The sequence below is a fragment of the Erpetoichthys calabaricus genome, chromosome 1 (genome assembly GCF_900747795.2).
Source record: "Erpetoichthys calabaricus chromosome 1, fErpCal1.3, whole genome shotgun sequence".
Classification (NCBI taxonomy): Eukaryota; Metazoa; Chordata; class Cladistia; order Polypteriformes; family Polypteridae; genus Erpetoichthys; species Erpetoichthys calabaricus.
Genome location: NC_041394.2, coordinates 219,458,243 through 219,602,421, shown reverse-complemented (window position 1 = coordinate 219,602,421; position 144,179 = coordinate 219,458,243). Strand labels below are relative to the sequence as shown.

At 37.0% G+C, this 144,179-nt stretch overlaps 1 protein-coding gene across 1 annotated transcript; it reads right to left on the bottom strand.

Annotated features, from left to right (window-relative positions):
- Positions 1 to 23,396: 23,396 nt before the first annotated feature.
- Positions 23,397 to 133,890, bottom strand: il17rel (interleukin 17 receptor E-like). Its single transcript, XM_028811999.2, has 18 exons — positions 133,700 to 133,890; positions 126,818 to 126,845; positions 78,169 to 78,309; positions 77,764 to 77,873; positions 65,711 to 65,825; positions 65,086 to 65,130; positions 64,271 to 64,410; positions 54,997 to 55,068; positions 53,957 to 54,011; positions 37,977 to 38,140; positions 35,139 to 35,183; positions 32,394 to 32,451; positions 31,509 to 31,663; positions 29,273 to 29,338; positions 29,130 to 29,187; positions 28,345 to 28,449; positions 26,192 to 26,260; positions 23,397 to 24,703 (listed from the first exon to the last, which is right to left on the bottom strand). The coding sequence occupies exons 1-18, from the start codon at positions 133,805 to 133,807 to the stop codon at positions 24,693 to 24,695; spliced, it is 1,545 nt and encodes a 514-aa protein (XP_028667832.1). The 5' UTR covers positions 133,808 to 133,890; the 3' UTR covers positions 23,397 to 24,692.
- Positions 133,891 to 144,179: the final 10,289 nt, after the last annotated feature.

The window sequence follows — 144,179 nt, the reverse complement described above, 5'->3', positions numbered from 1 at the left end:
ATCAGTGCCTTTCTTTATCATTAACTGTAAGATATGTTCTTAGTATGTAACAGAAAAGATAAAAATCATTATACAGTACCATTTTGATGTATAAGATTTTTACAAAAAGGATGGAATTCAGTTGTGTACATTTTCATAGAATATTTATCTACTGAGCTAATACTACTTCATGGCTTTATCTTGTAATGTACCCTTGAATTGCTTGAAAGGCACAATTAAATAAAATGTAAGCCTATAAAGAACACACCACGTTCACATACTACAGAATAAAAACAATAAAAGAAAAATTGGTGCTCAACTTAAATTACATTATTTATGAGACGATTGTCGCTGATCCTCACCTGGATTCAAATACAATTGCATTGCAGATATATGCCATTTAAATATTTGACTGCTTCCCCTGCTGGATTTTCAAACTAGTGTAATCAGTCAGTTAGTGATTTTCCAACCCGCTATATCCTAACACAGGGTCACGGGGGTCTGCTGGAGCCAATCGCAGCCAGCACAGGGCACAAGGCAGGAACAAATCCTGGGCAGGCACCCACCGCAGGGCACACCCACACACACATCCAGTGAAATTTATGAAAAGGTAGTGCAAAACAGGAGGCCTAACACAAGTTAAAGTGGTTTTAACTCACTGATTCTTTGTGGCTGCATCTGTAAGTTTTCATAGACACATAGAGACATCATGCTAAAATCAACTTTTCTCAATGTTTGGAAAATTAGAATCTTGAACTTAACTCAATATTGATTTTTTGACCCCATCACAAGACGTCTATTTAAATGGAAGTCTAAAAGAAAGTAAAATTCGAGGAAGAATGTTAGATAGCACATTATACAATAGCTTTCCACTAAAAGGCCTAAACATGAAAAACGAATTAGGATCAAGGAGGCTCATCTAGAGGCTTATATTATTGTAGACCAGTATTTCCAAAGACATTACAATAACAACAGTCTTGCATATTTTGGAAAAACAAAGAATCACTGTTTGTGTTCCTCACTGTAAAAAAAGAGACACATTGAAGAAGAAAACTATGTGTAAAGAGGGTAGCTGTCAGTTTAAAGAATCAGGGTTCAATGTAAAATAAATCTGCTCGGGATAAAGTGGTTCTTATTGTCTTTTGTACATTTTGGTGTGTGGCCTTATGTTCCTATCCACTAAGTGTGTGATTGTCACACATAAACATAGTGATTTATTGTTTATATCAGCAGAAAGCAATATATGACCTAAGTTAAACACTGAACATTTTGTGCTTGACATTATTTATACCTATTTTAAACTCTGCAACTTCAATCAGCTACATCAAAAAACATGATTCTAACTGTAAAGTTACAACTTTATTTCTATTTCATTTATGTTAGGTAGAATGCCCAAAGGGGACTGGGCGGTCTCGTGGCCTGGAACCCCTACAGATTTTATTTTTTTCTCCAGCCTTCTGGAGTTTTTTTTTGTTTTTTCTGTCCACCCTGGCCATCGGACCTTACTCCTTTCTATGTTAACTAATGTTGTCTTATTTTAATTTCTTATTTGTCTTTTATTCTTCTTTTCTTCATTATGTAAAGCACTTTGAGCTACTTTTTGTATGAAAATGTGCTATATAAATAAATGTTGTTGTTGTTGTTGTTGTATTGTCTAAAAACTGACTTTAACACAGCAAAAAGTACAATCCTTGAATGTTATACAAAATTTCTAAGTGATGTTTTCAATATTGCGGTGGGCTGGTGCCCTGTCCGGGGTTTGTTTCCTGCCTTGCACCCTGTGTTGGCTGGGATTGGCTCCAGCAGACCCCCATGACCCTATAGTTAGGATATAGCTGGTTGGATAATGGATGGATGGATGTTTTCAATATTTGTAGGATAGGTGTGATTGCTTTGTACTGCAAAAATGCATCTGTTTCTCATTTACTCACTGTGACCAGTCTTCTTGGAGAGCTGCCCAGATCTTTTAGTGCATGCTAGAGCATGCAGGGATATGTAGGGTTGGCACTGGGAGTTCTGAGAGAATGGTCTCAATAGTTCCTGAGTCCTTACAACAGTTACAGGTATGAAAACAGATATGGTAATTGCTTGGGCTTAAAGATTTTTTTGGCCAGTGCTTCAGTCTGTTTAGTTTTAGGATGGTAATGATTGGCAAGGGCTGGAGTGCTGGGTGGATTGTGAAAAGATAAAAATACTGAAGGTTGATAAGAGAAGTCTGCGGTGGGTTGGCACCCTGCCTGGGATTGGTTCCTGCCTTGTGCCCTGTGTTGGCTGGGATTGGCTCCAGCAGACCCCCGTGACCCTGTGTTCAGATTCAGCGGGTTGGAAAATGGATGGATGGATGGATAAAAGAAGTATTTGATTGAGGCACTTTCATGTGGGCATGCTATCCCATTAGACTGACTGATGTTAAAGATCTTTTGAGGCAGGTTCAGAAGGGCACCAGGTGTTTGGTATCTGTTTATTTTCAGGTTAATTTCTTGTCTTAATTCCATTCTTTTTTCATTAATAGAGTTCAGTCAGTTATTTTTTAAACCGCCTAGTCCTGAACAGGGTCTCAGATAGCATAGGGTGCAAGGCTGGGACAAACCCTGGACAGGGCTCCAGTCCATCACAGGGTGAACACACAAGCACACCCCAACAACACTACAGCCAATTTAGGATCACCAGTCCACCTAACCTGCATGGCTTTGGACTGTGAGAGGAAACTGCAGCAACTGGAGCAAACTCACACAAACACAGGAAGAACCTGGGATGTGAACCCTGGTCTTCTTAATGCGAAGCAGCCCTCGAATACAGTTATATTTTTTGAGTTAATATTGCTTCCATGGAGCTTCTTCTGGGTTTGGGGATGGCTTGTGAGTATTTGATGTTGTCCACAGCAACCTTTCAATACAAAGAGTGAATTATTGTAATTACTGTAATTAACTAGCTACAGGTAGTGAATGTAAATATGTATTTTTTTTATTTTGATTGCTTATCTTTCCACTCTACTGCAAAAGCAAACAATATTTAATTTATAATATAGACAGTATGATAGGTATTATGTCTCTCTATTAAAATAAAAAAATCTTGAGATGAGATGAGATTAATCCTGCAACGAGACGTGACTTTTTGAAGAGACTTTTTGGAAGGAAGTCCCGCGAGATGGGGACTTTTACCATGAGATTCTTTCAAGTCACGCCCTACTTACAACTATTTTCAAACAAGACTATGGTCATCAGGTGCATTCCAGCACTTAACCTGGACAGACACCAATCCATTAAAGGGCTTACTTATGAACACACACACACACTTACGAACATTCAGTTTAGAATTACCCATTCATCTAAATATGGCTGCGAGAAATGAGAAATCAAACGAATTAACGCGAAAATTGTTGATTGGTTACATGGCAGCTTGATTAAATGCGTATCAATAGACTATGCTGAAGCAATTGGTGGTGATCGTGCAGAAGATGAAAACATCAATTTGCAATATCCCATAGAATATCTATAAGCGTTAACACTGTCCAGTCTTACACTGGCCAAATTACTGTTGAAAGAAGGATGTATCGTAATGTTATTTCGTAATTTATGTAAGAGTGATGGACCATGCAGTGGAACAAGATTAGTTGTATTAAAAATTGGTCGAACAATTCTAACATGTAAAATTTTAACAGGCAACAAGAAAGATAATGTAGTACATATTCCATGAATAACATTAGACACAAAAGGAGATCTTGATATGCCATTTGTATAAAACGTTTACAGTTTCCTGTGAGAATAGCTTTTGCTATGACAATTAACAAATCACAGGGACAAACATTCGAAAAAGTCAGTTTATTTATTAGAGAGAAAGAAACGCTATTCACTCACGGGCAGTAATATGTTGCATTGTCACAATGTAAATCCAAACATGGAATCAAAATTCAATGCAATCTTTGAAGAAAAGTTAATTCCAAATATTGTTTTAACTGTAGTTTTCAAGTAAAAGTGAAAATAATGCATATGTAACAATTCTGATGAAAATAACAATCACTTTAAATTATATATCCGGTTAACCAAACCCGGGGCTTGGTGAGCGAATGCGAGCAGGGGGTAGAGCCCCCTAATTCTTTATAATAGAAGTGCAGTATCCATGTTTATTGTATTTATAATTTGGAATAATTGACTTTCTTGATATGTTTATTGAATTTATAATTTTGAATAAATTAGTATATTGACCTTAAAATCCCTTGCAATCCATTCTGTTCTTTTATTTTCAATATGATAGATATGAAAACATTGTGTGTGTTAGGTGAAGGTTGCCTGGTTGTAATAATCAGTGATGACTAATCGTGACATTTTTATTTGTATGATCTTTACCTCTTCAAAAGTAATGCAAGTTATAAAGGCAAAGTCAAATTTGTACATCAGTTCAGATACATCTGTTCAGACATATATACAGTATATATACAGTATATTGGTTGAGATACATCTGTTTGGCACTGAATCACAACACAGAGTAGTTGCCATGAGGTAACTGCTATGAAAAAACATTTTTACGTCTATTGTAAATATTCAGGTTTCAAATACACAAAATACAATGAAAAGATGCATTGAAGCCATGAAGGTAAGTTGTCATAGCGTTAGAACCATGAATGTCTTTACAAAAGTGTAGAATCTTTTCTGTGATTGCTTCCTGCCTTCTACCACTGCTGCTATTAATTTGTCTCCAGGGCTATAGAAATAGAAACTGTGCAGAAGGGAGATTTAATAATGTAGAGCTGTGATTTCATGTTGAAAGAAGACATTAAACATTAGTATGTTTTGTGTTAACTAAACAAAACAAGTTAGAACGTGTAATATTCAGATGCATTTGAGGACATCGCTGTTTTGAAATATGGAGATTTTCATTTTTTTTTATTTCCTTTGTATATAAAATATGAATTTTTCATTATATTTTACAATATAAACCATACCTCACAGTGACATGAATTATTTATTATGTTTGCTTTGCACTACACATATGGTAGCTATAAAGGAGACATTTCAACATAGGGGGTGTAAGGTACAAGTACACAACTAATGGAAAGGTAAGAATAAAGATTTTGAGAGATTGTATTTATAAGACTGCAAGCATCAAAGTTACATACCTCAAAGTAAAGTACAGTATTAAAATCCTGAAGCCATATAAAAAATACAATTTTTCAGCAGTATGCAATACCTTGTGAGACTGGATATCCATCCGTCTAAAGAAGGCTTAAAAATCTTTTTCAATTTTCGTTGTATTCTCAATATACTCACTTTAACAAGTTGTCAATAATAAAAGAAATAAAATCACTAAGGCACCTCTTTATTTCTCCTCCTGATGCTTCAGTTGCTGTTCATTTTCAGGCTCTGATCGCTTTGTCCATGAAGCTACACTGTGATTGATTGATTCTTTCAATAATATGTGCCACTTGTTGTGTCATACTGAAAGTAAACCAGCATTATTCTCTAATACAGGCACTTATAACAGGGTTAAAAAAAAAAGCTAAAGTATATTTTGTTAAACAAAATATTGGTTAATTTCTCAATAATCCATTTATTAAAAAAGCCAGCCAAGCACTGGAATTGTTTAACTTAGCATTTTTTGTAACCTACCCAGCAACCACTGGAGCAATATCAGACTTTTTCACATGGCATAAATGAGAGGTATAGTTTAAAATGCAACAACACATTTTCAGTTTATTTTTACTATATCCTAACACAGGATCATGTGGGTCTGCTGGAGCCAATCCCTGAGATGAAAATCACCTCTCAAAACAATCAAGTAAATCTTTTTTCCAATGTTATTACAGCTTTGCTTTTCTTTTCAATTATCAGTATTTAAAAAGTGATATTTTACATAAAGTGTTGTTAACATAAGCAGCCAAAGTGCCGCACCTTCATATGCAAAATGTGCGTGGGCCTCAACAACAGTCTGCTTTATATGGATGATTTAGTAAAAGAAGTGATGAATGATTGTAGATTACTTCTTTTTTCATATTCTGTGCCTTTTGTTCCTTTAAGTATTTTACAAGCCCATAATACTTTTCAAATAAGATATGTGCTCTACATATTGTACAGTATCTTGCTTTAACTTTTATTTTTACCCTTTGCCATTTACTTCTTACATTCTGAAAGTACACATGCTTAAACGGTGCAAACACACTTAACTACAATTTACATGAACCTCAGAAGAATGTCATTGTCTACTTGAGACTACTTTCAGTATGCACTTCATGGCTGAATTTGAATACAGATGTTGAAGGGACATGTGATCAAAGCCAAATGGATAGAACAGTATCTGTTTACTAACTTATATTTTCCAAATGTGGAATTAACTTTTACTAGTCTTTTGTAGGCAGATATTGTCACTCCTTGTACATAAAGAATAATATTACATAGAGTACATATTTAATTTAAAAAGTCTGAATATTGCAAGGAAGGAAGAATAGTATATACTGTATAACTATGTCATGTTGCACATATGTGCTATGTGAATCTCTTAATGGGGACAGATTTTATGAATGTATGGAGGAAGGGAATGAATAATGTACAGTCGCTGACTCACTTTCCAATTCCACCCCTAGGCTGGAGGAGAATAAGCCTGATGAAGATCAGTGACACCACTTTCACCTGCGTCTAACTCCACTCTCTTTCAGTGTCAGACTTTAAAGGACAGGAGATGCAGGACATCAGTGTTAGCTGACCAACAAACACACTGGAAGATTCTCCAGTGGCACTGATTAGGTATTCCATATTTTTGAGATTTTTTTATTCCATCAACCTTTGCCTTCTATTAATTAAACAGGGGTTTTCCCACCTGGGACCCCAACACTTCCTTTTTTTTTGTGTTTGGTAATCACCAAAAAAGACATTTAAGTATTGTTGAAAGAGGAAAAGATCATCAACGCTACCCCTGTCCTATAGTGCCCAAACCCAAAATTCCCCAGTAAAAAGGGACCAACATTGAATTAAAAATGATGGCCATGCATACCAGCCAGACAGGCCAGACAGCCACAGTGAGCCCCAGCAGTGAAAAGGATTAAGAAAAGGGAAAAATTAATGAGTTCGATTAGTGGTACAACATGGATGCCTCACCAGCCAGGTCAGAGTCAAGTGCACAATAGTTTGCCCCTGTTCTATATTGGAGCCAAATGATCAATTGATTCATGTTGCTAAAGGTAGGGTTAGATTAAAGATAAAGGATTTCCAGAAGTTTACAGATAGCGAGTAAGGAGACTTCCAGCTACATGCTAAAATGAGCTTAGCAGTGATGGTACCCATACAGAATCACCTTCAATTGACAAAAATCAACATAAGAGAAAAGATATCCAGGGGAAGAAATATATGAGACAAAAGGGGAATATTAACAGATATTAGGCAGTTGGAAATATTCGTCCAAAAAGCATAAACTGGAGGGCAGTCCCAAGACATATGGAAAAAATTGCCAGAGGCATTTAAAGGAGACTGATGGGATTGGCAGCCAAATACATAACATAGAATTTCCAGGGAGTTAGGTACAGGCGATGTACAAATTTAAATTGCGTATGCTGATAGTTTGGGTTTTTGGAGGATGTTGAAATATTGTTAAGATGGGAGCAGAAGAAAGAAGGTCACATTACCAAACTGAAAGTGAAGGTAGAGGTCTGGCAGATTTCTTACACAGACTTGAATATAAAGATGATACTGGCTTAAAATTTGTAGATAGTAAGCAAGGAATTTTATAAAGGGGGGTGGGAAGGCAATACAGAGGATGTTAAGGCACCGTTTGCTTGAAGAACTGATCTGATTTTAAGACTAGAAAAAGAAAGAGGAAGGAGGAACAGAAAACCTGGACCTGAGTGACTGGAATGTTCCAAGTCCCTATTCATTATAAATATCACCATATGCGGGGGAGATACAGAGAGCAAGGCACTAACAAAGTTAAAGCAACAAACTACATTCATTTTAATAATTGCCGGTTGTAATCAGAATATAAGTTTATATGTTTAATATGTCACTGTGCTCTGTACAAAAAATATTTTATAAATCTGCTTCTGCCTCACATGTACAGCTAAAGGCCAGATTTAGCACACAGGGGCTCATCATTTAGAAGTGCTAGGTAAGCATTAGAAGACACGAAAGGGCCAACTACGAAAATGGCCATTGTACTATTTCTGTGTGCATGAAATTGAATCCTCTCTTTGCCTTATTTAGAATGGCATGATTTACCTAAGTAAGGGCCTGCACATGGAGAAAGAGTACAGTCATCCCTCACCTATCGCGGGGGTTATGTTCCAGAGCCCTCCGTGATAGGTGAAAATCCGCGAAGTAGCGACCTATATTTATTTTATTATTTATATATATTTAAGGCTTTATAAACCCTTCCCACACTCTTATAAACCTTTCTCACTTTCTTATTAACCTTTCCCACACTCTTATAAACACTTCCTATGCTCTTAAACACTTTCTACACTCTTAAACAACGCAGAGCAACACTACGCGCAGCGATCAGACTTCGATGTGTCTGCCACTCGCTTTGTGAAGGGGGGCAGCTGAATGCACGCTAAGCAGAAGTGGACTTTGTGCTGGCTTTGCGCTGCTTGTCGCTCTGCGTGTCAATAATTTAAAAGCCTGTACAGCAGCTGTTTTCCTGTCTCACTGTCTTGTGTGAAGTTACAATGTTTTATAATAGAGAGATGTTACTCATATCCTTAGCCCGACATCCACATATCCTATGCTGTTAATAAAGTGTGTTTTATAAGTTTACATGTGTTTAATGCGTGTGGGATGGGTATTTTAAGGCTTAAACTATAAAAATGTTTATTTATATGGTCTTTCTATATCGTGGATTTTCACCTATCGCTGATGGGTCTGGAACGTAACTTCCACGATAGGCGGGCGATCACTTGTATTTAAAAAACCCACGATACAGTGTAGCTGCAATAGGTGAACCGTGATATGGCGTGGGACAACTGTATAAAGTCTTGGAACATTGCTCGGCACATCTTTGAAGCCAACGGATGGATGGAAGATTACGTCATTCGATCCTGAAAATTCTTCCAGTGCAGCGACGAAAATGGCAGACTGTGTACATCGAGCTCTCTCCTCGGTAAAAGAGTCTTGTTATCGCTTCCTTCATTTGTAATGCCGCGTAAATTGTCATTAAAGAAAGCTAAGTTATTTTCTCTTATGTGATTGATTACCGCCGTATCACTATTTGGAGGGTGTAACAAAGGCGCTATATTGTGCCCGACCCGACACAGATTGGACACGGGAGGCACGTCTAAAAATAAATAAACTATTTTTCTTCAGCTGGAGGGCACGTCTTCCCCGTGTCCCCCAGCCACAACACAGTCCCAAGCACAAACTAATACACCAAAACACTACTCCCTCCCTCTCTCTCTCTCTCTCTCTCTCTCATCTACCACCACTCGTCCTGAAGTTTTATCCTCCTCCTCCCAACTCTGGCAGTTGAGTAGTGGTTGCTGGCTCCTTTTATGGCCCACCCGGAAGTGCTCCTGGTGCTTGATCACCTGTTTCCAGTTGCACTCCCGGGTGGGGCTGAAGATTTGTCCAGATGGACTCAGGAGCCCATGCAGTGCCCCCTGGTGGCCATCCCAGATCCCAACAGGGCTGTGGTGAACTCCATCTCCCATGGAGTCCTGCGGGAGGCTGAGGCACCGCTCCAACCCAGGGGGGCGGCCATCCAGCGTCCAGGGGGAGGTATTGCACCATCCAGGGCTGCTCCTCCTGAATATATAGTGAAGGGGCGTCCCAGCCGGAACTTATTCCAACCAGGGAGCTAGCGTGCTCACTAGAGGAAAACAGTCATGCATGTGCGTCTTGGATGGATTAGCTCGTCGTAACTTCTCCCTATCATTCTTTCCTAGGGCACGAAGCAGAAGCAGAAGCAGACAATGACCGACAATGAGATGAATCGCATCGTCGAAGAACTCCAGGCTCTCGACAACCAGATCCAGAAACTTCTGTCCAGACGGAGGTACCTGAGGGATTTGAAGGCTCGGCTGCTGGAAAAATCATCCCCATCATCTGAAATCGACGCAACACATCAAGTTTCAGTAACACTGACTCCATGCTGTGCCGCTCACCTCCAAGGCCAAGTGAGCTTCAACCCCACGCCTCGTAATCGGAGCGACGACGCCAATGATGAAGACCTCGGCTTGTTTCAGCTATGCAGGTGGGGGTTTAAGCCTAGAACACCTCCATCGGCACAGGCAAGCATTTCCACCCAGAACCGGTTCGACCCTCTCTGCGCCTCCAGTTTGCCTTCAACCCCAGGTAATGTATTTGTGATTGGTGATTCAATCGTAAAAAATCTGAACATCGCATGCCCTAATCAGAAATCTTTTGTTTCTTGTTTTCCCGGTGCTCATGTCCGAGATGTTATGAGACGTGCGCTGACAGTCTTCGAGAAGCACAAGAACAGGGCAGTGGGATCCATTGTAATACACGCCGGGGTAAACGATGTGAGACACCAACAGTCGGAGATTTTCAAGGCGGACTTCCCAGCACTAATCAAAGCCACGAAGGAGAGGACCCCGTCTACAAGAATCTTCATCTCGGGTCCCCTACCTCTTGTTAGAAGATCAAACGAGTATTACAGTCGTCTGCTGGGATTAAACACCTGGCTGAAAGGCTTCTGTGAGAATCAAAACATCGGGTTCATAGACAACTGGGACCTCTTCTGGGAGATGACACATTTCTTCAAGCGGGATGGTCTGCATTCAAATAGATTCGGCGCCCGGGTCCTCTCTGAAAACATCGCTAAGGTAATTCGTCTCTCTTGACTCGCTATTTCTACTCCTAACCCTTTCCGTAATGCTTTGCTAGGACATGATAATTCTTTAACAAAGTCTTCTGCAAAAGTGCACTGCATTGCTTCTCTAATAACTAACCTCAAAGCATGTAAAAAATCTAGGCAGTGCGGCATAAATACGAATAATTTAATTACAATTACACCTTTAGATGAACAATGTATTAAATCTATAAAAACAGATTATAGATTAAATAAAAAATACGCACAGAGCGGCGCTAATAAAAATAACTTAATTTCTATCTCGATTACCCATAACGCACATAAAATTCATCTCTCCTCTTCCGAAACAGCAAATATGACTTTATTAACTGTTAGAGCATTAACCAACAAGACATTTTCCATCAATGATCTTATTAGTGATAGGAAAATTGATTTTATTGAACTAAGTGAAACGTGGCTTAGCTATGATGGCATGGCTGTTTTAATCAAATCTGTGCCTCCAAATTACAGCTTTGCTCATGCGGATCGCCAAGGAAAGAGAGGCGGCGGTTTAGCAAACATTTACTCGAGCCAGTTAAAGTGTAAAGATGTCCGTTTTGGTAAATTTAAGTCCTTTGAGTATCTTGCCGTTGTTATTCATGGAGTTTCTCAGTTTCTAGTATTATCCGTGTATAGACCTCCTAAATACAATACATCTTTCTTTGAGGAATTCTCAGACTTGGTGTCAATTATAATTACGAACTATGACGCGCTCCTAATAGTTGGTGACTTTAATTTTCATATCAATAAACAGTGTGACCCAAAAGTAAAAGAATTTATGAACCTCCTTGACTCTTTTGATTTGAGACAGCTAGTTAATCAGCCTACACATAACGCAGGTCATACGTTAGACTTAGTAATTACTAAAGGACTGAAAGTTGATGTGAAGCAGATCATTGATATTGGCCTATCAAACCATTGTCTTTTACTATTTAATATAGAAATAAAGATAGAAAACATTCACAAGAATTATATTGGTAAAAAACGCTTCTTTGATTCATCAGCAGCTTGAAAATTTACAAACATTCCAAGCAACCAGTCCATTTGTAGTGCTAACAACAATAGCGAGAAAATAGTAAGGTGGAAAAATTTAATAGTAAGGTGAGAGCTGCTGCTGATATAGTCACACCTGAAAAGACAGTTAAAACATCTTCTAGCATTGTTATACCATGGAAGACCCAAAGATTGTCTGATTTAAAGAGAACATGCCGGAGAGCTGAGCATAAATGGAGAAAAACTAAACTAACTATCCACTATGAGGCGCTGCTATTTCTCTAGAATTATAAATAACAATGCTAGTAATTCCAGAGTCTTATTCTCTATGATTGATCGTCTTCTAAACCCAGCTAACTCAATGGAATGCCTCCAGAATACTTCCAGTGAAACTTGTGAATCTATTGCTGTATTTTTCAATCAAAAAATTAATGATATTAGAAATTATATAGTATGTCTCTCCAACACTGCACATCCTCTTAAGCCCCAGTACTCCATTATAAACAAATTAAATTCTTTCACCAGGATAGATTTACCTGATTTATATAAAATAATTTCTCAACTGAGACCCTCCACCTGCATCCTTGACCCAATACCAACAAGTTTTTTCAAAGAAGTATCCGGAATGCTAATTGACAGTATTCTTGACATAGTAAACTCTTCATTAGATATGGTGGTCTTCCCAGACTGTCTTAAGACTGCTGTAGTTAAACCCCAACTCAAGAAAAATAATCTTGACTCCTCCGCTTTTGAAAATTTTAGACCTATTTCTAACCTACCTTTCTTAAGTAAAATTCTAGAGAAGGCAGTCATTATGCAGCTAAATGACCACCTCAATAAACATGCTATTCTTGATAAGTTTCAGTCGGGTTTTAGAACAAATCACAGTACAGAAACTGCACTTGTTAAAATAGTAAATGACTTGCAGGTAAATGCAGACAGAGGCCGTTTATCTGTTCTCATCCTCTTAGATCTGAGTGCCGCATTTGATACCATTGATCATAATATTCTTAGAAATCGCCTTAGTCAGTGGGTGGGCCTCTCTGGCAGTGTCTTAAATTGGTTTGAGTCCTAACTGACAGGTAGACAATTCTTTATTAGTTGTGGTAATTATACTTCAAAGACACATGATATTCTATATGGTGTTCCACAAGGCTCTATCCTGGGTCCGCTGCTCTTTTCGATCTATGTGCTTCCGTTAGGTCACATTATCTCGGAGCATAACATGAGCTACCACAGCTATGCTGATGACACGCAGCTGTATTTATCAATAGCACCTAATGACCCCAACTCTGTTGTTTGACGATCACAATGTCTTACTTGTGTTTCTGAGTGGATGAGTAGTAATTTTCCCAAGCTAAATAAAGAGAAAACTGAAATTTTAGTGATTGGCAATAATGAAAATATAATGAGGTTATTAGAAATAAACTTGATGCATTAGGATTAAAAGTCAACACGGAGGTAAAGAATTTAGGGGTAACTGTTGACTGTAATCTAAATTTTAAATCGCATATTAATCAGATCACTAGGACAGCATTTTGTCACTTAAGAAATATAGCATAAGTTAGACCTCTTATATTGTATCATTGAAAGATGCTGAGAAATTAGTTCACACTTTTGTTTTCAGTCGACTAGTTTACTGTAACACACTCCTCTCAGGACTTCCCAAAAAAGACATAAATCAATTGCAACTAGTGCAGAATGTAGCTGCTAGAATCCTAACTAGGAAAAGAAAATCTGAGCACATTTCTCCAGTTTTGATGTCACTACACTGGTTACCTGTGTCATTCAGAATTGACTTTAAAATACTGCTTATGGTTTATAAAGCCTTAAATAATCTCGCTCCATTTTATATATCGGAATGTCTGATATCTTATATTCCAAATCGTAACCTTAGATCTTCAAATGAGTGTCTGCTTAGAATTCCAAGAGCTAACCTTAAAAGAAGTGCTGAGGCGGCCTTCTGCTGTTATGCACCTAAATTCTGGAATAGCCTGCCAATAGGAATTCGCCAGGGTAATACGGTGGAGCACTTTAAAAAACTGCTAAAAACACATTACTTTAACAAGGCTTTCTCATAACTTCATTTTAATTTAATCCTGATGCTCTGCATATTCAATTAATTATCATTACTATTCATGGTGGCTCCAAAATCCATACTAACCCCTACTTTCTCTTCTATTCTTTTTCCGGTTTTCTGTGGTGGCGACCTGCGCCACCACCACCTAATCAATGCACCATGATGTCCCTACATTGATGGATTAAAGGCCAGAAGTCCATGTGACCGTCATGATCAAGTACTTCCATGAAAATGCTGAATACAATGAGGACTGATCATTTATGTTAGATAGAATGCGCAGAGGGGGCTGGGTGGTCTCATCAGCAGTCAGGAGTTTTTTTTTGTTTTTTCTGACCTCCCTCACCATCAACACCTTACTTTTATTCTATGTTAATTAGTGTTCCCTAATTTTAATTCTTATTTATTTTGTCTTTTTTCTCTTTCTTCATCATGTAAAGCACTTTGAGCTACATTATTTGTATGAAAATGTGCTACATAAATAAATATTGTTGTTGTTGTTGTCTGTGGATCACTCTCTGAGAAATGGGATTCTTTACCACTTTTAAAAATATAATGGTAATTAGATGATATAATGTCCTGCAGAAAAGGACAAATTTATGTTGCCAAATATTTCAATAAGTTAGCCAAATGGACATACGGTGAAAAAAGTGATTTATGTCCTAAAGACTTCAATTAAAGGAAAGCAGACTTTGCTTAGTTAATTTTATAGGCAGACAGGGTTTCAAATTAACTAAATAAACTAAGGATGACAGGGAGACATTACCAAGAAAAAGCAAAATATCATCCGCATATAAAGAGATATCATTGTGTGAACCATGAACTGTAATGGGGGTGACCAACTTAAAGATAGCAATAGCAAGGGGCTCAGCTGAAATTATAAAAAGTAATGGAGATAATGGAAAGTCCTGTCTGGCACCCTTCTGAATCAGAAGGTAGAGTCAGTGAGAACTGAAGCCATGCAGGAGTATAAAGCCTTAATGAAGTTAATGTGGCTCGCTGTATAACTCATTGCCAGTAATACCTTCCACAGAAAATCCCAATTAATGCAGTCAAAGTCCTCCACATCGAGAGAAAGCAAGGCTGCAAGGTGGAGTAGCGTGGGGGCTACATCTATAATATGTAGAAGGTAATACATGTCATATGCTTTGCTAACAATATGCATCACAATTTATCAGAGCAGAGCCGGCCCTAGACAATTTCGGGCCCGAAACAAACTGATACTGAGGGGCCTGACCCCTGCAGCTAGGGGGTCCAGTGCAGAGCTCCGGCCGCCAAGCGATTTCCTGCATTCTGAGCTGCAGAAATATGTTTTCCCGGCATCTACAACCATCACTTTTTGATGATTTCTGTTTGACACTGACAACCGTAACCGTAACACACTGACAGGAGCCAAATTTGCAGGCTGTCAGCGCAGACTGTCGTACAAGGCCCTGAGTGAAGGGTATGAGTGATGGAGGCCGGAGTGGGCCCGCATAAATGTCTTTAGTGACGATACATTAACAGATAAAGCTACATTTTAGCCAGCTTTTGCTGTTTCCACTAGGCAGCATGTGGAGGTAAATAGCTAGGCCAAGCACTTTTTTTTTTGCTTTTTATATTTTTGATATATTTTTTTTATTTTATAAAGATAAGATCCACATTATTTTATTTTTACATTTTTATTCAGTTTTAAAGCTTGTTTTCATACTTTCGAGATATTCAGATTTCCGTATAAAATAACTTACCAGCAGATATTGAAATCTATTTCACACGAAAGACACTTTTCGAACCTTGGCACTGGCAAACTCATGAATAAGTTCAGAATAATCAAGAGATTCGACTATCTCTTGCTCAATTGAAATCAATGCCAGACTATTCAGACGTTCGTGGCTCATGGAGCTTTGCAAGTAATTTTTGATAAGCTTGAGTTTTGAAAAACTCCTATCCACCGAAGATACCGTTATAGGCACAGTCAATGCTATTCTGAGAACCACAGCAACTTTAGGCATGGCAGTTGCCAACTCTTTCTCATACAGATATTCCAGTGCTTGCATGGCTGTTGAGTTGCTAGGAACTAAATTGGCAAACATGCAAATTTCACTGCATAGTGCGTGTGGATCAATGTCTGATTCATTATTCTTCGAGTCAGTTAATGCAATTTTCAAGTCCATAGAGTATTTCATCAAGGTATTATCATCCATGGATGATATTAACTGATAATTGTGCAGAAATCCAAAATTGTCGAAATGCTGTTTCATTTGATCAAACCTCTCATTCATGGACATGATTGCTTGATCCAGAAGGATAAGAAAGAATTCTGTGCGAAACTTTTCTTTTGGATCACTTATTAACTCATCTCAGACTTCATAATCGAAATGGCGCTTTGTTCGTCTCCTGGGTAAAATGGTTACTGCAGGAAATGTGACATCCTCAGACGGCATCTCCAATTTATTAGTGAGCTCTCTGGCTGTAGCTTCTGCTAATTCTAGTCCATTTTCTCTGTACGAAACCAAACAATCAGAGACACTGTTGATGCATTTGAGAGCAACATCATAGTGCATATTTTCATTTTGCAAAATTTTGCTGGCTACATTGATCTGTGAAAGAATGTTGTACCAAATCGCTAAGGAAACAAGAAATGGAAAATTTTTCAGCTGCTTGGCTAATGCAGCGGCTTCAGTTCTAGCCTTAGGATCTTTAGAATCTTCAGAAACATCTACCAGCGCGTCATACACAGAGCCTATTTGGAATCTGACAGCTTTAACACTCTCAATCCTGCATTCCCATCTAGTGTCACAAATGCGCTTCAGAGTGAAATTATTGATGTGCTTCTCCAGAATCTGCCAGCGTACTGTAGAAGCACTAAACAGCAAATAGATCTGATGTAACGTTCCAAAAAGCGACATGGCAGTTGGTGACGATTTAGCCAGGTCTCCAACAAGCAAATTAAGGCTATGACAACCGCATGGGATGTAGAATGCTCGTGGCTTTTTATCCAGTATTCATTTTTGAACGCCATTGTGTTTGCCTTTCATATTGGAACCATTATCATATCTCTGTCCCCTGCAGTTACCTAGGTCCAATTTCAACTCCGAGAGCATCCGTAAGCATTGGTCTGTGAGACTGGAGCCAGAAACTGAATAATAGCAATAATTCTTGTTAATACATTGCGCCAATGCTCAATTTCTCTTAGCAGAAGTTCTTGTGCACGCTTATCAGTGGTACATCCTGCCTTCAAGCGATTTTGAAGTTCCAACCAATCCTTAAAGGCACGTATATGGTTGGCAGATATTTCATGACTGCACACATCTCGGGACAAATTTCTCCAATCACCGCAACCATTAGTAGTCAATTTGATCTGGATATTCGAGAATAACTTGCAGCAGAAACAAAAAACTGCATTTTTGTTCTTTGAGTAAACAAGCCAGGGCCTGTCAACAAATTCCCCATTTGGTAATTTTCGGGAATAAAAGGAACCAGAAAAATGGTCCTCATTCGTCGGATATTGAATCCCAGTTTTGCGAAAGGGCCCTTTTTGGACTAGGAAGACACGTTCCTTATCGGTGATTGCTACACCCCACAAACCTGGATCTCCCCAACTAAAGGAATCGAAATCATTATCAGCCTCATCGTGATCTTCATCTTTCTGGTTAGAAACCGAAACGGCTGGCAACGTTGCTGAACCTGACGAAAAACCCATGTCCATGTCATTCTTAACGTCATCGGCTTCTGACTCCTCGGAGTCGGATACAGGTTTGTGGGGCTTGGATGGCGTTGCGGTATCTTCGACTAATGGAAGTGCAGTCCTGGTGCTAGTGCTGCTGCTGCTGCTAGAGCTAACCGTTTTCGTTAGGAAGTGTTGCAAAGCGTCTTTTTGGGTGGCGACAAATTCATCTTTCGCTGCTTTTTCTTTACGTTCTTCAGCACCTGATTTATATTTCTTTGGCGGTGGAACTGAAGACATTTGGAATACAATAATTTCAAACTGTGGAAATTCGGCAAGGCCTAACTACTATCTACAAGACATTCTTTCTAACAAAATGGAAATACATTGATATGAAGGAAAGTGATGGCTTTACGAAGAGAAGGGCCCCTTTAATGCTCTGTCGAGAATGCAGTGCGGCGGAGCGGCCCTGACTGAAGCGTAAGTGGCCGCCTACTGAGGACAGAGGCACAGATGAGCCGTGGAGGCGGCAACAGGCACGCGGGCCTGAGTGAAGCGTAATGAAGATTGGAGTGCCGAGTGGAGATGTCCACATGGAGTAATTAAGTGATGGAATATGTTGCCGTGAATTATATATATAAAAAAATTAGTAATAGAAGTTGGAGTGAAGGAGTCTGTTGCTCCATTGGGCCCTCCGCAGCAGCGTCGCATCACAGGAAAAAAAAAAAACCTTAGGTGCAGTGGGCCCCCTACAGCTGTGGGCCCGAAGCGGTCGCTTCGTTCGCTTCGCCCTAAGGCTGGCTCTGATCAGAGACTGTGCGACATTTTCAGCAGTCAGATGGTTCTTTGCCCTGTTTTTAAATAAGGGTATTCAGTCCTGAATTAATTGAAGGGTTTAGATTGGTGAAAGAAATATCAGAGTTCAGCATTTAGATCTGTGAGGGTGCTAGCTGACTCCAGAAAGCAGAAAGGACCTTCTCAGGCAATCCATTTGATCCCAGCAGTTTTCCAGAACTCAAGGAGTTTAGAACCTCCCTAAATTCCAATGATTAGCTGAAAGCATGGTTGACAGTTTACCTAATTTCTGAAGGAGAAGACTTACAGCTTTCAGTAAAAGATTCAGAATAAAACTCCAGAAAACGATTAACGTCCAGTTGGTTGTTAGTTTAGCCCTGGTGTGATGTATCTGAAATTCATCTTTCTGTATCAGTAAAGAGTTTGAGAGTGTGTGCTTGAAATCAACAGCTTTTACGTCTGACTCGCTACACAAGGATGTGCTTCCTTCAAAGATGAGAGACAAGTTTCAGGATCAATTATTTTTTGCCTGTGCACTTTAGCCAACATACTGGTATATCCAATCATGAAACTGCAAAAAATCTTTTTATGGCCATCCATACATATGCTAGGAAATCAACAGAGCAGAAGTTAATATTAATAAAATCTACAAGCTTTGAGGCAAGTGTCTGACAAAATTCTTCATTGTGCAGCAAAGATGCATTGAATCTCCAATGCACCGCTCGAGGTAGTGCAACTGGAAGGTCAATTTCTAGCATTGCGCAGTGGTGATCTGATAGGCTGGTCATTTTCAGAGGCACATTAATCGAAAGGGGGGCAAGCAAATTAGAAATAAAAATATAATATAGTCTTGAGTAGGAATCATGTCTGCACAAAAAATGAGGTAATGGTTGAGATGCAAATGCCTTTATGAATCCTCTGCTAGATAAAATGCCAGCACTTCATTCTCAATACACACTACAGTCAACTTATTCACTGTGCAAATCTGTCACAGATTTGAACTTGATTGATTTTGCCTAGTGTTTAAATCACTGTTAAAGATTTTTCAATTTTTGTGCAGACTACTTAAGACTAGATTATATTTTTATTTCTTTGTGGTCGATGAAGAGGCTGACGCAAAATATTGTTTATTGATAACTGGTAGATCCTTGGCTAATAATTCCATTTTGCATAAATAATCAAGGACACCAATATGCTTATCTCCTAGTCCAAGTCCAAGAGGAAAGAGAAAGAGTAGAAATGATCACAGTAAAAAAGAAAAATTAAGAGATGCAGCAGAAGTAAATTAATAAAATAACAAGAGCTAGAGAATCCATACCTCTACACAACTCCTCCCCACTGTAAATGTAAGCACCAACAAATAATCATAGAGCTCCCTCCCCTAACACAGCCCAAACCTACCCACTAACCATCCATCTCCCGAAAACCACCTCCAGTCCTCCTGCCATGACTGAGAGCCACTAAATTGTAACACACCCACAGGCAAAAAACCTATCCACAAAATATTCCATCTCTGTAACACCAGACTCCAGTCAGTGGATTCATTGGTCAAGGCAGCAGTATTACCAGATGTGTGGTTTTCATGCTATACTGGGTTATTTTTGAAAGTAAGGGAAAACTTTGATTTGGCAGTGTGCATTTTCTGTGCTATTGTCAAAGAATACATGTGGCTTCCCAAACACCCGAACCTGTAAATCACACCTTCAACTCCTCCCTCCCAGATGACAACAGCCACCAAACTCCTTCAGAATAACCTGGCAGTTTTCAACGTTGAGGAGCTTTAATATTTATGACCAAAGATAGGATGATTTTAATTTGCCACGTAGATCCTCTGGCATCTCACCATTCTAGGTAAATACTAAGAGCTGGAAACGCAAAAGGCCAAAGCATGTTTAGAAATTCAATAGTGTTGGTGCATTCTCTTTCTCGGTTGCAAATGTTGTTACTGCAGTTTCTGTCCTCCATTTAAGTGACCTACACTAAACTGGTCTTAACACAGATAAACTATATAAGAAGGTTCAGAGCAGGCTCTTTTTTCTTGTGTTCTTTTAATTTGGGCAATGACATCCTTCACATCTTCTACCAGTCTGTGATGGCCAGTGCGATTTTCTAAGCTGTGGTGTGTTTGGCCAGGAAGAGACCCACTGAATCAACAAGCTAATTAAAAGAGCAAGCTCAGTTATAGGATTCACTCTGAACCCACTGGAGGTAGTAACAAGGGGAAAAGTTAAAACAAAACTGATTGTGATTATGAACAATGCTGCACATCCTCTCTCTGACAAACTAACACAGAATATTTTCAGCCACTCAATTATTTAGCAGAAGTATTTCAAGAAATGGTACTGGGGCTCTTTTATACCAATAGCAATAATGACTCACTGTTAGCCAAGTGAAAACTATTTTCTTTCTTTTTAGTTGTTCTGGTAAGGTATTTGAGAGGGGGTTGTTGCTTGTCATGCTATAGTAATATTTAACAAAAGCCTCCTTACTGCCATTTGTCCTATCTATCTATCTATCTATCTATCTATCTATCTATCTATCTATCTATCTATCTATCTATCTATCTATCTATCTATCTATCTATCTATCTATCTATCTATCTATCTATCTATCTATCTATCTATCTATCTATCTATCTATCTATCTATCTATCTATCTACCGAGGTACAATGCCTTCTTCTTCTGCCTCTTCACCTTTTCCCATTTCTGTGTGAGGATGATGAACTTGTTTCTCCAAACAGCTCGGTCCTGCACCTCCTCGTCAGTCTAGCTTTTTTTCCTTCAGATCTTCTTCTACTTTGTCTTTCCATCTTCGCTTTGGCCTCCCTCACTTTCTCTTCCACTGTACTTCCATTCCCATCACTCTTTTACCCTCCTATTCATTTTCTCTCCTCATCACTTATCCATACCACTTCAATCTACTTTCCTGTACTGACTTAGACATCTCTAATATTTTTGTTGTACCTCTGATTGTCTCATTTCTTATTCTCTCCTTTTTTGTTACTCCACACCTCCATCTCAACATTCTCATTTCTGGGTCATATACATTAACTTCTCCTGCTCTCCCTTTAGTGCCCATGTCTCAGCTCCATATATAATTGCTTGTCTTACCACTGTCTTCAAAACCTTACCTTTAACTTTTGCATTAATTCTTTGATCATACAATATTCTTGTTACCTAATTGTCCCATCCACACTGCACTCTATGGTTGATCTCTGCATCTAAGTTTTCATTTCGGGCTACCACTGATCCTGTATGTTTAAATGTATCCACTCTTTTCAATAATTCTCCCTGCAAGCTAACTTATGATTTCTGATCATCATTAAACCTTGCATATTCTGTCTTCTTTCTATTTATCTTCAACCCTCAATCTCACAAAGCCTTTCTCCAGTCTTCCAACTTCCTCTCCACTTCCTTTTTTCTGGGGCTACACAACACAATGTCATCACCAAAAAGCCTGAACCAGGGAGATTAGTCTTTTATCCCATGACTCAACACATCTAAGCCAGATCAAAGAGGTAAGGATTTACAGAAGATCCTTTTAGATCCCTTAAATATAATGCCTAACAAGTGTAAATCACATGAATTATTCCACATTGTCAAGTCATTTCTATAAAAACATTCAAATGATGTCAAGTTAGCATAAATTTATGAAATGGTAAAAAAAATAAAATAATAATAATAATTAAAGTCATCACAGGGCAAACTTCTAAATATAATTCATATACTGTAAAACTGTGCAACTCTTTAATTTTTCTGCCAGTTAATTTAGGATATTTTTCCAGTAATAAAAAAAAAATCTTTTAATACATAAAACAACACAGCATACAGAAGACATCTTTATTTATAGCTAGGACAAAAACACTGAATTAAAATGTGTTTACATTTTTATTTAAACATAAATTTGGGCAAAAGCTAAATCTCATGCATATATAAATACACAGTATTATATTTTTGAGAAATAAATATTCATATAAACTCCTGCTTCAAAAATATATAAAAACAGAGCAACAATAATTACTATGAAATTGGAATGACACGTAATACTTTGTGCTTTGGAAACTAGAAAAAGAAAAAGGTATTCATGCCAATGAGATTACCCTAAAATATATATGGATGTGCATTGTAAAAAGCATAATCAATGTACAGTAAAATGTAATTGTGCTTATCGGTATGCTTTTCACTTATGAATGGCAGATATTTAGCACCATTTCATAATTTTACAATTTATTTCATTTATATTGCTACATATCCATCCATCCATCCATTTTCCAACCCGCTGAATCCGAACACAGGGTCACGGGGGTCTGCTGGAGCCAATCCCAGCCAACACAGGGCACAAGGCAGGAACCAATCCCGGGCAGGGTGCCAACCCACCGCAGTATTGCTACATAGTAATGTATTATTAAAAATAATTACACAAAATTGCCATAATAATTAATATGTATCTAAAACTTATAGAAATAAGAAACTGTATGTTTAAGATTTAGGAGAGAGCTAGTTAGGTTAACCTGCTGAAATAACAAGAAAGTGCTTATGAGAAATAGCTTATATATTGTCCAAAAATAAAATAAATATACACATGTGAATACTGTAAATGAGTGTATACATGTACAGTATGTAGCAATGATACTATATACACTTTTTATAAAGCTACACTTAGAGCTGCCTAATCAATAACATCATTCAAATCCTTTCCCCTTTTTAAATTACAATTTCAGACTTGTAAGAAATAATGCCACACTTCGATTAATTTTTATTCTCTCTTAAGTAATTTTGCTGCCACCAAAAATGTATTTATTTTTGGTATATTACATATTATACAGCACATATGCTTCTTTTACATATTATAACATCTGCTAGTTTTTTTAAAAGAACTACAAAATGATTTTGGGTGGAAACTGAGAATAAAACCAGGGACAGTGGAGTCTGGCTCCCTGACAGAACAGCACTGCAGAGTCCCTCGTGTACTGTTTTGTAGTTTACCTTCTTATTCCTTACCAGACCTGCACAGCTGCCATGGTTTTCCCACAAGTGAATCAAAGCCATATTCATTTTGTCCCGATATTAATAAATATTTTAGAGAAAGAGCAATGAGGAATAATTAAGGTGTTAAGGGTGTAACAAGTTATAGTATGCTTATCAGGTGGCCAGATATGTCAACATTTTTTGCAGCTTACATCTCTCATTTGCAAGTAACCATTCACATAAATACACAAAAATAAAAAAATACAAACAGAAATTAAATATTGTGTAAACAAAGTGGATAGCACACTCATTTTCATACAATAATTATTTGGGTTAATGTCCAATGTAGCTTCAAGGCTACTTTAACAGGGGGCTGTGTGGGTTGACAGAATATAAATAATTGATTACTCTTAGAGACAAACTACAAGATGAACAAATTAAATAAAGAAAGAAAGCCATATAATATTAGCCTTTAAGAGCATACCCTTTTATATTATCTGCATCATACTCTACATAAACACTTAAAACTTCAGAACTATTTTGCTCCCAAACACAAGCAAGATACACAATCTAATATTGCAAGGAGGGAGAAAAACCCAGGAAATAATTTTCCATTGCAATCAACAACTTTGAGACATTAATTTTGACTTTCTCTATCCCAGTTTTGCAGCTTACATTAATGATCCTAAATATATGGAATTTTGTAGTTTACAAAGACACTTATATTCTATCGTTGATATCTGTCTGTTGCACATTCTCTTTTTTAATAATCAGACGGACACGTTTGACCATAACATACAGACATGTGCTCACATAAACTCTACAGAGAAGTCACTCATTCCATGCTGCATAGTGCAACTTACTCAGACCAAACTGAAAGGAAAACAAATCAAAGCTAAAAACAAATGACACAGTTACTGTAAGTAATAAAGATCCAGTTCATGAATCAATGTGTCACAACATTAGTGCCCATCTTTGCTAAGGTTCATACTACAGGTTAATCCTAAAAGGAGAGTGTGTAACAAAGAGGCAAACTAAGCAAGGATTTAATTTACAACTAGAGAAAAGAATCTTAAAATGTTTATTGCAAAGCAATATTTACAGACTCCCATGGACTAAGTAAAGTAGCTCTGAGTCATATAATGGAAAAATGTCACCCATTAGCGGTGTGATGAAAACTCATTTGCATCTGGTCTTCTTATTAGTTAAAGTGCATCAAGACCTGGCAGACAACCGATTGAAATTTAAACCTAGACACAAGCTAATAAAATATACTCTGCATTCTACTGTATGTTAGAATATATGATCTTCTAAGCTTTGGATGCTGAAATGTCTTATGGTGTTTCATCCATCCTCGTTTTCACTTTACTTTCTTAGACTTTACACAGCTGGGGAAGCCAAACTCTTTTATTTACCACTGCAGTTTCAAAGGAGGTCATTGTTTCTTCAAAAATAAACTGAAAAAGACAAAAACATACAGTCAGACTTTACTTATCCCTTTTCTTAGTATATATCAATAACCTTAAAATCATTTAACATGTGACAGACATACTGTAAATATGACCAAACACTCTCATAAAGTATTACATTTGGAAAGTTATTACATAAAATTACATTTTGAGGCCTGCTTAATCCAGTTCAGTATTGTGGGAGGGCTGGACCTTAGCATAGCAAAACTGGCTATAAGGCAAGAAACAGTGCTGAACAACGTTTTTGTGAAATTGATCTGTAATAGTGAAAATGAATTCTTCACAGATAAAGAGGAAAAGAATATGTGCTTTTTTATTGTTACAATGACTTTTTTCACTTGAAAATATAAATTTTTTGGCAAATGTAATATACTGTATATATTATTTTTGCCAACTTAGTTAGGATGCTGGCTCATCCAGAATGACATTCACAGGCATTTGTTTATATAAAAAGCATTTTTTAATATTTTAATATTTGTTGTTATGATTATCTGATAAGTAACCACATGACCTGTAGATTAAACCCAAACCTGTGGGTCTAGAAGCAGTGGGAGAGGCATGAAATAAGAATAACAACAACAGCATGGATGAATACAATAACAGTATGAGATATGTCACACACGTGTGATTAGGAGGCAGCTAAAAGGACCAAATGAAGGTAATTCCATACCAGGCCAGGGAGTGGAGGGGCACGCTAATCCTTTTTCTGTTATCTCTACAGATCAAAAATGGTAAATTCTGCCTGGTTCTGGTCCCGGCCCTAAAGACATCACTTCCAGCCCTGAAGATATCATTTGCAGTTCTGGTTTCAGGCTACGTCACTTCCAGCCCCAGCCCTAAAAACATCACTTCCTGGCAGACACCTTTAAACCCACACCACTTCCTGTTTCCAGTCAGTCAAATGTTGGACTGAAACCAGTGCATAACTCTGCAACTTAATTTGCCTTTTGCAGCCAGAGCTACTAAGTATATGGGTGGTTGCCCCAAACCTTTTTTCTGTGTGTCGAGGCAATTTATTTCACAGCTAGCAGGCTGTTATTGAAATAAGCAACGTCACCGTCGTCTGCAGGGGAAACTTATAAAAAGATGAAAGAGCTATACTGTCACTATGCAAGTGTGGCATAGCTAGCAGTCCTCTTAAGGATTGAAAGTTAATAAATAAAACAGCAATAAAATGAACAAAAATTCATTGGGTCACCTGAGGATAGAACTCCATTTTTCTACATTATGGTAACATATTATTTAGTTTAAAAATCGATAACCTGGTGCTTATTGACACAAAAATTAGGTAAACAAGCAAGACAATTGATAGATGGATATATTGTATAGTAAATAGAATAAATGAATGAAGCATTTTTGCAGTGACTCCAATAGTTAAACATTTCTTAAAATTTCATTTATTAAATGATATTTCTTTGAATATTAATTAATAGGTTTATATTTAAAAAATGTTTATTATATACAAAGACTGGATACCTGTGTTTGGTTTGAAAAGTTGTATTTTTTCTTGTTTGTTAAGTATATGTCCTTTTCTCTGATGGAACACTGAAAAAAATGAGTCAAATCAAAATGATCACTTGCCTTTCACAATATTAGTACAGACATTATTTACATTTCATGTTAAATACATGGAAAAGGCATGATGATTATAAATACCATTTACATCTATTGTGTCTTCATTCATACAATTTTATTCACAAGGAAGGAAATAATGAGGTTTTCTAGCACCCTGTTGAATGGCTGTCATTCCTCTGAATGGACATTACCCAAGCTTATCAGTTCTATACCAATGGGTTAGTACATTTCTGCTTGATTCTGCCTAAATATCTAGGTTTAATTGTCTATATCCTTAATTTGATACTAGTAAAGTACTTAACCTTACAATATTTGCATACATAAACACGCAGAACACCACTTCAATGTTGATAAAATCATACCAGTATTAAGTTCTGTTTAAATACAAATTGAGGTATTGACATTGGACAATAACAGAGACAAAGAAAACATTCTTGTAAATTTGCTGTGTTCATTCAGTGTCAGTGAATATCACGTTAGCAAGAAAATTTTAAAAAATCAAAAGATTTCTATTTTTCTTAGGTACTGTATGTTGCTTTTTATATGTGTTCAGGATTAGGCAGGTTTAGTTCAAAAAGTTGTAATGTTTGTAAAAGTAATAGTCATAATTACAGTTCTTTATTTTAACAAATTACTTTTTAGTTTTCTTGTCTGTATAGTGAACAAAGTCCTATAAATTATGAGAAGTACAGTACATATAGTACAAGAATTCATGGATGAAGCAACAACAGATTACAAATTCAGTGTAACATAAAGTTCAGCAGCAGTTCCCGAACTAGCAGCCTTATTGTTTATGGCTTTGAGCTTTGGCCACTGCTTGTAAAGAATTCAATAGAATTCGATAACTTTTGTTATGGAAAAAAAAATCTTAAGGTTAAGATTAAGGCTAGGTTAAGCTTTTAATCTTACATTGTTTATAAGAAAAAGCACAAATAAAGTTTACAACATCATTTTTATCTTCCAAAAACTTTGCATCAACTTCCTGATATATCCACTAGCCAACTTGTATGGGACTCTTCAAGAATAATTAAAATAATGCCATTGAGAATTAACACACTGATTGGATGCTTTGATAGTGGTTACTGAAATAAGTTAACTGATGCAAAAAGTAATTTGAAAATAATACACACATTTAATATTGAGTGATAGAAATAATAATTCTAACCATCACAGATGTTACTATTTATTCTAATATTTATTTCACTGTTATCAGGATCATATATTTTATGTGGAATCTTTCATATATGTGGGAATTTGTTCTTTAAATTTTGCTTTAATGTTTGTGGTCTTTCAGGGTTTAGCTAAAAATGTATTATTCTGTTCTAACAAACATAAAAATGACAGCTTTACTTAATATCTCTATAGAAACAAAGAAACACTTTGAAATGTGAAGATGTTATTATCCAGGGCTTTTACATTTGTATTCCTAACGATATGCATTCCATAAAAGCAGTGTTTTTATTTTTTTCATTCCACAATATGAAGCTTTTCAAAGAAGGAACATGTATTGTATTGCTTGGCTTGACAACAGTAAATTGGATGTGGGTGTGAGTGTGTATGTGTGCGTTTAATGTGCAATGGGCTGTCCAGGAATTGTTCCTTCCTTGTACCTGCTGCTTACTGGTATAGGCTCCAAGATGAGCAGGTTAACAAAATGGATGGCTGGATGGATATCATGTACCTCAGGCATTTACATTATTAATAGTGAGTCTAGAATACTATATCTCCTCAAACCTGAAGGAGTATTTTAAAAATGTTGGATTACAAACACATGCAGAGTTTACTCTACATTTATTCCTTTTGTTGCTTTTTATTTTATTGCGTTAAAAAGCTGTATGTAAACCATGTAAATAAAGATGCCAACGACTTTCTGTATAAATAAACAACACAGAATAAAACCAAGAAAACCTCAACAACCTCATATAGTACATAACCATGTCCATTTTAAAAATATTTATATGCACATTGTTATCAAAAATACTCTTTAGTTTTATGTAGTGAATGAATTAGGAAGGAAGAATGTATATGCATTATTATTATATTATGTAGCTTACCTGTTAGTAGTACATGTCCCATAAGGGTTGCCACAATTAGCAAAGACAGCACCACCAATGAAACTGTCAGTATCCAGAAAATTGTCATTTTATCATTTTTGAATGCTACAGAGTAATAAAGGAAACAAAACATCATCTTTTAAATATATATTTATTTTTTTTGAAATTGTATTATTTTTATAAACTGATACTTAAAAAAAACAGAAATGTGCTAAATAAAAGTATAATTATATGCTGAGAGAAGTTGAGTTGATTAACCATCAATGTTAAGGTTCTAATTTTTTATTTAACCACTTAAAATACTCACACGTAGCCCTGTATTTGTCAGTGTTGCAGAGTGTTCCTCTCTGTATGGTATAAACTTGCTTTAATTTACTACTTTTTAGATGACACCTCATATCAACTTTACATACACCACCTAACTGTAGCATCATCTTCTTAGTAACCGAGGGCTGGATTATTATAGATTTGTATGAGGAGCCCACAGGCTGCTCAAAGCTATGCCACTGGCCCCACACGCTATAGCTTGCCCATACCTCGTTTACAAAATATAAACTGATGTAATGTATAACATCTTACATAAATTTAATCACATTAAATGCATTTAATTGCAGTTTTGAAATAAAACAGAGAACACAGCAGCTAAATGATTCAGCTACACAGCTATAATCCAGTTCGCAATAATTTCCATTTCAGTTTTCCAAATAATTAGGATATAGCCCACACAAGCAGTCTTTTGACATTAAGCCATTACTGATATTCATATTTCATCAAAAATGACTTACGGCACTGCAGTCCACACTTCAGAACAGGTATAGAATACTTAACATCTGTTCTCCTTCCCTGCCAAGCATAACAGTTTCAAGACAGTCAGTCAGAAGTAAACACAAATGTAGAAGAAAGGCACAACTTAAGTACTTCCACTTACCTGCACACAAATATTTGGATGGCATGCTTCTTTTGGTAAGTTTACAATTATTTGTTCTGATGAGCCCTTAAAAATAAAAATGGCACAGTATGTAAGAATAGAAAGGTAATAAAATCATTTTTTATACTACAAAGATACTTAGAAATTTCAAATCATACCCCACCTTCTTTGACTCAAAAATAGGTTTCTACATGTCTTTCAAACTGCTCAAAGAGCTTTTCAAAACCTATTAATTAAGGCATTAAATCTCGGAAGGAAAGCAGCCTAACCCTTTCTCCTGTCTTTAAATCTGATGTACTGTACTATCATAATTTGAGCAATATCATGATTACAGAGTTCAAAAATATGTGAAACTCTAATAGTAATAATTTATTCCTAATATCATGATTATTAACTACACATTGTAAGTGAAGATCCCCACAATAAAGGGAGCCAGAAACAAAAAACAAAAATTCCTGCAGCTTGAATAAAGATACTCCAATGATCAACTGATCATAGAGATAGAAAAAGCAATCCCTTTACACTGAATATGTGTGCTTAGCGTATAAATTGCAAACTATGTTGATATCTATTTTAATTTAAAGGGTGGAGTGGTGGCTCTGAGGCTAAGGATCTGTGCTGGTATCCTGAAGGTTGCCGGTTCAAATCCCCGTCACTGCCAAAAGAGATCCTACTCTGCTGGGCCCTTGAGCAAGACCCTTAACCTGTAATTGCTCCAAGGGGCGCTGTACAATGGCTGACCCTGCGCTCTAACCCCAAAGGGTATGCGAAAACTAACAAATTTCTAATATGAGAAATCGTATAAGACGAAATAAAGAACAAAAAAATTCTTCAAATGAATTACCATAAATTTACCTCAAATCCATTTTATTTTTAAACTATTAAGAGCTTCATTTATAATAAAAGAGAACAAAGTTTAAAAATGATGCTATTCTATTTGCAACTGTTTGGTTTTTAATTAAACCTCTGAGTTTCCAATCGAAGGTGTAATATCTACTTTGTCTATAAACCAATTGTCAAGTTGGCTGACTCACCAGTCTGACTGATAAGAAATTCATGGATATCTACAGACAACCTAAGATTAAATAGTTTTCACTAATGGATGAATCTAGTGGCCCTGAGCAATCTTAATGGTCACCTCCAGTGGTTGCAGATATTAGCATGTTCCAACTGCAAGTCAGTGGCATTATCGGTTGAGCCCTGTCTGAATACTACTGTTTTATCTTTGATTTCATTAATCATTGATATATAAAAATAAATGCATAACAATTATTATCAACACTATGTGAGTATTTAAAAAAAATTACTATATTCACACCATTCAGTCTTTACTTCTGTCCATTTCTTATGTATTAAGGTGTGCATTATAATTTTAAATATTTTTTTTTACCTAGTAGTATAATAACATATATTGATTTTATTTGGATTTTCCTTTGCTCTCTTGTCTATTCTGTAGTTTAATGTAACTACTTTACCAGTGTCCCCTAAAACATCTGAACCGGGGTTGTCTCTTTCTCTTTCTGTGTTATCTTTTATTAGTTCACATGTCTGACTTACTCTGGTACAATTGCAGTTTACAGCTGGGGATTCAAAATGATCACTCCAATTCATAAGTATGCCATTAGTATTTTATACATCTCTTTGTATATATACCATTATTTTAACTGTTATCCACTCCATAAGAAAAACTATATGGCTTGCACTTAATTAATACTAGTATATAATAATAATAATAATAATAATGATGATGATAATAATAATAATAATTGTAAAAATAATAATAATAATGGGCGGCACGGTGGCGCAGTGGGTAGCGCTGCTGCCTCGCAGTTGGGAGATCTGGGGACCTGGGTTCGCTTCCCGCGTCCGCCCTGCGTGGAGTTTGCATGTTCTCCCCGTGTCTGCGTGGGTTTCCTCCGGGCGCTCCGGTTTCCTCCCACAGTCCAAAGACATGCAGGTTAGGTGGATTGGCGATTCTAAATTGGCCCTAGTGTGTGCTTGGTGTGTGGGTGTGTTTGTGTGTGTCCTGCGGTGGGTTGGCACCCTGCCCAGGATTGGTTCCCTGCCTTGTGCCCTGTGTTGGCTGGGATTGGCTCCGGCAGACCCCCGTGACCCTGTGTTCGGATTCAGCGGGTTGGAAAATGGATGGATGGATAATAATAATAATAATTCTTTACATTTAATCCTAGTAATTATATATTAAGTTAATAAAATATAGTATTAAAATATTGCTTACTATATGTAACATAGTGAGTTCATCTCCAATTGGACTGCATAAACCTGTAGAAAATGTACTCATATTGCAAAGTGTCAGAGAAATCATAGCATTGATTTGTGAAGAGATAATGAGGCTCTGCTGGTCAGAAGCTGAATTCAAATTCATGTTCCACACTAAAAAGAAAAATAAATAAATTCAGTCACTCAAGCTAATAATTAAACTATTAGATACAATGATGAGATAAAGTGATTATTTCAAATAGCATGCAATTTGCATGCACTTTATTACTCATTGCATTCCTTTTGTCAGTATGCATAATTCACAGAAATTGAAGGAAAAACTCTACAATGCACACATTTTTATGATGCACTGCTGATACAAATACATTTTTACTTTTAATTTTGAGAATGGTACAATAGTTAAGTTGAACCAAAATTCCTGTCTCTGATAAGATTGTTTATTTCTCCCAGTGTTTAATAACAAAAGAATTTTAATCATAATTTTTGCATTATCTGAAGTTTATTGCTTAACACTAAGGTATAAAATAAATAGACTTCATTTTTACCAGCAGATAGAGATGGACAACTCAGGGCTCACGCATACACGGCCAGTTTAGAGTCGTTTGATTATCTAGCATAGGTTGCATTGTGAAAGGAAACCTGAATACCCAGAGAGCACTTACTCAAACAGAAATGCCTTCATTTAGGGTGAGAAATAAAAAGAAAAGCTTGATTGCCTACTAAACAGCAGGTCTAAATCATCCTTTACATGCATACTTTATTTATTCAACATGATTCCTGACATTCCAATTAGACTGAAAAATATCCCTCTTGCCAAAATTGGAATTTCCTAAATTATTCATTTGATCTATTAAATAATTCAAAAAAGATAAAAATTGGTTACCTTTATCGTGTCTTATAGCAAAAGGGCATCTTATCGATGAGGAGATTCCTGTAGTAAACTAATAAACAACAATATATCACTTAATATCACTTACAGCTGAATCTACATATTTAACAGATCCCCCTTTAACTTTGCTATTGAGTCAAGTTGTGGTGAAGAACCGACTGTGGCAACATGGTAGGAACCTTGTTTATATTGTGAACTTTTCTAACATGAACAAAGTTAAATATATTTTACATAGATTAATTTTAAAAAGAAATGTAAATTGTAGTATTTAAAATATATTTTTTACATTTTCAGAATTGCCAATTAAACAGGAAGAAAAATTAAATGAAAATGAAAGACCAGAATAACATTGAATCATTTTGTGATTTACTAAAGTAATGGAGTTTTCTTACAATAAAATTGTATACTTTAGCTATCAATGAAATGATCGCATTAGTATTAAAAAACAAATGTTTTAAGACCAAGGAATTCTTGTTTTATTCATGCTAAAGTATGAAAACATGAAGATTTAATCTGTGATGATTCATCTAGAATTTATTTACCGTAGAACAAGTTTTAGCTAGCAAATATTTTGTGAGCCATTCATACAAAAGATGTAATCTGTGTTGTACATGATGTAGTGTGCAATGCTGGGTGTTATGAAAGTCATGTTGAAACCAGGGTACCAATTATTTCAAATTAATGACAAAGATTTCTATAGAAAATTGAAGCCTTTTTCAAACACTGTTTATTTACTGTTTACAAGGGAATTGTGCATCAAGAATATAAATAAATTACAGCCAGACGATATACATTAAATATTATTAAGTAAACTTCAGTAAATCTGTGTACCACAAAGATATTACAGCATATTTTATACAAGTGATAGTCTTTCATTGTGCACAGCGCAAACTGCATTTATGATCTTTGCTCAAGCAATAATGAATGTTTTTATTCTTACATGAATTAAAGGAATACTCCACTCAAAAATTGTGTTTTTTTATATCTTACCTACCCCCATGTAGTTTGTAGTGGTAGCTGAGAAAAAAGTAATTTCATGTTTTTGTGGAGAAAAGGACATAACGAAAAACCAAATTGAGCAGGATCCAAACTTGACCTACAGTGGACAACAGCAAACTTGTGTCACATAATCCACCTGTCCATTATCAATTCATATACATGCATTTTAGTACTTACTGTCTGATAATTCCATATAAAAAATAAAAAGGAAATACACATTCCCATAATACTGTTTGTTTGAATTGAAGATCCGCCTTTCCCCCCCATTCACTGGTCAAGAATCCCATCTTCAATTCAGATGTACAGCATTATGGGATTGTGCCTTTGCTATTTATCTTTTACAGTTTTCCAGAAGTTAGTACTAGTAGTATTTGAGCACAAAATGCATGTATTTTGCATGTTCTGAGAATACAAATATATTATGGACATATGGATTATGATAATAATCATTATGCAACACAAGTTACATGATGATTTTCACACCATGTACCATCGGGCACTGTTGGGTTGTCTTCAGCTTGAAGCTTAGTTATGTGTTCATTCCATGAAAACAAGAGATTAGAAATTTTTCTTGTCCACCACATCAAACTACATGGGGGTAAGTACCATTTAAGGAAAATATCACTTTTGGGTAATCACTTTATTACATAATTTTATAATTTTTGGTTAGCTCTCTGTTATTACTTGTAAATTAACTGGTTTTAAAATTAACCTTGGAAAGGAATTATAGGCACACAGCAAATAGTTTCTTGTCATTTCAATTTTTAGCCTACTTTTTAAATTTGGCTGCTTGTTTTGTAAGTTTCATGCTTATTAAGTATGTCGTTCTTTGCAATAGATATGCTCACGATTTCATACCACAAAAGACAAAGCAAGTGCAGAAGTACACTGCAATATCAAAGCCAATAGTCACTCCCCACAACCTTTGATCCAAAGTCACCTTCACTTTGCAATATTCCCTTGTATTAAAAATCAACGTTCTTTTTCCCTGTTAAATTGTGTGTTTGATTGTTATTAACATTAAAACAACTTACTTGTTCGGGTAGAAGGTTAAAGGGATCAAATGATCATTGCTCATTTACAAATAATCTTTCCAGGGAAACCATTGCTGCATCAAGCTATTTAAGTGATATTTTGAGTGTGTGCGTTGCTACATATTTTTTATATCATTTTTTGAATGTCTGTATAATGGTTTATAATATAAAATAATTTTGAACTATATTTTCACTATTTCTGTTTAAGCAAGAATTTTGGGATAATTTTGTCCTTCTTGAGTACTCACCCCAACCACTGCTGATCATTATGCCGGGTCATAGACAGCTGTTTGAATTGTACTGGCTAAACTCTTAAAATTTTGTTAAGATCCATTTCCTGTAGCTACCTTGTCAAGGTATGATATGATATTTAATATAGTCTTCCAAGGAGGGGAAGATGGGCTATTGATATGGTGCTTGCTAAAATCGAATAACAAAGGAAAATTTTGCTTGCTTAAATAGGCATATCTATGGTCCCAAACTGTCTGGTGTAGCGCAACACATTACATAACATCATAATTAACTTTTCCCATTACAATACAGAATTTTGAGGTATAATTCTTTATCCTTACAGATTTTGTCAATCTTAGCCTCCTTTTCCAGTTTTTATCAATTTTTATTCAGCTCTTTTGAAAGCAAATCAAGAAAAGGCAGTCTCATGTGATTTTCTAATTTAAATTAGCATTAAAATTTATTTAAAATTTACCTTCATGCAGAGTCGTGGGTGAGGCTCAACATCACTGTATTGGACCTGTGAATTAATGAAAATGTTAGTCAAATTTAAATTTTTTTTTATTAAATGGATTGTCACAATTAACTCATCTCACAAGGGAGGCACAAACGCAATATTAAAGAGACTGATAATAAACTGTAATGAAAAATAAAACAAATTTCTATGTATAGCTCAGGGAGCTACTTTGCTACCCTAAATATGTCTGTTCTTCTTCTTAAATAGGAAGAGAACAACAGCTACAAGTCATCCAAATAACAGGCATTGGAGCAACACAGAATTGTACAAAATGTCAACTATATCTCCAGGCAATTAGAAAGGCAAAAGGATACAAGGACAAACCAGTAAATACCATAAGAGTACAGAAGAAGTACAGCATATTTCTGAAGAAAATTAAGGTTAAAATGCAAACATTTCAAACAAATTTCAAGTCAAATCCATAAGTAGGCGCATTTGAAAAAATTACATTAGTCCGAAAAAGGGTTAGGGCCCCCAAATTGCTAAAAAGGTTAAATTATATTCTGTACTAACATGTAATCAGGTCTGCAGACAAGTGCCTAACAGATGCAGTACTCCTACTCACGATTGCCATGCAAATTCACAAGATACCTTGTTATGTGATGGCACTCAAAAACCAAAACTGCTTTTAGTCACAAACTATCCACCTGGAACTAAACATAAAACATTGTCTGTGAGTTTTGCTGGTATTAAAAGACTGCCATGATAATAAATTAAAAAGGCCATGCACTGTTCTCCATCTTTCAACTGTTTGATATATTGAAGTGGTATATTATTTCATGATGTATTTGTTTCCATCTGCTGCATACTATATTGAGAAAATTGCTGTCAACTTTGAATTTATACTAAAGCACATCTACACATAAATTTTCATGTGAAATGTTCGCTAAAAATCTCAGTTTCATTGAGTTTCACTATTTTATATTATTTTCACAACCGATGTCGCTTTTGAGCTCTCATGATGTCGCAGTAACATTTTCAAATTGCATCATTAAATGCAGCTTTTGTGATTTGGGACTATGCCCTCTGATTGTTTGCTGTTCTACCTGAGACTGAGTCCTACTTGTTGATAGCATCAAATTGCCAGCTGATCTGCAATATTGAAGAAATGAAAATGATGAGGTTGAATTTTTGGATTCTGCCCTGGTTCATAGAGAATATGCCTCAGCTCTCTAAGAAGGAGTAGGAGTCAGAGGAGCTTTTGCAAAACAAAGCATTTACACGGCATTTATAGCGGTGACTCATTTCTTTTACTAAACCTACAAAGGAACAAGTTAGTATCTTACTTATCTTACTTAATTCTCTTTTCTGTTTTATTTAATGAACAGGTTGGTTTTCTCTTTAGAAGAGAAACTCCCATGTAACTTTAAAGGGCAGATCTGCTAACTCATGTGGGTAGATTGAGTTTTGTAAAAGATTGATTTGATAAAAGTCAGTCAATTTCCAACCTGCTATATCCTAACACATTGTCACGGGGTCTGCTGGAGCCAATCCCAGCCAGCACAGGGCGAAAGGCAGGAACAAATCCCCGGGCAGGGCACCAGCCCACCACAGGGCACACACACACACACTACGGACAATTTAGGATCACCAATGCACCTAACCTGCATGTCTTTGGACTGTGGGAGGAAACTGGAGCACCCGGAGGAAACCCATGCAGATACAGGGAGAACATGCAAACTCCACACAGGGAGGACCCGGGAAGTGAACCCAGGTCTCCCTACTGCACGGCAGCAGTGCAACCACTGTGCCACTATGCCGCCTTGATAAAAGTCTTTCTTAAAAATCATCATAACATAACTCTACAGCCAAAACTTGCAGATTACATCATACAAATACATATGACACTGCAAGCTCAAACACAGAACAGTAGCCAAAATAAACAGGAAACAACTAACAAACTAGGATCTATGCCTCAAAAATCCAGTACCTTCGATTCAATTCCCAGCTTGGTTGAAAAATACTTTTTCTTTCTTTGAGTTGTTTCTAACCTTTACACAATGCATCCAGTGTTTTTTAATTATTTTGAGATGATGTGCAAATGTAATATGCTCCTTTCTTTCTGACATAGGGTCCATTTCCTGAACTCTGATTGGTTGCTCATTTCTCACAGTGGGGATAGACAACAAAGATGGCCAAGTTCTGCATGACTGTAACTTTAATTCTACAAAAGAATTTCCAGAGTTTTAAAATCACTGTAAAATTTTTGTTTTCCTCTTTTCTATTATCAACCTTTCTTTAAGCATATCAGGCTTAAGATATGGAATTCCAATATGCAGTATGATGCTATGTTCATATTTTATTTTCCATTAGTACTGCTTTACTGTACACGTGACAATCTACAGCACTGTAAATCATGCTGACTCTGAAGGGCGTTATCAAAAATAATACAAGTAAAATGAACAGTAACAATGTGACATTTAAACTTACAAAAGAAAAAAAAGTCTCAAAAAAAGGTGTGTCATGACTTTTCACCTCCCAAGTTGGAAATCTTCATGACGTGACTGAAGCAACAGTGTGACAGATTTGTCAGCAAATGTTGCTTTACAGAAAGTGTTGCAACAAACCTAGTAAGCATTTTTCTGAGCAGACAAAAAGGTTTAGTCTAATTTTCTGGATTATATTAAATGACATACACAATTTAAATAAAAGTGAAAAATTTAAACAAACCAAACATATTAATCTTTGTTGTGCCTAATATGAGTAGTGAAATGAAAAAAACAAACAAAATTTTTGGAAAATAGTAATTGTTTAAATTACATTTACTTAATACGCATAAGCCATTTTCTAACTTACAACTTTGTACACTTTTTGTGATGAGTTCGAGAGATCAACACAGGAGTTTCTTTGCTCTGTTTGCCAGCAGAGATTCACTGACACATCCACAGGACACTTCAATTCCCACAACAGTTGCCGATGTTCAGAATTGTAGGTAATCCCGTTCCAGAGCTCTTCAGTATCTGTAAAGAACAGAAGTCCTAATGACTTTCCAGCTTTGACTGCATATAAACAGTTTCATTTTTCACACAGTTTGCAAAAGCTGGAGTTAAGAAAATGTTTCTTTTTTATCATCATCTGTAAAATTAATATTTTAAATTGTAAACAGAAGCATCTGCACACCATAGACACACATGTATTTATTGCAGTAAAATTATTGCAATTTAAAATTTTTTAATCAATATTAGGGAAATTTAAAACAATACTTGCCAGAAATTACTATTCAAAGTGGTATATTTAAGCATAAATCTCTATGTATTTGCACCAGGTAAAAAATAGCACTGTACACATTGCAAGTTTTCTGTTCACTGACTTTTCAGGAAGAAGTATGTAATACAAACTTTGCTTGCAAAAAGCAGAGTGTAAATTATTCTAATGCAAATAGTTGTAAGTGCTACAGCATTGGTGAAGAGAAACTACGATTAAATAAATACATAATGAGTAGAGGATAAACTTGATTTCACTGAATTCTTGGTTTTCAAGTTAAACTACACAGGCAGCGGGGTGGGGGTCGACTTGTTTTTTTTTTTTCAATCCTATTATTTGTAAAAATTGATTGATTTGTATGAATGATTACAATAAAATTAATTAAAAAAACAAAAATAAATAAACTACAGAGGCAGGTAGGGCCAAATGTAAACAGACAAAGAGCACCTTTGGCATAAATTGTTTTAGTTAGGTTTTAAATTCACTGACATTTCTTCTTTATGAAATAGCATTTCAATGCACAGCTAAAACTGATTTTATGTAATTTATGTGGCAGTATACTCTACTGCTTTAAAGAAAAAATAGTTAAAGGTTATTTCCAGGAAAGAAATTCAATTGGAGTGTATAGTTTTCATAAGGCATGTCACATCTAAAGAGTTGTGTCTCTAATCTTCTTTTGTGCTTTTTATCTTGGAAATAATCTTTACCTATTCCCCTCATTTAGCAGATACAGGCTGATGCAGTCTTTCCCTGTACTCTCTTGATATATATGACTTAAAATAATTAACCATGTATTTACTCAATCGTCTTATTCTTATTCAGGCTAGATTAACCTGACAGCATCAGGAGCATTGCAAAAAGCCAAGCTTGGTTTGGTTTCCAGCCAAGTAAAGGGGTCTCTCTCACACACCAACAGTCAAAAAAGAGCTAATTCATTGTCACCATTCAAAACTAACATGCAGTACAAGTGTCTGACATAAGTGATGCACTGCCTACCTAGAGAAATGTAAACGCTAGCAAGGGTAGAACATGAAAACTCAATAAAGACCACAGGAGGGACCCTAGAGCTGCAAAGCAGCAGTAGTAACCAGTGGGCCTCTTTACTCTTTACACTGTCATGCACACAGATATAGACAAATGTAAAACTATTAGCATGTACTGTATGATTACAAAAAGCTAACATTTCCAAAATATAAACTATTCTTAGACCTTTAAATCTGTCATTATAAATTACACTAGGTTCTTTTTTAATATAAAAATATTATATCGATGAGATGGCCTACAGGGAGGAGGTCAGACTCCTGGCAGAATGGTGTCAGGACAACAACCTCACCCTCAACGTTAGTAAAACTAAGGAGATGACTGTAGATTTCAGCAAACAGGCAACAGAGCAGAGTCCCATCTGCATCGGAGGTGAGTCTGTGGAGCAGGTCAGCAGCTTTAGGTTCCTCGGAGTCACCCTCACAGATGACCTTAAATGGTCAAGTCACACTGCGGCAGTAGTCAAGAAAGCCCAACAACACCTCTACTTCCTCAGGAGACTGAGTAAAGCCCGGATGTCCCCCACAACCCTGTGCAGATTGTACAGGTGTACTGTGGAATCCATCCTGACAGGATGTATCACATCCTGGTTCAACAACTGCTCAGTTCAGGACTGCAGAGCTCTGCAGCGTGTGGTGAACACAGCACAGCAGATCACGGGCACACAGCTCCCTGCAATCCAGGATCTCCACACTACACGCTGTCTTAGGAAAGTGAACCGTATCAGGCGGGACCCCAGTCACCCTGCACTGTCACTTTTCACCCTCCTCTCATCTGGGAAGTGACTAAAGTCCATTCAGACACGCACCTCCAGGTTCAGGAACAGTTTCTACCCAACTGCAATCAGACTCATGAACAATCAGTAACCTTGTGTCACCTTCTCTGCTACCTGCACATGTACTTCTGCCACAGTCTCTGTTTATTCCTAGGATTCTGGTTTTATTTATTTACTTATTTACATTCATTTATTTATTGTGTGTGGGTTTTTTTTTTTTTTGTCTATGTTCACTGTCTGTGGGGGCACATGCAAGCAAGCATTTCATTGTACATGGTATTTGTACTTGTACACATGACAATAAAGAATTGAATTGAATATTAATAACTACTGTCAATTCTATAGAAAGTTAACACAATAATCTTTAAAATGATTCAGGCCAGTGGTTTATTTGGTTTTTAATTTATTCATTCATTTTTTTCCCTTCTATCTTTTTTGATAATCTGTTTTATGCTATACTGAATTTTATAATAAATATCATGGTCTGTATCTGTAATAATAGTGGACATGTTGAAACTTAACAATCCTGAGACTAAAAATGTTATAAATGGAAAACGTACCATTCTGAAGAATTTTACTGATTGTTGTCATCATATGTGAAAATGTGAAAGGGCTTGATCAGAACTCTGCAAAGTTGAACTTTATTATTTTTAATTAGGGTTTGGCAAAATTCCTCACATAAATGCCCTTTTTCACACCCATACACATGGGAGAGGTTAAAACAGGGCGGCATCTCCAACTGAACTTTTTTTCCTCAGGACGTACTAACTAGCAGGTACTTGTTTAGCGTGAGATGAGCGCATCATTGATTAAGTGCAGTGGCAAACTGTGAAAGATAACCTTCACTTTTAAATGTTAATTTTACCTTATTTTTCAAAGTACACTTCAATAAGATCTTCCTAATGTCCCTTGTGGCTGTTGAAACCTTAAAGCTTAGGCAAGTTTTACCTCATCCTCACACTAAGTTCTGTGGGTTGCAGTTTTCAGAGAAGGGAATAATACAGATAGCAGGGAAGGTTAACTCTGCAAAACACACAGCCTAACCTAACTATTTGTATGTGTCAGTTAAGAGTCAAGATAAGCCTGAAAGCTATGAAAAAATTACTGTGAGCCTTCCATGAGTGACATTTCAGATGTCTTTGATGTTAGGTGTGTCAAGCTGTATGTGGCTTCTGTCAAGGTTGTCTGTCCACTGTGCCCCCTTTTTCTGGCTTTAATCTTAGACTAAGCTATGACCTTCTGAACTACTGATTTCACTTTATATCTGTTAGAATAGTACTACTCTAGGAATTATGCCCTGACATTGGTCTTTTAACTTTAAGTTACTTGTTCATTTAATTTGTCACATTGTCACTTCAGCATTCATTTGGCTTTCATAATGTACTCAGGCAGTATGAATACTTCTGTTTTCTTCAATAGCATACAGGTGTAATATTATGAGTGCGGCGTATCTAGTCAGTTCCCGTTCACATAAAGTGCCAATGTCAATGTCAATTTATTTATATAAGCACATTTAAAACAACATAGGAATGCTGTGGACAAAGTGCTTTAAAATAATAGAATAAAAGAAAAATAAATAAATAAACAAATAACATAAATAGAAATAAAAATATATGAACATAAATAGAAATAAAATAAATAATAAATAGAAGTGTTGTTATATAATCACAATGAGGAAACCATCAGTATTACAGAAGGTCACGGAATGCAAGTGAATAGAAATGAGTTTTTAATCTTGTTTTAAACAGTTCAATTGTAGACGACTCCTTTATATGATGAGGTAAAGTGTTCCACAGGTGAGGAGCAGGAGCTGCAAAAGCCCTGTCCCCCTTAGTTTTACACTTGGTACAAGGGACAACAAGAGACAACTGACCTAAGATCTAAGCACTCTGGATGGCTGGTGTAAAACATACAATTCAGATAAATAGGCAGGAGCAAGCCCATGTAAAGATTTACAAACTAGAAACAAGATTTTAAAATCAGTTTGAAAACTGACAGGCAGCCAGTGTAAAGAAGCTAAAATAGGAGAAACAGAATCATACTTTCTTGCCCCAACCAGAAAGCGAGCGGCAGCATTTTGGACCAACTGTAACCTGTGTATCAGGGATTTGCTAATCCCAGAATACAGCGAGTTGCAGTAATCAAGGAGAGAAAAAAATAAAAGCATAAGTAGCTTTCTCAAGATCCCTAGAAGTTAAAAAAGGCTTTATCTTACCTAATAGACGAAGCTGGAAAAAGCAACTCTTAACTACAGAATTTACTTGTTTCTCAAAAGAGAGGTTTACTGTCAAAGGTAACACCAAGATTGCGTACTTGAGGTTTGCAAAAGACAGAGAAAGAGCCGAGAAGTCCAAGACCAATTTCGGCTTTAGCTGATGGACCCACTATAAGCACCTGTTTTATTTTGATTCAGATCAAGAAAATTATTAGCCATCCAGGATCTTAGTTCAGAAAGACAGTTGTGTGGTTGATTTTTTGCAGAGTTGCAGACAGGAATATAAACCTGTGTATTATCTGCATAGCAGTGAAAAGCAATGTTAAATTTCCTAAAAATAGCTCCAATAGGATGAAGGTATATAGAGAATAAAATAGGACCCAAAATGGATCCCTGAGGAACACCACATTTAAGAGGAGCAGTAGACAAAAAAGAGGAATTTAAAGTCACTGAAAAGTGTCTACCAGTTAAATATGACCTGAAAGTTAAGAACAGCCTCTTTAAGCCCCACAAGATGTTCAAGCCGCATCAGCAATATCTCATGGTCAATAGTGTCAAAGGCAACGGACAGGTCAAGGAGGAGAAGGACTGCCGCATCACCTGAGTCAGTAATAATACAGATGTCATTGAAGTTTCCCAAATAGTTCACCTATTTGCTACCTACAGTTGTCAGTGTGAAGGAATATGTTCTAAGATTTGGGTGGAATTTACCTTTATCCATCTCAATGAGAAAAGATTAAAAAGTGATACCTGATATCCACCTTATTTACTTGGAGTTAGACTAATTTTTGTTGCTGTTTTTAAGCTTGCTGTGACAGGCAGCCATGCTGAGATGGTGAGGATTGAATTTTGGCAGGATTATGTGCTTCTCCTGTGGCTGGCATTGTAGCTGCTCATTTTAATAACACTCCACCACCTCAAAATGCAATCTCTTTCCTTCCTCTGTTTCAGTTTTCTGCTCCTCACTGCTGCTGCTACTGTCAGCACTGCTATAATTGTTTTCTCCACTTTAACTTTTTGCTTAGAATGAAGGGATTCAAGATTTTATTGATGTCTTTAAATTAGTGACACTGAAAAGGCTTGCATAATTTTAATGTGCACTGGTGTTTAAATGCTGGACAGTGTTTTTATTTATTTTTATTAATTCTTCTTAAGTTTATTTTTCTAAAATAAAATTTTAATTGTTCATCTATCATACCCATTTAGTTAAATTAAATAGTAGTATGAGCCTATTTCAGGAGCAAGGCCAGACGGAGAGAAGCTACCCTAGCTAGGATGCCATACCTTAACAGGTTCCACTTGCACTCATTTAAAATCACCAGTTAACCTTTATGTGCACATCTCTGGAATTTAGGAGGAGACTCCTTGCAAACACAGAGAAGGCACAAGATTCACACAAAATGTGAGTGGGCTGGGATTCAAACTGATAAATTTAACGTATATTTTGGGTAGGTTATATGTTTACATTAGATGAGATGATTCAAATGGTAGCTGCTCTTTGCAATTCTTAAATTAACAGGAATAATTGTGCTGCAACCTAATTAAAAACATGAGAAATAGTCAAAAAAAGTAATGTTTCATATTCATAAATTAGTGTAATGCTATTAAACACAATATATAAAGTGAACATTCATAAAATGGTTTGAAGTAGTAAAATAAAATGAACAATGTCTTTATATTTTGTTCACAACCTGCTATTTAAATTGTCCCTGACACTGCACAGCTAATAATGAGAAAGAAGCAGATGAAGCCAGTTCTACAAATGATCAAAGATACCATATTGATACTCAGATACTTAATTAAATATTGCCCGAAGAAGGGGCCTGAGTTGCCTTGAAAGCTTGTATATTGTAATCTTTTTAGTTAGCCAATGAAAGGTGTTATTTTGCTTGGCTGATACTCAGAAAGAAAGGAACATTACACCAATAACAGACTATGACTGTTTAGAGGCATACACAGTCCTCAAAATATTCACAATATTTGCTCAGTGAGAAAGTATGAGGAGATGCTGTTGTGAAGTTGTTAGGATTCTTTGTGACTTCTTTGTTCCGTCTGTTTTTATTATGAAAATTCACTATGATGTTTTGAGTGTTCACATACTTTTGGAATGTTAAAAGTTAAAAGTGAGAGAGACTTTGGAGTGCTGGGTTTAAACTAACAAAGCATTAGATAATTGTTAAGTTAATGGAATCACGCAAACACAGCTCCAAACATTAGCCTGCATTTTAAGCAGCTACCACAGTGAAAACAGTGCATCCATCAGCAAACATTAAGTATGCACCTTGAGAAACTCAAAAATCTGTGCAGAGAGGAGCAATAAAGCGCATCCATAGACTGAAGAGCCCCACAGTGATAAGGATACTGGGATTATATAACTTTGGTGTAGAAAAGAGATGAATATGTGGGTATATAATCCATGTCTTCAAGATTCTCCAAGTTGGCTTTTCTTAGCACCTTAAAGTGTTTTTTGATTTCTTTTTTTTAGGTTGACCCACTAGCAAAACCCATTGTAAATGTTCACTTCCAAGCACTTATGTTGAAGGACCTCCACTATTCATGAGGCATAATTATCTGAAGAGGAACACCAACCCTGATAATTGATGAAGTATCCTATGTTTAAAAGGGGAAAGCAAAATAGGACTAGAGATTAACTGTAAACTTGTTGGAATTAAAGGCCCTTAAAATACCTGGAAAACTTGTAATACCTGAAAAGAGCTAGCTTGATGTTTAAATTGAGAGTGAAGCTCTGTAGAACTCAGCTGAATTACTGCTCCTTTTGATTCTGCTTACTTGTGATTTAATGTTAGCCACTAGCACTGCAGACTGAGAAAGTTAATGTTCTGGTTGTCAAATTGGCCCCAAATCAATCTATCCATATGCACAAACACACGCACAAGCTGGCGCCTCTGCCAGGATAGTCCCTAGTTCCCTACCTGGCCAGGAGGCCATGGTAGTGAGTGGCCCGAAAGAAAGGCTTTCCGCATCTCATTCAAGAGATGGGCATGAGATGCCAACATGAAAATAGAAGTGAGTATGCTGACATCCCTTACCAAACTGGGAGATATCATAAGGGAAGGGCAGCCTTCCAAGATTATATGTTTCCCTGATGGCAGCATTCCTGGTAACCATATGCACACATGCAGGGCATGCTGGGAATTACAGTCCTGTGGGGCAGTCCTGCAGGGGGAGCTGCAGGAAATGGCTGTCCCTACTTCATGAAGCTTTAACCTGACTCAGAAGTGCTTCCTACATGCAACATCCTGACATCAGAAGAACTGAAGAGTCCTGCATAAAAGGAGCAGCTTTGCCTCACCTAGGCAAACTGGTGTGAAGAAAGGACGAAGCCTCCCTAGGAGGATTGGAGAAACAGAAAGAAGAAAAGAGTTTGTTTGTGTTTAGAACAATAAATAAGGCTGTTTAAAAATTATTTGAACCAGGGCTTGTGCCTGTGCGACCGTTACAGTGTATAATAGTGCTTAGTGCTGTTTTGTTTGGATTCATTTATAATTTCACATGTCATACTACTGACGATAGTCTTTAATACAGATGCAATAAGTATCCAACTGTCATGTGTGCACATGAGGATGAACTTGATGCTGAACTTTATCATCTACTGGGTGAGGACATTAGTGCTGCAGTGCATAAAATCATTGCTAGACCTAAACTACAGCCTCGACAAATACATCTTGAAAAAACTCTATAACAGATATAGAGAATGACATACAGTAGTTTAAAGAAAACTGACAGAAACCAGAGAAGTATGGCTTGATGGGAGGACAAAGTGGCCTCCAAGCACAGCCAAATAATGTTTTTGCAGATAAATATTTGCAATAAAAGAGAAAACTATTATTCTCACTCATTCATGACAGAAATGGTGTTACAACAGGGAAATTGAGACATGATATTTTGCTGGGGCTGTTCACTCAAATTTAGGACATGGTCAGCATGTATTTCTTTACGATTAAGTCTCAGTCTCCATTATGGTCATGATAGCCCACAACATTTTCCATAGACATGGTAGACAATAACAGTAAATGAGTTTATCTGAACATACATAGACTAGGCCAGGGGTAGGCAACGTCGGTCCTGGAGTGCCACAGTATGTGCAGGTTTTTGTTCCAACCCAGTTCCTTAACGAGAACTCAATTATTGCTGATGAAGCACATATTGCTTAAGTGACATTTTAATGCTTCATTTTAGTGGTCTCGCTTGTTAAGGTTCTCCAACCTTAATTGCTTATTTCAATCTTAAACTGCTGCATTCAGTGCTCCTTATTAGCAATAAGATGTAAAACAGGGGTAGGCAATGTCGGTCCTGGTGAGCCGCAGTGGCTACAGGTTTTCATTCCAACCCAATTGCTTAATTAGAAACCAATCATTGCCAATCTCAGACCTTATTTAATTTTATGGCTTGTTAGTCTGTGCAATGTAAGGCTTTTATATTGTAGATTTTTTTCCTTTCCAAGGATATCATCCAAATGATTTGAAGCCTAAAACAGATCATTTTCAGTCTGTCACATTTTTCTATTAAGTGTTTTATTAAATCAAATCGTGCATGATGAACACACACAGATGTAATTGGAAAAAAGCTAGCTGGAGAACTGCTGGCTGCTTTGTCTTTTACATCTTATTGCTAATAAGGAGCAATTAAAACACTGAATGCAGCAGTTTAAGATTGAAATAAGCAATTAAGGTTGGAGAACCTTAACAAGCGAGACCACTAAAATGAAGCATTAAAATGTCACTTAAGCAATATGTGCTTCATCAGCAATAATTGAGTTCTCGTTAAGGAACTGGGTTGGAACAAAAACCTGCACATACTGTGGCACTCCAGGACCGACGTTGCCTACCCCTGGACTAGGCCATCACTCTAAACTGTGCACAGCTTTATTCTCCACACTAAAAAAACAGACACAGAAGTACTAGAAAACAACAGAGAAGAGCAGCTAGGCTAAATCTGAGAGTTATAAGCTATGAGTAGAGATGGAAGGAGTTTTCAGTTTAAGCAAATGGGGATTAACAAATGACATGTTAATCTGAAGTGTTTAAAATCATGAAGAAAATAAGTACAGTGGATCTCACCTGTTACTTTAAAATACATTCTTCCAGAACTTGTTAAGGCCAAATTTTCCACAAATATTAGAAACCATAGACACAATATACAGTATAACTGACCATGTCATGTAGTAGATAGTGGGACTTCAGGGACCTTTAAAACTCGCCAATAATATTTAAGAGAAACTAGTGTAAAAGGACTGGAGGGCTTGTTGGACTCAATAACCTGTTCTTATCAAAACTGTTCTAATGTTCAAATAAACAGAAAATACAGGCTTTACATTCACAGTTAAAGTATACAAACTGAAAGAAATCCTTACTAGATATGGCACTTCAGGAACATTCTGTATGTCCTTTTTGATAAAAGCTAAGATTTTTGTCCATAAAAGAAGCTTTCATTGTCCTTAAAGTATTAATCTACAGTAGATGAGAAATATGCATAACTAATGGAAAAGTCCAGAACAGACAAGAGAAGCCTTTAGTTTAGTGACCTAGAGTACTGCAGAACTGCAGATATGATAGCTGTGATGACCAACCACCTATACTACATCCAACATAGATAGAATAAACTTTACAGCTTTACAGAAAGCTTAGTAAATACAAGGAGTTGCATGTAAGGAAGAAATAAATCAGAAATAAAATTCTATAACTTTATGAAGGAGAAAAACATCAGGATACAGAAGCATCCAACTTGGAAAGGACTGATGGTCAACTTGCCATTTCATACTAATGGCACTCATATCATATGTGCAGTGATGAAGAACAATTTGTATTGCAAAAAGAAACCAACATATGCTCACTGTTTCCATCTTTGACTGTGATGAACAAGACTTTGTAGACTTAACAGCAATTAGGCAAGTAATATTTCCACACCTGCAGTGTTAAAAGTACTAACCGCAAATAAATTCCAGGCCTATTTTCTACCCGTGAGAGAACAAGAGAGTTTACTGATCACAAACCTAAAAATAAGTTTCTATATTATGGACAAAATGTTTTCTTGTTTTATTTCTTACTTAAAAAAAGGATGTAATTCTCATGTCCACCTCTTACTTTGATTAATTTGAATGTTTGGTTGGTGAGGTTCTGCAATCCCTATGGGAAATAGTTTTGTATTTGTATTAGGAGTAAGACTAATAAACAGCTTTGTGTATAGTAGCATTTTCAGTATTCTGGAATATCATCCTGGGTCCTCCCTACGTGGAGTTTGCATGTTCTCCCCATGTCTGCGTGGGTTTCCTCTGGATGCTCCGGTTTCCTCCCACGGTCCAAAGACATGCAGGTTAGGTGCATTGGCAATTCTGAATTGTCCCTAGAGTGTGCTTGGTGTGTGGATGTGTGTGCGGGTGTGCCCTGCGGTGGGCTGGTGCCCTGCCCGGGATTTGTTCCTGCCTTGCTCCCTGTGTTGGCTGGGATTGGCTCCAGCAGACCTGCGTGACCTTGTGTTAGGATATAGCGGGTTGGATAATGGCTGACTGACTGACTGGAATATCATTAGTTTGTTCTATGTGTGTAAGATAAGAAAATGGGAAGTAGCTTTAAAGTTATAGTTTACTGATTTATTTCTATGAATTGTTATTATTGATATATTACTTACTGCAATTGTTCTTTTGCATTTTCTTATTCTATGTAAGACTCCAATTCAATATGTTGTATTAAGCACCATTTAAAAAAATGAATATACAGTATCTGTTGTTTGTGAGGACTGGAGCCCTGAATTGAACTGAATTGAATTAAGCAGGGTTGATTATGTTATATTATGTTGTATGCGATCATTTTATTATCCGCTCACTGAATAGGCATTTCAACTATAAAAACATTCTTCCAGTGTCTTTCAAAATTATAAATCACTTGCATACCTGGCAAGAAAAAGTTCTGTCAACAAAATAATGCCTTATTACTCAATGATAATAAAGATGTCCCAGAGTTGTTAATCCAAAGAGGAAACTTTTACTTCTTGGGTGATACAAAGAATGTTTTGTAACTTACATTCTTATGTTTGGCACTGATTTAAAGTGTAGCAGTCTGCCAATAAACTCACGACTAAAACTTAGTCATGTGTCTAAGTTTAGAGAAAGTTATCTGTCTAACCCCAGTATAACCACAAGTAGAAAGAAACTGGTAAATAAATACGTTAAATACATGTAAGCATTTTTTTTCTTTTCAGCTTGTACCAGTATGTCATCATAGAATATTCTGCATTGCTTGTCTTTTTTAATCTGTATCTAGAAATACTTTGGAATAGGTTTGTGAGCTTTTAAACCCAGATACTTTCTACACCCAAAGAATTTTAAGCTTTCTATTCAAAATGTTACGATATCTTGTGATTTCTGTAAAAGTCAATTTCACATACCATGACAAGAACTTAAATTGGCAAGAGATAATTTGGCAAATATATTTCAGTTGTTAGGACTAATTTTAAGTTGAGAGAATCCCCAAATTGTCTATTCAAAATATTTCATCTACATTTTCTCTGAGATGGACTCTAGCAATAAAAAAGCAACACCATATATCATTAATGTTTAGGAACATTTTCATATAATGTGAAAAGCGCCTGGAAGGATTGCCATGTCAGTCTGAATAAAACACCTCGGAACCAATGGGACCAATTTTGTTGAAACTTGACACAATTATTCTTCAAAGAAATGTTTTGGGAAAGTTCATTGTTTGCTGAGGTATCCCATATACAGCACCCTAAAAAGTTTTTAAAATTTCTAAAATCTCAAATTGATCTAAAATCTAAATTTGAAAAGCATTGGTGAACATCCAGACACATCTATCTTTAAACAGAGAAGCAATCTGTGCAACTTCAATTATATATAAGTTTACTGCTTCAAATTTCATTTGAGAGAGAGATCACTTCAACTTGTATATTTTGTATATTTTCCATATTTACTTATCCAACAGCCACTCCAGACGGCAAAACAGATCCCCAGTAAAAGTTAGTTAAATGTGAGAAGAGGTGCATACACTCAAGCCGCACCTCAGATACACTATCTCACTTCTCCTGCTGCCTGAGATAAGTTAACCATAAAAAAATAAAATAAAAAAGAAGGGAAAAAAGTTATTGTCACATCTCTAGAAATGAATGTAACAGTCAAGGAATTATGTAAGCATTGCTCTGTAAGCATAAAGTGAATGAATATGTACTGTAAATACTAACAGTAAAAACAGCCTCACTGCTGCATTATCTGCACATTATAATAATACAGTACAACATTTCTTTGACACTACAATTTAGTGGCAAACCTGCAGAACTGCTGTCATGGTCTGAAGCAGCCAACAATTTTAATTTGAGAGTTCATTAGATACTGTACTTTAACTTTCCACTTGGTACATCATTCCAACGTTTTATGTTTAAAAACAATGGAACTCCAATTAGTCAGAGACCCTCCACAACCTACAACTAATGAAAAACTAACAACAACACATAAACCAATGCCATTTTTTGCATTACTTTGCTATCTATGAAAGCTAATGAACCACCACAACCTTTTTTTGGGCGTTTTTAAGTACATGACAATGTAAAGCGCTGTTAACATGCCACTTAAATGTAATCTACTAACACATGAAAATGCATTCTATTATTGCTTGTGTTTTTGATTATGACTCATTGTTACACTATTTATGAAACAAAAATCGGGCAAATGACTCTGATAAAGTAACTAAAAATGTAAATGTTTCAATCAGTTAACTAAGTCAATAAATCAGTTACATCAGTTAACTAAGTGCTGGAACACACATGAATGTTATGACATGAACACATTTTTTAACTTACAGGAGGGGAAATTCACTCTTTGTTAATATACTTTCATTCAAGAGTACTCATTAAGAAAATCCACGGCTCTTAATGTGTCACCTGCCTCAGTAATTAAAAATACAAGGAAAGTGTGACCCTCTGGTGATGCAGAAAATAAAAATTTGCAATAATGGTTGAACATGCACCATCTACTATACAGCAAATGTGAACTTTGCACAAGAAGGAGCTACTAATGGCAGAGAAAGGTGATTGCATAAGTGCAAGCAAGGGTGCAGACTTCCAGGTAGAGGCACTAAAATTAGTGCACACGGATTGGAGCTATGTATGCTCTTGGAAGAATACAACATTAAACTGGCAAACCGTTTAAAAGAGTAAGCATGGGCATTAGGACAACACAGTCATGTAGCGTTTAGTTAGACTGCCTTACAGTTTCAGGAGACTGGGCTAATGTGTAGAATTTGCATATTCTACACAAGATTAAATAGGTTTTCACCTGAGTACTGCAGTTTTATCCCTGATACCCCAAAGACATTAATGTTAATTGACAAGTCTATGTTCAGCCTGACTGGATGTGTTTAGGAGTGTCTTCTTGAACCTCTTTGAGTTTGTTCCTACCTTGCGCTTCATGCTGCTGAAAGAGACCTTCTCTTTATAATTCTATGATTTGATTAGTCTGGAAAAAATATTTCAGAAATGTTCTAATCCTAGACACCAGATACAGATTAAATGCTTTCTATATAAAAATGGGAAGAACAACTTCTTTATGCATTTGTTCCAATTCCATTTCCCAAAGATGTTACAAAAAACAAGGAGAAAATCCTCAAAAATATGTATACTAGCACCAAGGCCACGATCATTATGTACAGTAGGTCACAACTCATTGAGCTAATGACTTGTTTTTAGCTCCAATTTTGATGTAAGTTTCTAATGACACTTTACTATAAAGGCCTGGAACAATGCCGTTAATATAAAGAGTGTCACACATGTGCGCATGGGAGGCAGTCAAAGGGCTCGAATAAAGGTAATTCTGTGCCGGACCAGGGGGTTTCTCCTGCAGACCAGTTATGGGAAATTCTGCATGGTGTCACTTTCCGTTGCTGGTATTGATGATGCCACTTCCGGCCTGATAACCTCACATTCCCGGTTCTGGCCCCGATGACCTCATTTCCTCTGCCAGAGTTTAATATCACCATTTTGTTCCACATACAGCAGTTTAGTTTTGCAATTCGATTTCTTTGCTTCCTCCAATGACCAAACTACAATGTACGGGGTGGCTATCCCAAACCTTTTTGTTGCCTTTTTGTCCTTTATTCTGACAAGAGATGATCAGTTGTTTTACATTGAAATGTGTGTAATTTTACCTGACAAACTGGTGACCGATGTCTTAAAAAATGAGGGTCATTGGGTTTATCCCAGTAGCACTCGACACAAGCCAGGAAACAGTACTGACCACCAGTCCATTACAGGGTACACTGACACACACACACCCACATTCATTCTGGGACCAATTTTGAGTTGCCAATTAATCTGATCTGTTCATATTTAGGGGTGTGGGAGGAGACCTGGAGTACCTGGATTAAACCCCACACAGACTATAGATATAGGCCTGATTCAAATCCATGATCTTTGATTCATGTATCAGCATCCCTAGCTACAATGTTACCCCATGCAAACGTTTCAACATATGTTTTAAAATCACATTGTGTGTGAGGGCAAAATTAGTGATAAATGACAAGACTGTAAGTGAAAACAACGTTGTGCTGAATGTAAGAATGGTGTCAAGTTTTCCCAATTTTGTGATTCACCAAGGTGATACCTCCAGTCTCGTTTTCTCATATTTACATTTATTTTGTATTCATAGCATTTCTTTCATTTTCTGTTCTGCATTTTCTCAAGATGAATTGCACTTCTCATCTATCTTCTTTTTCTTCTTTACCTTGTAGAACAACTGACAAAAACCTATCCTTGTGATAATGTAGTATCCTCATTACGTACCTGTCTGAACAGTTCATTACATGATATATCTACACCCACATAGCTCAGTTTAATCCATTTTAATTTCAATGGATTTTTAACATGAAACACAAACTATTAAAGAATTCTTGCAACATACCAAATTGGGTTTATTCAGATTATCGATCATTCCTGCCCTTTTTATTTGATTAGCACATCTTCTATTAATTATGGTCTTGCAATTAAACTGCTTTAATTATAAACTGTTTATACCCTAAAATGATTATACATTGTCTACTATGTAGGAAGAAAGCTTCTTATTCGAGCAGTTGTGATTACTGTTCATTTGGAATTAATTTAACCATTCTGGCTCTTTCAGTTACAACAATCTATAATACTTCCTGCAGGATTACTGAGTTACTATTATTGTCTGATATTCCTCTCACAAGATATTTTGTTATAATTTGTGATAGTTTACATTTTCAGTTGACATTGGCATGGAAAGTTGATAGTTTAAGAGAATGATAGACTTCTTAAGCCTGAGACTAAAGGAGAATGTGTAAACATTTTGGAGCTAATGGTGGATGGAATGCAATTGCAAATTGTTATGCAGCAAGTTTGCTTATAGAAAGACAATTTTAAATAAATGAGGTGGCATTAACTGGGTAATGCCTAATATTAATGTGGGGAAAAATCACCTTCTCAAACCAAAATACAAATTAAACGGTTAAAAATTCTAAACATAACAGATACAATACTGGAAAAAGTTAAACTTACAGTTTTTAAATGGGCAAAGTTGCATTCTGCTGGCATCGGGAATTGAAGACCATCCCTGATAAAAACATAAAAAAATAGTATAAAAAACTATTTATAGTACTATGTATTCTATGCTTTATTACGTGAAGTATTTGACAGTGTTTTTTCCAGATATGGAATATAACTCATATTTTACCTATATACTGTATGAGAAATTAGAACATTAAAGTTAATTAATTAGAATGAAAATATAAAACTTAATAAATTATTCAAAAAGTTTTCATAAATATAAGACAAAAAAATTTTTTTTATGCAGTTCAGGAAAAATGTTGCTGTAGAATAATACATCTAAAAATCAGTGCCCTTTCATACAGTATACACATTTGCTTTTAGGGTTTTTTTAGCTCCAGGGAGGAACCTAACTAAACATCGACAAAGCTTACATTAGATATTGTAAGAACACAGCGAACAGAGTTGTTAAACTGGAACTATAAGGTTTCCTTAGCTCTCCAATGCAATTGTTCAAAGTATTTTTTTTTAATATTTTTAAATTAGATCTCATTTTCACTAAAGATGTTGCTTAGTGAACTCAGCATCTAGGCCTTTATAAAATCTAAGCGTGTTCTTTTCCAAAAGTACTGTATCATTTAGACTATGAAATGTGCTGAGTAATTTGATTTTAAGTTCCTTGCATATAAAAGACAAATTCTCAAGTATGTAAATATGAATGAAGTACTTTATGAACAAAGCAGTTTAACAGTCTGTTTAGAGTTCCCTTTTGCCTGTCGGTAGCTGGAAAAACTCCAAGTTGACCTTTCAATGTATTTCCCTGTTTACAAAATGCAATCAGTCATCATAACTCTTTCCTTTTGAGAAATAATGCCCAAGGTGTTCCCTAAACACTTTTGTTGTAAGTAATACCCTGTACTTTGGTTACAGGAATCAGTTTTAAGTGTCATTTAGTCATGTTACTGGAAAACTATACTTAGGAAATGACTTCCACAGCAAAAAAAAAAAATAGTTATTTATCTATATATTATCAATGTCTTCCTGATAGTTACCTCAATACACAAACAGGGCAATAATCGGGAATATGACAAAGAAACATTGTTCACCAGGTCTTCTCTGTCAATCTAAGAAAAGAATAGTAAACAGTGATTAAGGACTTAAAAAGGTCAGTCAGTCATTCTCCAACCTGCTATATCCTAACACAGGGTCAAGGGGGTCTGCTGGAGCCAATCCCAGCCAACACAAGGTGCAAGGCAGGAATAAACCCTAGGCAGGGTGCCAGCCTATCGCAGGGCACACACACACACACACCCACACACCAAGCACGACAATTAGGGACAATTTAGGATTGCCAATGCACCTAACCTGCATGTCTTTGGACTGTGGGAGGAAACCGGAGCACCCAGAGGAAATCCACACAGACACGGGAGAACATGCAAACCCAGGTGCTAGCACTGTGCCACCGTGCCACCCACTTAAAAAGGTAAAGTGCTTTTTTTTTACCAGGCACACATATTTTTAATGTCTTGTATTGCAAAACACATTACTTGTGCAGAACAACATGTTTTACATTATTTAGAAAGAATGTAGGTCATAAGGTGGTGAGCATTTTTGAACACAAACACAAATAAGAAAAAGGAAAAATCAAGCAAAACCTAAGCTCAATGTCCTCGACTATAACAAAAAGTGTCAGACAGAAGGAAATTCAATAGCTAGTGCACTATTACAAAGTTATAAATGAATTTAATACTGACATAAACAGCGGAACAAGGGGGCCACCCACACCCAGGCTACTTTTAGCTGGTTATGAGTAATGAGTCAGTGATTCATGCAAAATGGAATTCACAGCAAAACTTAGAGTTTCATGTCAAAAAAACATTTGCAGATGTGAAATCTGCACTACTGACACATGAACAAAGGCGTTTACTATAATAAAAACCTTTTCTCCTATATATTCATCTCATCTGTAACCTTGTAGCAGAACAGAGGCAAAGACTACAATTTCCATCAGGCAGAAGGAGTGCACTGGGGCTGAAAGGAAGATATTTAAATAAGAGGTGGAGTGCCCGAAAACCAGGATTTCACCTAAGACTATTACATTTTTTTCTAAACCACTTTGGTTAGTTTAATTTCCTTTGTTGGATTACAACTTTTGTTAAGAGTATTTTTTAACTTACTGTTGTGGTTAGCCATATTGCACTTGCTTCTCCCATTTATTTTCATCAGGACACTTTTCTGAGAAATGTAAGGGTCATAAAGGGGTGTATGGTGTTACCCAACCCTTCAAAAACACTTTGAACAGTGGAAAAAAAAATCTTTCTAGTATGTTTTGCAAATGCAAAATAACTGAAGCGTCAGTTTCACTGTTTATGAAATTAAACTTGGCTGTTTTGCTCATCACTGTGCTATATTATGTAATGTTATATTTTACCTAATTTATAGAGCAAGATTAGGGTGGCATGGTGCTAGCAAGTCAAGCGTGTTAATAGCAACTTCATTCTTCTCTGTACACGGAACAATAAATGTTAAAAAAATAATTACACTAAATATTTTATGAAAGCCAAGCCTTGTACTTTTGAAAAAGCCAATACTTTTGACTTTCTACATATTGTTAGTAAGTGTCATATTAAAATGTAAAAAATATCTCCTCACATATGATATACAGTGTTAATTAAAATTCAATACCTACATTTAGATTTTTTCAGTTTACACTATGTGCTTATTCACATATGTGTGTATGTTTAAGATTGCACTATAGCACTGAACTTTCTGAATTTGAAGAATTCTAACCTATGTACGATAAAACAATAGAAAAAGCATGTTGTAGTGTACTTAAATATGTATGTCATTCCTTAAAATCAATAATACATATTAAAAACAGGTAAAAAAGAAAAGCCTCTATTTGAATTAATGTGCTCGCTCTGCCAATTAAACCTTAGCCTGAACTGTCCTGTTCATATCCTCTGTACAATGGATACTTCTTAACATTCAAAAATATTCTATGAATTACTTCAAACCAAGAAATGAACCTTTTCATTGTAATGAATATTAGTTTCTTTTGTGACAGTAAAGCAAACAGGATTAATCAAACGTTACTTACTGCTAATCCATCACTGGAAAACTCTAATTTAGTAGCACTATTATGGAAGTAATGTGCAGAAAATTGCAGTGTCACTTGTATTTTTCTGTATAGGTGTTTTCTATCCTATTCCTTACTAAACTACCTGCGATTAGAACATTAGAATATTATGTGCTAATGATAAAAAATATACAAGTTTGCAGAATCAAATTCCGGTTCTGGAATACTTTGGTAATTAATTTACAGTGTTATTCTTTGCTTGTTTGTGTGTTTTTCATTGTGTATATTTTTCCATTATTTTTGTAATATTTCCACTGCATCATTTTGTATGTATGCTTTTTCTGTCATTTTTTGCTGAGTGGTTCCACATATGCCTTTTGATCTGTGACATCATGGAGGCCATGATATGTAAAACGGCTGCTCGCATTAAGCAAAATTTAAATGAACCACGTAGTAAAAAAAAAAAAAATCTGTTTCATGCTATTAATTAATTGATGATTTTGTTCTCATTAAGTACACTTACTATGATAGATTGAATTGCAGATTTAAAAATACAGTTTTTCACATACTTACAATGACGTACAGTGTTAAACAGAATATGAAATACAAGTGACAGTATTCAGTAAATCATTCCCATTCACTCATTAGTGCTTTGCAGTTAAAAAAATAATGAACCATACTTCAGAGAGAGCATCCAGAAGAAAACTTTGAGAAAAGAAAGTTTGGCAAGGAGCTACAACTGAATGCCATTAACAACAAATGAGGTCTGCACATATTGCTACAAATCTTATCACACTCTAGGTGGCTATAAAGCAAAGTACACAAGTTACAATGTTATAGCCTGTACCTTGAGTGCTGTAACTGACAATGTGTTAGAGGTCTACTAACGATTATGTTTTCTGTAGGATAATGTTTAATAATATAGGCTACTGTTCCAAGTTACTGAAAGTCATATTTCCAACCAGTCTTGTTTTTCTGTATCCCTTCTTTTTTCTTATCCTTAAAGGTTTTGTAAAGGATGATATCTAATGATATAAGGGTCAATGTTCTAAAACATTTAAAATTTTTGAGTTCCTATTTTTTGCTGTTGCAATTATTGTTCTATTATTATTTGGTTCTTCTAGGGTACAACCTGAAAATGCACAGTAATATTAAATTAAATTTAGACAAATTTCAAATGTATGGTCCTAAAATGTTATTTGTTAACTTAAACAAGTTAAATTCTTTTTGGACAGTACTGTATTACAAAGTAACATATTATACTTATGTTGCTTATATAATATTTGGTCTTACCCAGAAATCACTCCAACTCTCCAGCAAAGAACAACATATTGAAAATGTACAGAAAAATATAAAGTTCTATGTCTAATGATTATGTCTGCTATGTGGCTAGTGAAGAGTGAACAGCTGTATTTAAGAATTGCTACAGTTCTTTATAAAATAGCTGGATGTTTTTTAGTTAAAAAAGCACATTCTTTAACCATTCCAAAATCAAGTTGAGCAAGGTAAGAACATAACAAAGGAAAGTGTTCTGAAAAATAAGAAAAGGGTTACATCTGCGATGACATTATATACAGTAGGCTATGAGTGGGTCAGGATCAACTGAGACACCAAGAACATCCAATAGACAATAAAAATATGTAATCCTAGTAGTCAAGGCAAAAGTAAATATACCAAGCTAAGGGAGTCTGGCGTCAAGTTACATCTCTCACTGATTGGGCTTAATTCTGAATACATTTGAATTGTGCTTAAAGTAGTGACAAACAGTCTGTGATTTACATTCTAGCCCATGCCAAACAAATATGAATGAAATATTGGTTCTTCACACACATTCTGAGCATGTAAAGGTATGATATTTCTTCCTTTCATTACACTAGAAAATCTGTTATACATAGTGTTTTGACATTTCTCCTTTAATGTCATGAGTTTGGTATTTTCTTTTATAATTAGTATTACTTTTTAGTTTTTTATTTATCCTCATTATTTGTTACTTCACTACAATGACATTTAGTAGTTGTTTTCTTGAATAGTGTTGATATTATGTGTGCACCCAGCATACAATAGGTGGTCAAGTTTGCAAATGGTTTGTCTATAGTTGCACTAACCAAAACATTTGTTAGAACTATATACCATATCCCAAAATGCAAAACAGGAGATTGTAGTCAAAATAACTGTTACAAAGATCAGAAAACTTAACATTTTTACAGAAGTGTCCATTATCTTTCTAAAGAAAAGAGGATGGAGATTTTTTAGTTAGAAGTATGGAACTCTGGTGCTGCCACCGTATGCAGGTGGATTATGATGATACAGAATGTCACATAATTTTCTTATTACAAGAGTGGCAATGGCTATATAAACAGCATTGCAAAGATATATAAAAATTGGTGGCGACCATAAAACACATAATGGCATTGACAGAATAACAATGTAATATATTAATACACAAAAATAAAAGTGCAAACAATCCAAAAATGGAGCAACTAAGCTCATTAATGTCCACAGCACATATTCACAACACTGATTTCATGGACACTGCCATATTGCTGCTGGTTACAACAGCCATTGCTGGTCACATGGGTGTGGCACATGACTTTACTTGAGCATGACATGTGATATCATCTTTCAGCTTTTATAAAAGACTTTGGTGCACACAGCATGAGATCCAAGCTTAGGATCAAAGGTGATAACAGTAAAGACACAAAGAGTAAGGATATTAATTAGCGTTAAGAACTTTGTGTTGTTACTCTATGAATTTTGACTTTAATTCAGATTTTGATGCTTGATTTTGTAGCTTTTCTTTTTTTCTGTCTTGACCTCTTCCTGACTAAAGAATACATTTCTGGTTTGTTTTAAAAAAAGTCCATAATTTCCTGGTACATTACTCTTATCTTAAATTTAAAAAGTGTCTTTGTAGTTTTTAAAACATTGACCTTTAAGATTGTGTGTTTAAATACAATCTCTCTATTAGAGGTGAAAGCATCAATGTTGAAAAAGATGATGAAGAAAGTGAATAAAGCATCCATCTGAAGTGTTGCCAGAAATGCTTGTGCTATATGGCTGGCAGTTTATCCCAGCCAATACCCCCACGCCGCTAGATGGAGTCCTCTCTGCAATATGGAGGGGCCCCAAATTCCCACAGGGCATCATGGACATTGGAGTTTTACTTCACAGCCCTGCTGGATATCGTGGGGGGCGCCAGGGGATGCTGCAGGGAGGCACGGGAATTTGTATTTTCCATATAGCCCGGAAATACTACCTCATCATGAGGATGGAAGTAATGAAGTACTTCTGGGCTGAAGAAAAAGAAGAAGATTTTATCTCACCCGGAAGTGCTATGAAATCACGTGGACTGAGGGACAGAGGCACTTCCGGGTCGAGGAATATAAAAGGACTGTGGGAGATCCTAGCAGTGAGACGAGTTGGGAGGGTGTGGAACAGAGCTGCTGGGAGTGGAGGATTTGTGATTGATTAGTGTATTGTGGAGTGAAGGTTCTTTGTGCACATTATTATTATAATAAATTTAATTATTGGACTTTTACCTGGCGTCAGAATGTGTTGTCTGCGGGTTCAGGGGTCGACAGTGCCCCCTATCTGTCACATGCTGCAGATGGCTGATATTCTTGTTGTAAAAGGGTTGACAGGCCTACCTGTTTTGGTATACACATGTTTATGGATTTTATTGTTATTTTTAAGTGATTATGTGTTTCATTTTTACAAATTTTAAAATGTTATGTTCTATGTATTTTGTGGGTGAAGCCACAGGAGGCGGGACCACCCTGATATTACCGCTCCTAGGCCCTCTACCTGACTATAAAAGTGAGCTGAGAAGGCCTAGGAATGGAGTTTTAATTTTTGTAAGTATAGCTGTTTATTGCTGTATTTTTTTGTTTTTAGATTATTTTTTGTTTTGTTTCTTTTTTCTGGAAGGTGTATTGAGACTTGCTTGCTTTGGATTGCCTTCTCTCATTTTTTTTCTCTCAGCTAAAATGGTGCGGTTAATGTGGTCTTTTTTGGTCTATGGAAATTTTTCATATATTTTAAGGATATATTAATAAAAAATAAGAGGAAAGGGTTGAAATACCAATATAAGAACACAAGTACCAATTCAGTTTGGTTTACAAATGATATTTTCCTTTCTTTGATTTGCCTCTTAGTTTCATTGTTTTGTATTTATTACCATACAATGTTCAGTGTTCTAATGTCAATATCTCCTGGATGTACAGTAACTAAAAGAAGAAACCTGGGGCCTCATGTATAACGCCGTGTATAGAACTCAACACTATAACATGGCGTAAGCACAAAAGCGGGATTGTGCGTACGCACAGAAAAATCCAGATGCAGGAATCTGTGCGCACGCAAAATTTCACGTTCTTCCACTACATAAATCCCGATCAGCGTGAAAAGTAACGCACGTGCACGCGCCTTCTGTCCCGCCCCAACTCCTCCCAGAATTACGCCTCTTTGAATATGCAAATCAATATAAATAGCCTTCTGTGAAAAGACAATGGGAAAAGCACAGGGGAAAATATAAGAATTTCAGCGAATACCAAGTGGAGGCAAAGGAAAAACGTACTATTTGTTGGTTTAAACAGTGGTATAATCAACAAAAGAAAGTTGATCGAGTGACAGAGTGTTGGAGAAACTCAAAAGATCGAGTTCACAAAGTCGCACAGTACCTGAAATAAAAAAGAAATCACATATCAAAGTCGCTGTGAAAAGGCGACTCGCAGCGGACCGTCTGAGTGTCATATGAAAGCTTATTACGGTACAGACAAAAAAATAGGCACACAGTGGGAAAAAAGCACGAAATGTCAACTTTAATCTCGAAATTTCCACTTTAATCACATAGTTTATTTTGCCATTAAAGTAGAACATCATAAACTTCATCTTAAAATCGTTTATTTTACTAGTTTCTCAAGTAGCATGTTAAATGCTTTGTTCTGTATTTGATCTTCTATGTGTTCTATGTGTGTGAATCACTACGTGCTTCCGTTCTTTCTCTTTCTCCAACAGGACACAGAATCCATTACATTCGAGATATTACAGCTCTCTGAATAATTAAAATACTGAGATGTATACGTGATATCATTTTCATGATGATAGCAATGAAAGCATGTTATTAAACATGGGAACACGGTGGCACAGTGATTGTTCATATCTCACGCAAGAGGCTTGCTGCGCCATGTGCGACCTTCGATGAAATAATTTATTACAGAAGTATTGTCTCTTTCAAACGTACTTTTCTTTCTCCAAATACCCAATTGCCACACAATCAGCTCTGTAATAGACGTTAAGCCATCTGTAAGCTTAGAATGCCGATTCTTCAAAACTTTTAAGGAACATTGAAATATCTTCGTAGTACATGTTTAATTATTCTATCCGTCTATCCTTCCAGTGTCGCGTCAGCACCAGCAATAATACAGCGCAAGGCAGGAGCTATCCGTGAACCAGCTATACGCTGCGGCACCGTGTCCTCACATGTTTAATTATTAACAATGCAGATTATTTAAATGAAGTTAAAGTTTTATTTGTATACTATAAGCAACATATTTTGCTGCATTTCATCTTAAAAATGATATTGTCATCATACGCGCTTTATAAAGTAGCGCAGGTTGTGCAATATTATAACTGTAGGGTAAGTTTACAGTGAGGTAATTGTACTTATAAGTACAAACAGTTCTGCAAGGAGCACTTGATGGACTGATTGAGTGCGTTTATAGTTCTTGGGATGAAACTGTTTCTGAAATGCGAGGTCCGTACAGGAAAGGCTTTGACGCTTTTTGCCGTGGTTGAGGTAGTGTGTACTTGAAACTGTATACCGATAATTCTCTTTCCGATCAGCTGCTGCTGTGATTCACACTCAGATACAGTGATATAAATACTCCGAGTGGTGCAGTGAGAGTAATATGGAAAAAGATGATCCACAGTGGCAACCCTTAACGGGAGCAGCAAAAAGAAGAACAAGATGCAGTGAGCGTAACAACGCTAAAGCAGTTATGGTATTTGGAATTCTATGGCTATTCCCTGGACCATTATATTGCTACAGGTTAATTACAATTAGATGCATTACACTAATAAACAATATGCAGTTAATTTCAGTGTATTTATAAAGCCGTGTCAGGAATGTGGAGCTAAGAAAGAAAGGATGATCACACAGGAACAGTAGCACTGCTTTGACGCTGAGTGCCGCCAGTCTGCAAAACCGAGCGGAGAAATTGCGTACGCCAAGGTATGAGTCACCGTGGAAATGTGCGTGGCTTTACGCCAAGTTTAGGTTTTATACATCGCGATTTGAGCGTGGAAACATTCGTACGCAACATTTCTGTGCGTACGCACCGTTTATACATGAGGCCCCTGCTCGAAATATCTAGATCATAAAGACCTACATTAGACCAAAATGGAAAGCTCCTGTTCAAGGAGAAGTTTCAACAGCCATGTTGCAACCATACTTATGCTTAAATCTTGTAACCTATAAAGTTATTTTGATTGTTCATGGAAAATTAAACATGAATGTCTTTACTATTGGTGAATGCTGCCAAAAAGGCTATTCAGCAAGACACATTTAACTAAAAGATAATCATTAAATCTGCAAACAATTTAAGGATATACTAGAAACAGACTTTTATAATCGGATCTTCATTAATAAAGGTCAAACCTATACTCTTTCTTAAGTTGTGTAATTTAGCTCAAAATACATATCTCATATATCATGTTTGTTGTGATGTGGACTTTCCAAAAATTACTGGCAAGTTAGATAGAGATGTATTAAAGTCAGCTTCTGTTGGATCCTCAGTTAAACCTTACTTGATTACAGTTTTCACCTACCTATCAGACAGCATTATTATTATCATGAATCCTCACTGTTTAATAGCTCAATCCAGGATTAAAACAAATAAAGAAACACTGCTTAAAATGAAGGCTCATCATGACAACCAGGATTATGCTGCTCATCACCTTATCTTTCTCAGCCGGGTCAATTTTGACCCACCTAGTATTCCACAATGAGAAAATAGTGTTCTATACCATTTGAAGTTATTTACAAATTAATTTAGTTATGAAAAGCTTAGTATAGTCCTTCATAAATGCCTGCTAGCTCCTTTTTTGTGACTAATTGTCTTTTACTATACTTGCTCACAATCTTAATGTCTTAATAGTAAAGGTAGAAATGAATTTGACTACCAGAGAACACTAATAAACAACCAAGTTTATCCTGAAGTTTCTATTTAAATACAAAAAAATATAAATACCTTGACATAAGACCCAGTACTTTCACATGAATACCACTTGTGACATAATCTTAAATGATAGTCGTAATCTTCAAGAAATTCAGACACTTGAACTGACAACAATTTTCTCTTTTCATCAACAGCATAATTTAGTTTTCCAGCTGATAAAAGACAAATTTTAATACTTTATTAAAACATAGTAATATAAGTGAAAAAGTCTACATGAATGTGATATGTACTTACAATATATTATGTTTTAAGGCTATCATTTTGGAGGCAAGTTGTCTTTGTAGCCAAAATGCACACTTGGGTAAAAACTGGGAAAAATGCTTAAGCGATAAGAAGCCAACCTTATTCTTATGTCCATTATGGATTCCTACTATAGATCCATAATGTGCTGCAATAATGAAGGCTGTAACACAAGTGTAAAATAGCAGTAGGGAATTCCTAACCACAGGCTTTTTAATCATGTGTAGACAAAGTGGAATTTTTCCCAATAAAAGCCAATTTCAAGTGATTCAATGTAAGTTCTAGTCTTTCATAGGCATGGCTAGGACTTATTACATGACCCCATGATAGTTTTTTTTGGTAAGGACATTCCATATATTCTGTTGGATGTCTTGCAGGATTTTATAGAACACACCAATGAGATGCCAATCCACATAAGTTACTATATATATCTTAATAGCAAAGATGCTGGGGGAATCTGAAAACTCATAGGGTTCTGGATAGAATTTGAACTCAAGACTATTGAGCTATGAGACAGTAACACTAAATAACGTATTTTCCACCAACAGTAAATCAAATGTTTTTCACACATTTTTGCATTGACTTACCAATACATATTGGGACATTTCTCCTTATGTCAGCATTCTGACAATCTAAAATAAATAAGAAAATATTACAGAGCATTCCTTTATTTCTTTTTGCTATAAAATACAACTTATCCTTACTGTGTAAGATTAATGATGGCAATTAAAATGCTAAATAAGTTAACACTGAGAACTATGATATTTCTGTCTTAATATCGTAGACATATTTTAAAACGTTTGAATTACAACAACATGCAAAAAAAAAAAAAAACTTCTTAAAGAACTTAAATATTACTTTGCCCACTGAGAGTTTTTGAAAAGCAACATCCTTTTATGCCGTGATAAAAAATCAGCAGGTAGCACTCTTCGGTAACACTTCATTTTAAAACCTGTATTTTTCATTATATGGATACAGGAAGCCACAGTCAAAACCAGCACGACTGGCTGCAAACCAGGAACCAGCCATGGAGATGTCACCATGTTATTATATTCCACTTCCTCTCACAATAGGCCAAATTAGGGACACCAGTTAGTCCAATATGCACTACTATGGGAGGCAAGGGGGAAACCAGAGTAGCCATGCAGATAGAGAGTGAAGTGAAAAGTAAAAATGCATTTCGTAAGATTAATCATTTTAATAAAGCCTTACCTTGGACTGCATACTCCTGAAAAAGTGCAGTGCCACAATAATCTGGAAGAGTTCTAATTGTAACAAGAAGCCGTTGAGCAACTCCAACTTCAAAGCAGTTGAACTGCACATATACCTAAGAAAAACAGGTGAATACTGATAAATGTAGACGTTATCAGCTATTAAATTACAATACACAACTGTAAGCTAGTGTGAATTCAATTAGAAAACAGTAGTCCTAATTGAATTTTATATCTTCACCCTTAAACAAGTTAGAAAATGTACTAATGGTGCGACATGTAGGCTTGTTAAAGGGACTTATTTATTTTTAAAGCTGCCAAATTTTAGTTGTTATTCATTTACCTTATCAAAGACACAGATGTGAACACTAACATTAATTTTATTTTTTTAACAATGAGTTATACAGTATATGAAAGAGATAGTGATACCTATATGTATTTAAATGTATTAGAGATTTTAATGCTATGCAATTTATAGTTAATTGTAGTTAAGTCTTCTTAAACATATGAAATACATTTTTTAAAGAAGTACCCAATGGACAGTTAAGGCTAAAACTGTTGGTTGCTCCTTTCCTTTATCGTTCATCTCTACATAAAAGAAATTACTTTTTGCTTTCTTTGCTTGTACAATCATCAGATTTACTTAGTACGACTTTAAGCATTAGGAGAAGTGAGTTGAAGTGGCATCAATACACACAAACAGCCAATGTAACAGCGTATTACCTACCACACATGTGATTCTACTATAGTTTTAATAGCTGGTAATGGGGATTTGTTTTGCTGTCAGGAGTGGCTATTGTGTAAAAGAGGTAAGTGGGAAATTTTCAAATTTCAGCCATTTGTACATTTGTACTGCACACTGAGCTTTCAGGTCAAATTTGCTTGAAAAATAACACAATAAAAAATGTGGTTGTCATTTAACTGTTAATTGAGCTGCCACTCATTTAACTTTCACTGTGCCACTCATTTAACTTTGACACCATCAGTGAAGGAGATGCTGGCACATGCATGTTTCTGCCACTCCTCCCTGTTAACAGCACTGTTTGTTAAAATTCAAGTTTTGCACTTCATTCTCTTTTTTATTGTATGTATAGTTTACAGATGCATCTGACTCGAACTGTACTGATTTGGATTATTTTTATATACTTTATGGACTTTTTCAGTCTCAGAGACATTTGAATCTGTGGTTCACGGGATGACGCTTATGAACATTTCTTTGCCCCACGCTGAAGTCTATCTCATTGATTATAATGGATATACTGGATTGCTTTTGATTCCTTCTTTATGTACTTAATGATTGAGAAATGATCTGATTTTACACCCACCTGGCTTGCAGCTCTGGGACAATCATGGCTGTAATATCTAGCATCATATGTATGTGGCTGTATATTGTAAGCTCTGAATTCTGGGATCTTCATGTGCATTTTATAATATCTCCTACTATGCTTCCTCTGCTGCCTGCTATCATCACTCATCTGCGCCACCCCACCCCACCCATTTCAGCTTCTCCACTGTGCTTCTTCTCTGCTATTATCAGATAAGTATCACTCTGTACTATGTTAAAATATTCTTGTGACAAACTCCTTTATATTAAACAGTTTGTCCAGAGCAAATGGTCAGATTGGAATGTCCTAAAAGACACTGGCCAGGCGGTGAATGAAAAATCCAATGGCAGCATTTGTTCAGGAATATGCTGTCCTATTTATGGCTTTGGAAACAGGTGTGTCAGTGTGCCAAATTTGGAATTTGTTAAAATAAACTCTAATCATGGATCTGTGCACAATGAACCCTCATCAGCTAATATTGCATTGTTTAATAATAATAATAATAATTCATTACATTTATATAGTGCTTTTCTCAGTACTCAAAGCGCCATCCACACGTTAACTCAAGATCTCTTAATGGCAAAGCGCTGATGCTATCAGAATTCATTACAGACTCCAACTTTAACATGCTATGCCTAACAGAAACCTGGCAAAAACCAAACAATTTTATGTCTCTCACAGAGGCAATATCATCCAGATATGTTTACTTCACAGAGCCTCACAGCTCAAGACTGCCCATTGTCTTTCGGATGTCTGGCTCTTAAGCTAGTAAAGAAATCAGGTCATGTCTTACTCATTGTTCTCTATCGTCCCCCAACATATAATGCGTCTTTTTAATCTGACTGGACTGAGTTATTAACCCACTTAAGTTCCCTTTCGCAGACAGTCATTCTTCCTGGCGATTTCAACATCAATATTGACATTACTACATGTAAGCTGAGAAATGAATTCCTATCCTTACTGAACTGCTTTGACTTGATGCAACATGTTGATTTTTCTACTCACTCTGGTGGTCATATATTGGACTTGATCTGCACATCTGGCTTATCTGTCAACAATACTTATAGCAGTGATTTAGGACTCTCTGATCATAAAGCAGTACTTTTCACTTTTCCCTCCTCTTACCTGTAAACGTCAAACTTCTTTCAGAAACCTTAAAAACATCTGTCCCTCTATGCTTGCTAATTTTATTTCTGATCTTTTCTGTTTTCACCTATTCCATCAATGCTAGATAGTCTTATTGAGCACTATAACTCAGCCCTTCTTTCCACACCATATAAAACAGCTCCTTTAAAGAATAAGGAGGTTTCCTTTAAGCACTCAAGCTGGCCGATGTCACGTAAGACTGGCCTCACCGTGCATATCCAGGCTTTCTCTGACCATCAACAGGTTTTATGGGATGCACTAACTGCAGACAAGAGCACACATTATGGCAGGATAATAGAAAGTGGCCATAATAACCCAAGGGTTTTGTTTTCTGTAGTTAATAAACTACTTCAACCTGCATCTGGCCCAATTACCTCCTCTACTGAACTCTGTGAAAAATTCCTCCAGTTTTTCCGCAATAAAATTAAAGATCTAAATAATTCAACTAACATAAATCCGTCATCCATTTATATATTTCCCTGTCTTCTTACTCCATCCAGGGTGGAGTGGTGGCTCTGAGGCTAGGGATTTGCAGTGGACGGTTGCCGGTTCGAATCCCGTAAACACCAAAAGTGACTCTACTGTGTTGGGCCCTTGAGCAAGGCCCTTAACCTACAATTGCTCCGTCCTGGGTATGACATTAATCTGCATCCAGCCCTGCATGTAGGCCCTCCAACCTGTAGGGAAAAACCAGCTGGATGGAGGCAGGATTGGCACTCCAGCCACCATAAAAAACCTCACACTGGTTCTACTCCTTCTGAACTGGTGCTGAGGTGTCACCCATAGCATGGCTGCATTCGAGTCCTAATCTGGATCTTGAGTTGGTTTGTTGTGTGGTGGGTGTGGCAATGTGCTGTATCAACGCATGCTCCTAACCTCTCTCCACTCCATCGAGCTTTTTTTCTAAATTTTCACCAATCACATTTGCATTTGTTAATGACCTGCTTTGTAAGAATAGGCCGACTTCTTGTGTACTGGACCCCATCCCCACCACACTTCTTAAATCCTGCCTTCATGCCATAATCCCTAACAGTTACAACACTAATAAGTACATCCCCTGCAGTGACTTTGTGCCAGCTGCTTTTAAAATCGCAGCAGACTCTGGACAAACCAGCATATTAATTCTGTTTGATCTCAGTGCAGCATTTGACACAGTCAGACATGATATTCTACTGTTCAGAATGGAGAACATGCTGGGTATCTCTGGCACTGCCCTCCAGTGGTTTAAATCCTATCTGACTGACAGGCAGATCCAGCTCACTGCCAGTCACACAAGGGGTTCCTCAGGGCTCTGTCCTCTGCCCTCTGCTCGTCTGTATCTGTATGCTTGCCCTTAGCCATATTATTTGTAGCTATGGATTGGTTTATAATTTTTATGCAAATGCTGCTCAACTCTATTTCAATGTTAAAAGTGAAACTTCATCTGGGCTTTCTCACCTCACAACTTGCATCAGTGAAATTAAAACCTGGATGGAGCAGAAGTCTTTAAAATTAAATTGCAACAAAACTGAACTCCTGCAAATTGTGACTAAAGTGCAACTTAAGAAAATGAGCTCCTTTTCAGTCACTCTTGACGGTGATCTCATCAGACCTTCTTCTAATGCAAGGAATCTTGGTGTCATTTTTGACTCCTCCCTTTCTTATTCCACCCACATAAACTATATTAAGAAACTTTCTTACTTTCACTTCTGCAACATATCCCATGTCCAATCATTCCTCTCCTTTCTAATGCTGAGAAACTTATCCATGTTTTTAAGAAATACAGCATCAATTATTGTAACTCCCTAATGGCAGGTGCTGCTTCTAATCTTATATCACAGCTCCAGTTGATTCAGAACTCTGCTGCAAGAGTCCTAATACAAACCAGCAACAGCGAGCACATCACACCCATCTCGCTTTACCTCCACTGGCTCCCTATGTCTTATAGGATTGAATATAAAATTCTGTTAGTAACCTACAAAGCCTTAAATATCCCTGCACTACATCAGTGACCTTCTTTATCACTATGCTCCTGTTTGCCCACTAAGGTCCTCTGAATCTGGTAATCTTGTTGTGCCTCATACTAACCTGCACTCTGTAGGTGACTGGGCCTTCAGCTCCATAGCACCCAGACTTTGGAATGACTTCCTGAAATTAATTAGATCAGCTGACTCCGTTCATTCTTTTATAAAAACAACTTAAAACTCATTTGTTCAGGAAGGCTTTTAACTTAACCTGACATTCTGCCTCCTCTTTCAGTTTGCTGCTCTGTCCAGATGCTCAGTATAATTTGTGTATGTGTTACATCACAAATAATGTCATTTGCTAGGCTTTATTTTAGTATTGAAGTAATTATTTTACTCTGGTTTATTTTTTATTATATTTAATGCTTTGTGTATCCTGTATCTATCCGTTTTAGTGTTAAATTCAGGTAACATTTGTATCCACGGCTGTTACATATACCTGCTGTTTCTTTATGAGACTTAGTGAAGCACCTTGAACAAGGGAAAGGCGTTATATAAATAAATTGTATTATTATTATTATTACTATGATTAAAAACAGTCAACAGCATAGACCAGTGTAGGGTTTATCTCAGTAAAATTAATGCAGTCAAGAAATATAATTTTATCATCATTAGTATTAAATTGAACTGTTTCATTATGTCAGATTAAACCAACTTAACCTAAATAGCTTGGTGATGTAGCTTTTAACTTATACCCACATAACACAGTTTGTGTACCTGTATGAGATTAACATCACATACTGTATATATAGAAAAAAAAAAATGCCAGCAATTATTTAAATAGTTTTGACAGAAACCCATATTTATGAAACGGAACTCATGTTATCAAGTGGAGAAGGAAACGTTTCAACAGTACATCGAAAATAACTTCAAATTAATACGCTTCAATAACCACAAAAAACATTTAGAGCACACTGAAAAATATTTTTGTAACCGTCATTAAATTTTAGCTCCTCACCGTGAATAAATATGGGAGCTATAAGGAAGAATGTTCAGCTTTGCTGGTGGGGTTCCCTTATGCAAATATACTAACTTTATGCAAATGCAGAATTCAGTACCTTTCTGAGTTTAAGGAAATGCAGCAGTTATTCACAAAGTAATCTTGCACATTGAAACAATTATTTGATACTGATAGGTAAAACATGTAAATTTGCATATATTTATCTATTTAATATCATTATTTTAATTTAATTATAGCTTTTTTACTGAAAAAATATACAGTTAATTTAATGCATTATTATTGGATGTTTTTACAGTCAAGTCTACCAAATTTCAACAAAATCTATCTATTGGAAAGTGAATTCTTTTATGCAATCAGACAGATAGATGTGATGACCATGGCAGGTACTTTTGCATTTTGTGCAAAAAATGTTACTAAAAGTGATACTTTAAACACAGCTTATGAAATGCTACATTTTTGTCATAGGAAGATATATGCCACTTAAAAATCAGTTTAAAATTAAATGCTAGGATTCATGAACAAGCCATTATGATAACAAGTATATATTTCTCCTCCATGCTTCAAACTTTGAAAACAATTACATTTGTTTATTTCCCTGATTGGGAAATCATTTCTTTATATTTTGACATATTGAAACACTGTTGATGTCTACCATTGTCAAAGAATACAGGTATGTAGAAAAACAGTCCCACCCAATATCAATGGATTATATTGCAGACTTGTTTACTGTTTCTCCAAGGTGAGAATTGTATTTGTTTAGGTGCTGTTTTGTGTCAGATGAGTGCACAAGGGTTAATGTGAACATACTTCAGTGTATGATGCCTTTCTGTTCTGGCATATGTTTGTGACTGAGTTTTGAGTTGGGATATTTTGCCTGGGACAGTATTGAATCTTGAGTTACTGTGTATGATGTATTGTTGATATTAAGATTGAGATTTTGCATCTTTTTATTGTTTTTACTTTAAAGCTGTTGATTAGAGATAGAGGCTACCAAATGGCACAAGGACAGACTTAATGCCAAGTTTATTTTTCCTTTACAATGTTTTCTGGCTTTTTTGAATGATTTTAATATTCTACTATGATTGATAGATCATTGGGGAGCGTTGAATAACAGTAAAAATGAATGGTAAAAAGAACTTTGTAATTTTATGCTTGAACCCTTTTCAAAAGTTAATTGTTATACTTGGTTGTTTGTCTGCATTCCCTATCGTCATAAATTATGTTTAATTATGGCCACACCTACAGTATGCTTCCCTGTGTTGTTTCTCTTGGCTGCGGAGTATAATGTGTAAAATTAATTACAAAAAATGTCACTGTAGTGTTTAATCAAATATCTTTGTAAACCACAGGGCAGCTTGTTCAATCCCTGCCTCTGGCTTCTAATGTGATTCTGAGATTGTCACGTCACTGGTTCATTCTACAGTTGTAAAAATGATTGATGTAAACAATTGTATTATTTATACATTATCTATGTACAGTATCAGTAAAATGCCCTGGAATGGTTCTTGTTAAAGATATGTGACATTTAGGTGATAATACTGGGCGTTCCTACTTAGGCAGATTGGTTTAAACCATAGTCACTTTTTTATTCTCGGGGAAGTCTAAGCATGTTTGGGTTTCCTGGTGCTGGAGGACTGGAGATAAATTGCAGTCAGACAGAAATGATAAATTCAGTTTAGTTCAATTTACTATCATTATACCTTGAAATACAACAAAAGTTTTTGTAAGAATAAAATAAAGTATTATAATAATTGTTTCCGTGTGTTACATGGCACGCAGTGGTTAATTTTACTTTCTGAAAACTCATAGATCACAAGTTGGAAATGTAACTTTTTCATCATCTCTGTGGAATTTGCCTATTCTACCAGTGCCTTTTTCTCTGGGCACCTCCACATTCCAGAGGCATACAGGTTAAGGTTAACTAGTGACTCTAATCCGGACCTGTATGAGTGTTAAGTGTTAGTGCAAGTGTGTGAGAGTGTCGTTCTCTAGACAGGCAATAAGTCCAGATTTGCAGTTTGGATATTAGAACATTTAAACAGTTGTGACAAGAACATTTCATTCAGCCCAACAAGCTCATCCATCCTATTCCCCTAGACTGACTGAAATAACATCAAGATGAGATTTGAAAGTTCCTTAATTCCTTTACTCTATCACACTACTTGGTAATTTATTCCATGTGCCTATGGTTCTTTGCATGAAGAAAAACTTTCTAATATTTGTGCCAAATCTGTCCTTGCCAAGTTTCCAACCATGTCCCAGTGTTCTTGTTCCATGATTTATTTTAAAGTAACAGCTGGGATCCACTATTATAGTAATTCCCTTCACTATTTAAACACATTGATTATGTCTCCTCTTGATTTCTGCCTAAACTCAAAAGGTATGACTCCTTCAATCCCTAATCATAGCGTACCTTTTTGTCCTGGAATCGGCCTTGTCTAGCACTGCTATTTTTTTGTACTATAAAAAAACCAAAGCTCTACACAGTAATCCAGGTGAGAATTCACTAGTGCATTATATAACTTAAGCATAACCTCCCTTGACCTGTACTCCACACATCACACTATGTAATCTAACATCCTATTATCCTTCTTTATTGCTTCCGTAAACATACTTATGTAGATAGTAATAAGTACACTAAGACTCCTAGGTCCTTTTCATAATGTGTACTTTCATGTTTCTGCCTTCCCATAGTGTATTCAGATCTAATTTTGTTTGTGCCCATTTGCGTTTAGGTTAGGCCGCAGCTCTTATGAGCTTGTAATGCAATGGCCTACAAAATAGATGGAAGGTCAGGGAAAATCAGTTTTTTGTCATTTTCAAGACAGATTTATAATAATATTGAATCTGAATAGATTTACGAAAGCATTTAATGAACTATAGTCAAGGATTGTAGTAACAGAAAAATATGAATTTATTTTACTGTTGCTCATACTTTTTACCTTTTCATTTTTGATCAAGATTTCATAATTGGCAAATTGGATTTTTCCTGGAAACATCATCCGATCAATTTGTCCAAATAAAAATTTTGAGTTCTTTTCAAACTATTAGTAGTTAGCTTCAGAAAGTATATTAGTGGTAATTTCATGATTACTTACTAATACAAGCGTTAGGATTACATAAGCTTTTAAGTACAAACTTCAGTAATGTGATTTTCAGTGGTTTTCCTCTTTGAAGTATTGAATTTTGATGGTCATGCCATTAGCACTGCTGCCTCACTGCTCATGGAAATGGGATTTGAATTTTATTTTCTCCAAACTGTGTCAGTTTTTTTTTTTTAATACAGTTACTCTGTTTTTCTCTCAAAGTTCAAAAGATGTGCAGGTCTGGTTCTTTGGCATTGCTTAAGTGTGGCCTACAGTGGAATGCAGCCCCATTTTGTGTCTGTCGTGAGCCCAGTGCTGTCAGCACAGGTGCCAATCACAGTGACCCTGAACTGTATTAAGTGTATGTAGTAATAGATGATTAGCCACGCAACGTTGGAGCAATGACCATGTCGACTGGGTCAACTTAATTACAGTATATTTGTTGCTGATACAAAATTATCCTCAGGACTCTGAAATTGACTTGCAAAGATATCAAGTAAAAAACCTCAGATGTCTTGTTATAACTATTTACACAATATTTAAGATTACCTGTAAGACAATTAAGACCTTCTTCCACTAGACTTTTTACTTTTCCAGAGCATCATTTTGCAAACTCGTTTAGAGCTGTGACCCCTGCTTTCTGAAATGCCAACTTTGCGATTTAAAGCGTAAGTTACACCAAAAAAGTCCACCTACTCTTCTTGCATTTAGAGTTGACAATGAATGTGCATATATATGGATTTATTTTAATGGCTGAGAGTTTATCAATTGCATCAAAAGCCACCTTGACTGTGCTGTTTTTAAACTCTTTATTAATTTGCTTCAGATAGATAGATAGATAGATAGATAGATAGATAGATAGATAGATAGATAGATAGATAGATAGATAGATAGATAGATAGATAGATAGATAGATAGATAGATAGATAGATAGATAGATAGATACTACTTTATTGACATTCAAGGGGAAAAATAATTACTCTGTATGCAGCCTTCCATTTTTTACATGCTTAAGAGTCAGAGGGAGCTACAACCTTTTCTGGCATAAGATCATATTCTGGATCTTATGCCAGTAAATCACAGGGCACACGTCTGCATTCATTATGCTCACTTGCCTTTATTTCGATCTGTTGCTTAAACTATCATGTAGACAGAACAAAAGGGAAATATCAATACAAATATAAAAATTGAAAAAATGAATGGGGAATACTGAGTGTCAGAAGAGACTTACCGGGAGAACAGACACCACTGCGCAAATAAAAAGACATGAAAAACAGGTTAGAGTTGAGCTGCTTTAATGAGTTTGAGGCCAAAATTATAAGCAGCAGACAGGAAAGATGCCTGCAGGCAGTATACAAACTAATTGCTCCATACTAGATATATATTAAGTTAATTGGGTTAATTTTCAAACATTTCATTAATCAGTTTAGTGGGTTTTTTAAGTAATGATACATATTTTGTTCAAGTTGAGGAGCAATGTAGATTAAAGTGGTTAGTGTTTTTGCTGTGTCACTCAGTGGTTTCATGGGTTGATGGTTGGCAGTGAATGCAAACACTGTATGTTTATGAAAAGAAAGTGGAGCTGTGGTTAAAAAAAGTGTGTACATGGGACTTCTTTATTTCTGTTGCTTACCTTTTAACACCCATTTTATGACAGGTGTTGATAACATTCTAATAGATATGCATAATATATATATATAAATTACCACCAAGCCCTATCACAAACATGCAAAAGTATTCAGTTCCATTGAAAGTCATCATAATTCTCTGCATAACTAACGATTTGAAAACATATTTATCCATTCAGTATTTTTAATGTGAACTGTTATGCTGTACCAATACATTTCCAAAGTCAAAATAAACCAAATTTAAACACAGATCCGTCTCCTACCTGCTTCTCTTAACAATCGATGATTCCACCAGCCCTTGAGTTCCTGTTTCTTGCCCCTCTCATTCCGCCTAAAGAGCATGTAAACAACCAATATAGTTTGCATGCAGAACCGATATAGTTCATATACAAAGCTGTGACAGGGTGAGTGTGCATAACCAGCATGTTTCGTACGTGAAACCAGCATAGTACACACATAAAAACAGCAGAGTTCAAGCTCAAAACTGACATTCTACCCGCATGAATCCAGTATAAGATATACATGAAACAAATACTGTACAGTGCATACACAAATCCATTGCTAGACCCAGCAAACCAGTAGTATATGAACACAAGCCAATATAGTCCATACACAAATAGAGAGCATGTGAACATAAACCGATTCAGTTCACTCATAAACCAATAACAAACATACTGAAACCAGTGATATACACGTGCAAATCAATATAGTTCATATGCAAACCAGTGATATGCATACACAAACCAATATAGTTCACACATAAACCAATAGTATATGGACACAAACCAATATAGTCCATGTGAAAGAAACCAGTGTAGTATACATGCAAACCAATTAAGTATGCATGAAAAGTGATGATAAATATTCATAAACTAATATTGTTCACATGTAAACCAATAGATTACAAACAAAAATATATGATTTATGGCCTGTTTGGCACTTCATAGTAGAACAAGCTACTTACCTTCACCCGAATGGCTGACTCCCTCAATGTGTGAAAGAAGCATTTGAAGACTCTTATGTTCTGTATAATTTCTGTGCAATTGATAAGGCTAGTTTTATGTTTGGGTCAGAGTTCTTTACTTGTGATAATCATTTTCATAATCTTGTCAGTTCTCAGACTGATGTTAACTTGACTATTTTCACCTCTTTTGTTAGTTTGCTTTGAATAATAGTGTATGCTACTCTAATAATTGTAATGTGTGTAATAAACAATTTTCCCCAAAAGGCAAGGATTATACAAAAAGTTATCAGTAATTTGAACAATGAGGATAAGATTTGAGAAGTTTAGTTTTTATAGTGGAATGGTTTCTACCAACACAAAACTGTAACACTAAATGGGCAACATATATCGCCATTTGCATTTCTTTCCCACACCATTTTTCATCATGCCATTCGTGATTCTCAGGATGAACTTCACCTTAATCTACGGACACATCTATTGGTTTCAATAACGACCATGTAATTGTTTGTTGCATTTATTGAATATGCAGTAAAATATGTCAGCCTACTATTTACATAAAAGACAGAGGACAATATGTTGGTGCGTTTGTTAAGCACCTGCTGGCTCACATGTTCAGGAACATTGATTTGAATTCCGGCCCATTAATTGTGCACCTTCATATTCTCTCTGTATATGCATGGGTTTCCCTCATGTACTGAGGTTTTCTTCAACTCAGAGCCGAAAGATGTACATGTTAAGTTGGTTGGCAAGTCAGTTTGCTTATTAGTAAACTGAAATATTAAATATAAACTTATGTCTCTGCACATTTTTCATGCAACATGATCCAGCTTTTATATTACATGCTACTTTACTGTGCAAACTGCTGCTCTGATGCCAAAACAACACTTTTTAGAACACCCATGCTTTAGACTAGTATAGAACAATATGATTGAAACTCTTACCTGTCGATCTTGATGATTCCCTCCTAAAGTGTTACGAAATTTGATTGCTGTACACTGCTGCTTAGAAGTATGAGATGAAACAGTACACATTTCAACTCCTCTGAGTTTATCTATAAATTAAAGATTGTGCGTGTTATAACCTATGAACTGTAAATGAGGTAATTCAAAGCAATCTTGAGCACTGTATACAAAATGTTGGTCACTCAATTTATAACGAACTTGCAATTCTGTCTAATTACATTTTTGGGATGAATTCTACATTTTAAGTTTATATTTTACAAAAATTCACAGTGAAATAGTGTAAGCAAGAAGTCTCTGGTCAGTACATTTAACACTTTGTACAAATAAAATACAAATATGAATTTTCATTTACAAATATTTCAAGTAATTAGAAAGGTTACACACCATTAAGTTCCACAGATGCAACAACCTTTAGATACAGGGAGCAATGCCTTTCCCTGTCACATTTCATCACTGTCGAGATATCAGCACTTTTAAGAGGATTAGAAAATGACGTTGGGAGTCTTCGACATAAACCAATTTCAGCTGAAAAACAAAATCATGACAGATGTTAGGAAATGCATGGTAGCTTTTCATTTGCCTACTTTGTAAATCATGATAGTGATAAAGTTGTCAACATTGACACTGCTCAGACACATCAGACATCTTTACTGTATAGAATTTGTTTATTCTGCTAAGGTTTTTAGATTTCTCCTCACATCCCATTAAGGTTTAGGTTATATTGATTTGCACCTCTAAGTCAGTTGTGTCATGTGATGCCTGGGTTACTCACAGCTGGGATTACCTCCTCCTTGAACCTGGACAGTCTTCTTGATAAATAAATAAATAATCCTCAATAAAAACAGTGTTCAAGTGGAGGTTAAAACAGTCAATGAATAAAAAATAAATTCAGACAGTTAAAATTAGAAGGTTAAAACACAATTAGGATCCCCAGGTCCCTCTATTATCTACTCAGGAGGGGAAACATTTTCCATCAAGTGCATTCAACCATCAAATCTAGTTTGTGTTCCTGCCATCATCACATGGCCTTCAGCTGGGAACCCTGCAAATACTGCTGTTTTCTCCTCCTAATCCATGGGCATTCAGCAGAAGCAACTTTGTCCTGTGAGTGCTGCCCACTCACTCCTGTTAGGGCCCTGGCATTGCTTGGCCACACTACTATGCCCACTTCAAGCCTGAGCACATAATTTTAACTAAAAGTGCACACATTGCCACGGATCCCATACATGTCCTACCACATACAATTGATGTACAACGCCTTGCGTAGAATTCACACTAAAACATGGCGTATGGACAAAACTAGAATTTTTGTACACACAAAAAAATTCAAAAGTGTGCGTAGCAAAGTTCCTTTCACTTTCCCTTTATAAATTCCAATCAATGTGAATTTTAATGCACATGCAAGAGCCTACAGCCCCACCCCGACTAATCACTGAATTATGCCTATTTGAATATGCAAATCAATATAAATAGCCCCTTTCATTCAGTGTTCAGCAAAATGGAGGTTCTGCTCAGTGAAGTAGAGAAAAGGAAAATCATACTATTTGGTGGCTTAAGCAGTGTTATAAGCAACAAAAGGAAATTGATGGAGTGGCACAGCATGGAGGAGGTACTCATAAGTTCAAGTTCAGAAAGTAGCACAGTGCCCAAAATAAAAAAGATATATAAAAAAATATATATAAAAGATATACAAAATTGTCAGATATCAAAGTTGAGTGTCCACACCACTGCAGGAGGTAGGGAATTCCGGGGATCACACTGTTTGAGCAGTGAGCTGCTGCAATTATTGGTGAGACACTTATAACAGGCATTTACCATCTGGCTGTGTGTTGACGGACACTGTACTTGAGTCACAAAATACTTTAGAGGATGTTTTAAGAGAAAGGAATTAAATATAAATGCTGTACTATGTGTTATTGACCACAAATTAAATTAAAAAATAAATGCTGCATCCAATTACCTGTTTTTACATTCTGCTAATTACATTCAAATGAAATTGTAATGTAATGTAATGAAATCTCGGATAAGCAGTGGATAATGGTTGGATGGATGGATGAAATTGTAATGCTGTCCAATTTGGAAGGTCAGAGTCAGGTTCATCATACTGCAACTCTTCAGGTATGGGCAAGACATGATTGTGGGCCACATTATGCAGCACGGTACATGCTTGTGAAATGCGACACACTTTCTGTGGACTATGGAGCAGCACTCCACCAGCCTTAACCAGGCAGCACCAATGACCATTAAGCTGCCCAATAGTACATTATACTACTATTGTCATTATAATGTCACTCTTGTTCAGTCAGAGGGTTGGCAAGCGGGGTGAGAAGCCACGTCTTCAGTGGGTAACCACTGTCACCTTAATAACTGTATTTTATGGTTACATCATACAGATAACTTACAATTTTGACCAAAAGATTAATATTAAATGTCTTATCTTACAGAGAAGCCAGCCATCACACACAACATTTTCAAGTTTGTTCCCAACACTACTATTTCTCAGAATGAATGAGTCATGAGTTGAGCCAGGCCATCTCGCCACAACATTAATGAGACGCATTTTCACATCACAGATAATTTGCACATAAATAGAGCAGAAATGCTATCTATTTACAAAAGCAAATTAATTCTCTGAAATTACCTTTATAGCAATGTGCATGCAGTTTACGGCTCTGATTACATTTAGAAAACCGGATGTTGCTGCAAATTACGCTTTGCTGTTTGCCTTTTCAACCACAGCATAAGGAAATCATAAGTTTGGATGACAAGCAGATAATACCATCCCATATAGCTGGCATGGTGTGACTCAGTAATGACTGAGAAATGCCCAATCAGTCACTCAGTTCACGTTGAAAAGCTCCTGTGGCTAAAAACTCAAGAGTGGACAGAACTTACATAGGAACAGGTAGAGCATAATTCCTTAAAGTCTGCCTTTGTAAATCCGGCACCAGTTCAGCACACATCTCCAAGAGGATAACTCTTGGAAATGTAAATCGACTTAGAAGTCAGTGATCATCATGAGACAAGAAATCATTGTGATCTCTAAATACGCACTCTCTTCTATTTCTTCAATTTGCAGCCATGGTAGTTGGAATAGTTTGGCCATTCTGTACACCATTATATTGTTACAGATTGTTTACAATTAATTGCCTTAAATTTGTTAACAATATGCAATTCATTTTGGTGTATTTAATAAAGCCTGCGTCATAGATGTAAATCTAAAAAATAAAGGGAAGCCACACAGAAACAGTATCACTGCATTGACACTGGGTGCCGCCCGTTTACAAAACCGAGCAGAAACATGCATACACATGATCTGAGGCTGCCGTGAAAATGTACGTAGCTTTATGCCAAGTTTAGTTTTTATGCTACATTTCAACATGAGCTTGGAAACAGGCATACGCAACATTTTTGTTGGTATGCACCATTTATACATGAGGCCCCAGTTCACTTTCATATTCTATTAGAACAAACCATTTCAAATTTATTGAAAAGTCTTCTGTGGTAGACCTGAGGTTTATTGTTAAATAATTCTAATATCCTCAGGGTAACAATGTGTGATCAGCATATGTACGTATAATTATCCTGTGTTGTCATTGTTGCACCTTTTCAAAAATAATCTACCTACCTGCATTGATTTTATTAAACTGAGTGTCTTAGATTTTAGGAAAATTAAACAATTTAAACAGCTGAACAAAAATGTCCAATGTTACATTAGAGCATTTGGCTCTCTTTGAGTATGTTAGATTTTTATGATCTGTGAGAAACTTTTGCACTTTTTCAAATAATGCACCAGTTCTCCTAGAAGCTTGTTGAAAACAAAAGTGATTGCTTATTGCATATGTATTTCTGTTATTTGCAGTGGAGGAACACAAAAAAGATGGAAAAAATATTAAAACTTATCTTAGAAAGACCAAAGAAATCTAGAAAGTATTGCACGAAACAATTTTAGAAGTTGTAAGGAATCGTTTGATTTCTATCAAGTGATTCTTCTTTAATTTGTAAGGTAATTTAGCTTGTTTGTGTGTGCAATGTAAGAAGCACATATTCAAGTAGTTGAATGATGAGAAAACATAATTCTAATTGTGCTCTTTTAAGGCTGTGTATTGCACACTGAATATAGAGTAAAGAAGAAAAAGCAGAGTGAGTTTGCATTAAAGCAAAATTATATGGCCATCCCCAGATAACTTAATATTCCTGTGCCTAGAGTGTGTGCATGGAACCATGAAATTAGGAGATTACCAAGGTATTTTTGAAGACAATTTTGGACCCAGTGTTAGAAAGGGGGTGCCTCCGTCAAAGATCATGGATTTTTCAGCAGAATAATAGCTGCACATCAAAAAGTACCCAGGATAGTTTAAAGACAAAAAGTGGGACTGTTCTGAAGTGGCTGGCAATGAGTCCAAATCAACATCCAATTGAATTTTTGAGGGGAGATCTGAAAACTGCAGTTGGGAGAAGGCATCATTCAAATCTTTGAAAAAAAGTAGACTGGTGCAGACCTTCACTAGAGAGATGTGGAAAGTACATGGATTGTGATTATTCTTTGTGTGCTACCAAATATTAATTCTCACGCATCAATAATTTTGTCAAAGTCGTTTTTATTTTTTGTTTGGAAAAAGATATGTTAAATTCCGAATGTAATAACAAAATTGGAATATTAAGAGTGAAATAAGGAATTGTGGAAACAAGGTTTGTCATATTCAGTCTTGTTTTTCAGTAGATCAGTAGATCAGCTTCTACAGTAACATATGAGTTATCTGAGAAAAAGTGCAAATATGACAATATTTTTGGCCATGATTTGGTCAATTCTTACACACTTCAAAGACTATATTATAGCTAATAATTCTTAATTTCCAACATCTTTCTTATGTTCTGCTGGGGAGAACTTCTTAGTTAAGAATGCACATGGCTACAATTTTCCTATGTCCAGAAAATACTGAATTAAGCCTGTACCCTGGAATTCAAATTGCAAACAACAATCAGGGCGCTATACTACATGAGAAGAAATAAATAGGTTCTAAATTTTATTGAATGTTACTTGTGCCTCTTTAATTAAGGAAAAACTTTGAGTTTCCTTTGTCAAGTCCAAGATTGGAGATTTACAGTAATGGTGGTAAATTCTTTATAAATCACATATGATAATTAGTAAAACAAATTAAAACACTGCAAGCACTGTTTCAGAACAGTGATACATTTTTTTCAGCTGGAAATTAGGTCCCTGTGTCTATTCATGCAATATGGCATGTGTTACAAAATTTGGACGTCTAACCAGAGTATCGGTCATAGATAAAGGAGATAGATTCAGTTTCCCAGTACCATGGGAACACTATCAAATTATGAAACCATGCAAATTTTTTGATAACGAGATGTGACATGATCGGGGCGGACTTAGGAGAGATGAGGCCTTGAGCTTGTATTGTTGTTTGGATGCCCTTTTATGTCTTCTCAGGGAACCACAGAAACACTAGAATGTAATGTCAAAGCTTAGGAGTCAACAAAACTTGAATAGGATATATATAAGAACAACAAGTAGTGCAAGAGTATCCAATGAGTGTATGGTTACCACCAAAAACCACAGAAACTGCACCTGAGATTATGAATGATATGTACAGTATAGACGGGACATAGTATGCTGTGCTACAGTTTAAAATTATACTTGATAGCCATCAGAGCACAGTACATCATGTTAAATATTAAAAATGAACAGAGTCTGATTCTTCAAGTGTCTATTTTGAAAGAGAAAGAAAAGAGAGAGGTTGAAAAGATATTTAAAGTTATTACTCTGGCACCCAGTTATTTTCTCAGAATAAAAACAGATAAAAATAAACTTACAAATAAAATAAAAATACAAACACGCTGGCAGGTTTGGTTGTTCACCAGTTTACAGACTATGGGCACTTTTGTCAGGCTACCAATAAACTTCACTGATTGTGAAAAAGAGATGCAGCCAGCTCTGAAATTGTATGAGGTGCAGTTTGTAATGCTTCATTGTCAAATGACCTTTCTGACCATTTGATTCGTCAGCAACAATTTACTTAGGCATGTAAAATGTAGAGAACAATTTTACTTTTAAAATGGAATTCTCAGTACTGTGCCAAATGACAGGTAACTTGTTGTCGACAATATGCAAACTCCTGAGAAGTAAGCTGAGGTGTTTTCCACTTATGATCCTTATCCAGGATGGACCATAAGGCATTTCACATAAACATTTCATCTCATTACATTTCAGCTTTGGAATTATTATATAACTAGCAAAATACCCGCGCTTCGCAGTGGAGAAGTAGTGTGTTAAAGAGGTTATGAAAAAGTAAAGGAAACATTTTAAAAATAACGTAACATGATTGTCAATGTAATTGTGTTGTCATTGTTATGAGTGTTGCTGTCATATATATATACATATACACATATACACACACATATACACACATATACAGATATATTATATATACATATACACATATATTTTTTATATATATATTTTTTTTATATATACACATACATACATACATACATACATACATATACACACATAGATGCACTTACAATAACACAGAAATCAATATAAACAACATTAACATCATTATCATATGAGAATATGAAGTAATATATAAGAAGCACATTTCATATAAATATAAATTATTAAACAGTAAAATCTTCTTCTATAATTTGCTACCGTGGCTTTTCGTTGGTCTGTCCAGGATTTTAAATCACCTGTAGCTTGCAAACCGTTTCACCTATTGACTTGAAATGTGGTACACATATAATACGTCACGTCTGCTATCCACTTTATGGGTGATGATTGTATTACTCTTTTTATGTTTATTTATTTTAGAATCAACTCCTATCTGCGCACACCAGGGCGGCCGTGGGCAGATGCGTATGGTGTATTCACTCCATGTTATCGTGCATTGCGCTGTCACTGGTATTTTGATAAAAGAATTTGAACAATATATAAGAAGCGTATAAATTATTAAACAGTAAAACATTAACATTTAAGAAGTAAAGTTACATTGAGTACTACTGCAGTGCCTTCGGGTATACCTCATTTTTTGTTTGCCCATTACATGCTTAAATGTATACATTTTTTGGTGTACCTACCCGAGAACACGCGACATATAACCGAGCGTGGGAGAAGCATGGATTTTAAACACGCGTTGAGTTCATCTGCTGGTCTCCCTCGTGGAATAACTGGTAATGTTTGACTAAAATGTACACGAGTAAAACGACATTACCTCCTTTTTTTTTTTTTATGATCTCTGAGATCTTGCTTTTTTCGGTTCAAGGCTTCATAAGCTCTTTTATGTGCCATGGTGTACTTAATAAGTACTAATTATCCCAAACCATCATCTTTGAATGTTGCAAGACTTTCGCCTTGTATGTAGATCGGGGTAATTACATTCATTGCATTCCTAGTCTGAATCACAATCTGATTGTATGGGTGGTTACCTGGCACTGTAGGGTTGCCACCCGTCCTTTAAAATACGGAATCGTGCCGCGTTTGAGAATGAAATTGCGCGTCCCGTTTTGAATCAATACTGGACGGGATTTATCCCGTATTTTTTTTATCATTTTTTTTTAAAGCAGCGTGTCATGCAAATCATCCCACACGCATTTTATGAAGATGCCTCCTTTCCTACTTTTGATTGGGTAATACTTGATGTCATCGTTAGTTTGATTGGTCTTTTTAACTGTCCAGTGAGGAGGGCGTGTCTTTTAAGTAGAGTCTTTAAAGTGTTGGCACTGAGATGTGGCGTCAGCGCCATAGTTGAAGCCCCTAACGTTGCGGTCAGCAAGTCGGCTAATATCCGCCATGTGCCGTCTTTCAGTTGCGAGAAGCAGATCATAGAATGGTTGAAACTGTTGCCCCTAACGTTGCGCCACGGCGTGTGGTTCGTTTATACCTCGTGTCTTCTCATTAAACTTTTATCTCGCGAATATGTTATTGCAATCCGCAGCGGGAGCGTTTCTATAAACTTAATTTAAACTTACGTTTTACACCGTGCTTTGTTTCCCTTATGAACATGCTTGTATGCTTCACTCGCTCCGTTCTCAATTGTTTAATTAATTTTTTGCTGTTCGCTGTTTCTGGCTCTTCCTCCATTTCCCCCTACTTCGTTCTTTTATCTCGCGAATATGTTATTGCAATCCTTAACGGGAGCGTTTCAATAAACTGATTGAAAATAGTTTTGCATTTACCTTTTTAGTAAAAGGCGAGCTTTTAAGCCTGAGAAATCACCCCGTAAATGCATACGTTTAATTGCACATGTGTTAATATGTATGGTTACACAGTATTAAAAGACAGTGAATAACGTCAGTTACCTTTGTTCCCGCGTTTGATAAAAGGTGAGCTTTTAAGCCTGAGAAATCACCCCGTAAATGCACACATTTAATTGCACATGTGTTAATATGTATGCTTACACAGTATTGAAAGACAGTCAAAAATTAACGTCATTTACCTTCGTTCCCGCGTGTGACTCGTGCTGTAAATCTCTTCCTTGTTTTTAGTTCACGTGATTACGTAGGAGGCGTGATGACGCGATACGTGACTCCGCCTCCTCCATTACAGTGTATGGACAAAAAATATGTTCCAGTTATGACCATTACGCTTTGAATTTCGAAATGAAACCTGCCTAACTTTTGTAAGTAAGCTGTAAGGAATGAGCCTGCCAAATTTCAGCCTTCCACCTACACGGGAAGTTGGAGAATTAGTGATGAGTCAGTCAGTCAGTCAGTCAGTGAGTGAGTCAGTCAGTGAGGGCTTTGCCTTTTATTATTATAGATAATTACAAAGAAAGCCAGCAGATCGACATAACTGACATTAGAGCACATGAACAGCCTATAATTTGGTTTTAGATTGTTTTGCTGGACAGACTTCTGTGCACGTCTCTTATTCTTAGTCACAATTATGTCTAACTGTCTTCACTTATGAACAGACTGAAATTTTGTAAGGGATTATCTGCCTCGATATATCCACCTTGAGCCCTGGCTATTCGTTTACATGAGCTTTGAAAGTAGCCCAAGGCTGTTGTTACATCACAGATATTCAGTGGTGGTGTTTGAGATTACTATTTATTCAAAATCATCATATTTGTATGCTTCAGTATCACTAGAATTTTAGTCTATAATGCTTTCACTAACCATCGCAGAAGAACTGTAAAAATTATAGTACAACAAATTGATTTGTTTGCCACACGATTTCTGTTCCAAAAGCCTGTACTCAGCCACCCTTGCTGAAGGAAATCCTGCCCAGCCATAACCCTTCATTCACTGGTGACACATAAACTCAAGGATGAGAGCTTGCATACAACTAGGATTAAAGGGATTGGAGATGATTCGAACAGCCAGTACAGTGGAATGGATCACATTTTAAAACAAAAAACAAATATGTTTTCAGCTGTATATCTTGGTTAATTTTGGAGCCCCAGTAGCCTTTGGGACCCTGGGCTGCAGCTCAGGTTTGCCTATGCAAAAGTACGGTTGTAGACATGAGAGAAGTATAGAATCATACCGACTACTTAGTGCCATGATCTCTATTTTATTTGAAGAAAGCAATTCTACTGTCCCGTCAGGAGTTATTTCTTGCCTTACACCCATTCTTCCTCATGTGGGCTCTTTCTCACTGCGACCCAGTAATATAAACTGCAAATTGACCAAATACTATAGTTTCCTATGCTTAAAAACAATTTGGTGAAAAACCGTATTTGTTATTATAATAACAGCTTGAAGGATTTCATAAATATCATACGTCATATATAGTAGTCTCCACATCCATGTAGACTTTTCGTATGATAAAATGATCTTGTTAGTTCATTTGTATATTCTATTCAAGAGCATTAAAATTGAATAGGTTAGATAATGTTTCTGGCATGCATGGCATATAGCTCTGTGTTTTATTGCATTTGGCTCACTGACGGTTCTTTGTAATGTTACCCAATCTTGGTTTTCTGGAAATAGATAAAGCATAATAATTTTAGGGAACTGTCTTTCTGGAAAAGCAGTATTGAATTAAGGGGTAAAGGTCAAGTTCTATGAATCACTCGTCTTATATTTACAACATCAAAATTGTTTACTCATGGAAATAAAATGTATACTCTTGCTGTGGTTCAGTATTGTAGTCTTTATTGTTTCTGATGGAGTATTCAAATGAAAAATAAACTAATGAATCCAAATTTATATGCAAAAGGAAATTAACTGAGAAATCTCAAGTTGCTTCCACTTGTATTATGTTACTAACCAGGGACGTTAATAAGCTTTTATTTAAATTCAGCAGTTTGCTTTAAGCATACTTGTCAGATGCTTCTGTCAGCATAGGCCTTACATATTTAATACACATAGTACTTACCTAAAAGGCATTCCTTTTTGATGTTCTGAACAGCAGGTATTTCTTTATTATTTTATGTCACTGGTCTCACAATCCTATTGTATTTTCACTCAGATTATTTAAAGCACAGAGGAGTTATGATTATATGATTAAACATTATTTGTTTAAAGCACATAGACACACATTATCATGGTCTCCATTATACTAAAGCTTTTTTAGAACTATATTATATTATATTAGCCGACACCTGCCGTAGCATATGGCGGTGTAAGAATAGGAATGGAAAATGGTGAGATAGGAATTCAGAAATCAAGAAGAAATAAATACTTCTTGAAAGACGCAGTGTGCATGTAGAATTTCCGGCCAAGCAGGATTACATGTGAAAGTGATAAATAAATCAGGCTTTCCAAATTTACGTACTATGGCCATGGCATCCTGATAGTTTTGTTGCATGTATCTTGGACTTCCTGGAAATGTGGACGGTAATATGATCATTTTGTCTACACATACGTTGTTATTTTCAGCGTTTGCTTGCAGTGTATCTCATAGTTCCACACGCAGATCTTGTTGATGTAATCTGAGATAGTTGAGACGCGCACACTCTGTTTTAACATATGCATCTACGACGTACTGTTGGAATAGTTTGCCGCTGGAGTGCAAAATACTAAATGTATTCCTCATTGCTAATCTGTACGCGTAAAATTGGCATTGAGTAAGCCTTATTTACTTGGCGGTTCTTTTATCGGGAACATGTAAATCTTTGTGCCAGTCAATGTCTCTGTAAGGGAATAAAAGTGGGTAAACCATAGGATCGCAATTCAAATTGAGCATGGAAATCTGTTTACAGGAGTTGCCTATGGGATAGATGCAAATGGCCCTTTCAGCAGGCGTTTCGCCATCTTCTCTGACGAAAATCACAGCAACATCGGTGTGACATGTCGGGGCATTGTATCGTCGTAAATCCTGCCTAGGGTTTTCCTTGAAAACCATTCGTACAGATGCTGTTGGATTAGACTGAGTGATTTCATGCATGTGTTTGTATGATTTAGCGAAGGGGTTGATGGTTCTGAGCATGGAATCTAGCTGGAGAAGTACATTTTCGCTGCATGCAGTTTGCTTTATTTAGTAAGTGTACTTCAGTAGCTTGCGCTGTGTCAAAAACATACAATTGTTCATATCCTGGAGAGGTAGAAGTGTTAGCGTATAGTGGAGAGATTTGGTAATAAATTTGCCTGTATATTTTAAAACAGTATGGTCTGTGGTCAGGAGGTTGAGTTATCTGTGCACCCATGGAAGCAAACGCTAGAGAAGAGTTGTATTCTCAAATGTGTTCACGATAATGTTTAGCTTCTGATGTTTGCTGTGTAAGAAGCTGTTGTAAAGACACAGGTGGCTCCCGCAAATGTTTAGCTTCTGATGTTTGCTGTGTAAGAAGCTGTTGTAAAGACACAGGTGGCTCCCGCAAACCGTTGTGGCAGCACCTCGAATATTTGTTGGATGTATTATGCTTAGCAGGCCAGTGTAGTGCATGACATGGAAGAGGACGAATAGGAATCGAGAAATGCTGTGTCAGATTCGTATGGGTGGGACCAGTTTTGAAGTGGAAGCAGGACGAACCAGAAGAGAAATATATATAAGAGATTATATTATATTATATTATATTATATTATATTATATTATATTATATTATATTATATTATATTATATTATATTATATTATATTTCTGTCTGTCAGTCTAGGATTGTTGGGATAAGATGCAAGACAGTAACTAACTGCGAGAAGGACATCAACAAGCTGCAAATCCATCACAGAGCAGAGTACACTCAGGCACAGATCTAAACTTTCAAACTCTACATAAATTTAGAACTGCCAGTTAAGTTAATACACACGTCTTTGGGATGTAGAAAAAGAAATCAGAGTTCTAAAAGAAACACTGGGCCTGAATGTACATAAAATGGTAGGGTATTTTCCAAACTGAAATCACTACAGGTGGCATAGCTTCCAATCATTAATTTCTTTCTTATTCTTTATATCTCTGACTGTGTTATCTTCATTTTATTATAAATACTGGCATAGCGTATATAATAAAGTCTCCTACTACCAGATGGTGGTGAAAAATCATCTAAGCAAAATCAAAATGCTACAAGTTAACTTCACAGTATTCTAGTAACCCTGCTTTCCCACACTTCTTCTTTCGGCTGCTTCCGTTAGGTGTAGCCGCAGTGGATCATCTTTCACCATATCTTTCTGTCCTCTGCATCTTGTTCCGTTACACCGATCACCTACATGTCCTCTCTCACCACATCCATAAACGTTCTCTTAGACCTTCCTCTTTTCTCTTGCCTGGCAGCTCTATCCTTAGCATCATTCTCCCAATATACTCAGAAAGCAGCGCAACCCTGACCCTCTAATGTATTTATTTCTAATCCTGTCCATCCTCGTCACACCCAATGCAAATCTTAGCATCTTTAACTCTGCTACCTCCAGTTCTGTCTCTTTCTGTCTGGTCTGTACCACCGTCTCCAACCCATATAACAAAGCTGGTCTCACTACCATCCTGTAGACCTTCCCTTTCACTCTTGCTGATACCCGTTTGTCACAAATTACTCCTGACACTCTTCTTCACCCATTCCACCCTGCCTGTACTCTTTTTTCACCATTCTTCCACAATCCCCATTACTCTGTACTGTTGATCCCAAGTATATAAACTCATCCACCTTCACCAACTCTACTCCCTGCATCCTCACCATTCCACTGACCTCTTTCACATTTACACACATATATTCTGTCTTGTTCCTACTGACCTTCATTCCAGTCATTCCCAGAGCATATCTCCACCTCTCCAGGGTTTCCTCAACCTGCTCCCTACTATCTCTACAGATCATAATGTCATCAGCAAACGTTATAGTCCACTGGGACTCCTGTCTAATCTCATCTGTCAACCTCTCCATCACCACTGCAAATAAGAAAGGGCTCAGAGCCGATCCCTGATGTAATCCCACCTCCACCTTGAATGCACCCGTCACTCCTACCGCAGACCTCACCACGGTCACACTTCCCTCGTAAATATCTTGTACAACTCCTATGTACTTCTCTTCCACTCCCGACTTCCTCATACAATACCACAGCTCCTCTCGAAGCACCCTGTCATATGCTTTCTCCAGGTCCACAAAGATGCAATGTAACTACTTCTGGCCTTCTCTATACTTCTCCTTCAACATCCTCAGAGCAAACATCACATCTGTGGTGCTCTTTCTTGGCATGAAACCATACTGCTGCTTACTAATCATCACCTCACTTCTTAACCTAGCTTCCACTACTCTTTCCCATAACTTCTTGCTGTGGCTCATCAGTTTTATTCCCCTGTAGTTACTGCAGTCCTGCACATCCCCCTTATTCTTAAATATCGGCACCAGTACACTTCTTCTCCACTCCTCAGGCATCCTCTCACTTTCCAAGATTCCATTAAACAATCTGGTTAAAAACCCCACTGCCATCTCACCTAAACACCTCCATGCTTCCATAGGTATGTCATCTGGACCAACGGCTTTTCCATTTTTCATACTCTTCATAGCTGTCCTTACTTCCTCCTTGCTAATCCGTTGCACTTCCTGATTCACTATCTCCACATCATCCAACCTCTTATTTCTCTTGTTCTCTTCATTCATCAGCCTCTCAAAGTACTCTTTCCATCTGCTCAACACACTTTCCTCGCTTGTGAGTACATTTCCTTTATCACCCTAACCTGCTGCACATGTTTCCCAGCTCGGTCCCTCTGTCTAGCCAATTGGTATAGGTCCTTTTCTCCCTCCTTAGTGTCCAACCTCTCATACAACTCATCATATGCCTTTTCTTACACTGTATAATACTAATTCTTGACCCAATCACAATAACACCTCTAATACTTTCCAAGTTAGTTGCTTTACTGAAGCAGAAACCATGATAAGGTTTCAGAAATATTTGGAGAAGAGACTGGGACAGCTTATCTATTAATTAAACAAATGGGCTTGATGGACTGAATTGTCTCATCTCATTTGTCAAATTTTATATGTTCTTATGATGATGATTACTTTTAGATTGCCAGAACAATTAGTTCAAATAGTTATGTGTTAGGGGTGTTAAGGCACAGCACAAAATATACAAGGTCCACTGCTAGGTTTTCAGTCTATATAAGAAAGTTGAGGCCATAAAGGACTTACATAACATTACAACAAAACAGGAACTATTATAACAGTAACTTTTGTAAGTTATTTATAGTACTAGGTTATTGAAGGCCAGTTCAACAAAGCGCATATTTATATTTACAAAGCATTATCAAGCATCTTATTTTAGATGTGTTTGGCATAAGGGAGAAAACCTAAATTATCTAAAAAAAAAGAAAAACCTTAATAAATACAGTGAATATGTCCAGACTGCAAAAAGTGATCTAAGTGGAAATCAAATTGAGGTCCCTGGAGAATTAAGTCAGCAGACAGTTGATATCATTATTATTATGATTTACCTGGCTATGTGGCATTAAATCTTCTGTTTACTTTGGTTAGGAAGATTGTTTAGAACATTTTTTTAATTGTATGAAATACCTGCATTTTTTGTTGGTTGCTTTTGCTTAAAGCAGACATTCCTTGTTAATGTTACAGAGAGCTGTTTGAGGAAGTGGAAGTAACAGAAAGTTCAGAGATAGTTCTGTCCTTTTTCAGTTCCATCTGAATTCCTCTGCATTTACACAAGATCATAGACGGATTACTCACATGTTGTTCATTAGTCATATTTTATCAACTATGACAAATGTTATTCTATGTACCTATTTTGATTTATTTACTTTTACATTAAGAAATATGATCAGAGAAACTAAGGAGCTGTTAAATGTGACAGCCTGAGCTGTTTTCTGACAACAGGAGCATTTTTATTAACCTTCCCTCGTCTATTGTCTAACTTACTTATCCAGTAAGTGTTTGCAGGTAACACTCACTTATGCTGGGCCAGTTAATAATTTATAATTAACCTATCAAGTATATCTCTGAGATGTGGAGGAGACCTGGAGGTGTGAGATCTACCACTGTAACACTTCGCCATCTCAGCATTCCTCTTCGTATTTATGTACACTACAGTCTCTAGATTTTACAAAGAAGAGAGCAAGCAATATGTTTATGGGTAAAAATACTTTGTTCATGAAAAGGGGGAAATTTGCCTGACTTATTGAAGCTAATAGAAAGGCCACAGATTACAGCTTTTAACAGTATTGATGTACAGAATGAACAAAAAAAAAAGTGGATGAATGAAGGCTAGGAAAATGCCAACTTGTCTGTCTCAGTCATGATTTCTTATGTGCCATGCAGATAGTAGAGTCAGAAATTGATGGAAACAGTAGGAATCCATGGGTCCCTTCTAACTTGTTTCAAAGGTACTGGCTAGTGGCGGTAGCATCATGGCCACAGTCTACTTTTTTCAAATGAAAACAGAGGACACACCCTTTCAAATTGGTGCCACAAATATGGCAGTCAATTCCAAAGTTTTCAGATGTCAGTCCACACAGATGCACACATCAATACAGTATTTTCAAATTTTTATTTTTATAAGATTCACAGAGATTGCAGTTAGTTTAATGGGGTAATTAAGTGTGGCCAGTGTCACTTGATATAAAAGTTTGTGATAATTTTAAATAGAAGCACTGCTCCTAGTCATTCAAGGGCCCAGTGGCATTTCTACATTAAAGAACAGTGAGGTGCAGTACCATCAGATACTGTGCAAAAAGTATAATAAGCTTCCATAAGTAATTTAACTTATTATTTAAATTATATTAACAACCATCAGCTGTGTCTTATTAAGTATTTTTTCTCCAAATTTCTATTTAATGCTCAATGCAATTACTTATTAGGAAGAATTTTAGTAGGTGACATTGTTTTTGTGCTCAGTTCTGCAAGCCTGTCTCCAGACGAAGAGCTGAACCAATTGGCCCTGCAGTGTTTTCTATACCCTTGCATGTGTTGAGACATATGCAACCTTTCCAGTGTATTGATGGTGCTGGAAGGTCTATGCCCATATCAAAATTAAGCACCATCTGTTGTTGTTTTATTTTTTTGACAAATAAATCCCTACCAATATGGAGGTAAGCACTGTTACTGGACAGGTAGAGGTGCAGTTTGAGTTGTGCAGTGTGTGTAGTCTATGTATTCATTCCATTCTATTGTGGCTTGTCTTTTTTCATCTCAAAGACATTTAATTTTAAACATGAGGATGTTGTTGTTTCCATTTAAGCAGGTCATAGCCAGTAGATTTTCCTGAGCATTTTGTGGATGCAAGGCCATCACTTTACTTAGTGTTTTAATATGTATGGCTATATTTTGTCAAATGATGACAATGTCAGAAGGTATAACAATCATCTGATGCTAGTTGAGACTAACAAGGCACAGCACCACATTGCTGAGTGATTTTCGATGACACAAAATGCATCTGAAATTGCAAGCTTCACTAGTCATAAGCAAAACAGGAAAGACCGATTTCTCCAGAAGTTTGCTTACCACTGAAATTCCTCAATGCTGCTTTTAGGTTTAGGAGACGGGGCAGATGTTAGGGCAGTAAGGCCAACATGCCTCATGGCACTAGAGCAGTGAAGGAAGGATACGCACAGAGAATCCACAGCTACTTCCAAGACTTCAGAGATGCATGGCACTTGTAGCAAAGTATTAAAGCCTTCACTGAATACAGGCCCGCACCACAGGTCTGCAAAAGTGATACCTTTACCAGGCACGCTGAAAAAAACAATTCTACACACAGTTTGATGCATTGGACATTATGCTCACAAAGAAGACCATTCCTCCTAATGAAGAAATACTGAATCTCCCTATTGCTAATGTGAGAAAAACTCACACCAGAGTGAATCCATGAAAGGCTGCAGGACCAGAAAACATCCCTAGCCATGTACTCAAAAACTGCACAAATCAAGTAGTGAAAGTCCTAATGGATATCTTCAACATCTCTCGATATCAGGCCAGCTTTCCTGCGTTAATCAAATTCACCACTATTATTCCAGTGGCAAAGAAATCAACCTGTAACACTCACACTCATTACCACAAAGTATGATAACAGCATGACATGACATACCGCAGTTTGCTAATGCTCCAACTGGACCATGATGGCTATCATAACATTTGCTCTTCACCTGCTTATGTTTCACTCAAAAACACCTATGTCAGAATGCTGTTCACTGACTTCAGTTTTACGTTCAATACCATTATCCCTCAGAACCTGAAAGGAAAGCTGAGACTGCTAGGCTTCAGTACTTTCCTCTGTAAGTAGATTTTGGACTTCTAGGGAGAAAATCCGACAGACAGTCCACATCAGCAGTAATGTATCCAGCACCATAAAATGGAGCACTGCAGCTCCCTGAAATTGTGTGCTTAGGCCACTTCTGTTCACCCTTCTGACCCATGACTGAAGCCGGAGATGCAACAGTGTGGTTCTCATCTGATGAGTACAGCTTGGAGGTGGAGCAGCTGGTAAACTGGTGTAGGTGTAACAACCTGTCCCTCAATGTTAATAAAACTAACTACAGTGGAAACCTTGACTTACGAACTCAATTCATTCGCGAGGGCTGGTTGTAACTCAAGTTGGTTGTAAGTCAAGACTATTTTTCCCATAAGAAATAATGGAAATACCCATAATGCGTTCCGAACCTCCCACAGCAACACTTACTTAACCTTTTCATAATAAAAAAGGGTTGTATAATGAGCATAATGTACCAAAACACCTATAATTTTTCTAATGTACTAACCAAAAAGTTATAAAAAGTGCCTAGCCTACCAGAAACAACAATTTCATACTGTACTCACCATTTAATTTGACATCTTTGGGCTGCAGGAATGGAGGAGGAGGAGAATGAAATGGAAGGAGGTTATTGTTTGGAAGGAGCCTCCTTATACAAATCTTTTCTTTGTCGAGATGGTGGATTTCGACATGCTGTACATATTAGCGAGATCAGTCACACGAACACCACTCTCATATTTCCGCACAATTTCCTTCTTCATTTCAATTGTGATCGCTTTCTTTACCTTCGTTACCTTCTCTTCCTTCCTTAGCAATTATCGAAAAAAATTATATAAATCACTGCACTGACCGAAATTACTTCCACAAACACATGTATCTGGGCTCCAACTGACTCTTACAAAGACTCTCGGCTGTTTGTTTACAATCGCGCAAGCGGATACACGTGACCGCATTCAGGTCGTAACGCAAGATGTTGGTCATAAATCAAAACAAAAATTTTGGTCGTAAATCAAGTTGTTCGCATGTCAGGCCGGTCGTATATCAAGGGTCGACTGTAGATGACTGAGTTTAGAAGTCCCACCCTACTAACACGCCACTTCACACGGAGTGCTCTATAGTAGAGAGAATGGAAAGCACTAGATGATCCTGATGTGCACCTGGTGGAGGACCTGACATGGTCTATCGACACCTTCTTCTTGACAAAGAAGACACAGCAGTGACTCAGTTTTCCACATCCGGTTGTAAAGAGCAAGACTTTAATGCCATATCCTCACCACATTCTACAGGGGAACAATCGAAAGTGTCGAGACCAATTGCATTACTATCCAGTATGGGAACTGATCTCAAATTAATTATGCACTGCAGAGGCCATCACTGGGACCTCTGTCCCCTCTATCATGGACATTTTCACAAATTGCTGCATCTGCAAGACCTCCAGCATTGTGAGGGGTTCTTGCAACCCCTCCCACAATCATTTTTCCTTTGCTTCCATCCAGCAGAAGATATTGGAGTCTATAAACTAATACTGCCAGACTGAACAACAATTTTGCACAATTGATGCTGGTGTTTTTCTTTTATCTTATCACATAGTTTATATACCAATGTATATGATATGTTATGCACTGCTGCTATTTATACTTTGAATAGGATTGCACATTTACAGCTAGCAAATTATTTGCACTGTAGTACTCCTATATAAATGTTTGTATTTTAGCCTTATAGAAACTTTGGCTTATAATGTTTTTCAATATGATGTTGAGTTGCACAGATGTTGTTCATTGCATTACATTCCTGTATGTAAAATTATCCACTGTCCTGTATTGTCTAACAGTTGCACTGTGTTCCTGGGAAAACATACTTTCGTACCACTGTATAATGTACCAAGTTATGTGTATACAGTGGATGGTATGACAATAAAGCCCACTTGACTTGACTTAATTTGATATTATTAGTTAGGTAAGGTTATTTTTACATTTGAGATGTCTGCACACATATAGGAAAATTCTGGTATTGCCCAGCCACAAATTTCATGCCAAAAACACATAGGACAAATAAAATGATTACAGAGAGAAATAACTTAAGGAATATTATGTGATATGCCATAACTCAGAATCTGTTTGACATTCATCGTGTATTCACACAAAACTATGGATGACGCATTTTCATACATGGCCACGGCCCTTCAAGAGGACTGCATATTTGTAACAGTTCTTGAGAAAACAATGTGTCATTGTTTGTAGTAGTTTGTAGTACTAGGGTGTTGTACCATGTTAGCCATTATGAATGTAGAGAAAAGCCAAGCAAAATGACACCTTTTATTGGCTAACTTAAAAGATTACAATATGCAAGCTTTCGAGGCAACTCAGTATTTATATACACATTCTAGGACAAGAAACAACATTGGTAAATCTTTAAATGAGAAAAACTCCAGTTTCTGTATTACATCTTGCCTGAAGAAGGGGCCTGAGTTGTAATCATTTTAGTTAGCCAATAAAAGGTGTCATTTTGCTTGGCTTTTCTCTACAGTTGAAAGTTTGAAATTGTGTAAATACACCATATTGCCTCACCAGATAGAAAACCTTTTGTCGATCTGGGAAGAGAGTCATACACCGATTGACATCACTAGAGAATCAATGGTGATGATTGGCTGGTTTGTGTTCCTTGGGTTACTGGTGTCTGTGAGCTGAACATCAATTTCACAAGAGTGTATTCAAACCAAAAGCAGTGCATGGTGTACTTTTTGATCATTATTGGACACAGTTTACGTTGTTTTATAATGTATTTTTTTCTGTGTTGTCTGCTGCAACGTAGCATAATCACCATTCAATAACGTTATTTTTTTTCTTGGAATAACACAAACAATGCAACATTCTTAACCCCCAAAACTGCTTAATCCAATTCAAGAGTCACTGTGTGCTGGAGCAGCACTGAGCATAAGACAAGTAACAGTCCCAGACAGGGTACCAGTCCATTACAGATATACTGTACTGTACAAGAAGTGTAAATAACTATATATGCTTACGCATCATTATTTTTCATCAATGAAAATGATCCATCATGATTCTTTCAGTTAAATGGTGAATCATTACTTAAGGACACTTGTAAAAATTATTGGGAAGTGCAATTAAAATGGAATTCAGGAGGCACCTGAGGGAAACAGGAAGAAAGGACTTGTCTTTTAGTTAAAGTGGAATTCTTGACATTTGAAAAGTGTGTGAGTGAGTTTGCATGTTCTCCCCGTGTCTGCATGTTTTTCCTCTCACAGTCCAAAGACATGCAGGTTAGGTGAATTGGTGATCCTAAATTGGCCCTAGTGTGTGGTTGGGTTGTGTATGTGTATGTATGTGTGTGTGTTCACCCTGTGCTGGACTGGTGCCCTGCCCAGTGTTTGTTCCTTCCTTGTGCATTGTGCTAGCTGGGATAGGCTCCAGCAGACCCCATGACCCTGTTCAGGACTAAGCAGGTTAAAAAACGACTGACTTTATATTGATGTAATGGGTGGCATGGCAGAGCTGCTGCCTTACAGTAAAGAATCTAGGGTTCATGCCTTAGGTTCTCCCTGCATGGAAATTGCATATTCTCCCTGTGATTGCATGGATTTCCTCCAAATGTTCTGGTTTCCTTCCACTGTCCAAAGACATTCAGGTTAGCTGAATTGGTGATGCTAAATTGGTATATTTGGTGTGTGGATGTTCGTCCTGCGAGACTTGCAACAGCATCACACATTGACCCTGGTCTGAATTAAATGGGTTAGAAAATTTCATGACATATTGATGTAATTACCAGGTAATCATATGTGTTCTGTCTTATGTTTAAACATGTTGATTTCTTATTTTGCCTCTCACTTAGCTATTGACAACTATAACTGTGGCTCTCATTAAAACAGGGTGAGAACCACTGCACTACAGAAGGCACTACATAAAACAAAAACATGTTCCTATTATTACTCCTACCTTGTTTCATTTTGTGTGTGACACTTACTGCTGGATGCAGTTGTTCCCTATTTGTGTCTCATGCAGGAGCAATCTAGCTTGCATTAAATTACTGCCACTTTCTTTACTCTAACACAGCCTCCTGAGCTCTGTTATTCTGGCTTCATTAATCATACTGGCTGTGTAGTTACCAACTCTTTGACAATAGGACATAGATTTGCCAGACTTGAATTAGTTCTTCTGTTCCTTGCTTCTTTTAGATTTCAGCTTGTCAATAACATCTTCTAGATATGGGGAGACCTCAGTTGATACTTCAAGGCACAACCTGGCCTTATTTTCTATTGTTACACACCTTCTGGTGAGGACAATATGTCAAACTAATTTCTTTTGCTGACAGTTAAAGATGGGCACACTCTACCCAGTCAAGGCAGACTTTCTCTTTATTATTACTTCATGAGTGTTAGTCACCAACCTTAATGTGCCTCCTTGCTATTTCCACGTCTACATTTACATTTTCCGTCGTCTTCTGTGTACATGGATACTTTGATATTTCGATGTTGTTTCATAGTGGCAGTTTCATGTTACGAACACTTTTGTTACTAATATAACAAACATGAAATTAAAATAAACAATTATGCTAAAGTGAGGCCATTCTTTAATTCTTATTTATGGCTTGGGCAGTGAGTAACAAACATGAGAAGATGTAGACAAAATAAGGATTGGTACAGTCCAATAATTTTGGTAAACACCAGAGCCCTCATGTATAACACCTTCCATAGTATTCACACTAAAACATGGCATATGGACAAACACTGGAAATGTGCATACATGCAAAAAAAATTCAGATGCATGAAACTGTGCGTAAGGAAAGTTCCATACACAGTGAAGTGGAGGCAAGGGAAACATACTATTTAGTGGTTTAAGCAGTGATATAAACAACAAAAGGAAATTGATGGAGTGTTACAACATGGCAGAAGCACTCAAAAGTTCAAGTTCAGAAAATCGCAAAGTGCCCAAAATAAAAAAAGTCGATTTGAAAAGGCAAGTTGCAACTGAGCCGCTGCTCCTCCGCATCGTGAGGAGTCAGATGAGGTGGCTCGGGCATCTTATCAGGATGCCTCCTGGACGCCTCCCTCGTGAGGTGTTCCGGGCACGTCTAACCGGGAGGAGGCCCCGGGGAAGACCCAGGACACGTTGGAGGGACTATGTCTCTCGACTGGCCTGGGAACGCCTTGGGATTCTCCCGGAAGAGCTAGAAGAAATGGCCGGGGAGAGGGAAGTCTGGGCATCTCTGCTCAAGCTGCTGCCCCCGCGACCCGACCTCGGATAAGCGTGAGACAATGGATGGATGGATGGAAGTTGCAACTCACCATCCGAACAAAAGGTCTATGTCAAAATTAAAGTCGAAATATTGACTTTAAAAATTTCCACTTTAATCTCATAGTTTTTTTTGCTATTAAAGTAAAACGTCATAAACTTCATTTTAACATCAATGTTTAGTTTACTAGAGTTTCTCAAACCCAACTGTAACTAAGTAACACATTAAATGCTAAGTGTTTTCTAAGTGTTTTCTGTTATGTCGACTGGAGTGCACAGGCAGTGATCGCCACACAGAATTCATTACATTCATGATATTACAGTTCTCTGTACATTTCGCGGCTTCACTCTATCGCGGATTTTATATGTAAGCATATTTAAATATATATCGCGGATTTTTTGCTGGTTCACGGATTTCTGCGGACAATGGGTCTTTTAATTTCTGGTACATGCTTCCTCAGTTGGTTTGCCCAGTTGATTTCATACAAGGGACGCTATTGGCAGATGGCTGAGAAGCTACCCAACTTACTTTTCTCTCTCTCTCTCTTGCGCTGACATTCTCTGATCCTGACGTAGGGGGATTGAGCAGGGGGGCTGTTCGCACACCTAGACGATACGGACGCTGGTCTAAAAATGCTGAAAGATTATCTTCACGTTGCTCCCTTCTGTGCAGCTGCTTCGTGAAGTGACATGCTGCACAGTGCTTCGCATACTTAAAAGCACAAAGGGCACGTATTGATTTTTCATTGTTTGTTTTTCTCTGTCTCTCTCTGTCTCTCTCTCTCTCTTTCTCTGCTCCTGATGTAGGGGGTGTGAGCTGCCGCCTTCAACAGCTTTGTGCTGTGGTGCTTCGCATACTTAAAAGCCAAACAGCCCTATTGATTTGTTTGCTTTTCTCAATCTCTCTCTGACATTATCTGCTCCTGATGTGCACTCCTTTGAAGAGGAAGATATGTTTGCATTCTTTTAATTGTGAGACGGAACTGTCATCTCTGTCTTGTCATGGAGCACAGTTTAAACTTTTGAAAAAGAGACAAATGTTTGTTTGCAGTGTTTGAATAAAGTTCATGTCTCTCTACAACCTCCTGTGTTTCTGTGCAAATCTGTGACCCAAGCGTGACAATATAAAAATAACCATATAAACATATGGTTTCTACTTCGCAGATTTTCACCTTTCGCGGGGGGTTCTGGAACGCAACCCCCGCGATGGAGGAGGGATTACTGTATACCTGATATCATTTTCATGATGAAATGCATTAAAGCATGTATTAAATATGTGTGGGCATAGTGGCGCAGCACTAGTGATGAGCTAGCGTCCCATCCATGGATTGTTCTTGCCTCGTGCACGATGTGTGCCGAGACAAGCGTGACCCTGGATAGAATAATTTATTGCAGCAATATTGTCTCTGTCAAAAATACCATCCCCCATTTTCTGCCCTTCTGTTTTCTTTTTCCACATAACCAGTCACCACACAATAAGTGTCTGTGATAAATATAAAACCAGCTATAAGCATAGAACACCAATTCTTCAAATCTTTCAAGAAACATTGAAAACTCTTCGTTATACATGTGTAATTATTCCATGTATCCACCCAGGGTCATGCCTGTTTCAGGAAGCATCGGGCGTAAGACATGAACAATCCCTGGATGGAACACCAGCTCATCACAAAGTGAATGCGAATATAAACACTAGTAGGGTCAATATAGTGTCATCAAATTCCCTAACCTGCATGCCTTTGGGAGGAAACTGAAGCACATGGAGAAACACACCAAGAAAACATACAAACTCCAGGCAGGGGACACCCAGGTATGACCTACTTACTGCAAGTCAGCAGCACTTCCACTGCGCTGCCATGCCCCACATGTTAAATTATTGAGAGTATACATTATTTAAATGAAGTTAACAATTTATGTGTAAAATGCAAGATACATACTTTAATGCACTTCACCATAAAAATGATAGTAAATATACATCCTAGTATTCTAATACCACACCACTCCAAAAGGATAGTTCTTGGAAATCTAAATCGACTTAGAAGCCAGTCATCATCATGGTACAGTAAATCAATATGATCTGTAAATACATACTCTCTTCTAATTCTTCCATTTGCAATGTCTTTTAACATGGTAGTTGGAATAGTTTGGCCATTCCATGCACCATAATATTGTTACAGAAAGATTACAATTTAGTGAATTACATTTGTAAATGATATGCAATTAATTTTGGTGTATCTGATAAGGCCCGGGTCATGGATGCAAATCGGGAGTGGTCTCACCTAAACTTTCTCGTATACTCAGATATGGGGATGGATATTTGAGGAGTAAACCGCAAGACAATGATTATATTTTTATAATCGTACATTAAAGAACCATCAACAACAAATCAAATCAAATTAATAATATGTTGAACAAATATTATAAAAGTAAAGTTGAACAAATCATACTCTGAAGCAGTTCCGGTTAGTGGAAATAGCTCAAAAGTTGATAGAAATACACATTTTGTACCTAATATTTGTTTGCAAAATTTGGTTGACCTAAGTGAAAGTGTACTCAAGTTTTCGTGTGTACATAAGACACACACACATACAGAGACACACACACAGGCATGATTCCAAAAATGGTATTTTCAGACTAAAGCAGGTCTAAAACTTTGACATTCATGAAAATCTCGAAATGTAATTTTTAGATGATTACAATACTTTCCCTACGAGAAAGTAAATCAGACTCAAGGAGGTCTAAAACGTCGAGATGCATCAAAATCTCAAGGTCGAATTTTTGGACGATTACAATATTTCCCTATACTTTGTATAAGAGAAAGTAAAAAGAAAGGGAAACAACACAGAAACAGTAACACTGCTTTGATGCTGGGTGCTGCCTGTTAGCAAAACAGAGCAGAAACATGCATATGGATGGTCTGAGGCTGCCATAAAAATGTGCAAGTTTAGCTTTTATACATCCCGAAGTGAGCATGGAAACAGGTGTACACAAAGTTTTTGTGCATATGTACCGTTTATATGTGAGGCCCCAGGATATTAGGTTAGCAATTATCCTAAGTAAAAACCTTCTTTTGTTCTTCTGATAATGGCCACAATAAAAAGAATTAATTTTGCTATGATCATTAATCGGCATTTTTCTACAGTCTCATTAATATGACTTGAAAACACAATTTCTACAATTAGTGCAAAACCTGAAGTAATCATAACCTTACAAATACTAATCCTAACACTTCTGCTTTTAGCCAGAGTCAAATAAAGAGAGTAAGGAAGTTAGATGATTTGCTCAAAGTCTAAAAGCAAGCTTTAATTTCAGTTACACTTTTCTCATTATTAAAAATATAAAGAAGAATGACACTTTCACAAAGGAGTGTTTGAATGACCACACTGCTGCAGATTGTTTTTGCCTTATAATGAATTTCTTGATTTTTGTAACTGGCATGTGAAAGGCATGTTGCCATGGGTCTCAAGATGCCATATGTGCTTACTTTTGTGTGATTATAATAAGTGTTCTTATTCAATTTCCCCCCCACATCCAAAAGACATTTGCATTTGGTTGGGATTGGTAAATGTCAATTGTCCCAGTGTGACTGGGTGTGTCCTAAAATGTGTTTGTTTGCCATAAAAGGTAAGTTCTTGGCTGATGGGACAGTGAATCTGAACTAGATAAGTGGATTTAATAACAGATGAATGGATGCTCTTCTGAAGGTCTGTGCGTGTATTAGCCATTGTAACAAATTATAGACATTGGTGCAACCTGTATTGCAATTTTCTGGGTGTGAATATTTGTTGTTTATTGTATATGTGGTAACACATGATTGGCACAGATTCTAAAAAAGCCAGGTTAAAGAAATAAATACAGGGGAATTGTCTGTATGGATACATTCTTCCCATATCTACAAGTGCTATTTCTTGGATTCCTCTCACATACTAAAGAAAAACATATTAAGCAGTCTGACGGCTCTAATTTGACCTGGAGTGTTTATGTCCTATTCTGTTCAGTGCTAGATCCTACAGCTAGTGGGCTTGGTGCTGCTGGTATAGGTTCTGATTCCATGCAATCATATGTTGGACTGGGGAAGTTTAAGAAATGAATGGATACATACAAGAAGCTGATCTAAACATGTAGGAGTGAAAAGGTTAAGCTTGACATAAATGTAATTATTAATGACAACCCAGTGACAGGGCCAACAAATTAAGTTTCATAGATTTTGAGCCACTGGTGTAAATAGCTGCTTATTTAATGTTTTATTTTGGGGCTTTTGGACAGAGCTGTTGTTGTTTTTCCAGTGCCAGTATGGCTTTTCTCTGGCTATGCAAAGGCCAGGAGGCTCAGGCCCTGCAAGGTTTATATTGCTATAGTTAAAGTGGAGACATAATGCAAGGTTATGAAATTAAAGTTTAACTGACTGAGTGTAGGTGTATGCTTAAATGTGCCCTGCACTACATTCTGAGTCGGACCCTGGACAGCACCTGATGCTGGTGAAATTAAACTCCATCTTCAATCATTTTGAACTACATTTTGTGGGTTTATATGGATAGATGAATGGATCAATTAAATCTATATCTTGGTAAACTAGCTATATGACCTAACAGTCTGTTAGCCTTCTTAATGGCTTCTGAACACTGTCGGCAAGTTGATAGTACTGAGTCCATTGAATCCCTCTCATAAGGTGTACTCTCGATTTTCAGTCTTCCCATTGTGTATTCAAACCTAAAATTTTCACTTCTTATATGTAATATGTTACATTTACTGACATTAAATATCATCTGCCACAAATCTGTCAAAGCCTGTATGTTGTCCAAGTCCATCTGTAATGATTCAACAGATTCCAGATTATCTGCCAATCCACCTAACTTGATATTATCTGCAAAGTTAACCAGCTTGTTACTTATATTCCTATCCAAATCACTTATACGGCATATATTAAATACAGTAGCTGCCCTAGCACTGACCCCAGTGGAACAATATCTTCAACATCAGCCAGTTCTAATAAGGTTCCTCTCACCATAACCCTCTGTTTTCTGTGTCTGAGCCAATTTTGCACCCACCTACAAACAACACCATGAACTCCCACTTCTCTTAGTTTGATGCCCAACCTCTCATGTGGCACCTTGTCAGATACTTTTTGAAAATCAAGATTTGCCTTACAAAGGACTCATACCTATTCTAGGATTGTTTCTTGTGTCCATTGCACTCAGCACAGGCTCCATCCCTTCCACGAACCTGCACGTGTATTATAATTGGTTTGTTACAAAGCTGAATGAAAGTTTTTCTTTCAATGAAAATCACATACATGTACCTTGATGTTATGGTTTCAAGCTTGATCGATTGAGTTTGTAACTTTAAAATAAAGTCATCAGGAGCAGCTTTCTGTAATCTTTGATATAAAATACATTACACAGTGAAATGTCCACTGCCATCATCCAGCGTTTTAAAAATAAAGTGGTCTTGATGTAACTGTAAATGCACAGTATTGAAACTTATGTGCTCATTGAGTAGATTATGGGAAATATAAGATACTAGCCAACCCGCGGTGTAACATACGCCGCATAATTATGTATTGATGGGTGAACACTTGCTGAACGACACAGTTATCCAAATGGGGTGGGTTTGTGGATACCACTGTGAGTGAATGAAAAGATGGACCTCTGGAGAGAGCAACATACAATTGTCCGTGACTGAAAGCGGGATCGTCTGTGACGATGGAGACCACGCTGGTGAAAGTTACTTCATCGGTAGGGATAAGTTTCAGCACTTGTTCATTAAGTTGTAGCGAGTCTTCGTTGTTGACGCTTAATATAGCTTGCGTACTGAGTTGTTCCGGAGTCACAGTTGAGAAACACTTTTTTAATGTCTTTTAAGCACAGGGAAAAAAATTAACATGTGAAACATCCGTAATGTAATAAGCCACCAAGAAAAGTAACATTGCAACAATGCACGCTACGATCCGATCGCTGTAAACAGAAGTGAAAACAAAATCGAGGCCGGTGCATTCTTTAACTGCCTTGTAGCGCAATGGTAGTGCTGCTGTTTTGCAGTAAGGAGACTGTGGAAGATTTTGGGTTCGCTTCCCGGTTTCTCCCTGTGTGGATAGCGCTTTGAATACTGAAAACACCGGTATATCAATGTAATGAAGTATTATTATTCTTATGTGTCCAGCGCTCTCTCTCTCGCGCACCTGTATGCGTGTGTGTGTCGCTCGCTCTCTCTCGCTCGCTGCACGTGTTCCTGCAGGCATACCAGTAAGTGAATGAAAAGATGGAACTCTGGAGAGAGCAACATACAACTGTCCGTGACTGAAAACTGGTTTTGGCAGATACATTCACATCTTTTTGAAAGTTTGGCCCTGTGCCTTATTAATTGTCATTGCAAAGGCAAATCTAACAGGAAATTGTCTTTGCTCAGATGCACGCGCAGGCTCTCTCTCAGCAGCACAGGAGCCTTCCCAGCCCCCCCCCCCCCCCCCCCCCTCTCTCTCTCTCTCTCTCTCTCTCTCTCAGCAGCACGGGAGCCCCCTCCCCCTCTGTCTCTCAGAAGCAGGCGAGCCCTCTCTCTCTCTGTAACATTGGAGCAGTTGTATAAACACTTTTTTTTTAAATGAGTTTTAAGTACAGGGGGAAAAAAAGGAACATTTGAACAAATCCGAACTTTATTTAAAAGCCAACCAAGATAGTAACATTGCAGGAGTTCACCATTTTTAATCAGGCGACTGACAGTAGTGGAGTCAGGCACAGAGAAGGTCAGCTGCTGAGAAAGCATCTCGACTGTTGCAGGGCGGTGAAGCAGGTGAGATGCTAATGAAAAAGAGGCACAGGGCTTATTGGTTTTTAAAGACTGCTTCCTTCATTGTGTTTTAACCTCAATTTTAAAGGATTGCGCGGCTCTCTCTGTCGCGCTGCCTGTGTGTGCGTGGCTCTCTCTCTCAGGCTGCCTGTGTGTGCCTCTGTCTCTCTCTCGCGCTGCCTGTGTGTGCCTCTGTCTCTCTCTCGCGCTGCCTGTGTGTGCCTCTGTCTCTCTCTCGCGCTGCCTGTGTGTGCCTCTGTCTCTCTCTCGCGCTGCCTCTGTGTGAACCAAGGTTCCACTGAGGTTGACTAATGAAAAGTCAACGTGGCTCAGAGCTGCAAGTAGACTGTGGCACAGACAAACAGAAATGACGGCATGTTTTTCTAGGTGTCGCGTCCGAGTTGGTGGGCGTGGCTCTGTGATTTTTTCGTCGTATCCAATGGTCTAAGAGTTGGTGGGCGTGGCTCCTTCCTGCGTGCGCCATTGGCGTCTTACTTGTCGGCGGTTTAGTGAATCCACGCCCCTTCCGGCGTGCTTTCCATGGGTGGCTACTTGTCTCCCGGCTTAGTGAATTATATATATAGATTGTTACCATTATATACAGTGTACTTCCAGCAATCGGAGAGCCATTCCCACCAAAACAGTAATTCCCACATTACATTTTATGTTATTGATCTATTTTTTAAAAGGTCACATATAATGCTACTGTACATCTTAGTGATCCAAAAATGTCAATAACAGTGCAGTTTTCCATAATGACATGTTATTAACTCCTTGCCAGTGTTATTGCAGACTCCTGTTCTGATTTTTAACTAATTTGCTCAGTAAAAATCAATCCATCATGAAGACATACCTTGTGATTTTTCATGACACTAAGCCATAAAAATGTTCTTTATAGTCTGTATAGTCTGGTTAGAAATAATATACACCACATCCTTTGATCTTTGTATGCTGTCTGCTTTCTTTCAGTGAAAAGGGGCGTGTTTGAAGGGAAATACCACACTTCTGATTGCATTAACATGGCTTTTGTTTGGGTTCTGCTGCATATTACATCTCAAATTTTATTTAGAAGATAAGTCCGCAGCATTGTTTTTTAAGTATTATTCTAGTTACTATAATGGAGCAATGGAGTGGTGCGCAACTAGCATTCACTGTGAAAGCCTTTTATAAGAATGGTGATAGTGTGACTGCTGCACAAAGAGTATTTCAGCATCATTACCAGTTAGGATGTCATGATCCTGTCTTGTCTGCTCATGCAATTACAACATGGGTGCTTAATTTCGAAGAAACTGGTTCAGCCTTAAAGAAGAAGTCCCCAGGTGGAGCCACTTTGCATACTGCCAGACAGTCAATGGCAGCTATTTGACGATTGTCATTTCATGCAACAATGACATTCCTTGGCCTACGAGATCCCCAGATCTCACTGTTTGTGATTTTTTTTCTCTGAGGACATCTTAAAAGCCAAGTGTACCCACACGCCCTGCAACCATTGCTGAACTGAAAAGGAGGACTTAACAGAAAATCATTGGTTTTCCTCTTGACATGTTACCTCGAGCAATGAAGGATTTCCACAACAGAATGTGTATGGAGAAATGGTCACCTTCACGATGTTTTCTTCAAAACATAAAATGAATATTGATTGCCATCATTAATTGCATATCCTGTACAATATATTTCGTCATTAAATGTATTTTGTAATGTGTTTATTCGTGCATTGAGCGTCAATTGAAAATGTCCCGGATCCCAGCGCACCCTGTATTAGAATTTGTACAAGAGCACAAGCTAGATATATTGGTTATTGTTCCAAATCCTACCTCTGTTAAAAGTAATATAGATGTTAAGAAACCTCTAATGAACATGAGGTCTGAGTCATATAAGAGTTTTACTTTAAACGATTTTATTCTGTCACATGGGCTTGAGTTTCTACTTCTTACAGAAACTTGGTTAAAGGTTGGTGATTGTAGCTCTGTGATTGAAATTTGCCCCTTTTGTGCTATTTATTCTATCACCCCTAATTCTAAGCCATCATGTTTTTTTCGGAATTTTTTGATCTGCTATTAGATTTTGTATTATGATATGATAGAATTATCACTGGCGGTGATTTTAACAAATATGATCCTTTTAGTAGCTGAATTTTTAAACATTACTTAATCCTTCAACATAGTACAGCATGTAACTGGCCCCAGCCATATTTGGGGTCATACAACAGATTTGATTTTTACAATTAGTGTATCTCCTTTTAACTTACATTAATGTTTGTGTGCAATATACTCCTACTGTATGTCAGATAAACGGAGCTATCAGACCCGTTTGTTTAATAATGAGACTGCTGTGAAATTCTCTTCAATGTTCCAAGATCATGCTTCAGATGCACAAAATCTAAATAATCCAAATGATTTTCTAGATGATTTTAGTCATAAATGTCAGTCCACTCTGGATTCTGTTACCCAGTTACACTTTAAAGATAAGCGAAAACTTTTTGTTACTCTGTGACTCACTGGTGACATACATAAACAGCAAACACCAATTGAAGCCTATTTACAAATAAAGTAAAGAAAACCAGTTGCATACAGTATTTCTGTAGCTTTAGTGTTAGTAGACTTAATGAAGGACCTGCATGTAGTTCAAAATCTTAATCATCAACCCACACATGTAATTTGAAATGCATTTTTGTACAGTGGTGTCATATTTATGCTATACAAAGTTTTACAAACAAATATTTTCTGCTTTTCTTTCTTAATATCATTTACTTCAACTCTTTTGCAGTCGTATTTGGCAGGATGCCTGCATTCATGTTAAACCATATTTAACAGCGTAGAGGGTTAGGAGGCTAACACTTTTCCTGGCATCATGAGGAATAAGTCATAAACCAACCCTATACGAGTGGCTAGTCCGTGACAGATTGCTCTATCTCACACACCTACACTCATTCACCCCAAGGGAATTTAAACTTGTCAGTCAATTTAATACAAACATCTTTGAAATGAAGATCAAAGGAGTCAGATAAAAACCTACTCTTATATAAGAAGACTGGGTAAAGTCCATACAGACAAAAATCAAGGCAGAGGATTTGAACCAATTGTATTATTTATTTACAAACAGAAAGTACTTGAGCATGATGTAATGTTTGTTGGAGTTAATGGCCTTCTCTCGTAAATGCATTCCAGTATCTGTAAATGTGAATAAGCAAAACATCATCCAGGGAAATATGATATCTATATCTTATCCCTTTTAGAATTCTAAATGATGGCAGTTTAATCTGGTGATGATTTACTGTTATCTTGAAACATATGCCTGCATCCACCCATGCTCATGATTCTTCTGATATGTACTGCTTTAACTAAGAAGATAAATATCTAGATAGATAACTAGAATATTTTAGGTGATCCAAGATGTTTGCACAGAACATTTGATATATATATGTATAAAGCTACTCACTGATTGACACAAAACCCAAACTCATCAAAAACCTCATTTTAAATGTGAAAACAAATCAGAGAAAACTGCTATGATGTTGTGCAATTAATGGTTGGAAAATGCAATATGAGTTCCAGTCTATGGAGGCTGCTTAATAACACATAACTACAAGTCAGAGCAACTGAGGCTCGAGTGTTGTCTGCATCTTTTTTTCTATTGATCTTAGCTATGTTTTCTATGCAAACATATTGTATATGCAGTAATTATCAACACTAAAAAAGTGATATCAAAATCAAAAATTAACTTCTTTATTATTAAAAAAACCTCTTATTATAGAAAAAAAATTGTCCCACATTGATCTAAAAAAATAAAGTGTCTAAGCGCTGTGAAGCACCAATACATAAAGTGGTTGATCTGTGGAATTTCAGAAGAAAAGGGAGCATTACCAAAGGGTAAAAGTCAGGAGAATGAGTGAGCAGTGGGAATAGAATAAATAAAGCTGAGCAGCAACAGTACATGGCTGTGCACCTGGGCAGCTTAGATTATCAGATTACCCATATAATTTTGAAAGAATACACTTACCTGTAAAAATACCTTTTGCATTGACCTTCAACAAAAGCCTGGTCACTAGGAAAAGCAGGGATTGGTCTAATGCAGGAATGTTTTACTCATGGACAATTGTACAGTATATAGCATGTTCAAGAGTAAGCCGCTCCACTGACTTCATAATATTATTATTTCATATTATTTGACTGATGCCTTTATTCAAGACCTCTTACAAAATGGTGATGCAATTGGTTAAATTTCTTTTGTTTTAAGAACTGGAGCACAGACAGCTGAAGTGACTTGCTCATGGTCACAAAGTGTCAGCAGCAAGATTTATACCAACAAACTCAGGGTGTAAAGTCCTATGTTCAAAGCCTTAACCACTACATTACATTGCCTGTCAATAATATTAGCCCTTCGTAAAAAACAGTTACATAGTATTTCTGATACACCCAAATAACTGACGGTACTACAACTGAGGCTCATTGTCTTGATGACATTTTCCAAGTGAAGTTGAGTAACATAACTATTGTATATATAGAGAAAAGCCAATCAAAATGACACCTTTTATTGGCTAACTAGAAAGATTACAATATGCAAGCTTTCGAGGCAACTCAGGCCCCTTCTTCAGGCAAGATGTAATGTATTGTATATATAGATATGTAAGAGGTAGTCTTACAGCTTAAGGGTCATGGCCCTAAGTGCAGCTTCTAATGTTCCTTCTAACTGATGCTGGCCTCACCTCGCCACATCTAGCACCACTGCTGTTTTAAGTCCCTTATCTATCATGACTGTTTGAGATTGGTAAGCTATTAATTGCTTATCTGTCCTGATCTTGAAGTCCCACAGAACCTTAGCTATGTTGTTTTCCATCACTTTCTTTGGTTTCTCCCATTAGATTTATTACAATCTAGCACTAATTCCTAACTGATATTTGTTTATATGTTGTTCCTGACTGCATCCTTTAGCTTGCTACCAGATGCACAATTGATTCCAAGAAATCTTTGCACATTCCATACATGGCACTTGTCTGATATTGTCAGCCCTGATTCAGTTAATCTGTGGTTGAGTTCTTGTACTTTTACTGCTGTGATTAGTCCTTCTGTATTATCTTTAACTCCTGCCATAAACTGCAATTTCCTGTGCCTTTAAGAATAGTGGTCTTGATACTTTCTAGGCACCTTCCCTCTTTCTATAGGTTGGGTACAGTATCTTGGTGTTGGATTTGAAGTCTAGTGCTTCATCTTATTATGCTGACTTGAAATTTAATGAATGACAGATCTTGTTCTCCCTATTCATCTGGCTCTCTGGAGGCACTTGAATGTTGCTGTCTTTCTGGTTTCTACTTCATAGTTGTTGTGTGATTGGAGGAATACCGATTGTTTTTTTTTTTTTAACTTGTATTTACAGTTCAGGGGATGCACAAACCAGTGTGTTTCTTCATGCCGGTCCCAAGCCCGGATAAATGGGGAGGGTTACGTCAGGAAGGGCATCCAGTGTAAAATTTTGCCAAATCAATATGCCGACAACAATACAAATTTCCATACCAGATCAGTCGAGCCCCGGGTTAACAACAACCGTCACCAGTACTGTTAGCCAACAGGGTGCTGGCGGAAATTGGGCTACTGTTGGCCGAAGAAGAAGAAGGAGAAGAAGAGGGGGGAGATGTGTCCGGAGGCAGGAGGAGATGAGGAAAGTAAAGAGAGTGGAACTGAGGGTAGGAACTTTGAATGGGGGCAGTATGACTGGTAAGGGGAGAGAGTTAGTAGATATGATGGAGAGAAGGAAGGTTGATATATTATGCGTGCAAGAGACTAAATGGAAGGGGAGTAAGGCCAGGAGGATTGGAGGTGGATTCAAATTTTTCTATCATGGTGTGGATGGGAGGAGAAATGGGGTAGGATTTATTCTGAAGGAACAGTATGTCAAGAGTGTTTTGGAGGTGAAAAGAGTGTCAGGCAGAGTAATGATTATGAAGCTGGAAATTGGAGGTGTGATGATGAATGTTGTTAGTGCATATGCACCACAAGTTGGGTGTGTAATGGGTGAGAAAGAAGATTTTTGGAGTGAGTTGGATGAAGTGATGAACAGTGTACCCAAGGGACAGAAAGTGGTGAAGGGAACAGTGGAGACAAGGAGGTGAACATATGGTGTCAAGGTGAGGAATGAAGAAGGTCAGAGGATAGTGGATTTTGTCAAAAGGATGGACATGGCTGTGGTAAATACGTATTTTAGGAACAGGGAGGAACATAGGGTTACGTACAAGAGTGGAGTAAGATGCACACAGGTAGATTACATTCTATGCCGAAGAGTTGATCTGAAGGAGATTGAGGACTGCAAAGTGGTGTCAGAGGAAAGTGTAGTTAAGCAGCATAGGATGGTGGTCTGTAGGATGATGTTGGAGATCAAGAAGAGGAAGAGAGTGAAGGCAGAGCCAAGGATCAAATGGTGGAAGTTGAAAAAGGAAGACTGCAAGGTTGAGTTTAGGGAGGAGGTGAGACAGGCACTGAGTGGCAGTGAAGAATTACCAGACAGCTGGGAAACTACAGCAGATGTAGTAAGGTTGACAGCAAGATGGGTGCTTGGCGTGACATCTGGAAAGAGGAAGGAGGAAAAGGAAACCTGGTGGTGGAATGAGGAAATACAGGAGAGTATACAGAAGAAGAGGATAGCAAAGAAGAAGTGGGATAGTCAGAGAGATGCAGAAAGTAGACAAGAGTACAAGGAGATAAGGTGCAAGGTGAAGAGAGAGGTGGCGAAGGCTAAAGAAAAGGCATATAATGAGCTGTATGAGAGGTTGGACACACGATTGGCAAGACAGAGGGACCGAGCTGGGAAAGATATGCAGCACATTAGGGTGATAAAGGACAGATGGAAACATACTCACAAGCGAGGAGAGTGTGTTGAGCAGATGTAAAGAGTACTTTGAGAGGCTGATGAATGAAGAGAACGAGAGAGAGAAGAGGTTGGATGATGTGGAGATAGTGAATCAGGAAGTACAACAGATTAGCAAGGAGGAAGTAAGGACAGCTTTAAAGAGGATTAAAAATGGAAAGGCCGTTGGTCCAGATGACATACCTATGGAAGCATGGAGGTGTTTAGGAGAGATGGCAGTGGAGTTTTTAACCAGATTGTTTAATGGAATCTTGGAAAGTGAGAGGATGCCTGAGGAGTGGAGAAGAAGTGTACTGGTGCCGATATTTAAGAATAAGGGAGATGTGCAGGACTGTAGTAACTACAGGGGAGTAAAATTGATGAGCCACGGCATGAAGTTATGGGAAAGAGTAGTGGAAGCTAGGTTAAGAAGTGAGGTGATGGTTAGTGAGCAGCAGTATGGTTTCATGCCTAGAAAGAGCACCACAAATGCAATGTTTGCTCTGAGGATGTTGATGGAGAAGTTTAGAGAAGGAAAGAAGGAGTTGCATTGCGTCTTTGTGGACCTGGAGAAAGCATATGACAGGGTGCCTTGAGAGGAGGTGTGGTATTGTATGAGGAGGTCGGGAGTGGCAGAGAAGTACATAAGAGTTGTACAGGATATGTACGAGGGAAGTGTGACAGTGGTGAGGTCTGCGGTAGGAGTGACGGATGCATTCAAGTTGGAGGTGGGATTACATCAGGGATCGGCTCTGAGCCCTTTCTTATTTGCAATGGTGAATGACAGGTTGAGAGACGAGATTAGACAGGAGTCCCCGTGGACTATGATGTTTGTTGATGACATTGTGATCTGTAGCGATATTAGGGAGCTGGTTGAGGAGACCCTGTAGAGATGAAGATATGCTCTAGAGAGGAGAGGAATGAGGGTCAGTAGGAACAACACCCAATACACGTGTGTAAATGAGAGGGAGGTCAGTGGAATGGTGAGGATGCAGGGAGTAGAGTTGGCGAAGGTGGATGAGTTTAAATACTTGGGATCAACAGTACAGAGTAATGGGAATCGTGGAAGAGAAGTGAAAAAGAGAGTGCAGGCAGGGTGGAATGGGTGGAGAAGAGTGTCAGGAGTAATTTGTGACAGATGGGTATCAACAAGAGTGAAAGGGAAGGTCTACAAGACGGTAGTGAGACCAGCTATGTTATATGGGTTGGAGACGGTGGCACTGACCAGATAGCAAGAGACAGAGCTGGAGGTAGCAGAGTTAAAGATGCTAAGATTTGCACTGGGTGTGATGAGGATGGATAGGATTAGAAATGAATACATTAGAGGGTCAGCTCAAGTTGGACGGTTGGGAAACAAAGTCAGAGAGGTGAGATTGCGTTGGTTTGGACATGTGCAGAGGAGAGATGCTGGGTATATTGGGAGAAGGATGTTAAGGATAGAGCTGCCAGGGAAGAGGAAAAGTGGAAGGCCTAAGCGAAGGTTTATGGATGTGGTGAGAGAGGACATGCAGGTGATGGGTGTAACAGATCAAGATGCAGAGGACAGAAAGATATGGAAGAAGATGATCTGCTTTGGCAACCCCTAATGGGAACAGCCAAAAGAAGAAGATTTAAGTTATTTAAAGCATGTAACATTCCATACAATCAAGTCAAACTTAACAAAACTAAATTCAATTCAACGCCCACCCATGAGAAAGACAGAAAGGCCAACAGCCAGAGTAAAACTTTTGAGAGTAGTATAAAGGGAAAGGAGTTGTTCTCCCCAATATAAATGCTTATTCTAAAACATTATTGATTAGATCAAGCCAGGTTTTAAAAAAATTTTGAATAGATCCTCTAAGAATGAATTTTACTTTTTCCAGTTTCAAATGGTATATAACATCAGTTACCCACTGACTTAAAAGAGGTGGGTTAGGATTCTTCCAGCTGAGCAAGATAAGTCTGCATTCTAATAGTTAAGTAAAGGCAATTACAGTTTGTTTGTCCTTCTCCAATTTAAGTCCATCTGGGAGTACACCAAACACAGCTATTAACCCCTTAACCGCCCTCTGCCGGATATATCCGGCACCGTTGTTTTATTGCTAACGCCATACTGCCGGAATTATCCGGCACATTTGCCTGTGGTTATATGAATGCCTGGCAAGTAGTATAACTGACGGTTTGGCGTGGGTATTATTACTACGTTGTATTTCGACAAGTCTGTGGTTGTTTTGGCCGGTCATGTGACGTGATTCGCATGTAACAGCTGTGAATATGGCGAAACGTAAACTGACTTCAAGTGAGGCTTTGCAGGCGATTTTGGACAGTTCTGATCATGATTGTAGCAGTTCTGAAGAAGATTTTAGCGACAGTGATGAGCAGCAACGTGCGCTGCATGATACTGTGAATGAAGACGCATCGGCTGACGGCGCTGAGTGGGTGTATCCCCAGCATCTCAGCTGGGCTGCTGCCCGTGGTGAACTACCTTTTCTGCATTCATTTGAGGGAACGTGTGGCTTTATTGTTGATGTAAACAATTACACTGCTGAGCAGTTTTATGAGCTGTTTGTGTCACCTGATTTGATCAGACATTTTGTTCATCAGACAAATCTGTATGCAGCACAGTTTATTGAGAAAAATCCCAATTTACCTCCACATTCCCGTGTTCGTGCTTGGTTTGACACTGATGAAAACGAAATGAAAAAATTCATTGGGATTTTGATGTTGATGGGAATAATCAGAAAACCAGATATTGAGATGTACTGGTCTACAGATCCTATGTATGCAACACCTATTTTTGCAGCTGTCATGACACGTAACCGATTCTCTTTGCTGCTGAAATTCTTTCATTTGAATGACAACAGAAATGAGCCAGATAAGAAAGATCCAAACCGCGACCACTTGTTCAAGCTACGTCCTTTGATTGATCATTTATTTGAAGCATTTCAGTTGCCCTACATGCCAGGACCGTCAGTTGCAGTTGATGAAAGTTTATTGTCGTGGAAGGGCCGCTTACAGTTTCGACAGTATCTACCATTGAAAAGGGCACGGTTTGGTATCAAGATGTTTTGCTTAGCTGAGAATTCAGGTTACATTTATAGATTTCGTGTATACACTGGCAAAGAGGATCCTATGAGTAGTATTTCAGCAGTGTTGCCAGATGAATGTAAGGACTTTGGACTTTCAGAAAAACGCTGTCATGTCTGTTCAAAGAAGGGTCAGCGTAGAGATGTCAAGACCTTCTGCTCAAAGTGTCCCAGCAATCCAGGACTTTGTGCAGTTCCCTGCTTTGGCCTGTGGCACAGCAAACTCAAATACTGGGAATGAAACTATGATTGACTGAACTACTTTTGACTTTTGAATTACTTTTGACTGTTCCGTTTTTGTAGTTGACAATAAATCCAGAAGCCTGAGAAAAGGTACATTTTGTGCTTTATTATGTGTTTGCCCATTTCTAGAACTTGCACAACATTTAGTGGTCAATACTGCTTGAATAAATGTAAAAAATGTAAAAAAAATGTAAAAAAGTAAAAAAACGAAAATTGTTCAGATTTCGCCTGGCGTGGGGAATATTTAGGGAGTTGGCGGTTAAAGGGTTAATGGATTAGGAGTGATTGTGACACCAAGGCTGTCTGATAGGCATTTAAAAATGTTTGTCCAGAATGATGTTTATTTGGTGCACTCCCAAAACGTGGCCAAGTGATGCTGGAGCTTGATTGCAATGTTCACAAGTTGGATCTTGCCCTGGAAACATTTTGGACAATTTTAAACAAGATAAATGTGCTCGATAAAAAAATTTAATGAATTGTTTTGTTTCTTTTGTTGTCAAAAGGTTGATTTCTGATCGCAAACCATGTCTTTTCCTTACAAGTGCCTCATTTGGAGACCTGGCATGTTCTTGATCTATTCTGGTAATTTCACTGATTAACTCTTTGGCCTTTTTGGTTTCTGATTTATTTTTGTGTGAGAGATATGAGAAAATCTGTCCTCTTAAAAATGTCTTAAAATTTCCCAGAGTATTCCTACAGAAATCTCTGAGGATGCATTTGTCTCTATTAAAATCAATTTTCTTGGATATAAATGCTGTACAGTTCTCATCCGCTAATAATGAGCTCCATGATCAGAGGGGCATGATCGGAGATAACAATAGCATTGTATTTGCAAGATTTGATTGCGGACAAGAAATTGTTATCTATAAAGAAATGATTGATTCTTGAGTAACAATGATGTACTGGTGAGAAGAAGGAATATGCTCTTAAGTATGGATTTAGAAATTTCAATGGGTCCGATAAGTTATGATCGATTAAAAGCTGTGTGATTATTTTTGCAGTGATAGATGTTGTCAGCCTTGTAGCTGAAGATCTATCCAGGTCTGGATTTAAAACACAATTAAAGTCTCCTGCAATTATAATTTTGCGAGTGTTCACATTAGGAATTGATGCAAATACATTTTGGATAAAGTATCTTCTACATTGAGTGCGTAGATATTTATCAAAATCACTTTACAATTAAATAAATTACCCATCACCATTATGTATCGCACTTCAGGATCAGATACTACATCTGATACTGCAAATGAAGTTGTTCTATAAATTAAGATTCCCATGCCTCTAGTTTTCTTTGTATAGCTGGAGTGGAATATTTGGCCAGTCCAGTCTTTTTGCAACCGAAACTGGTCCTTGCTGATTAAGTGAGTCTCCTGTAAAAATACTATCTTGGCGTTTAGACCTGTTAGGTGAGAGAATCCTTTCTTCCTCTTTTATTCTTTATTAACACCTTTGACATTCCAGCTCACAAAGTTCACTGTATAGGCATAGAGACATTGCTTCTGAACTTTTGTTGTCATTTTATAATCTTAAATTAATGTTGTACACTGTTGCATATGATAGCTTTAACCTTAATTTCCAATATTGCCAGGAGTTATGGCTATGAAGTCTATTATTGTGTTGGCATTTACAATTGTGGGGACGAAAAGGATAGATCAGAAGTAGCTTGCTCTCTTTCACTCCTCCCCCAGACATACCACCCCACCATTTTGCCTCCCCAAGTAAAGCTAGACCACTCTTCACAAAATACAAGTCCTCTGACATGCCTAGAGACAGGGCATGTCCAGAACAAAACATACCCCCAAGCAGAGGTGTAGAAGGAATGGAGTAGAGATATCTATTGGCAGTACAGTTCAAATACTATAAACCTAGAATATAATCTTGAATAGGCTTGAAAGAATAAACCCAGGGTATGATGTTAAACAGTGTTTATGGAGATACACGGAGGTTGCAGAGTGAGGAAGTATGCAGGAAGCAGTGTGGAAAGAACCGGTGTGAGCAAGCGAGCGAGCGTGTGCTCGCAAGCAGGCAGCTGGACAGTGAGCCCAAGCAGGGGTGTTTGGCCGGCACTTGGTGGGGCAGAAGGAAGCGGTCGCTCCAGCTGAGTGATCAAGGAGCTGGAGTGACCAGAAGAAGGACGGCTGGCTGGGTAAGGCCGAGAAGGCAGCGGGGGTCACCAGTTAAAGAATGCACCGGGCTTGTTTTTAAAGAGACTGCTTCCAGAATTGTTTTAACCTCGTTGTATTTAATGAAGACTTTTTTCTATTGGATTTTAACCTCCACTTCATTTCTGTTTTTATGGGATTATTTATTTATTGAAGGATTCTGAAAGCACTGCACTTTATTTAATTTGGACTTTGTTTTTGATTGTTGTTTTGTTGATTTTAATAAAAGCACTTGGCCCTTTTTGCACCATCCCCTTGCTCCATTGTAGTGCCTCACTGTCGTGCTCATCGGTAACATTACCGACGATGATGGGTTTAAGGGCTCCCGGAAGTGAGATGGGAGCATGCAGCGAACCTGCATCGTCACAGACTTTACCTCAAAACTGTAATCTCCTCTCTACTCAGTTCCTCCTCACTTCCTTCATGCCAGAACTCGACTCATGCAAGGTTAGTTATCTTGGTTGTTTATGGTTAGTTTTTGTATAAATTACGGATTATTCAAATGTTTATTTTTTTTTCCCTGTGCTTAAAACTCATTAAAAAAAAAAGTGTTTACAACAAGCGGTTCATTAAGGCTATAGCGTGGACTCTTGCAATGTTAGTTTTCTCTTTTCCAGGTTTTCTCAGTGCTATTCAATGTTTTTACATTTAGTTTACTATTACACTGTGCATTGTATGATATAATTAACTATTTTTGTGCTTAAAAATCTTTAAAAAATATATTTACATACAATTTGTACTGTCCGGAACAGATTAATTGTATTTACATACAATGCTATGGGGGAAGTGACTTCAGGTCACAACTAAATTGGGTTGCGACCAGAGTTTTGGAATGAATTACGTTCGTGACCCGGGGTTCCACTGTACAATAAACCAGGGGTGTGATATTAAACAGTTCTGTTTGAAAAAAAAATGTATACAATTATATAAAGTATGCATATACACATACATACACACACATATATATGTAAATATGTATATGCACTTTTATTAGGTCTTTAATTAACATTTACCTGTGGTAAATCAACTCTCTCTCTGTCCTGATCATATTTTCTCTTTTATTTTCATCCACACACTTCTCCAGTCTGAATGACATCCCAATGTTCTCATTAAAGATTTTGGCCGGGTTAATCAGTGTTAATGTCTCTTTCAAATTAGTATAATATCAGACATATACAGGGCGTTGTTGATGATAGCTCCACTCTTGACCCTATATCTGTAACCACTCTTAGTAATGATATGCCTGGGAGCCTCAGGTTTTTGCAAATTAGCAAGGTGTTAGTCTGGACCAGGAAGGCTACCAAGTTCAAAGGGGATGACCAGGAGAAGAAATACAGAAGAGCAGCGAGGGAAGGCCAAAAACGAGCCCTATCTTTTATCTGTGTACAAATCTAAACATAAGAATTGTGGTGAGGAAATCAAAAGCTAAAGTCAAGTCAAGCACCAGGATGCCTAAATAGCAAAACATATACATGCATGAAGTTTGTTTTTCTTTGTATATCCACACTTGCATAATGATGAATCTGACACATCAGTTCTTAAAGTGGTATACTGATGACATTAAGCATGTAATTTCCAGAATGGTGTTCCATAGCAACACTCAACGCATCATGATGACAGTGACACAAATGACGGTGCCATGGGAAATATCAAAATGGCGAACAAAACTGGGCAAAATAATTTCTGATAAGTGAAAACAATCTTCATCATGAAAATAAATGCAAGATTAATTTCCATGATCATAGAAAATCCGTGATTGGAAATAACCAGTAAGAAAACTGCAGAACAAGTAGTTAGAAATTGCTGACAAATATAATTATAACTTGATCTATCTCCTTGATATATACCACACTTGGTGCTTGGTGCTTGTCCTTTTTTGGGGTCCTTCACGACCAGCACTCTCCTACCTTGAAATAATTATCAGTCAGGTTTAGCTGCATAAAGAATTTTTAATTTCATTTTCAGTATAAGAGGATCATGTCAGTCACTGGTAAATGACCAGTTTCTCATATTTGTTAGCAGTTGTTGGCTGTTGTAATGAAAACTGGTTTGTGCTTTAGAACATTGTTGTGTCTGCGGTAGGCTGGCGCCCTGCCCGGGGTTTGTTTCCTGCCTTGCACCCTACGTTGGCTGGGATTGGCTCCAGCAGACCCCTGTGACCCTGTAGTTAGGAAATAGCGGGTTGGATAATGGATGGATGGATATTGTTGTGTCCAGTCATCAGTTCTCTTAGGCATTGAATACTTTTGTTATGCAATGCCTCCTTCTCCAATATGCTCTTCAATATTGCACTATAACCGAGAGTATAATAATTAATAATAATTCTTTGCATTTATATAGTGCTTTTCTCACTACTCAAAGAGCTCAGCAATTGCAGCTTAAGGGGCTTGCTCAAGGGCCCAACAGAGCAGAGTCCCTTTTGGCTTTTATGGGATCCGAACCAGGAACCTTCTGATTGCCAGTGCAGATCCCTAGCCTCAGAGCCACCATTCCACCCCTTCTATGTTTGTCAGTAGTCAGGCAGGAAGTGACATTAGCCCTTGTTTGGCAGTCTCTAGGACCTTAGGCATAGTCACACCACAGTACCCTTTAAGCAGCCAGGGCTTGTCCTTGATTATTTTGACCTTTTGAAAATTAGCTCAGAGTCATTTTTAGTTAAGTTCTGGGTTTTACTTTTCAGTTAGGATAGCAAGAAAATTTTGCACAATGGCTTTTGCAACCCAGTAGTTCTGAGATCACTGCTGCTTTGGCAAATATTTGTTTGCTAATTTCATTTACTGCAGATTGGTAGATGGAACAGTGCATACTGCTGCATTCAAATATGCTAGCATACTCCTAGATTGTACTTTGGCATCAAATGTGGCAAGCTGTGCCTGATGGCTGTTGGTGATTAGTATGGTCCTGATAGTCTTCTTTCTGTCAGCAGCTGGGACATAAAAAATGTTTGGCTTAAATTCCAGCACATAATTCCTCAATGGGTTCCTGTTCTAACTGCATGGATTCAGTTTGTGATTGTGTAAGACTGAAGTCTGGGCAAGTGTATTTTATATCCTCAGTTTCTAGTTTTAATAGGAGGCATCCTTTGATTATATATGAGTGTTGTGTGACCAACTGTTTCTCTGAGTATGATCATCTTCTCTTTATCCGTTATGCATTTTACCTCTTTCATTGGGATTGCTTTTGTACAGCAGTAGCATTCCGTTATTTCCAGGCTATCAGGTCTTTTTGATTTATGATTGCTTTAGAGCTCACTAATCTAATACTCCTGCTTACTGTATTGAGGCAGACCTTTTTAATCTTGGTGATGTCCAAGCTGGTCTGACTCTCCTTGTACTTGTTACTCTCATATTTAGAGGTAGGCAAAAATAGTATTAGAAGTCTTGCCCAAAGATTGTTATTGATGCAGCAGTGGTGTCCTTAGAAGGAAATTGAATCTGAGTTATCTTCACATTTGAATTTGTGTGGTTACAGTAGATATTTCCTAAATACAGTTGGCACATTGAATAAAAATATTTAAATCAAACCTTGCCAAGATCATTTCCTCATTGTACCCATTTAGAAAAGTGTAATTTTGAGTTTAGTATAAACCTGCTTATTTAGGTTTTCTTTAAGATGTTGTGTAATGATGCAGCATATGTTGAAAGAGTCATTTTTTAAATTAAAAAGGTACATATTCACAAATTTGTTACTGAAAAACAGGAAATAAAACCTATTTGGATGCAAAATGGAATCTTCCACAATAAACGTATTGTCCCAGCACAAAAAATCCCTTTCCCTGACATTTTCTTTGGTATTTGTTAAACCAGATATGTAAATTTAACATGCATAATGTTCAATGCAGTTCCTGTTTGCTTTTCTGTTTATCAACCAAACCACAACTGTTTAGGTACACACATCATGTTTGTTTTCCATTTTGGTGCTTTTCTGTGTGTTTCTGCAGGTAGTTTTGCTTGCTGTTAGACCATGGATCATTAATGACAACTGGAAAAATGTGCTCTTGGAGATTTTTATTACAGTTTATAGACTGCTGTTTAAAATAGTTATATAATTTGACATTACTGTCAAACCTGTGTTCTTTATTGTGTGGAAAATGCCACTAAAGCCTTTGTACTGTAATATCATGCTGGGGGGGGGGGGTTTGGGGGGGGGCATAGATAACCCACTGTTAATGCTGTGCTGGATAGATACTTTACTGCTTTCTTTCATTTATACTAAAGTAATTAAAATCAGGGGCGGCATGATGGAGCAGTGTTAGCGCTACTGACTTGCAACAAGGAGACCAGGATTCTAGGCTCACAGTGTGGAGTTTTCATGTTCACCCTATGTCTAGGTGGGATTCCTTCAGGTGCTCCTGTCACAGTCCACTGACATGCAGATTAGGTGAACTGATAAATATGCCTGTTATATATGTGTGTTTGTTCACCCTGTGATGGGCTATATAACTTGGTCTCATTTACATTTGTGTGTGTTCATCATGAAGTGCTTCTATTAAAAATATTTGGAAAGACTTGGAAGAGGAATAACCACCTCAGATCAATAAATCCTGTGGATGATATCCTCAGAAATTAACAGCAATTGTATAAGAATAACTTGAAGTGGATGAATGAAAGCTTTATCAAACCATTAAAATAGATAGCAAATTCCATGACTGGCAAGGATTGACCACTAATTGAACAATACAAAACCACTGGCCACAGTGGGCGCAATTTTGGAACCTTTTATAGATATAATTGATCCTGAAGGGATATTCACATTGTGCAATAACAATGTAGAACATAGTACAAACTGCAGTAAAAGTGCAGACCCAGATCAGTACACACAGGACAGATGGATAACATATATTTTACAATATCCCTAGCAAAATATAGTCCTTGCATTAATATACCTGTTATAACTTGAAAGGATGATGATCGTCACAGTGGGAGGAGAAATTATATGTCTTGGAAGCTGTGGGCACAGTAAAAGCCTCAGTTGTTTCTCTCTTAGCACACAATAGTGAAAAGAACTGATAATTAAAAGCACTCCAGGACAATAAGTCATAGTTAGTAATAATGTAAATGGCTTCTAATGAATTATGTCTAGAGCTGTGAGATGAGTTTGAATAAGCATTTCTTGTTAATGGGAAGTACTAGGGTGTTGTACAGTGTTAGCCATTATGAATGTAGAGAAAAGCCAAGCAAAATGGCTTTTGAAGAAGGGGCCTGAGTTGCCTTGAAAGCTTGCATATTGTAATCTTTTTAGTTAGCCAATAAAAGATGTCATTTTGCTTGGCTTTTGATAATGGGAAGATAATCACATATGGGAGAGTATCATTACATTGTGTTGGAACAAAAGACACCCCGTGCAAATAAAGAGGGCCCTTAGACATATTACAGTGTAACATTATGCTTATTTCTCATACTTTTGGAGGCAGTTTTGCCATTTCTAATTATTTGGACTCTTATTTGAATTCTGGCTGGTGTCCCATTTGTGTAGCATTTTCATGTTTTCCCTTGTCTTTGTGCCATTTACCTTGAGGGGCTGCAGACATCCAGTTAAGTTAGTTTGTTATTTGACTGTAGTCTGTTTTGATTTAGTGTAATTATTATTCTGCCCAACAACACATAGCTGTCTTTTTATGCCTTTACTTTTGTCTTAATTAATACCTTAGTTGGGTCTGCTTCTCTGTGATTTTAGCCAGGACAGAGCATGTATAAAAAATGAATGGGGGGACATATTGCTTCTTCTAAAGACATCTCAACATTAGTGTCATAGTGAATCTGTTATGGAGTTTTATACGCAATATTGAGGATAGGGTGAACAGTGGACACAAATGCTATTTAATTAAAGTGTAGTATTTTTAGAAAACACTTACATATATACCCTTCCACAATTCTGTTTTTGACTAAACAAATAGCAGGGAGTCAGAGGTTAGGAATATTCACACACAACCCAAGAGGCCAAGGATTAATTCCTGGCTGCATCACTTTTTGTGTGATCTACGTGTGCTGGTGTGGATTTTGTAAAAAAATACTCCAGTTTTCCTCCACTTTCAAAAAGATGTGAAACTTAGGTTGCTGTCTTTAAACTGGCAGAGCTGTGACTGAGTGTAGATATGTTTGTGTGAGGTTGTTCAGGGTTAGTTTCTGTCTTGGTTGCCAGAATATGCTCATGCTCTCTACAGCATTAAAACATGATGAGGAAATGAACAAATGAATAGTCAGATTGACTTCTAGATATCACATACTAAAGTATTTAAATAATGGTACCAATTACATAAGATAAAACAACATTCTTAATCAATTTATAAATTATAGCTGGTACTGGTTGCGCTGGGTGCAATGTTGTCAAATAGTACATGTTAATTAGAGCACAGTTTTTCAGACTGTGTGCATTTACAAGGTACTTTATCTATAAATAAAAACAGAATTCAAATGAAAACAATAAAGCAGTAAATTAAACACACAATAACTTCAGTAGACTGGATAAAGGAATCATGAGATTTACAACTAGAGAAAAACAGTAAAGATGCTGCTCATGTGTAACACAACCAGTGAAAAAATAATCACATGATCCTCTAATATTTCAGAGTCTCCACTACCATCTTTGTGTAAAGCTGGAATGAGTTATTATCAATTAAAAAAGTACTGCACATAAAAAAAAAATGGTAGTGATCTGAAAGACAGTTTAGGCTTTGATTGCTTAATGTGTAGATGGGTTAAATGTTAATGTGCAAGTTTGAATAGCCATTGTGTTTTCTTTTAAATGGGGTCGGAGCAGTCAAGAGTGATTAAATGTCTGTAAAAACTAAGAAAACACTTGAACTTGCTTGTATGGGAAATAATACACCCTTCTCACAAAACATTCTTATAAATGTTAATCAATAACAAGGGAGGACTTTAATGGCAGCACCAAATTAATTATTGCTAGTGCAAAAGTCCCAGATGAGGAGCGACAATGCCATCTTCTTAATGCAGAGCAGTATTGCGTGCACAGTTTTACATTTACCTCACAAACATACAAAGCAAGAGAGTTCAACAGAGTAGGCATCACAAAGCAAATTTGTCAACAATTCTGTATTATTTAAGTACTGTAAGCGATAAACTGCTTACAAAGGTTCCATTACTTACATACTGCCTTCACTGTGCATTCCAGTCCCTGCAAAGAAATGTCACAGAAGTGTTAGAATACATTTGTAAAAATAGGAAAAAGGTCAGACATTGTTACATTGTTTTGCCATCATCAACAAGTATGTCACAGCTTTTTTTTCGCAGACTTTTTTCTTGTATTCAACAGTTTGCCAGCCCTGGAGATTAATGAAGGTTCCTGTTCTCTTCACTGGATTTATGAAAAGAAAATGGCTACCACTAACATCACAGCAAATGCTCTTAGTCAAGCAAGAAAAAGAATATAAAGTTTATATTTTCAATTGGTAGTGTCATTTCATTTTAAACACATCATAATACAATTGAGCTCAGTTTTTAAACATGCAAAAATTGTATATATGTTTTTACTTTTCTGTACAATATTATACACATATGAATTGAATTCTGGCAAAAAATGTAATTGAAATAAAACAGCACGCTATGTTACCTAAAGTTGGGATTTATGCTTAGATCTTATATGTGCAGCTTACAAACTGAAAGTGATTTATTAATAGTAGACCAGAAAATTAATTAGCTTTATCTGATGGTCTTAAAATAATCACCCTCGTAGTTGGTTGCCATAGCTAACAGTAAATCATACATAAAGGATATATCCTTTTCCTCTTTCATAAAACCTGCTACAGTGGGGAAAGCAGGGGATTTCCCAAGACTGCAAAGACATCACATCCTTCTTTCAGATGAAAGAAATATCACAATGATGTTGAAAACTGCTGTTGTCATTGTTAGAGTTAATGCAAAAGTAAACAATTTCCCGTCAGTCATTCATGTACAGCAACTAATTATACCAACAAAGAACTGTTGTATTACTTGAAATAAATAGAAGAGCAGATTATATTTTATAATTACCTCAGTAATAATAACTTTTCATCACGAGAGGCAAAACAAAGTGCATACTGAATATTGAATCTATACAAAAATGTGATACATACTGGAATATATGTTTCATAGAAGGAAAGTTGTGTTCATCCACTTGCTGTAGATATAGTATAATATAATTCAGTTGTCTAGTTTCTTATCAATACCCAGCTGAGAGTTATCAGTTTTTATAATAGCTGACTCTCAGGTTCAGTTGGTATATCAGTAATTTAATAACGGATAACATTTTTTTGTGCTGATTAATGCTGAGTAGGCATTAATTTCTTCACAAACATGGTATATATGCATTTGCACACAAAACTGTGTTCTAAAGTTAAGCACTTTCTAGAAATTTAAAAAAATATCTTACTTGTGCTGCAACTTTACAATGGAGTGTTTGGGATATGAAGAAAAAGCCTAAACACTTTCCACATGTCTATTTTTCAAAGCAAGACAGTTGTTCTGTGTTTCTGATGCATGTTTGTGACAACAATCAGGATTTGGAAGTAATTATTGTATCGCATATTCCTGGTGCTATTTTTCTCTTGGTAAGAATACATTTTCTATTCACTTGTGCAAGTTTTCACATAAATCTAGGAGTAAATCAATATAAAACCAACCATGTCGCATGAACAGTTTACTGTGATTTAGTCTTTCGAGATATAACCATGACCTGTGAGTATGAAAGGTTGCTGTTTCACAGTGCTCCCTACTGTTTAGGACATACTGTACTACAGACTGAAGGGTAACAGTGTTGTTAAAGTCCTTTACAGTCTCTTTTACCACAGGTCCAGTACTACACTGAAATGTGAATTCTGAGGCAATTTTAGTCACAGGCCATAAGATATTCAAAAGGTATTTAACAGATATTCATAGTGACAACTGAATGATAATTTCATATTTGTATTGTCTGATGGTTAATTTAAAGGGTGGTTTACTATTTGCTATTTGTTGTTTGTGCTGTACTACTGACAGTGGACTGGGGAGAAATTAGGTTCAAACTGGAATGAGGTAGAATTTGTAGGAAATTGTGGGGATTTACTGTGTTTCTAAATCCAGTATTAAAAATTAAATTGTAAAAAAATAAACTTGAATGTTAGGTTATAATGAATATTACACTATAAACAGTACAAGTTTGGACAGAACAACTATAATAAAGACATAGATTTTTTCTCTTTTTTTAATTGGCAAATGTTACATAGTTACTAGGAAACAGTTTATATTACACAAAGAAAAATATTAGCACTGTGCAGGAAGCCAGTAGAGATGTACAGTATATGCCTCATGCTAGAAAAATGAAAAATTAATGATCTTTCACTTTTTCAAGCGATTCAGGTTTATTGGACTGGTTAAATATTTTGTAAATATGTAAATGTAATTTCTTGCTTTTCATACACTCACAATAGAATGAAGGGCTAATGTCGGGAGAGCTGCTATAATATTATTGGGAAATCATATAGAGGTATAAAAATTATTATGGTTCATAAAACTGGTTGATATTCCTTATGTTCCATCAATCCAATGATCTGCTCATTCCAATGTGGTGTGGAGACTTCAAAAGAGAGCCAAATGAGTAATCAGCCCTTGATGGGACACTAGTCTGTGAATTTCCCCCTGGGATTAATAAAGTATCTATCTATCTATCTATCTATCTATCTATCTATCTATCTATCTATCTATCTATCTATCTATCTATCTATCTATCTATCTATCTATCTATCTATCTATCTATCTATCTATCTATCTATCTAGTCAATCATAGGGCAAGCTCTAGAGCATTAGAGTTTTTAACATACCTAATGTGCATCTTTGGGATATATGAGTAAACTAGAAATATCTGAAGAAGACATACTGTAGGCACATAGGGAGAATATACAAACTGCACAGCTCTGAGTCTAGGATTTAAACGTACAGTACTTTGTAATAACAGCACATTAGCTCCATCCACTGCAGTGCCTAATTTTTGAGTTAAAAATTGTAAAATACAGTTTGTGACAAGAGCAGAGTTTTGTCCAAATAATAATATTCCAATGACTTTTTAAAGACATGTTTCATTATGAAAAAACTGAACTGAACATTTATAACACAGTCAGTCAGTCAGTCAGTCATTACCCAACCCGCTATATCCTAACACAGGGGTCTGCTGGAGCCAATCCCAGCCAGCACAGGGCGCAAGGCAGGAACAAACCCTGGGCAGGGTGCCAGTCCACTGCAGATTTCTAACACATTAAAGGTTATTTTGTAAGAGGAACCTACAATTCTAGTTGTCAATCATTTTAATAAACTGACTACAGTACAATAAACGAAGTACAATAGTTTGACCAGCCCTTTTTATGAAACAGGTAAATGAAGTAGTAGAAGTAGTAGAAGACTTGAGAGTTCTTCCTGAGTTTACTACGCCACATTTAAAAGGTTAAAGAGTTACCTGAACTTTAGAGACTATCGTGATTCAAATAAATAGCTGTAATCAATTCAATGCAAATGTAAAAGATGAAGAAGACATGTTCTCCTCTTACAAAACACCATGCTGACTTACTTTACACGTAGTTGTCCATTTAAACCCTTACTTCAGGAGTTAAGAGTTATCTTTTGTTAAAAGTGCTGCTTTCACATGTGATCTTGTTATCTATGTGTGTGTATGTTTACCTGTATAACTTAACCTAATGTCATTTGAACATGAGAACAGCTCATTTACTCTAACAATGCTCACTAATCCTACCCACCTAAATTCTAAAATCACTGTGTTCTTGTTGAACTTGTTTTAAAACCGTGGACATGAATTCACTGTACTAATTCCTTTCATTAAATATAAAAGTTCAATTATGACAGCTCTTAACCTCCATTTGCTTTAATCTTTCCTCGTAACTCATACCCTGCAGTCCTGGAATCAGCCTAGTCGCTCTTCTAGCACTGTTAAGTCTTTTCTGTAGCCCGGAGAACAAAACTGAATGCACAACTCCAGGTGAGGCTGCACCACTGTATTATAAAGCTTAAGCACAACCTCCATTCACTTCTCATGCTTTCATCTGTCTTGATACTTAGAAAAGGATTTTCACTTTTTTAGAACAGTTAAATGCTGAAAATGAGAGCTATATGACTAAATACTGGAGATTTAAACATGAGATTCATACCAAAAGTGATAAGCATAATAAAATTACCCAAAACATAATGTTTGGTAAAATTCCAGGTTTGAAAACAGAAAAGTACATTTTTTTAGCTTAGTCATTTGATCAAATTGCAAGCATTAAGAAGAAAGCTATTATCCTTTTAGGGATTTTGCAGTGACCCTGATTTGGAATTATGCTTTGCCCTGGCAAAGAATCAATGCCTTTTTCATTGAATGGTTTTATGCCTAGTTGATGATGCATGTTAAATGAGAATTCAACAAAGGATGACTCACGTCTGACTAGAATTGATTTTTATTTTGCAAGTTGTTTTGCTTAAGTCAGCTTAGTTTATCTTCACTTCATAGCACTGAGGTAACCAAATTAGGGTCATTTTTCTCAGAACTTCCTGTGTGTGAGAATTTGTTTTTTTTTTTTTGACATCATTTGTTACATATCATACACCATGTGTCTTGGGTTTCGTTTGCATTGAAGCATAGTTTGTTATGGCACTTGTGCATTAGGCTTACAAAAATATGTGACTAAATACTAAGAAGTGTATTTCAAAATATGAACAAGGAATTACTGTCAGTACTCTTTTGAGCTTAATATGTGATAAGGAAGTATGAGCATTTTTTTTTTTAACAATGGTTGAATTACTATGAACTTTGGTAATTTTTTTTGCAGTCAAAAAGATGTTACCAGTTAGAAGTAAGCATCAATTGACGAGGATAAATTCCTGGCATGATAAGGCAATGACTCATATGTTGTTTTTTTATTTTATGTTAGTTTGTGTTTCTCATTGAGAGAGGCATTTTTACTGAATCACTCATTTCAGTATGCAATGAGAATCACTATTATGTAGCCCATCAGCTCTTACAACACTGATCTGAAAAATAATAAAGACTATTTCACTACTATGTTTTTGAAATAAACAGTAATAATTTCAACTTTCTTTAATATATTCTCTTTTGCTTAATGCATTTGTGTACTCTCATAATTTAGCCTTAAATGCTGCAAACAGTTCATATTATCGAAGCAGTTGGAACTTGGCTACAACAGAGGGTATCATAAACTTTGGGGATCATTTACTGGATGGTGTTCTTTTAATGTGATGTTTACATATTCCTCCTGTATTCCTGTTAACTTCTTGAAGTTCTCAGGTTGATCGATTATGTCTGTATCAAACTTGGTGTTAAAATGTAAAACTAATGACAGATTTATAAAATAAATGTACACTACTATCCTGGCATGTGATGAGCTGTAGTGCATGCAGTGGTATCAAGATAGACAAGAGCACACTAATAGCCTGTATGGAACAAAGTATGCTTCTGGAAATAAATAGAAAAATTAAAATTATGTTGGCATTATACTGTATATGGGAATATGTTTAATTCAGTGTGTATCATTGTCTCTTGCTAATGTTGAATTATGGTAACATACAGAGAAAATTGTGAAGTGACATGTCATTATGGTTAACTATTCATCCCACCATTTCCTAAACTCAGGGTACACTCATTCACACTAATCCTATTTAGAGTGTCCAGTCAACCTTACATACAATTTTCTGAGAAAGCCAGAATATATTGAGAAAAACCAAAGCTGGACTTGGATAGAATGTGCAAACCTCGCATCAACAGAGACCAGAACAGGATTTGAATCAAGTCCCCTGGAACTGTGAAAATAACCATTAGAGTACTGTTATTTTTTCAAAAAAGTTTCTTATTTATAACCATTTATCAGTTTAATTTGTGAACTTGATTAGCCTTTTAAAGGATTACAGAGAGCCAAAAATGCCAACAACCTTAGATTGAATAATAGTCTGCCACGAGGCATGCTTATACACACACCTCATGTAATGTGTTAATTAACAGTTGATACTTTATCTAAGAAACACAGCTTTAGCATGTACCTTGGGAGAAAGAAACCATATTACCTAGAGAAAGCCTAAGTGGACAGGCTGGAAACATACGAATTCCACACAGATGGTGTCTAAGCTAAGGATTAAAGACAAGGAAATGTTCTGCTATGAGAGAAAGTGGACTTCTATGTAAGCATTCCCTTCAGTGGACTAGCAGCTTGCACTCATTTACTGTCCCTACCTTCATTCATTGAGACTGGCATCGCATCTGGGCCAACACTAACCTGAAATTAGATTAAATGGGTTCAGGCAGTGGATGGATAGATGCATGGCTTTATATTTGAACATCAATGATATAGAGTTTTAAGGTATCATAATAGAAAAAAATATGAATTATGTACACTCTGTGATGGGCCAGTACCCTGTCAAGAAATTGTTCTTTTCTTGCACACATTGCTTGCTGGGATAATCCCCAGCATCCTCGCAAAAATGATCTAGAGAAATGGATTTAAAAAAAGATGGATGGATGAATGAATGAATTATGTAAAGGTATTGAAAATGAATTCCAAATAGAGTATACCTTTATGTGAAACAAAGTCTAACCATCTGTAAAAGGCTTTGGTTTAAGACAGGTTATAAGTATCTACATATTTATACATGGCATAATACTGTATATGAATCTGCAGTACTTACAAGGAACTCATATATTGCAAACAACAGCCAGAGTTATGAAAATATCTGGCAGTAAAAAAGCACCTACTTAAATTTCTAATGAAAGACAATTTAAACACAGATGTCACAATGAAACAGAACAAATTGCCCAGTATTCATTAACTTATTCCATTTTTCTAAGATTATAGAAAACAGCTGTGTAAAAAAATTAATGGTACAGTTTAATAAAAAAACTGATAGGTTCTAATATAATAGTAAAAAACAGGGTTCTGTTTAAAAGCATTGATGAGCCTCTTAAAATCACCTTAAAGTAAATTATAGTACAAACATAAAACAGTTTAAATTGCCACTTACCGGAGCACATTGGTGTCCACATTGCTTAATTCGCTCAATTTTCTCCCTGCCACATACTAAGCATGTTACACAAAGCACCATAACTGAAATGACATGTATAACTATCATCTTTCAGTGCCAGTGAAGTAATTCTTTTGAATCACTCTTCACAAGCAGCACTCTACCTTCTGTTTACAGTCTAGCTGTCTCATATCAATGTAGGCTCCCATTAAAAAAAAGACACACCTACTAGTAGGGTAGGTGCTGTGTGTGCGTGCGTGTGTGTGCGTGTGTGTGTGTGGGTGTATGTGTTTCCTCTGTTTAAGGAGAATAAGAAGCAGAAGAAAAAGAAGACTGAGAACCAATATTGTTATGTTTAATTTACTATAACTTGTAAAGACTACACATTCTATATATTTTCTATTAAAAATATAAATGATTTTTGAAAATCAATTTACTTTTAGATACTAAGTGTCTTCCTTAGGACTAGCCTGACTCCTGTGAAGAAGGAATAGGATTTTGCAAGGCAGCAGAGTAATTGATTTAGCATCTGGAAGAGTATACATATGTAGTACAGTACATTTTTAACCTGTTTTATAAGTCTGATTGACTTAGCCCTGACCCCTGAAGTACCCCCTTGGAATGAGCAAATGGTTATCTCAAACCAAAAGATAACATTCTTTAATTAAGTGTCAGAATTTAGGGCCCTGTTAATTACAGATTACAGCATAGTAGAAGGTACAGGTAAAGTAAGGTGCTTTACTTATTTGCCCCAAGTATGTGGAGTCCATTTGCATTATTTTCTCCTAACATGTTCAAAAGATATACCTTCTGCAGTGTTGGCTTTCATTTATGTTAACTAGTTTCTAATTTGCTTTTGATGTATTTCAACAAATCTGTATCTTTATATATGATACTTCTGTATTTAGTGAGTGGTAATGTCTATTCTTGCATTTTGTCTTGAGAGTTGCCACTTGGTGAGGCACACTGTGCAAGAACAATGCAGTTTGTACTATTGTATTGTATTCCTGAGGTGGAAAAAATAGATGTAGCTCTATGAATTGGGTTACCTTTGTTATGTTTTGTGCATTGTATTTACTCACCCAGTTTACCTGGAAGTAGGTGTCTCACTGAATTGCCTTTCCTAAGATTTCTTCCATTATTTTCCCTTCAAAGGATTTTTTTGTTTTCTTAGGAAGTCAGAAACGGCCTATTAGAGCCCATTGAGGCATTTCTTGTGTGATTATGGGCTATACAAGAAATAAATTGTTATTGTTATTATTGAACCAATTTCATGTTATCAGTTCCTTGTATAAGTAGATTTAAGCCTCATGTTATGCCACAGTGGCAACATGTCGCATGCTGCTCATACATAAAACTAAGAATTTCATTGTACTCTGTACATGTGACAATGAATTTGAAGTTAATCATGACTTTGAAATTTACTGGATTTTGTAACCAAAAGGATAAACACTTTGATCAGAGAGCCACAGCAGTGCACCACTCAACTCCTCACAAGATAGCCAAATGCTTCAGATAAAGCAACTTCTGCAAAAGCAGCTAATTCTTATGATAAATCAATTTCTAGGAAAACAGCTGCCACGTTTACTCACATAGCTTCACAGTTGTTCACACTACAAAAAATGCATATGCTAAAACTAGGAAAAACAAAAAAACAAACCAAACAAAAACTTGAAAATGGAAGATGTTTTGCTTTTATGTAACAAATAAAAAATCTGCCAGTGGGGTAAGCAAAATTTACTTGACAAGACTTCTTAAAATAAGCTATATAACCTTGAATACAATTTTCTTGAAAAGGCAATAAATAAAAATAAATTAATAAAATTGCACACAAAGAAAAGAAAATTAAGCTATAAATGACTCATAGCTGTATTTTACTTCTGTTTTAATTCATGTGAAGAACTCTTCTTGTCAGGCTTCCTTGAACCTCATGAAGAACACTTAGCTCCTTAACTAATAATGAATGGGGAACCCATTTCATGTTTGTGGCTGTTTGAGGCTGGCTTAACTGCAAATCTCAAAAAATGCAAACTTGGCAGGTCAGAAACTATCATAGACACTTGATTGGTAACACATAAAGAAAATTGGGGAGATGTTGGTGTGTCTCACAACACTGAAACAGATAAATGCTTTTTTAAGGTTAGATGGTTGTTATAGAAGGTTAATATCAAATTATGAAGCCCATGCAGCACTATTAACTGATTTGACAAAAAGATGGAATATCATACAATTGTCTCAAACAGCTCATTTGAAAAATTAATTCTTATAAAAGAATTTATGACGGAAAATGATTCTTCACTGTTCATGTTATTATTAGTTTCAGCCAGAGTATGTTCCCTGGCTTATGTTTACTTTCCTTTCTGGCGTCTTCTTTGTTGATTTTTTTAAGTTTATTGTATTTATGTATTTTATTCCTGTTATTTTATTTATTACTATGCATGTGCTATGGGTTGTTCATTGTTCTTTGTGTTTTGTGGGTAGAACCCACAAGAGGCAGGGACACCCTAATGACACATCTGATGTTCTGCCCTCACTCTGTATATTTGAAGATGGGAAGCAGGCCCTTTAGCGGTCATTTATTGAAGTTTGTAGAGTGCAATTGTATTTGATTCTTTTTTTTTATTCTTGGATTTACAGTAATTGCTTCTGTTCTTTACTTTGTTTTGATTATTGTATTATATGTTGGGACTGGTTTGCAAGTTTTAGGCAAATTTTCTTACTTCATTTTTTTGCTTTTGTGTCTTTGTTTGCTTTTTTGTACTTTTAAATAAATATGTTTTGCCTTGGTTTTTACAATTCTCTCCCCTAGATGGGTATTTATCTACATTTTAATATATTTGCGGAAAATTGAAGAAATTGTATATTGAACTTCTCAAGTTAAAACTATACTGTATATAAGTTAATGTAGACCAGAGAATTGGGGTTAAGTTGCCATAGATGATGCCTTTTCTGGACAGGCTAGCGAGGGCCATGGCCTATTTTATGGGTCTTTTAGAGACCTCACACCATTTTCGCTTAAAAGTGAGTGCACTCAAATCCATCCTGATGGAGAACTGGCAGGAAAAAAGTTTAGGAGAAAGAAAAAAGTGGATGCATGTGAAGAAAAAAAAAAACAGTCAAAGCCAGAAAATCAAAAATGGCAACCAAAAACACAGCATCAGTCAAAAATTGAGGTCAAAAGGTACAAGCAAAATGGCCCAAATGAATAATACTAGCAAGAAGAAAAGCAGCAATGGTTTTTGAAAGTCTTTTGGTAAACAGATCGAATAAGGAAGAAAACCATCTGCAGACATTTTAACCCACTGCACCAATTACCGACAGGTAATTCAAATCAAAATGATTGTGCTGATTTGTAATTGGTAATAACCTCTGAGACCACACCATAGAAAAACAGGATGCAGACCAAGCAATGATTACCCAAAATGTCACTATAAATAAATTATACAACAAAAAAAAAACCAAATCACAGCATAACCCTCTGTCAACAATGCCTCCATCCAGCTTCAATGGGAACATGCTCTGAAAATGTGTCAACAGGCGGGGTGCATGAAGGGCATTAAACTGTTCCCAGGAATGATCCCCGGGACCATAGCCCTTCCCATGTACTAAATATTCTGCAGTTTTCTAGAACTCACAATTACTGAATGTCATATTCTTGAGAACCATCCAACAAAATCGGCAGGTGTGGAAAACTGGGAGTATAATATGGGCTGGAATGAACTGGACACAACCGTGGAGGTGGAGTGGAGGCAGGGACAAGCTCTATGATATGAGACAAGCCCACCACCTGATGGTATATGGCCCAATAAACTTGAAACTAATTTGTGCAATGGTACTTGGAGATGAAGTCTCCCATTGGTTAGTCATACTTTCTGTCCCATTTTTAAAAAAGATGCTTCTTTGCCAGCTGCCTTTAAATTCTTCTGTATTGTTTTCCATTTAGCATGGAGATCTCTGGTATAATTAATAACCATTGGGTCAACAGGAGTCAGTGATTCAAAAGGTCAAGGCAAAATCTGTTCAGACACTCAAAAGGAGAGATTTTTAATACAGAATAAGTTAGAATGTTTCTGGAAAATTTTGTTATAGGCAACAAATCAGCACAATCATTTTGATTTGAACTTGCAGTACACCAAAGGGATTTTTCAAGGTACTGATTAACCCATTGGGTTTGACCATTTATCTCTAAATGGTGCCCAAAAGTCAAGTGCACCCAAACCTCACATGAAAAGTTTTCCAAACTCTCAAAACGAATAAGTGACCTCTGCTGGATACTATTGCAACCCTTTTGAGGGGAATTAACACTTTTAGAAAACCTATCTATGATAACTAAAATAGTTGAGTAACCCTTTGAGGTAAACAGATCTGTGATAAAGGCTAGAAAATATGTTCCCAAGGACATGGGGGCACTAAAAGAGTTATAACAACCCAATTGGCAATCCTGGATGAGTTTTAGATTGGCAGCCAGTTTCACAAGCTGCATTATAATTTTTGACATCTGCTGTCAAAACCTCAACACCAGAAGGTAGTTTTTATTAGACTCAGAGGTTGATGATGACCAAACATAGCTGGTTGATGGAAGTGCTTAAGCTCTAATTTCAGTTGTTACAAACAATTTTCCTGGAAGTCTGTTTTGGAGGAATTTTCCTGATTTTGGACTGTTTGAACCTTACACATAATATCCTCCATATCCATGGTCTGGGTAGATAACAAAAGGGAATTTGGCTTCTTCTAAATAATGTTGCCACTCTTCCAATGCCAGATAATTGCCAACAGTTCACAATTCTCTATATCATAGTTTACTTTGGTTTGATTTTATTTATTTTTTTGTACAAATGGCATAGTGATGTATTAACCCTGTTTCCAGACACCTTTGAAACAATTTCGTTCTTACTCCAATACTAGGCGCTTCTACCCACATCATACATGGAATTCAGTATGTGGATGTTGGGGGCAGTAGTAAACAAAAGCTTTGTGCTTTAAAATGCCTCATTGGCATCCTTAGTTTTACAGGTCTGTGAGGTTTTATGGGAAATAAAAGAACTAAAGTTTTTGATAAATCTTCTATAATAACTTGTAAATCCTACAAATCCCTGTACTCATTTAAAGTTCACTTGGTAGACACCAATCAGGAACAACCTTGATTTTAGTGTTATCCATTAGTCAGCCCTACTTGTGATATTTCATATCCCAAGAACAAGATTTTCTCCTAATGAAACTCTCACTTCTAAAGTTTAAAAAATTATTTTGTTGAAGTCTTTTAAATACCTCTTTGGCATGATTAACAAGACAATCAATCTATATAAACTAATATGATCTTTAAAGATATTGTTTACCAAGGGCTGAGGAATGGAGGGTGCCTTATGTAATCCATATGAAATTATCATAACAAAATCATGACAATGTTACATTGTGTTCTCACAAGGTTTTGAAAACATAGAATATTTAACAATGTATTGTAGCAGAAAATGTTTGAAATGGGTGATTGAGTCATGCTTTTATTATTACTCCTCTGCAGGGGCTTTACACTAGTAAAGACACAAAATGTTCATTAGGTGGTTTCTATTGCCCCACGTTTTCTTTTACAGTCCAACACAGTCATAGTTCACAGCATATTAATATAGATATCATTGTTTTTCATAATCTCTTCATTCAACATGTAAACAAAACTGGTGGGCAGGGTGTGATGAAAAGAACAAACACTTTCTCTGGTTAACCCATAGGGGCAGAAGTGTTCAACACAGCTTCTTTAAAGCAGTTGATGCTTCTGATAAAGTAACATTTGTCAGAACAGCTGCAGTGTTTCCTTGCTTAGTCTTATCTTTATGTAGAGCTTAAACCGCAAGAAATTTAAAGTCTGTTGAAACCTATTATTGTAAACAAGGTGCCAGAAATTTGTGGACCCCAAGGCTTAGATATTTAATAAAACCTTTAAAAGACCCATTTGTGCTTGCCCCGTCAGGTCACATTACACCCACCAGGCTATGGACTATTTAGCTTGACAGAATACTCTTTGTTCTGAAGAGCTACTACCAAGATGGCTGTGTAATACACTTTTCCAGGTTCTGCATTCCCTGGTCTGCATTTGAAATAATGTGTAAGTCTGAAAGCTTATGAAAAGGAATTCTTTTTGCACTCAGTATACCAACAGGATCAACAGATCATGGATATTTTTACTGGGTATTACCACAGATAATCAAATACTGTATACACTATCGGTCAAAAGTTTTAGAACACCTCACTTTTTCCAGTTTGTCTTCAAATTTATTCAGTTGAAATGCAATGAATGACCTAAAATGTTGAAAAGGTAAGCTGTAAACTGCCCAAGGTTTAAATTTAAAGTTTAGGTTAGCAAAAACTGAAAAAAAGAGATTTCAGAATATTACAAATGGGCCTTCTTCAGGGAACTGTACATATTCTACTATATGAATAATTCATTTATGACAAATAAAATTTGATTTGATTTTGATTTGAAAACAGAACCTTAATATTATTTAATTACTTTTGTCCTGTGGGACCCTGGAGGCAGCTGATAGGTACCGGCAGGCCAAGCGGAATGCGGCTTTGGTGGTTGCTGAGGCAAAAACTCGGGCGTGGGAGGAGTTTGGGGAGGCCATGGAGAATGACTTTCGGATGGCTTCGAGGAGATTCTGGTCCACCATCCGGCGTCTCAGGAAGGGGAAGCAGTGCAGTGTCAACACTGTATATGGTGGGGATGGTGCGCTGCTGACCTCGACTCGGGACGTTGTGGGTCGGTGGGGGGAGTACTTCGAAGACCTCCTCAATTCCATTAACATGCCTTCCAATGAGGAAGCAGAGCCTGGGGACTCAGAGGTGGGCTCCCCCATCTCTGGGACTGAGGTCACCGAGGTGGTCAAAAAACTCCTTGGTGGCAGGGCCCCGGGGGTGGATGAGATACGCCCGGAGTTCCTCAAGGCTCTGGATGTTGTAGGACTGTCTTGGCTGACACGCCTCTGCAACATCGCATGGACATCAGGGACAGTGCCTCTGGATTGGCAGACCGGGGTGGTGGTCCCCCTCTTTAAGAAGGGGGATCGGAGGGTATGTTCCAACTACAGAGGGATCACACTCCTCAGCCTCCCTGGAAAAGTCTATTCAGGGGTCCAGGAGAGGAGGGTCCGTCGGACAGTCGAGCCTCGGATTCAGGAGGAACAGTGTGGTTTTTCGTCCAGTGGACCAGCTCTACACCCTTAGCAGGGTCCTGGAGGGTGCATGGGAGTTTGCCCAACCAGTCTACATGTGTTTTGTGGACTTGGAAAAGGCATTCGACCGTGTCCCTCGGGGAATCCTGTGGGGGGTACTCCGAGAGTATGGGGTACCGGCCCCCCGTTAAGGGCTGTTCAGTCCCTGTACGATCGGTGCCAGAGCTTGGTCCGCATTGCCGGCAGTAAGTCAAACCCGTTTCCAGTGAGAGTTGGACTCCGCCAGGGCTGCCCTTTGTCACCAATTCTGTTCATAACTTTTATGGACAGAATTTCTAGGTGCAGCCAGGGCGTTGAGGGGGTCCGGTTTGGTGGGCTCAGGATTGAGTCACTGCTTTTTGCAGATGATGTTGTCCTGTTTCCTTCATCAGGCCGTGATCTTCAGCTCTCTCTGGATCAGTTCGCAGCCGAGTGTGAAGCGGCTGGGATGAGAATCAGCACCTCCAAATCCGAGACCATGGTCCTCAGCCGGAAAAGGGTGGAGTGCCCTCTCAGGGTTGGTAGCGAGATCCTGCCCCAAGTGGAGGAGTTCAAGTATCTCGGGGTCTTGTTCACGAGTGAGGGAAGAATGGAGCGTGAGATCGACAGGCGGACTGGTGCGGCATCCGCAGTAATGCGGGCGCTGCATCGGTTTGTCGTGGTGAAAAAGGAGCTGAGCCGCAAGGCGAAGCTCTCAATTTACCAGTCGATCTATGTTCCTACCCTCACCTATGGTCATGAGCTATGGGTAGTGACCGAAAGAACGAGATCGCGAATACAAGCGGCTGAAATGAGTTTCCTCCGCAGGGTGTCTGGGCTTTCCCTTAAAGATAGGGTGAGAAGCTCAGTCATCCGGGAGGGGCTCAGAGTAGAGCCGCTGCTCCTCCGCATCGAGAGGAGTCAGATGAGGTGGCGCGGGCATCTGATCAGGATGCCTCCTGGACGCCTCCCTGGTGAGGTGTTCCGGGCATGTCTAACTGGGAGGAGGCCCCGGGGAAGACCCAGGACACGCTGGAGGGACTATGTCTCTCGACTGGCCTGGGAACGCCTTGGGATTCTCCCGGAAGAGCTAGAAGAAGTGGCTGGGGAGAGGGAAGTCTGGGCATCTCTGCTCAAGCTACTGCCCCCGCGAGCCGACCTCGGATAAGTGGGAGACAATGGATGGATGGATGGATACTTTTTCATGTATAACAATTAAAAATAAGTAGAAAGTACTTTACATTGCCGTAACTGACCTGCTCATTTTTTTAAGTCATTCCTTGAAGGAAGTACTTTGAACTGCCATTTACAGAAATTTGAACTGTTAAATCATGTTTATACTTATTTGGATGTCAGATCATTTTACTTAAGCATTGGTGTAATCATTCTGTAATATGCTTTGTCAATGCTTATACTGAATGCATATTTAATGTGAACAAATTGAATTTTTGGTATTGTTGAGTGCTAAGAAAGATTTTAGGCTTTTTTTATCGTGGGACTCAGCTGCTTGTCTGTCTGGGGGGTTGCCAACCAGGATCCCAAGTTGTCATGTGGTGGATGCGGCAACACAATGTACCAGTGCACGCTCCCCAACCTGACCTGACCTGACCTGTTTGAACCTGAACTTGAAAAATAAAGCAAACAAAATGTAACTGTCAAAAGTACACAGTTCAATAATCAGAAGTGAACAAGAAGGAGAAAGTTTTTTATCCTTTGTCTTTATCCAGAATGCTTACAAGCTGAAGAAACAATGACTTTAATTTCATAACTCGGCCTGGGCAAATAAGCAAAACCGTACTTTTATGCTTTCTCTCCTCAAGAAGCTTAGTAGTACCATAAAAATTTCCACATTCCAGGCAAACCACTCACTGCAAAGGAGTCTATAATATAAAGAAAAGGAAGCCTGCATAAATGAATGCCAATTTCTCTTACCATATACTTGCTGATTCTTTTTATATCTTTTGTTTTTGATCTTCTCTGTATCAAACAAGTGAGTTTATGTCTTAGTACCGGTTTGCTATGCTCACTTATGCATTCTAGTCAATAGATGCTTATTAATCTGCCTTTCTCCAAAAAATTTTTTCTTCACTTCCATCACCACTCTACAGAAGGATATTACAACCACAGGGAAGAATAAAAAACAAAGAAAGAAAAAAAATAGAGACGCTTCTGAAAATTTCAACTTTATACTCCTTGTTAATTTTGTGATTAAAGTTGAAATTTTGACTTTAGTCTCATACTTAATTTCATGATTCGAGTAAAAACATCAAGATGAATTGTGATCATATAATCTGCAACATTGTGACTAGCAGAAATAGAAGAAAACAACTGAAAATGGTGCTCATCGAAGAATTACTGCAAATGTATTTCAGAAGTGTTTTCAATAATAGCAGAATATTAGCTGTTTTAGGCCATGAACATAGAACATTAATAAGCATTAGTACTTTGAAGAGACTGTATCAAAAATTGTGCCTGTTTATCTGGAGGAATCCTACAGATTCAGATGAAGTAGCTTCCCTTTTTTGAAAAGCAAATTTGCCACTAATGGATAAATGCAGGAATATCAATGGTTACACCTGAGAGCAGTCGAAAGAGGGTATATTATTACAGAAGACATAGTTTAAACAGGTGATCAGGTGAGTTTAGGCAGGCACAAAGGCTGAGAAGAAGACACCATCACTCCCAAGAGTCCATGTGCTCTGACATATGAACTCTTATGATAAACTCATGATTGAATTGACAGCATTAGCAACTATCTTGTTGTTGAAGGTGTGTGCCACTAATAACAATCCAAAGGTTGTTGCAAACTACTTTTATCTTGACAAAGTCAAGGCTAAGAGAATGACCAGGATGACTATGCAGACAGAGGAACGGAAAATAGATATTTGGAACATTACAGTAGCAGTTTTGCAGGTGATTGGAGTTTCATTAATAGGCAGCAGCACAAATCAATACATTGAGTTGTTCTCATGATTAAGCCAAGGTTCTCCCTGACTGGTTAAAATTCTTTTTTATGCCTTTCTTGAGGATTTAAAAATAATTAATTACTATTGTTAATGCTAATTTTGTTTATATTATTTGTCTAAGTATGTATTCTCAGTCAATTGTATTTTGTCTACAACTTAGTTTCTGTATGGGTAATCTTGTTCGCTCATGTTCCTTATGTTTTGCAAGTAGACCTTCAAGAGACAGGGCCACCATTAGGTATGCTGGAAAGCGAGTTCATTGTGATTCATTTCAATGCATTTCGGCAGAGTTTGGTTTTGTATTGTGAGTATTGCCTGTCTTTCGATTTACTT

Excerpts from the sequence above, each read along its gene's own strand:
- il17rel (XM_028811999.2), bottom strand. The coding sequence starts at position 133,807 with ATGATAGTTATACATGTCATTTCAGTTATGGTGCTTTGTGTAACATGC. Across the intron at positions 126,846-133,699 it reads GTGGACACCAATGTGCTCCG|GGACTGGAATGCACAGTGAA; the intron begins GTAAGTGGCAAT and ends ATTTCTTTGCAG. Across the intron at positions 35,184-37,976 it reads CACAAAAAGTGTACAAAGTT|GTCCAATACAGTGATGTTGA; the intron begins GTAAGTTAGAAA and ends ATTAATTCACAG.